Here is a 144,179-nt window from a genome sequence, read left to right as displayed (position 1 = left end):
GGAACCTTGGTGCATTCCGGAACTCTGAACATTCCGGAACTCTGAACATTCCGGAATTCCGAACATTCCGGAACCTTGGTGCATTCCGGAACTCTGAACATTCCGGAATTCCGAACATTCCGGAACCTTGGTGCATTCCGGAACTCTGAACATTCCGGAATTCCGAACATTCCGGAACCTTGGCGCATTCCGGAACCTTGGTGCATTCCGGAACCTTGGTGCATTCCGGAACTCTGAACATTCCGGAATTCCGAACATTCCGGAATTCCGAACATTCCGGAACCTTGGTGCATTCCGGAACTCTGAACATTCCGGAACTCTGAACATTCCGGAATTCCGAACATTCCGGAACCTTGGTGCATTCCGGAACTCTGAACATTCCGGAATTCCGAACATTCCGGAACCTTGGTGCATTCCGGAACCTTGGTGCATTCCGGAACTCTGAACATTCCGGAATTCCGAACATTCCGGAACCTTGGTGCATTCCTGAACTCTGAACATTCCGGAATTCTGAACATTCCGGAACTCTGAACATTCCGGAATTCCGAACATTCCGGAACCTTGGTGCATTCCGGAATTCCGAACATTCCGGAACCTTGGTGCATTCCGGAACTCTGAACACTCCGGAATTCCGAACATTCCGGAACCTTGGTGCATTCCGGAACCTTGCTGCATTCCGGAACTCTGAACATTCCGGAATTCCGAACATTCCGGAACCTTGGTGCATTCCGGAACCTTGGTGCATTCCGGAATTCCGAACATTCCGGAACCTTGGTGCATTCCGGAACTCTGAACATTCCGGAACTCTGAACATTCCGGAATTCCGAACAATCCGGAACCTTGGTGCATTCCGGAACTCTGAACATTCCGGAATTCCGAACATTCCGGAACCTTGGTGCATTCCGGAATTCCGAACATTCCGGAACCTTGGTGCATTCCGGAACTCTGAACATTCCGGAACTCTGAACATTCCGGAATTCCGAACATTCCGGAACCTTGGTGCATTCCGGAACTCTGAACATTCCGGAATTCCGAACATTCCGGAACCTTGGTGCATTCCGGATCTCTGAACATTCCGGAATTCCGAACATTCCGGAACCTTGGTGCATTCCGGAACTCTGAACATTCCGGAACTCTGAACATTCCGGAATTCCGAACATTCCGGAACCTTGGTGCATTCCGGAACCTTGGTGCATTCCGGAACTCTGAACATTCCGGAATTCCGAACATTCCGGAACCTTGGTGCATTCTGGAACTCTGAACATTCCGGAACTCTGAACATTCCGGAACTCCGAACATTCCGGAACCTTGGTGCATTCCGGAACCTTGCTGCATTCCAGAACTCTGAACATTCCGGAATTCCGAACATTCCGGAACCTTGGTGCATTCCGGAATTCCGAACATTCCGGAACCTTGGTGCATTCCGGAACTCTGAACATTCCGGAACTCTGAACATTCCGGAATTCCGAACATTCCGGAACCTTGGTGCATTCCGGAACCTTGGTGCATTCCGGAACTCTGAACATTCCGGAATTCCGAACATTCCGGAATTCCGAACATTCCGGAACCTTGGTGCATTCCGGAACTCTGAACATTCCGGAACTGAACATTCCGGAACTCTGAACATTCCGGAATTCCGAACATTCCGGAACCTTGGTGCATTCCGGAACCTTGGTGCATTCCGGAACTCTGAACATTCCGGAATTCCGAACATTCCGGAACCTTGGTGCATTCTGGAACTCTGAACATTCCGGAACTCTGAACATTCCGGAATTCCGAACATTCCGGAACCTTGGTGCATTCCGGAATTCCGAACATTCCGGAACCTTGGTGCATTCCGGAACTCTGAACATTCCGGAATTCCGAACATTCCGGAATTCCGAACATTCCGGAACCTTGGTGCATTCCGGAACTCTGAACATTCCGGAACTCTGAACATTCCGGAACTCTGAACATTCCGGAATTCCGAACATTCCGGAACCTTGGTGCATTCCGGAACCTTGGTGCATTCCGGAACTCTGAACATTCCGGAATTCCGAACATTCCGGAACTCTGAACATTCCGGAACTCTGAACATTCCGGAATTCCGAACATTCCGGAACCTTGGTGCATTCCGGAACTCTGAACATTCCGGAATTCCGAACATTCCGGAACCTTGGTGCATTCCGGAACCTTGGTGCATTCCGGAACTCTGAACATTCCGGAATTCCGAACATTCCGGAACCTTGGTGCATTCCTGAACTCTGAACATTCCGGAATTCTGAACATTCCGGAACTCTGAACATTCCGGAATTCCGAACATTCCGGAACCTTGGTGCATTCCGGAATTCCGAACATTCCGGAACCTTGGTGCATTCCGGAACTCTGAACATTCCGGAACTCTGAACATTCCGGAATTCCGAACATTCCGGAACCTTGGTGCATTCCGGAACTCTGAACATTCCGGAACCTTGGTACATTCCGGAATTCCGAACATTCCGGAATTCCGAACATTCCGGAACCTTGGTGCATTCCGGAACCTTGGTGCATTCCGGAACTCCGAACATTCCAGAATTCCGAACATTCCGGAATTCCGAACATTCCGGAACCTTGGTGCATTCCGGAACTCTGAACATTCCGGAATTCCGAACATTCCGGAACCTTGGTGCATTCCGGAACCTTGGTGTATTCCAGAATTCTGAACATTCCGGAACCTTGGTACATTCCGGAATTCCGAACATTCCGGAATTCCGAACATTCCGGAACCTTGGTGCATTCCGGAACCTTGGTGCATTCCGGAACCTTGGTGCATTCCGGAACTCTGAACATTCCGGAATTCCGAACATTCCGGAATTCCGAACATTCCGGAACCTTGGTGCATTCCGGAACTCTGAACATTCCGGAACTCTGAACATTCCGGAATTCCGAACATTCCGGAACCTTGGTGCATTCCGGAACTCTGAACATTCCGGAATTCCGAACATTCCGGAACCTTGGTGCATTCCGGAACCTTGGTGCATTCCGGAACTCTGAACATTCCGGAATTCCGAACATTCCGGAACCTTGGTGCATTCCGGAATTCCGAACATTCCGGAACCTTGGTGTATTCCGGAACTCTGAACACTCCGGAATTCCGAACATTCCGGAACCTTGGTGCATTCCGGAACTCTGAACATTCCGGAACTCTGAACATTCCGGAATTCCGAACATTCCGGAACCTTGGTGCATTCCGGAACTCTGAACATTCCGGAATTCCGAACATTCCGGAACCTTGGTGCATTCCGGAATTCCGAACATTCCGGAACCTTGGTGTATTCCGGAACTCTGAACATTCCGGAATTCCGAACATTCCGGAATTCCGAACATTCCGGAACCTTGGTGCATTCCGGAACCTTGGTGCATTCCGGAACTCTGAACATTCCGGAACTCTGAACATTCCGGAATTCCGAACATTCCGGAACCTTTGTGCATTCCGGAACCTTGGTGCATTCCGGAACCTTGGTGCATTCCGGAACTCTGAACATTTCGGAACCTTGGTGCATTCCGGAACCTTGGTGCATTCCGGAACTCTGAACATTCCGGAACTCTGAACATTCCGGAACTCTGAACATTCCGGAATTCCGAACATTCCGCAACCTTGGTGCATTCCGGAATTCCGAACATTCCGGAACCTTGGTGCATTCCGGAACTCTGAACATTCCGGAACTCTGAACATTCCGGAACTCTGAACATTCCGGAATTCCGAACATTCCGCAACCTTGGTGCATTCCGGAATTCCGAACATTCCGGAACCTTGGTGTATTACGGAAACTTGCTGCATTCCGGAACTCTGAACACTCCGGAATTCCGAACATTCCGGAACCTTGGTGCATTCCGGAACCTTGCTGCATTCCGGAACTCTGAACATTCCGGAATTCCGAACATTCCGGAACCTTGGTGCATTCCGGAACATTGCTGCATTCCGGAACTCTGAACATTCCGGAATTCCGAACATTCCGGAACCTTGGTGCATTCCGGAATTCCGAACATTCCGGAACCATGGTGCATTCCGGAATCTTGGTGCATTCCGGAACTCTGAACATTCCAGAATTCCGAACATTCCGGAACCTTGGTGCATTCCGGAACCTTGGTGCATTCCGGAACTCTGAACATTCCGGAATTCCGAACATTCCGGAAACTTGGTGCATTCCGGAACTCTGAACATTCCGGAACTCTGAACATTCCGGAATTCCGAACATTCCGGAAACTTGGTGCATTCCGGAACTCTGAACATTCCGGAACTCTGAACATTCCGGAATTCCGAACATTCCGGAACCTTGGTGCATTCCGGAACTCTGAACATTCCGGAACTCTGAACATTCCGGAATTCTGAACATTCCGGAACCTTGGTGCATTCCGGAACTCTGAACATTCCGGAACTCTGAACATTCCGGAATTCCGAACATTCCGGAACCTTGGTGCATTCCGGAACTCTGAACATTCCGGAACTCTGAACATTCCGGAATTCCGAACATTCCGGAACCTTGGTGCATTCCGGAACTCTGAACATTCCGGAATTCCGAACATTCCGGAACCTTGGTGCATTCCGGAATTCCGAACATTCCGGAACCTTGGTGCATTCCGGAACTCTGAACATTCCGGAACTCTGAACATTCCGGAACTCCGAACATTCCGGAACCTTGGTGCATTCCGGAACCTTGCTGCATTCCGGAACTCTGAACATTCCGGAATTCCGAACATTCCGGAACCTTGGCGCATTCCGGAACCTTGGTGCATTCCGGAACTCTGAACATTCCGGAATTCCGAACATTCCGGAATTCCGAACATTCCGGAACCTTGGTGCATTCCGGAACTCTGAACATTCCGGAACCTTGGTGCATTCCGGAACTCTGAACATTCCGGAATTCAAAACATTCCGGAACCTTGGTGCATTCCGGAATTCCGAACATTCTGGAACCTTGGTGCATTCCGGAACTCTGAACATTCCGGAACTCTGAACATTCCGGAATTCCGAACATTCCGGAACCTTGGTGCATTCCGGAACCTTGGTGCATTCCGGAACTCTGAACATTCCGGAATTCCGAACATTCCGGAACCTTGGTGCATTCCGGAACCTTGGTGCATTCCGGAACTCTGAACATTCCGGAACTCTGAACATTCCGGCATTCCGAACATTCCGGAACCTTGGTGCATTCCGGAACCTTGGTGCATTCCGGAACTCTGAACATTCCGGAATTCCGAACATTCCGGAACCTTGGTGCATTCCGGAATTCCGAACATTCCGGAACCTTGGTGTATTCCGGAACTCTGAACACTCCGGAATTCCGAACATTCCGGAACCTTGGTGCATTCCGGAACTCTGAACATTCCGGAACTCTGAACATTCCGGAATTCCGAACATTCCGGAACCTTGGTGCATTCCGGAACTCTGAACATTCCGGAATTCCGAACATTCCGGAACCTTGGTGCATTCCGGAACTCTGAACATTCCGGAACTCTGAACATTCCGGAATTCCGAACATTCCGGAACCTTGGTGCATTCCGGAATTCCGAACATTCCGGAACCTTGGTGTATTCCGGAACTCTGAACATTCCGGAATTCCGAACATTCCGGAATTCCGAACATTCCGGAACCTTGGTGCATTCCGGAACCTTGGTGCATTCCGGAACTCTGAACATTCCGGAACTCTGAACATTCCGGAATTCCGAACATTCCGGAACCTTTGTGCATTCCGGAACCTTGGTGCATTCCGGAACCTTGGTGCATTCCGGAACTCTGAACATTCCGGAACCTTGGTGCATTCCGGAACCTTGGTGCATTCCGGAACTCTGAACATTCCGGAACTCTGAACATTCCGGAACTCTGAACATTCCGGAATTCCGAACATTCCGCAACCTTGGTGCATTCCGGAATTCCGAACATTCCGCAACCTTGGTGTATTACGGAAACTTGCTGCATTCCGGAACTCTGAACATTCCGGAATTCCGAACATTCCGGAACCTTGGTGCATTCCGGAACATTGCTGCATTCCGGAACTCTGAACATTCCGGAATTCCGAACATTCCGGAACCTTGGTGCATTCCGGAACCTTGCTGCATTCCGGAACTCTGAACATTCCGGAATTCCGAACATTCCGGAACCTTGGTGCATTCCGGAACATTGCTGCATTCCGGAACTCTGAACATTCCGGAATTCCGAACATTCCGGAACCTTGGTGCATTCCGGAATTCCGAACATTCCGGAACCATGGTGCATTCCGGAATCTTGGTGCATTCCGGAACTCTGAACATTCCAGAATTCCGAACATTCCGGAACCTTGGTGCATTCCGGAACCTTGGTGCATTCCGGAACTCTGAACATTCCGGAATTCCGAACATTCCGGAACCTTGGTGCATTCCGGAACTCTGAACATTCCGGAACTCTGAACATTCCGGAACTCTGAACATTCCGGAATTCCGAACATTCCGGAACCTTGGTGCATTCCGGAACTCTGAACATTCCGGAACTCTGAACATTCCGGAATTCTGAACATTCCGGAACCTTGGTGCATTCCGGAACTCTGAACATTCCGGAACTCTGAACATTCCGGAATTCCGAACATTCCGGAACCTTGGTGCATTCCGGAACTCTGAACATTCCGGAACTCTGAACATTCCGGAATTCCGAACATTCCGGAACCTTGGTGCATTCCGGAACTCTGAACATTCCGGAATTCCGAACATTCCGGAACCTTGGTGCATTCCGGAATTCCGAACATTCCGGAACCTTGGTGCATTCCGGAACTCTGAACATTCCGGAACTCTGAACATTCCGGAACTCCGAACATTCCGGAACCTTGGTGCATTCCGGAACCTTGCTGCATTCCGGAACTCTGAACATTCCGGAATTCCGAACATTCCGGAACCTTGGCGCATTCCGGAACCTTGGTGCATTCCGGAACTCTGAACATTCCGGAATTCCGAACATTCCGGAATTCCGAACATTCCGGAACCTTGGTGCATTCCGGAACTCTGAACATTCCGGAACCTTGGTGCATTCCGGAACTCTGAACATTCCGGAATTCAAAACATTCCGGAACCTTGGTGCATTCCGGAATTCCGAACATTCTGGAACCTTGGTGCATTCCGGAACTCTGAACATTCCGGAACTCTGAACATTCCGGAATTCCGAACATTCCGGAACCTTGGTGCATTCCGGAACCTTGGTGCATTCCGGAACTCTGAACATTCCGGAATTCCGAACATTCCGGAATTCCGAACATTCCGGAACCTTGGTGCATTCCGGAACCTTGGTGCATTCCGGAACTCTGAACATTCCGGAACTCTGAACATTCCGGAATTCCGAACATTCCGGAACCTTGGTGCATTCCGGAACCTTGGTGCATTCCGGAACTCTGAACATTCCGGAATTCCGAACATTCTGGAACCTTGGTGCATTCCGGAACCTTGGTGCATTCCGGAATTCCGAACATTCTGGAACCTTGGTGCATTCCGGAACTCTGAACATTCCGGAACTCTGAACATTCTGGAATTCCGAACATTCCGGAACCTTGGTGCATTCCGGAACCTTGGTGCATTCCGGAACTCTGAACATTCCGGAATTCCGAACATTCCGGAATTCCGAACATTCCGGAACCTTGGTGCATTCCGGAACCTTGGTGCATTCCGGAACTCTGAACATTCCGGAACTCTGAACATTCCGGAACTCTGAACATTCCGGAATTCCGAACATTCCGGAACCTTGGTGCATTCCGGAACCTTGGTGCATTCCGGAACTCTGAACATTCCGGAATTCCGAACATTCCGGAACCTTGGTGCATTCCGGAACCTTGGTGCATTCCGGAACTCTGAACATTCCGGAACTCTGAACATTCCGGAATTCCGAACATTCCGGAACCTTGGTGCATTCCGGAACCTTGGTGCATTCCGGAACTCTGAACATTCCGGAACTCTGAACATTCCGGAATTCCGAACATTCCGGAACCTTGGTGCATTCCGGAATTCCGAACATTCCGGAACCTTGGTGTATTACGGAACTCTGAACACTCCGGAATTCCGAACATTCCGGAACCTTGGTGCATTCCGGAACTCTGAACATTCCGGAATTCCGAACATTCCGGAACCTTGGTGAATTCCGGAACTCTGAACATTCCGGAACTCTGAACATTCCGGAACCTTGGTGCATTCCGGAACCTTGGTGCATTCCGGAACTCTGAACATTCCGGAACTCTGAACATTCCGGAATTCCGAACATTCCGCAACCTTGGTGCATTCCGGAATTCCGAACATTCCGGAACCTTGGTGCATTCCGGAACTCTGAACATTCCGGAACTCTGAACATTCCGGAACTCTGAACATTCCGGAATTCCGAACATTCCGCAACCTTGGTGCATTCCGGAATTCCGAACATTCCGGAACCTTGGTGTATTACGGAAACTTGCTGCATTCCGGAACTCTGAACACTCCGGAATTCCGAACATTCCGGAACCTTGGTGCATTCCGGAACCTTGCTGCATTCCGGAACTCTGAACATTCCGGAATTCCGAACATTCCGGAACCTTGGTGCATTCCGGAACATTGCTGCATTCCGGAACTCTGAACATTCCGGAATTCCGAACATTCCGGAACCTTGGTGCATTCCGGAATTCCGAACATTCCGGAACCATGGTGCATTCCGGAACCTTGGTGCATTCCGGAACTCTGAACATTCCAGAATTCCGAACATTCCGGAACCTTGGTGCATTCCGGAACCTTGGTGCATTCCGGAACTCTGAACATTCCGGAATTCCGAACATTCCGGAACCTTGGTGCATTCCGGAACTCTGAACATTCCGGAACTCTGAACATTCCGGAATTCCGAACATTCCGGAACCTTGGTGCATTCCGGAACTCTGAACATTCCGGAACTCTGAACATTCCGGAATTCCGAACATTCCGGAACCTTGGTGCATTCCGGAACTCTGAACATTCCGGAACTCTGAACATTCCGGAATTCCGAACATTCCGGAACCTTGGTGCATTCCGGAACTCTGAACATTCCGGAACTCTGAACATTCCGGAATTCCGAACATTCCGGAACCTTGGTGCATTCCGGAACTCTGAACATTCCGGAATTCCGAACATTCCGGAACCTTGGTGCATTCCGGAATTCCGAACATTCCGGAACCTTGGTGCATTCCGGAACTCTGAACATTCCGGAACTCTGAACACTCCGGAATTCCGAACATTCCGGAACCTTGGCGCATTCCGGAACCTTGGTGCATTCCGGAACTCTGAACATTCCGGAATTCCGAACATTCCGGAATTCCGAACATTCCGGAACCTTGGTGCATTCCGGAACTCTGAACATTCCGGAACCTTGGTGCATTCCGGAACTCTGAACATTCCGGAATTCAAAACATTCCGGAACCTTGGTGCATTCCGGAATTCCGAACATTCTGGAACCTTGGTGCATTCCGGAACTCTGAACATTCCGGAACTCTGAACATTCCGGAATTCCGAACATTCCGGAACCTTGGTGCATTCCGGAACCTTGGTGCATTCCGGAACTCTGAACATTCCGGAACTCTGAACATTCCGGAATTCCGAACATTCCGGAACCTTGGTGCATTCCGGAACCTTGGTGCATTCCGGAATTCCGAACATTCCGGAACCTTGGTGTATTACGGAACTCTGAACACTCCGGAATTCCGAACATTCCGGAACCTTGGTGCATTCCGGAACTCTGAACATTCCGGAATTCCGAACATTCCGGAACCTTGGTGAATTCCGGAACTCTGAACATTCCGGAACTCTGAACATTCCGGAACCTTGGTGCATTCCGGAACCTTGGTGCATTCCGGAACTCTGAACATTCCGGAACTCTGAACATTCCGGAATTCCGAACATTCCGCAACCTTGGTGCATTCCGGAATTCCGAACATTCCGGAACCTTGGTGCATTCCGGAACTCTGAACATTCCGGAACTCTGAACATTCCGGAACTCTGAACATTCCGGAATTCCGAACATTCCGCAACCTTGGTGCATTCCGGAATTCCGAACATTCCGGAACCTTGGTGTATTACGGAAACTTGCTGCATTCCGGAACTCTGAACACTCCGGAATTCCGAACATTCCGGAACCTTGGTGCATTCCGGAACCTTGCTGCATTCCGGAACTCTGAACATTCCGGAATTCCGAACATTCCGGAACCTTGGTGCATTCCGGAACATTGCTGCATTCCGGAACTCTGAACATTCCGGAATTCCGAACATTCCGGAACCTTGGTGCATTCCGGAATTCCGAACATTCCGGAACCATGGTGCATTCCGGAACCTTGGTGCATTCCGGAACTCTGAACATTCCAGAATTCCGAACATTCCGGAACCTTGGTGCATTCCGGAACCTTGGTGCATTCCGGAACTCTGAACATTCCGGAATTCCGAACATTCCGGAACCTTGGTGCATTCCGGAACTCTGAACATTCCGGAACTCTGAACATTCCGGAATTCCGAACATTCCGGAACCTTGGTGCATTCCGGAACTCTGAACATTCCGGAACTCTGAACATTCCGGAATTCCGAACATTCCGGAACCTTGGTGCATTCCGGAACTCTGAACATTCCGGAACTCTGAACATTCCGGAATTCCGAACATTCCGGAACCTTGGTGCATTCCGGAACTCTGAACATTCCGGAACTCTGAACATTCCGGAATTCCGAACATTCCGGAACCTTGGTGCATTCCGGAACTCTGAACATTCCGGAATTCCGAACATTCCGGAACCTTGGTGCATTCCGGAATTCCGAACATTCCGGAACCTTGGTGCATTCCGGAACTCTGAACATTCCGGAACTCTGAACACTCCGGAATTCCGAACATTCCGGAACCTTGGCGCATTCCGGAACCTTGGTGCATTCCGGAACTCTGAACATTCCGGAACTCTGAACATTCCGGAATTCCGAACATTCCGGAACCTTGGTGCATTCCGGAACCTTGGTGCATTCCGGAACTCTGAACATTCCGGAACTCTGAACATTCCGGAATTCCGAACATTCCGGAACCTTGGTGCATTCCGGAACCTTGGTGCATTCCGGAACTCTGAACATTCCGGAACTCTGAACATTCCGGAATTCCGAACATTCCGGAACCTTGGTGCATTCCGGAATTCCGAACATTCCGGAACCTTGGTGTATTACGGAACTCTGAACACTCCGGAATTCCGAACATTCCGGAACCTTGGTGCATTCCGGAACTCTGAACATTCCGGAATTCCGAACATTCCGGAACCTTGGTGAATTCCGGAACTCTGAACATTCCGGAACTCTGAACATTCCGGAACCTTGGTGCATTCCGGAACCTTGGTGCATTCCGGAACTCTGAACATTCCGGAACTCTGAACATTCCGGAATTCCGAACATTCCGCAACCTTGGTGCATTCCAGAATTCCGAACATTCCGGAACCTTGGTGCATTCCGGAACTCTGAACATTCCGGAACTCTGAACATTCCGGAACTCTGAACATTCCGGAATTCCGAACATTCCGCAACCTTGGTGCATTCCGGAATTCCGAACATTCCGGAACCTTGGTGTATTACGGAAACTTGCTGCATTCCGGAACTCTGAACACTCCGGAATTCCGAACATTCCGGAACCTTGGTGCATTCCGGAACCTTGCTGCATTCCGGAACTCTGAACATTCCGGAATTCCGAACATTCCGGAACCTTGGTGCATTCCGGAACATTGCTGCATTCCGGAACTCTGAACATTCCGGAATTCCGAACATTCCGGAACCTTGGTGCATTCCGGAATTCCGAACATTCCGGAACCATGGTGCATTCCGGAACCTTGGTGCATTCCGGAACTCTGAACATTCCAGAATTCCGAACATTCCGGAACCTTGGTGCATTCCGGAACCTTGGTGCATTCCGGAACTCTGAACATTCCGGAATTCCGAACATTCCGGAACCTTGGTGCATTCCGGAACTCTGAACATTCCGGAACTCTGAACATTCCGGAATTCCGAACATTCCGGAACCTTGGTGCATTCCGGAACTCTGAACATTCCGGAACTCTGAACATTCCGGAATTCCGAACATTCCGGAACCTTGGTGCATTCCGGAACTCTGAACATTCCGGAACTCTGAACATTCCGGAATTCCGAACATTCCGGAACCTTGGTGCATTCCGGAACTCTGAACATTCCGGAACTCTGAACATTCCGGAATTCCGAACATTCCGGAACCTTGGTGCATTCCGGAACTCTGAACATTCCGGAATTCCGAACATTCCGGAACCTTGGTGCATTCCGGAATTCCGAACATTCCGGAACCTTGGTGCATTCCGGAACTCTGAACATTCCGGAACTCTGAACACTCCGGAATTCCGAACATTCCGGAACCTTGGCGCATTCCGGAACCTTGGTGCATTCCGGAACTCTGAACATTCCGGAATTCCGAACATTCCGGAATTCCGAACATTCCGGAACCTTGGTGCATTCCGGAACTCTGAACATTCCGGAACCTTGGTGCATTCCGGAACTCTGAACATTCCGGAATTCAAAACATTCCGGAACCTTGGTGCATTCCGGAATTCCGAACATTCTGGAACCTTGGTGCATTCCGGAACTCTGAACATTCCGGAACTCTGAACATTCCGGAATTCCGAACATTCCGGAACCTTGGTGCATTCCGGAACCTTGGTGCATTCCGGAACTCTGAACATTCCGGAATTCCGAACATTCCGGAACCTTGGTGCATTCCGGAACCTTGGTGCATTCCGGAATTCCGAACATTCTGGAACCTTGGTGCATTCCGGAACTCTGAACATTCCGGAACTCTGAACATTCTGGAATTCCGAACATTCCGGAACCTTGGTGCATTCCGGAACCTTGGTGCATTCCGGAACTCTGAACATTCCGGAATTCCGAACATTCCGGAATTCCGAACATTCCGGAACCTTGGTGCATTCCGGAACCTTGGTGCATTCCGGAACTCTGAACATTCCGGAACTCTGAACATTCCGGAACTCTGAACATTCCGGAATTCCGAACATTCCGGAACCTTGGTGCATTCCGGAACCTTGGTGCATTCCGGAACTCTGAACATTCCGGAATTCCGAACATTCCGGAACCTTGGTGCATTGCGGAACCTTGGTGCATTCCGGAACTCTGAACATTCCGGAATTCCGAACATTCCGGAACCTTGGTGCATTCCGGAACCTTGGTGCATTCCGGAACTCTGAACATTCCGGAACTCTGAACATTCCGGAATTCCGAACATTCTGGAACCTTGGTGCATTCCGGAACTTTGGTGCATTCCGGAGCTCTGAACATTCCGGAATTCCCAACATTCCGGAACCTTGGTGCATTCCGGAACCTTGGTGCATTCCGGAACCTTGGTGCATTCCGGAACTCTGAACATTCCGGAACTCTGAACATTCCGGAACTCTGAACATTCCGGAATTCCGAACATTCCGCAACCTTGGTGCATTCCGGAATTCCGAACATTCCGGAACCTTGGTGCATTCCGGAACTCTGAACATTCCGGAACTCTGAACATTCCGGAATTCCGAACATTCCGGAACCTTGGTGCATTCCGGAACCTTGGTGCATTCCGGAACTCTGAACATTCCGGAATTCCGAACATTCCGGAACCTTGGTGCATTCCGGAATTCCGAACATTCCGGAACCTTGGTGCATTCCGGAACTCTGAACATTCCGGAACTCTGAACATTCCGGAATTCCGAACATTCCGGAACCTTGGTGCATTCCGGAACTCTGAACATTCCGGAATTCCGAACATTCCGGAACCTTGGTGCATTCCGGAATTCCGAACATTCCGGAACCTTGGTGTATTCCGGAACTCTGAACATTCCGGAATTCCGAACATTCCGGAATTCCGAACATTCCGGAACCTTGGTGCATTCCGGAACCTTGGTGCATTCCGGAACTCTGAACATTCCGGAACTCTGAACATTCCGGAATTCCGAACATTCCGGAACCTTTGTGCATTCCGGAACCTTGGTGCATTCCGGAACCTTGGTGCATTCCGGAACTCTGAACATTCCGGAATTCCGAACATTCCGGAACCTTGGTGCATTCCGGAACCTTGGTGCATTCCGGAACTCTGAACATTCCGGAACCTTGGTGCATTCCGGAACCTTGGTGCATTCCGGAACTCTGAACATTCCGGAATTCCGAACATTCTGGAATTCCGAACATTCCGGAACCTTGGTGCATTCCGGAACTCTGAACATTCCGGAACTCTGAACATTCCGGAACTCTGAACATTCCGGAATTCCGAACATTCCGCAACCTTGGTGCATTCCGGAATTCCGAACATTCCGGAACCTTGGTGCATTACGGAACCTTGCTGCATTCCGGAACTCTGAACATTCCGGAATTCCGAACATTCCGGAACCTTGGTGCATTCCGGAATTCCGAACATTCCGGAACCATGGTGCATTCCGGAACCTTGGTGCATTCCGGAACTCTGAACATTCCAGAATTCCGAACATTCCGGAACCTTGGTGCATTCCGGAACCTTGGTGCATTCCGGAACTCTGAACATTCCGGAATTCCGAACATTCCGGAACCTTGGTGCATTCCGGAACCTTGGTGCATTCCGGAATTCCGAACATTCTGGAACCTTGGTGCATTCCGGAACTCTGAACATTCCGGAACTCTGAACATTCCGGAATTCCGAACATTCTGGAACCTTGGTGCATTCCGGAACTTTGGTGCATTCCGGAGCTCTGAACATTCCGGAATTCCGAACATTCCGGAACCTTGGTGCATTCCGGAACTCTGAACATTCCGGAACTCTGAACATTCCGGAATTCCGAACATTCCGGAACCTTGGTGCATTGCGGAACCTTGGTGCATTCCGGAACTCTGAACATTCCGGAATTCCGAACATTCTGGAACCTTGGTGCATTCCGGAACTTTGGTGCATTCCGGAGCTCTGAACATTCCGGAATTCCGAACATTCCGGAACCTTGGTGCATTCCGGAACTCTGAACATTCCGGAACTCTGAACATTCCGGAATGTTCGGAATTCCGGAATGTTCAGAGTTCCGGAATGCACCAAGGTTCCGGAATGTTCGGAAATCCGGACTGTTCAGAGTTCCGGAATGCACCAAGGTTCCGGAATGTTCAGAATTCCGGAATGTACCAAGGTTCCGGAATGTTCGGAATTCCGGAATGTTCAGAGTTCCGGAATGCACCAAGGTTCCGGAATGTTCAGAATTCCGGAATGTACCAAGGTTCCGGAGTGTTCAGAATTCTGGAATGCACCAAGGTTCCGGAATGCACCAAGGTTCCGGAATGCACCAAGGTTCCGGAATGTTCGGAATTCCGGAATGTTCGGAATTCCGGAATGTTCAGAGTTCCGGAATGCACCAAGGTTCCGGAATGCACCAAGGTTCCGGAATGTTCGGAATTCCGGAATGTTCGGAATTCCGGAATTTTCAGAGTTCCGGAATGCACCAAGGTTCCGGAATGCACCAAGGTTCCGGAATGTTCGGAATTCCGGAATGTTCAGAGTTCCGGAATGTTCAGAGTTCCGGAATGCAGCAAGGTTCCGGAATGCACCAAGGTTCCGGAATGTTCGGAATTCCGGAATGTTCAGAGTTCCGGAATGTTCAGAGTTCCGGAATGCACCAAGGTTCCGGAATGTTCGGAATTCCGGAATGTTCAGAGTTCCGGAATGCACCAAGGTTCCGGAATGTTCGGAATTCCGCAATGTACCAAGGTTCCGGAATGTTCAGAATTCTGGAATGCACCAAGGTTCCGGAATGCACCAAGGTTCCGGAATGTTCGGAATTCCGGAATGTTCAGAGTTCCGGAATGCACCAAGGTTCCGGAATGTTCGGAATTCCGGAATGCAGCAAGGTTCCGGAATGCACCAAGGTTCCGGAATGTTCGGAATTCCGGAATGTTCAGAGTTCCGGAATGTTCAGAGTTCCGGAATGCACCAAGGTTCCGGAATGTTCGGAATTCCGGAATGTTCAGAGTTCCGGAATGTTCAGAGTTCCGGAATGCAGCAAGGTTCCGGAATGCACCAAGGTTCCGGAATGTTCGGAATTCCGGAATGTTCAGAGTTCCGGAATGCAGCAAGGTTCCGGAATGCACCAAGGTTCCGGAATGTTCAGTTCCGGAATGCAGCAAGGTTCCGGAATGCACCAAGGTTCCGGAATGTTCGGAATTCCGGAATGTTCAGAGTTCCGGAATGCACCAAGGTTCCGGAATGTTCGGAATTCCGGAATGTTCAGAGTTCCGGAATGCACCAAGGTTCCGGAATGTTCAGAATTCCGGAATGTACCAAGGTTCCGGAGTGTTCAGAATTCTGGAATGCACCAAGGTTCCGGAATGCACCAAGGTTCCGGAATGCACCAAGGTTCCGGAATGTTCGGAATTCCGGAATGCAGCAAGGTTCCGGAATGCAGCAAGGTTCCGGAATGTTCGGAATTCCGGAATGTTCAGAGTTCCGGAATGTTCAGAGTTCCGGAATGCACCAAGGTTCCGGAATGTTCGGAATTCCGGAATGTTCAGAGTTCCGGAATGTTCAGAGTTCCGGAATGCAGCAAGGTTCCGGAATGCACCAAGGTTCCGGAATGTTCGGAATTCCGGAATGTTCAGAGTTCCGGAATGCAGCAAGGTTCCGGAATGCACCAAGGTTCCGGAATGTTCAGAGTTCCGGAATGCAGCAAGGTTCCGGAATGCACCAAGGTTCCGGAATGTTCGGAATTCCGGAATGTTCAGAGTTCCGGAATGCACCAAGGTTCCGGAATGTTCGGAATTCCGGAATGTTCAGAGTTCCGGAATGCACCAAGGTTCCGGAATGTTCAGAATTCCGGAATGTACCAAGGTTCCGGAGTGTTCAGAATTCTGGAATGCACCAAGGTTCCGGAATGCACCAAGGTTCCGGAATGCACCAAGGTTCCGGAATGTTCGGAATTCCGGAATGCACCAAGGTTCCGGAATGCACTAAGGTTCCGGAATGTTCGGAATTCCGGAATGTTCAGAGTTCCGGAATGTTCAGAGTTCCGGAATGTTCAGAGTTCCGGAATGCACCAAGGTTCCGGAATGTTCGGAATTCCGGAATGTTCAGAGTTCCGGAATGTTCAGAGTTCCGGAATGCAGCAAGGTTCCGGAATGCACCAAGGTTCCGGAATGTTCGGAATTCCGGAATGTTCAGAGTTCCGGAATGCACCAAGGTTCCGGGATGCACCAAGGTTCCGGAATGTTCGGAATTCCGGAATGTTCAGAGTTCCGGAATGCACCAAGGTTCCGGAATGCACCAAGGTTCCGGAATGTTCGGAATTCCGGAATGTTCAGAGTTCCGGAATGCACCAAGGTTCCGGAATGTTCGGAATTCCGCAATGTACCAAGGTTCCGGAATGTTCAGAATTCTGGAATGCACCAAGGTTCCGGAATGCACCAAGGTTCCGGAATGTTCGGAATTCCGGAATGTTCAGAGTTCCGGAATGTTCAGAGTTCCGGAATGCACCAAGGTTCCGGGATGCACCAAGGTTCCGGAATGTTCGGAATTCCGGAATGTTCAGAGTTCCGGAATGCACCAAGGTTCCGGAATGCACCAAGGTTCCGGAATGTTCGGAATTCCGGAATGTTCAGAGTTCCGGAATGCACCAAGGTTCCGGAATGTTCGGAATTCCGGAATGTTCAGAGTTCCGGAATGTTCAGAGTTCCGGAATGCACCAAGGTTCCGGAATGTTCGGAATTCCGCAATGTACCAAGGTTCCGGAATGCACCAAGGTTCCGGAATGTTCGGAATTCCGGAATGTTCAGAGTTCCGGAATGTTCAGAGTTCCGGAATGCACCAAGGTTCCGGAATGCACCAAGGTTCCGGAATGTTCGGAATTCCGGAATGTTCAGAGTTCCGGAATGCACCAAGGTTCCGGAATGCACCAAGGTTCCGGAATGTTCGGAATTCCGGAATGTTCAGAGTTCCGGAATGCAGCAAGGTTCCGGAATGCACCAAGGTTCCGGAATTTTCGGAATTCCGGAATGTTCAGAGTTCCGGAATGCACCAAGGTTGCGGAATGTTCGGAATTCCGGAATGTTCAGAGTTCCGGAATGCACCAAGGTTCCGGAATGTTCGGAATTCCGGAATGTTCAGAGTTCCGGAATGCACCAAGGTTCCGGAATGTTCGGAATTCCGCAATGTACCAAGGTTCCGGAATGTTCAGAATTCTGGAATGCACCAAGGTTCCGGAATGCACCAAGGTTCCGGAATGTTCGGAATTCCGGAATGTTCAGAGTTCCGGAATGTTCAGAGTTCCGGAATGCACCAAGGTTCCGGGATGCACCAAGGTTCCGGAATGTTCAGAATTCCGGAATGTTCAGAGTTCCGGAATGCACCAAGGTTCCGGAATGCACCAAGGTTCCGGAATGTTCGGAATTCCGGAATGTTCAGAGTTCCGGAATGCACCAAGGTTCCGGAATGTTCGGAATTCCGGAATGTTCAGAGTTCCGGAATGTTCAGAGTTCCGGAATGCACCAAGGTTCCGGAATGTTCAGAATGCTGGAATGCACCAAGGTTCCGGAATGCACCAAGGTTCCGGAATGTTCGGAATTCCGGAATGTTCAGAGTTCCGGAATGTTCAGAGTTCCGGAATGTACCAAGGTTCCGGAATGTTCGGAATTCCGCAATGTACCAAGGTTCCGGAATGTTCAGAATTCTGGAATGCACCAAGGTTCCGGAATGCACCGAGGTTCCGGAATGTTCGGAATTCCGGAATGTTCAGAGTTCCGGAATGTTCAGAGTTCCGGAATGCACCAAGGTTCCGGAATGTTCGGAATTCCGGAATGTTCAGAGTTCCGGAATGTTCAGAGTTCCGGAATGCACCAAGGTTCCGGAATGTTCGGAATTCCGGAATGCACCAAGGTTCCGGAATGTTCAGAATGCTGGAATGCACCAAGGTTCCGGAATGCACCAAGGTTCCGGAATGTTCGGAATTCCGGAATGTTCAGAGTTCCGGAATGTTCAGAGTTCCGGAATGTACCAAGGTTCCGGAATGTTCAGAATTCTGGAATGCACCAAGGTTCCGGAATGCACCAAGGTTCCGGAATGTCCGGAATTCCGGAATGTTCAGAGTTCCGGAATGCACCAAGGTTCCGGAATGTTCGGAATTCCGGAATGTTCAGAGTTCCGGAATGCACCAAGGTTCCGGAATGTTCGGAATTCCGGAATGCACCAAGGCTCCGGAATGCACCAAGGTTCCGGAATGTTCGGAATTCTGGAATGTTCAGAGTTCCGGAATGCACCAAGGTTCCGGAATACACCAAGGTTCCGGAATGTTCGGAATTCCGGAATGTTCAGACTTCCGGAATGCACCAAGGTTCCGGAATGTTCGGAATTCCGGAATGTTCAGAGTTCCGGAATGTTCAGAGTTCCGGAATGCACCAAGGTTCCGGAATGTTCGGAATTCCGGAATGTACCAAGGTTCCGGAATGTTCAGAATTCTGGAATGCACCAAGGTTCCGGAGTGCACCAAGGTTCCGGAATGTTCGGAATTCCGGAATGTTCGGAATTCCGGAATGTTCAGAGTTCCGGAATGCAGCAAGGTGCCGGAATGTTCGGAATTCCGGAATGTTCAGAGTTCCGGAATGCACCAAGGTTCCGGAATGCACCAAGGTTCCGGAATGTTCGGAATTCCGGAATGTTCAGAGTTCCGGAATGTTCAGAGTTCCGGAATGCACCAAGGTTCCGGAATGTTCGGAATTCCGGAATGTTCAGAGTTCCGGAATGCAGCAAGTTTCCGGAATGCACCAAGGTTCCGGAATGTTCGGAATTCCGGAGTGTTCAGAGTTCCGGAATACACCAAGGTTCCGGAATGTTCGGAATTCCGGAATGCACCAAGGTTCCGGAATGTTCGGAATTCCGGAGTGTTCAGAGTTCCGGAATACACCAAAATTCCGGAATGTTCAGAGTTCCGGAATGCACCAAGGTTCCGGAATGTTCGGAATTCCGGAATGTTCAGAGTTCCGGAATGCACCAAGGTTCCGGAATGTTCGGAATTCCGGAATGTACCAAGGTTCCGAAATGTTCAGAGTTCCGGAATGCAGCAAGGTTCCGGAATGCACCAAGGTTCCGGAATGTTCGGAATTCCGGAATGTTCAGAGTTCCGGAATGTTCAGAGTTCCGGAATGCACCAAGGTTCCGGAATGCACAAAGGTTCCGGAATGTTCGGAATTCCGGAATGTTCAGAGTTCCGGAATGCACCAAGGTTCCGGAATGTTCGGAATTCCGGAATGTTCAGAGTTCCGGAATGTTCAGAGTTCCGGAATGCACCAAGGTTCCGGAATGCACAAAGGTTCCGGAATGTTCGGAATTCCGGAATGTTCAGAGTTCCGGAATGCACCAAGGTTCCGGAATGTTCGGAATTCCGGAATGTTCAGAGTTCCGGAATGTTCAGAGTTCCGGAATGCACCAAGGTTCCGGAATGCACAAAGGTTCCGGAATGTTCGGAATTCCGGAATGTTCAGAGTTCCGGAATGCACCAAGGTTCCGGAATGCACCAAGGTTCCGGAATGTTCGGAATTCCGGAATGTTCAGAGTTCCAGAATGCACCAAGGTTCCGGAATGCACCAAGGTTCCGGAATGTTCGGAATTCCGGAATGTTCAGAGTTCCGGAATGTTCAGAGTTCCGGAATGCACCAAGGTTCCGGAATGTTCGGAATTCCGGAAAGCTCAGAGTTCCGGAATGTTCAGAGTTCCGGAATGCACCAAGGTTCCGGAATGTTCGGAATTCCGGAATGTTCGGAATTCCGGAATGTTCAGAGTTCCGGAATGCACCAAGGTTCCGGAATGCACCAAGGTTCCGGAGTGTTCGGAATTCCGGAATGCACCAAGGTTCCGGAATGTTCGGAATTCCGGAATGTTCAGAGTTCCGGAATGCAGCAAGGTTCCGGAATGCACCAAGGTTCCGGAATGTTCGGAATTCCGGAGTGTTCAGAGTTCCGGAATGCACCAAGGTTCCGGAATGTTCGGAATTCCGGAATGTTCAGAGTTCCGGAATGTTCAGAGTTCCGGAATGCACCAAGGTTCCGGAATGCACCATGGTTCCGGAATGTTCGGAATTCCGGAATGTTCAGAGTTCCGGAATGTTCAGAGTTCCGGAATGCACCAAGGTTCCGGAATGTTCGGAATGCCGGAATGTTCGGAATTCCGGAATGTTCAGAGTTCCGGAATGCAGCAATGTTCCGGAACGCACCAAGGTTCCGGAATGTTCGGAATTCCGGAATGTTCAGAGTTCCGGAATGCAGCAAGGTTCCGGAATGCACCAAGGTTCCGGAATGTTCGGAATTCCGGAGTGTTCAGAGTTCCGGAATGTTCGGAATTCCGGAATGCACCAAGGTTCCGGAATGTTCAGAGTTCCGGAATGTTCAGAATTCCGGAATGCACCAAGGTTCCGGAATGTTCGGAATTCCGGAATGCACCAAGGTTCCGGAATGTTCGGAATTCCGGAATGCACCAAGGCTCCGGAATGCACCAAGGTTCCGGAATGTTCGGAATTCTGGAATGTTCAGAGTTCCGGAATGCACCAAGGTTCCGGAATGTTCAGAGTTCCGGAATGCACCAAGGTTCCGGAATGTTCGGAATTCCGGAATGTTCAGAGTTCCGGAATGTTCAGAGTTCCGGAATGCACCAAGGTTCCGGAATGTTCGGAATTCCGGAATGTTCGGAATTCCGGAATGTTCAGAGTTCCGGAATGCACCAAGGTTCCGGAATGCACCAAGGTTCCGGAATGTTCGGAATTCCGGAATGTTCAGAGTTCCGGAATGTTCAGAGTTCCGGAATGCACCAAGGTTCCGGAATGTTCGGAATTCCGGAATGTTCGGAATTCCGGAATGTTCAGAGTTCCGGAATGCACCAAGGTTCCGGAATGTTCGGAATTCCGGAATGCACCAAGGTTCCGGAATGTTCGGAATTCCGGAATGTTCAGAGTTCTGGAATGCAGCAAGGTTCCGGAATGAACCAAGGTTCCGGAATGTTCGGAGTTCCGGAATGTTCAGAGTTCCGGAATGTTCAGAGTTCCAGAATGCACCAAGGTTCCGGAATGTTCGGAATTCCGGAATGTTCAGAGTTCCGGAATGCACCAAGGTTCCGGAATGTTCGGAATTCCGGAATGTTCAGAGTTCCGGAATGTTCAGAGTTCCGGAATGTTCAGAGTTCCGGAATGCACCAAGGTTCCGGAATGTTCGGAATTCCAGAATGTTCGGAATTCCGGAATGTTCAGAGTTCCGGAATGCACCAAGGTTCCGGAATGCACCAAGGTTCCGGAATGTTCGGAATTCCGGAATGTTCAGAGTTCCGGAATGTTCAGAGTTCCGGAATGCACCAAGGTTCCGGAATGTTCGGAATTCCGGAATGCACCAAGGTTCCGGAATGTTCGGAATTCCGGAATGTTCAGAGTTCTGGAATGCAGCAAGGTTCCGGAATGCACCAAGGTTCCGGAACCCTAACAGTGAGAAACGCACTGTCTTGGCGAAAGAAAGCTATTTTGTACAACTTCATATAAATAGCTGTAACTTTTGATAGAAGACTCAGACAAACATGTTTATGGCTTTATCTTATAGAACTCAAGGTTCCCGTGCTGGGAAAACAGGTTTTGCAGCTGTTTGAGCTAAGATTTCCAAGTTATTCACATAATGAAAACCTATACTTTGTTTCGGTCGAGTTCCCCATTCAAATGCATGTAACAGTGAGAAACGCACTGTCTTGGCGAAAGAAAGCTATTTTGTACAACTTCATATAAATAGCTGTAACTTTTGATAGAAGACTCGGATACACATGTTTATGGCTTTATCTTATAGAACTCAAGGTTCCCGTGCTGGGAAAACAGGTTTTGCAGCTGTTTGAGCTAAGATTTCCAAGTTATTCACATAATGAAAACCTATACTTTGTTTCGGTCGAGTTCCCCATTCAAATGCATGTAACAGTGAGAAACGCACTGTCTTGGCGAAAGAAAGCGTTTTTGTACAATTTCATATAAATAGCTGTAACTTTTGATAGAAGACTCGGATACACATGTTTATGGCTTTATCTTATAGAACTCAAGGTCTCCGTGCTGGGCAAACAGGTTTTGCAGCTGTTTGAGCTAAGATTTCCAAGTTATTCACATAATGAAAACCTATACTTTGTTTCGGTCGAGTTCCCCATTCAAAATGCATGTAACAGTGAGAAACACACTGTCTTGGCGAAAGAAAACGTTTTTGTACAACTTCATAGAAATAGCTGTAACTTTTGATAGAAGACTCAGACAAACATGTTTATGGCTTATATATTATAGAACTCAAGGTCTCCGTGCTGGGAAAACAGGTTTTGCAGCTGTTTGAGCTAAGATTTCCAAGTTATTCACATAATGAAAACTTATACTTTGTTTCGGTGGAGTTCCCCATTCAAATGCATGTAACAGTGAGAAACGCACTGTCTTGGCGAAAGAAAGCGTTTTTGTACAACTTCATATAAATAGCTGTAACTTTTGATAGAAGACTCGGATACACATGTTTATGGCTTTATCTTATAGAACTCAAGGTCTCCGTGCTGGGCAAACAGGTTTTGCAGCTGTTTGAGCTAAGATTTCCAAGTTATTCACATAATGAAAACCTATACTTTGTTTCGGTCGAGTTCCCCATTCAAAATGCATGTAACAGTGAGAAACGCACTGTCTTGGCGAAAGAAAACGTTTTTGTACAACTTCATATAAATAGCTGTAACTTTTGATAGAAGACTCAGACAAACATGTTTATGGCTTATATATTATAGAACTCAAGGTCTCCGTGCTGGGAAAACAGGTTTTGCAGCTGTTTGAGCTAAGATTTCCAAGTTATTCACATAATGAAAACTTATACTTTGTTTCGGTGGAGTTCCCCATTCAAATGCATGTAACAGTGAGAAACGCACTGTCTTGGCGAAAGAAAGCGTTTTTGTACAACTTCATATGAATAGCTGTAACTTTTGATAGAAGACTCGGATACACATGTTTATGGCTTTATCTTATAGAACTCAAGGTCTCCGTGCTGGGAAAACAGGTTTTGCAGCTGTTTGAGCTAAGATTTCCAAGTTATTCACGTAATGAAAACCTATACTTTGTTTCGGTCGAGTTCCCCATTCAAATGCATGTAACAGTGAGAAACGCACTGTCTTGGCGAAAGAAAGCGTTTTTGTACAACTTCATATAAATAGCTGTAACTTTTGATAGAAGACTCGGATACACATGTTTATGGCTTTATCTTATAGAACTCAAGGTTCCCGTGCTGGGCAAACAGGTTTTGCAGCTGTTTGAGCTAAGATTTCCAAGTTATTCACATAATGAAAACCTATACTTTGTTTCGGTCGAGTTCCCCATTCAAATGCATGTAACAGTGAGAAACGCACTGTCTTGGCGAAAGAAAGCTATTTTGTACAACTTCATATAAATAGCTGTAACTTTTGATAGAAGACTCAGACAAACATGTTTATGGCTTTATCTTATAGAACTCAATGTTCCCGTGCTGGGAAAACAGGTTTTGCAGCTGTTTGAGCTAAGATTTCCAAGTTATTCACATAATGAAAACCTATACTTTGTTTCGGTCGAGTTCCCCATTCAAATGCATGTAACAGTGAGAAACGCACTGTCTTGGCGAAAGAAAGCGTGTTTGTACAACCTCATATAAATAGCTGTAACTTTTGATAGAAGACTCGGATACACATGTTTATGGCTTTATCTTATAGAGCTCAAGGTTCCCGGTGCTGGGAAAACAGGTTTTGCAGCTGTTTGAGCTAAGATTTCCAAGTTATTCACACAATGAAAACCTATACTTTGTTTCGGTCGAGTTCCCCATTCAAATGCATGTAACAGTGAGAAACGCACTGTCTTGGCGAAAGAAAGCGTTTTTGTACAACTTCATATAAATAGCTGTAACTTTTGATAGAAGACTCAGACAAACATGTTTATGGCTTTATCTTATAGAACTCAAGGTCTCCGTGCTGGGAAAACAGGTTTTGCAGCTGTTTGAGCTAAGATTTCCAAGTTATTCACATAATGAAAACCTATACTTTGTTTCGGTGGAGTTCCCCATTCAAATGCATGTAACAGTGAGAAACGCACTGTCTTGGCGAAAGAAAGCGTGTTTGTACAACCTCATATAAATAGCTGTAACTTTTGATAGAAGACTCGGATACACATGTTTATGGCTTTATCTTATAGAACTCAATGTTCCCGTGCTGGGAAAACAGGTTTTGCAGCTGTTTGAGCTAAGATTTCCAAGTTATTCACATAATGAAAACCTATACTTTGTTTCGGTGGAGTTCCCCATTCAAATGCATGTAACAGTGAGAAACGCACTGTCTTGGCGAAAGAAAGCGTTTTTGTACAACTTCATATAAATAGCTGTAACTTTTGATAGAAGACTCGGATACACATGTTTATGGCTTTATCTTATAGAGCTCAAGGTTCCCGGTGCTGGGAAAACAGGTTTTGCAGCTGTTTGAGCTAAGATTTCCAAGTTATTCACACAATGAAAACCTATACTTTGTTTCGGTCGAGTTCCCCATTCAAATGCATGTAACAGTGAGAAACGCACTGTCTTGGCGAAAGAAAGCTATTTTGTACAACTTCATATAAATAGCTGTAACTTTTGATAGAAGACTCAGACAAACATGTTTATGGCTTTATCTTATAGAACTCAAGGTTCCCGTGCTGGGAAAACAGGTTTTGCAGCTGTTTGAGCTAAGATTTCCAAGTTATTCACATAATGAAAACCTATACTTTGTTTCGGTCGAGTTCCCCATTCAAATGCATGTAACAGTGAGAAACGCACTGTCTTGGCGAAAGAAAGCTATTTTGTACAACTTCATATAAATAGCTGTAACTATTGATAGAAGACTCGGATACACATGTTTATGGCTTTATCTTATAGAACTCAAGGTTCCCGTGCTGGGAAAACAGGTTTTGCAGCTGTTTGAGCTAAGATTTCCAAGTTATTCACATAATGAAAACCTATACTTTGTTTCGGTCGAGTTCCCCATTCAAATGCATGTAACAGTGAGAAACGCACTGTCTTGGCGAAAGAAAGCGTTTTTGTACAACTTCATATGAATAGCTGTAACTTTTGATAGAAGACTCGGATACACATGTTTATGGCTTTATCTTATAGAACTCAAGGTCTCCGTGCTGGGAAAACAGGTTTTGCAGCTGTTTGAGCTAAGATTTCCAAGTTATTCACGTAATGAAAACCTATACTTTGTTTCGGTCGAGTTCCCCATTCAAATGCATGTAACAGTGAGAAACGCACTGTCTTGGCGAAAGAAAGCATTTTTGTACAACGTCATATAAATAGCTGTAACTTTTGATAGAAGACTCGGATACACATGTTTATGGCTTTATCTTATAGAACTCAAGGTCTCCGTGCTGGGCAAACAGGTTTTGCAGCTGTTTGAGCTAAGATTTCCAAGTTATTCACATAATGAAAACCTATACTTTGTTTCGGTCGAGTTCCCCATTCAAAATGCATGTAACAGTGAGAAACGCACTGTCTTGGCGAAAGAAAACGTTTTTGTACAACTTCATAGAAATAGCTGTAACTTTTGATAGAAGACTCAGACAAACATGTTTATGGCTTATATATTATAGAACTCAAGGTCTCCGTGCTGGGAAAACAGGTTTTGCAGCTGTTTGAGCTAAGATTTCCAAGTTATTCACATAATGAAAACTTATACTTTGTTTCGGTGGAGTTCCCCATTCAAATGCATGTAAAAGTGAGAAACGCACTGTCTTGGCGAAAGAAAGCGTTTTTGTACAACTTCATATAAATAGCTGTAACTTTTGATAGAAGACTCGGATACACATGTTTATGGCTTTATCTTATAGAACTCAAGGTCTCCGTGCTGGGCAAACAGGTTTTGCAGCTGTTTGAGCTAAGATTTCCAAGTTATTCACATAATGAAAACCTATACTTTGTTTCGGTCGAGTTCCCCATTCAAAATGCATGTAACAGTGAGAAACGCACTGTCTTGGCGAAAGAAAACGTTTTTGTACAACTTCATAGAAATAGCTGTAACTTTTGATAGAAGACTCAGACAAACATGTTTATGGCTTATATATTATAGAACTCAAGGTCTCCGTGCTGGGAAAACAGGCTTTGCAGCTGTTTGAGCTAAGATTTCCAAGTTATTCACATAATGAAAACGTATACTTTGTTTCGGTGGAGTTCCCCATTCAAATGCATGTAACAGTGAGAAACGCACTGTCTTGGCGAAAGAAAGCGTTTTTGTACAACTTCATATGAATAGCTGTAACTTTTGATAGAAGACTCGGATACACATGTTTATGGCTTTATCTTATAGAACTCAAGGTTCCCGTGCTGGGAAAACAGGTTTTGCAGCTGTTTGAGCTAAGATTTCCAAGTTATTCACATAATGAAAACCTATACTTTGTTTCGGTCGAGTTCCCCATTCAAATGCATGTAACAGTGAGAAACGCACTGTCTTGGCGAAAGAAAGCGTTTTTGTACAACTTCATATAAATAGCTGTAACTTTTGATAGAAGACTCAGACAAACATGCTTATGGCTTTATCTTATAGAACTCAAGGTTCCCGTGCTGGGAAAACAGGTTTTGCAGCTGTGTGAGCTAAGATTTCCAAGTTATTCACATAATGAAAACCTATACTTTGTTTCGGTCGAGTTCCCCATTCAAATGCATGTAACAGTGAGAAACGCACTGTCTTGGCGAAAGAAAGCTATTTTGTACAACTTCATATAAATAGCTGTAACTTTTGATAGAAGACTCGGATACACATGTTTATGGCTTTATCTTATAGAACTCAAGGTCTCCGTGCTGGGCAAACAGGTTTTGCAGCTGTTTGAGCTAAGATTTCCAAGTTATTCACATAATGAAAACCTATACTTTGTTTCGGTCGAGTTCCCCATTCAAAATGCATGTAACAGTGAGAAACGCACTGTCTTGGCGAAAGAAAACGTTTTTGTACAACTTCATAGAAATAGCTGTAACTTTTGATAGAAGACTCAGACAAACATGTTTATGGCTTATATATTATAGAACTCAAGGTCTCCGTGCTGGGAAAACAGGTTTTGCAGCTGTTTGAGCTAATATTTCCAAGTTATTCACATAATGAAAACTTATACGTTGTTTCGGTGGAGTTCCCCATTCAAATGCATGTAACAGTGAGAAACGCACTGTCTTGGCGAAAGAAAGCTATTTTGTACAACTTCATATAAATGAACATTCCGGAACTCTGAACATTCCGGAATTCCGAACATTCCGGAACCTTGGTGCATTCCGGAACTCTGAACATTCCGGAACCTTGCTGCATTCCGGAACTCTGAACATTCCGGAATTCCGAACATTCCGGAACGTTGGTGCATTCTGGAACTCTGAACATTCCGGAATTCCGAACATTCCGGAACCTTGGTGCATTCCGGAACCTTGGTGCATTCCGGAACTCTGAACATTCCGGAATTCCGAACATTCCGGAACCTTGGTGCATTCCGGAACCTTGGTGCATTCCGGAATTCCGAACATTCCGGAACCTTGGTGCATTCCGGAACTCTGAACATTCCGGAATTCCGAACATTCCGGAACCTTGGTGCATTCCGGAACCTTGGTACATTCCGGAATTCCGAACATTCCGGAACCTTGGTGCATTCCGGAACTCTGAACATTCCGGAATTCCGAACATTCCGGAATTCCGAACATTCCAGAATTCCGAACATTCCGGAACCTTGGTGCATTCCGGAACTCTGAACACTCCGGAATTCCGAACATTCCGGAACCTTGGTGCATTCCGGAACCTTGGTGCATTCCGGAACTCCGAACATTCCAGAATTCCGAACATTCCGGAATTCCGAACATTCCGGAACCTTGGTGCATTCCGGAACTCTGAACATTCCGGAATTCCGAACATTCCGGAACCTTGGTGCATTCCGGAACCTTGGTGTATTCCAGAATTCTGAACATTCCGGAACCTTGGTACATTCCGGAATTCCGAACATTCCGGAATTCCGAACATTCCGGAACCTTGGTGCATTCCGGAACTCTGAACATTCCGGAACTCTGAACATTCCGGAATTCCGAACATTCCGGAACCTTGGTGCATTCCGGAACCTTGGTGCATTCCAGAATTCTGAACATTCCGGAACCTTGGTACATTGCGGAATTCCGAACATTCCGGAACCTTGGTGCATTCCGGAACTCTGAACATTCCGGAACTCTGAACACTCCGGAATTCCGAACATTCCGGAACCTTGGTGCATTCCGGAACCTTGGTGCATTCCAGAATTCTGAACATTCCGGAACCTTGGTACATTCCGGAATTCCGAACATTCCGGAACCTTGGTGCATTCCGGAACCTTGGTGCATTCCGGAAATCTGAACATTCCGGAATTCCGAACATTCCGGAATTCCGAACATTCCGGAACCTTGGTGCATTCCGGAACCTTGGTGCATTCCGGAACTCTGAACATTCCGGAACTCTGAACATTCCGGAATTCCGAACATTCCGGAACCTTGGTGCATTCCGGAACCTTGGTGCATTCCGGAACCTTGGTGCATTCCGGAACTCTGAACATTCCGGAATTCCGAACATTCCGGAACCTTGGTGCATTCCGGAACCTTGGTGCATTCCGGAACTCTGAACATTCCGGAATTCCGAACATTCCGGAACCTTGGTGCATTCCGGAACTCTGAACATTCCGGAACTCTGAACATTCCGGAATTCCGAACATTCCGGAACCTTGGTGCATTCCGGAACCTTGGTGCATTCCGGAACTCTGAACATTCCGGAATTCCGAACATTCCGGAATTCCGAACATTCCGGAACCTTGGTGCATTCCGGAACTCTGAACATTCCGGAACTCTGAACACTCCGGAATTCCGAACATTCCGGAACCTTGGTGCATTCCGGAAACTTGCTGCATTCCGGAACTCTGAACATTCCGGAATTCCGAACATTCCGGAACCTTGGTGCATTCCGGAACCTTGGTGCATTCCGGAACTCTGAACATGCCGGAATTCCGAACATTCCGGAACCTTGGTGCATTCCGGAACCTTGCTGCATTCCGGAACTCTGAACATTCCGGAACTCCGAACATTCCGGAACCTTGGTGCATTCCGGAATTCCGAACATTCCGGAACCTTGGTGCATTCCGGAACTCTGAACATTCCGGAACTCTGAACATTCCGGAATTCCGAACATTCCGGAACCTTGGTGCATTCCGGAACCTTGGTGCATTCCGGAACTCTGAACATTCCGGAATTCCGAACATTCCGGAACCTTGGTGCATTCCGGAACCTTGGTGCATTCCGGAACTCTGAACATTCCGGAACTCTGAACATTCCGGAACCTTGGTGCATTCCGGAACTCTGAACATTCCGGAACTCTGAACATTCCGGAACTCCGAACATTCCGGATCCTTGGTGCATTCCGGAACCTTGGTGCATTCCGGAACTCTGAACATTCCGGAATTCCGAACATTCCGGAACCTTGGTGCATTCCGGAATTCCGAACATTCCGGAACCTTGGTGCATTCCGGAACTCTGAACATTCCGGAACTCTGAACATTCCGGAATTCCGAACAATCCGGAACCTTGGTGCATTCCGGAACCTTGGTGCATTCCGGAACTCTGAACATTCCGGAATTCCGAACATTCCGGAACCTTGGTGCATTCCGGAACCTTGGTGCATTCCGGAACTCTGAACATTCCGGAATTCCGAACATTCCGGAATTCCGAACATTCCGGAACCTTGGTGCATTCCGGAACTCTGAACATTCCGGAACTCTGAACATTCCGGAATTCCGAACATTCCGGAACCTTGGTGCATTCTGGAACTCTGAACATTCCGGAACTCTGAACATTCCGGAATTCCCAACATTCCGGAACCTTGGTGCATTCCGGAACCTTGGTGCATTCCGGAACTCTGAACATTCCGGAATTCCGAACATTCCGGAACCTTGGTGCATTCCTGAACTCTGAACATTCCGGAATTCTGAACATTCCGGAACTCTGAACATTCCGGAATTCCGAACATTCCGGAACCTTGGTGCATTCCGGAATTCCGAACATTCCGGAACCTTGGTGCATTCCGGAACTCTGAACACTCCGGAATTCCGAACATTCCGGAACCTTGGTGCATTCCGGAACTCTGAACATTCCGGAACCTTGGTGCATTCCGGAATTCCGAACATTCCGGAACTCTGAACATTCCGGAATTCCGAACATTCCGGAACCTTGGTGCATTCCGGAACCTTGGTGCATTCCGGAACTCTGAACATTCCGGAACTCTGAACATTCCGGAATTCCGAACATTCCGGAACCTTGGTGCATTCCGGAACTCTGAACATTCCGGAACTCTGAACATTCCGGAATTCCGAACATTCCGGAACCTTGGTGCATTCCGGAACCTTGGTGCATTCCGGAACTCTTAACATTCCGGAATTCCGAACATTCCGGAACCTTGGTGCATTCCGGTACCTTGGTGCATTCCGGAACTCTGAACATTCCGGAACTCTGAACATTCCGGAATTCCGAACATTCCGGAACCTTGGTGCATTCCGGAACCTTGGTGCATTCCGGAACTCTGAACATTCCGGAATTCCGAACATTCCGGAACCTTGGTGCATTCCGGAACCTTGGTGCATTCCGGAACTCTGTACATTCCGGAACTCTGAACATTCCGGAACCTTGGTGCATTCCGGAACTCTGAACATTCCGGAACTCTGAACATTCCGGAACTCCGAACATTCCGGATCCTTGGTGCATTCCGGAACCTTGGTGCATTCCGGAACTCTGAACATTCCGGAATTCCGAACATTCCGGAACCTTGGTGCATTCCGGAATTCCGAACATTCCGGAACCTTGGTGCATTCCGGAACTCTGAACATTCCGGAACTCTGAACATTCCGGAATTCCGAACAATCCGGAACCTTGGTGCATTCCGGAACCTTGGTGCATTCCGGAACTCTGAACATTCCGGAATTCCGAACATTCCGGAACCTTGGTGCATTCCGGAACCTTGGTGCATTCCGGAACTCTGAACATTCCGGAATTCCGAACATTCCGGAATTCCGAACATTCCGGAACCTTGGTGCATTCCGGAACTCTGAACATTCCGGAATTCCGAACATTCCGGAATTCCGAACATTCCGGAACCTTGGTGCATTCCGGAACTCTGAACATTCCGGAACTCTGAACATTCCGGAATTCCGAACATTCCGGAACCTTGGTGCACTCCGGAATTCCGAACATTCCGGAACCTTGGTGCATTCCGGAACTCTGAACATTCCGGAATTCCGAACATTCCGGAACCTTGGTGCATTCCGGAACTCTGAACATTCCGGAACTCTGAACATTCCGGAATTCCGAACATTCCGGAACCTTGGTGCATTCTGGAACTCTGAACATTCCGGAACTCTGAACATTCCGGAATTCCGAACATTCCGGAACCTTGGTGCATTCCGGAACCTTGGTGCATTCCGGAACTCTGAACATTCCGGAATTCCGAACATTCCGGAACCTTGGTGCATTCCTGAACTCTGAACATTCCGGAATTCTGAACATTCCGGAACTCTGAACATTCCGGAATTCCGAACATTCCGGAACCTTGGTGCATTCCGGAATTCCGAACATTCCGGAACCTTGGTGCATTCCGGAACTCTGAACACTCCGGAATTCCGAACATTCCGGAACCTTGGTGCATTCCGGAACCTTGGTGCATTCCGGAACTCTGAACATTCCGGAACCTTGGTGCATTCTGGAACTCTGAACATTCCGGAACTCTGAACATTCCGGAATTCCGAACATTCCGGAACCTTGGTGCATTCCGGAACCTTGGTGCATTCCGGAACTCTGAACATTCCGGAACTCTGAACATTCCGGAATTCCGAACATTCCGGAACCTTGGTGCATTCCGGAACTCTGAACATTCCGGAACTCTGAACATTCCGGAATTCCGAACATTCCGGAACCTTGGTGCATTCCGGAACCTTGGTGCATTCCGGAACTCTTAACATTCCGGAATTCCGAACATTCCGGAACCTTGGTGCATTCCGGTACCTTGGTGCATTCCGGAACTCTGAACATTCCGGAATTCCAAACATTCCGGAACCTTTGTGCATTCCGGAACCTTGGTGCATTCCGGAACTCTGAACATTCCGGAATTCCGAACATTCCGGAACCTTGGTGCATTCCGGAACTCTGAACATTCCGGAATTCCGAACATTCCGGAACCTTGGTGCATTCCGGAACCTTGGTGCATTCCGGAACTCTGAACATTCCGGAACCTTGGTGCATTCCGGAATTCCGAACATTCCGGAACTCTGAACATTCCGGAACCTTGGTGCATTCCGGAATTCCGAACATTCCGGAACTCTGAACATTCCGGAATTCCGAACATTCCGGAACCTTGGTGCATTCCGGAACCTTGGTGCATTCCGGAACTCTGAACATTCCGGAACTCTGAACATTCCGGAATTCCGAACATTCCGGAACCTTGGTGCATTCCGGAACTCTGAACATTCCGGAACTCTGAACATTCCGGAATTCCGAACATTCCGGAACCTTGGTGCATTCCGGTACCTTGGTGCATTCCGGAACTCTGAACATTCCGGAATTCCGAACATTCCGGAACCTTGGTGCATTCCGGAACCTTGGTGCATTCCGGAACTCTGAACATTCCGGAACTCTGAACATTCCGGAATTCCGAACATTCCGGAACCTTGGTGCATTCCGGAACTCTGAACATTCCGGAACTCTGAACATTCCGGAATTCCGAACATTCCGGAACCTTGGTGCATTCCGGAACCTTGGTGCATTCCGGAACTCTTAACATTCCGGAATTCCGAACATTCCGGAACCTTGGTGCATTCCGGTACCTTGGTGCATTCCGGAACTCTGAACATTCCGGAATTCCGAACATTCCGGAACCTTTGTGCATTCCGGAACCTTGGTGCATTCCGGAACTCTGAACATTCCGGAATTCCGAACATTCCGGAACCTTGGTGCATTCCGGAACTCTGAACATTCCGGAACTCCGAACATTCCGGAACCTTGGTGCATTCCTGAACTCTGAACATTCCGGAATTCTGAACATTCCGGAACTCTGAACATTCCGGAATTCCGAACATTCCGGAACCTTGGTGCATTCCGGAATTCCGAACATTCCGGAACCTTGGTGCATTCCGGAACTCTGAACACTCCGGAATTCCGAACATTCCGGAACCTTGGTGCATTCCGGAACCTTGGTGCATTCCGGAACTCTGAACATTCCGGAACCTTGGTGCATTCCGGAATTCCGAACATTCCGGAACTCTGAACATTCCGGAATTCCGAACATTCCGGAACCTTGGTGCATTCCGGAACCTTGGTGCATTCCGGAACTCTGAACATTCCGGAATTCCGAACATTCCGGAACCTTGGTGCATTCCGGAACCTTGGTACATTCCGGAATTCCGAACATTCCGGAACCTTGGTGCATTCCGGAACTCTGAACATTCCGGAATTCCGAACATTCCGGAATTCCGAACATTCCAGAATTCCGAACATTCCGGAACCTTGGTGCATTCCGGAACTCTGAACATTCCGGAATTCCGAACATTCCGGAATTCCGAACATTCCAGAATTCCGAACATTCCGGAACCTTGGTGCATTCCGGAACCTTGGTACATTCCGGAATTCCGAACATTCCGGAACCTTGGTGCATTCCGGAACTCTGAACATTCCAGAATTCCGAACATTCCGGAACCTTGGTACATTCCGGAATTCCGAACATTCCGGAACCTTGGTGCATTCCGGAACTCTGAACATTCCGGAATTCCGAACATTCCGGAATTCCGAACATTCCGGAACCTTGGTGTATTCCGGAATTCCGAACATTCCGGAACCTTGGTACATTCCGGAATTCCGAACATTCCGGAATTCCGAACATTCCGGAACCTTGGTGCATTCCGGAAGCTTGGTGCATTCCAGAATTCTGAACATTCCGGAACCTTGGTACATTCCGGAATTCCGAACATTCCGGAATTCCGAACATTCCGGAACCTTGGTGCATTCCGGAACCTTGGTGCATTCCGGAACTCCGAACATTCCAGAATTCCGAACATTCCGGAATTCCGAACATTCCGGAACCTTGGTGCATTCCGGAACTCTGAACATTCCGGAATTCCGAACATTCCGGAACCTTGGTGCATTCCGGAACCTTGGTGTATTCCAGAATTCTGAACATTCCGGAACCTTGGTACATTCCGGAATTCCGAACATTCCGGAATTCCGAACATTCCGGAACCTTGGTGCATTCCGGAACCTTGGTGCATTCCGGAACTCCGAACATTCCAGAATTCCGAACATTCCGGAATTCCGAACATTCCGGAACCTTGGTGCATTCCGGAACTCTGAACATTCCGGAATTCCGAACATTCCGGAACCTTGGTGCATTCCGGAACCTTGGTGTATTCCAGAATTCTGAACATTCCGGAACCTTGGTACATTCCGGAATTCCGAACATTCCGGAATTCCGAACATTCCGGAACCTTGGTGCATTCCGGAACTCTGAACATTCCGGAACTCTGAACATTCCGGAATTCCGAACATTCCGGAACCTTGGTGCATTCCGGAACCTTGGTGCATTCCAGAATTCTGAACATTCCGGAACCTTGGTACATTGCGGAATTCCGAACATTCCGGAACCTTGGTGCATTCCGGAACTCTGAACATTCCGGAACTCTGAACACTCCGGAATTCCGAACATTCCGGAACCTTGGTGCATTCCGGAACCTTGGTGCATTCCAGAATTCTGAACATTCCGGAACCTTGGTACATTCCGGAATTCCGAACATTCCGGAACCTTGGTGCATTCCGGAACTCTGAACATTCCGGAACTCTGAACATTCCGGAATTCCGAACCCTCCGGAACCTTGGTGCATTCCGGAACCTTGGTGCATTCCGGAACTCTGAACATTCCGGAATTCCGAACATTCCGGAATTCCGAACATTCCGGAACCTTGGTGCATTCCGGAACCTTGGTGCATTCCGGAACTCTGAACATTCCGGAACTCTGAACATTCCGGAATTCCGAACATTCCGGAACCTTGGTGCATTCCGGAACCTTGGTGCATTCCGGAACCTTGGTGCATTCCGGAACTCTGAACATTCCGGAATTCCGAACATTCCGGAACCTTGGTGCATTCCGGAACCTTGGTGCATTCCGGAACTCTGAACATTCCGGAATTCCGAACATTCCGGAACCTTGGTGCATTCCGGAACTCTGAACATTCCGGAACTCTGAACATTCCGGAACTCTGAACATTCCGGAATTCCGAACATTCCGGAACCTTGGTGCATTCCGGAACCTTGGTGCATTCCGGAACCTTGGTGCATTCCGGAACTCTGAACATTCCGGAATTCCGAACATTCCGGAACCTTGGTGCATTCCGGAACCTTGGTGCATTCCGGAACTCTGAACATTCCGGAATTCCGAACATTCCGGAACCTTGGTGCATTCCGGAACTCTGAACATTCCGGAACTCTGAACATTCCGGAATTCCGAACATTCCGGAACCGTGGTGCATTCCGGAACCTTGGTGCATTCCGGAACTCTGAACATTCCGGAATTCCGAACATTCCGGAATTCCGAACATTCCGGAACCTTGGTGCATTCCGGAACTCTGAACATTCCGGAACTCTGAACATTCCGGAACTCTGAACATTCCGGAATTCCGAACATTCCGGAACCTTGATGCATTCCGGAACCTTGGTGCATTCCGGAACTCCGAACATTCCGGAATTCCGAACATTCCGGAACCTTGGTGCATTCCGGAACTCTGAACATTCCGGAACTCTGAACATTCCGGAACTCTGAACACTCCGGAATTCCGAACATTCCGGAACCTTGGTGCATTTCGGAAACTTGCTGCATTCCGGAACTCTGAACATTCCGGAATTCCGAACATTCCGGAACCTTGGTGCATTCCGGAACCTTGGTGCATTCCGGAACTCTGAACATTCCGGAATTCCGAACATTCCGGAACCTTGGTGCATTCCGGAACTCTGAACATGCCGGAATTCCGAACATTCCGGAACCTTGGTGCATTCCGGAACCTTGCTGCATTCCGGAACTCTGAACATTCCGGAACTCTGAACATTCCGGAACCTTGGTGCATTCCGGAATTCCGAACATTCCGGAACCTTGGTGCATTCCGGAACTCTGAACATTCCGGAACTCTGAACATTCCGGAATTCCGAACATTCCGGAACCTTGGTGCATTCCGGAACCTTGGTGCATTCCGGAACTCTGAACATTCCGGAATTCCGAACATTCCGGAACCTTGGTGCATTCCGGAACTCTGAACATGCCGGAATTCCGAACATTCCGGAACCTTGGTGCATTCCGGAACCTTGCTGCATTCCGGAACTCTGAACATTCCGGAACTCCGAACATTCCGGAACCTTGGTGCATTCCGGAATTCCGAACATTCCGGAACCTTGGTGCATTCCGGAACTCTGAACATTCCGGAACTCTGAACATTCCGGAATTCCGAACATTCCGGAACCTTGGTGCATTCCGGAACCTTGGTGCATTCCGGAACTCTGAACATTCCGGAATTCCGAACATTCCGGAACCTTGGTGCATTCCGGAACCTTGGTGCATTCCGGAACTCTGAACATTCCGGAACTCTGAACATTCCGGAACCTTGGTGCATTCCGGAACTCTGAACATTCCGGAACTCTGAACATTCCGGAACTCCGAACATTCCGGATCCTTGGTGCATTCCGGAACCTTGCTGCATTCCGGAACTCTGAACATTCCGGAATTCCGAACATTCCGGAACCTTGGTGCATTCCGGAATTCCGAACATTCCGGAACCTTGGTGCATTCCGGAACTCTGAACATTCCGGAACTCTGAACATTCCGGAATTCCGAACAATCCGGAACCTTGGTGCATTCCGGAACCTTGGTGCATTCCGGAACTCTGAACATTCCGGAATTCCGAACATTCCGGAACCTTGGTGCATTCCGGAACTCTGAACATTCCGGAACTCTGAACATTCCGGAATTCCGAACATTCCGGAACCTTGGTGCATTCTGGAACTCTGAACATTCCGGAACTCTGAACATTCCGGAATTCCGAACATTCCGGAACCTTGGTGCATTCCGGAACCTTGGTGCATTCCGGAACTCTGAACATTCCGGAATTCCGAACATTCCGGAACCTTGGTGCATTCCTGAACTCTGAACATTCCGGAATTCCGAACATTCCGGAACCTTGGTGCATTCCGGAATTCCGAACATTCCGGAACCTTGGTGCATTCCGGAACTCTGAACACTCCGGAATTCCGAACATTCCGGAACCTTGGTGCATTCCGGAACCTTGGTGCATTCCGGAACTCTGAACATTCCGGAACCTTGGTGCATTCCGGAATTCCGAACATTCCGGAACTCTGAACATTCCGGAATTCCGAACATTCCGGAACCTTGGTGCATTCCGGAACCTTGGTGCATTCCGGAACTCTGAACATTCCGGAACTCTGAACATTCCGGAATTCCGAACATTCCGGAACCTTGGTGCATTCCGGAACTCTGAACATTCCGGAACTCTGAACATTCCGGAATTCCGAACATTCCGGAACCTTGGTGCATTCCGGAACCTTGGTGCATTCCGGAACTCTTAACATTCCGGAATTCCGAACATTCCGGAACCTTGGTGCATTCCGGTACCTTGGTGCATTCCGGAACTCTGAACATTCCGGAATTCCGAACATTCCGGAACCTTTGTGCATTCCGGAACCTTGGTGCATTCCGGAACTCTGAACATTCCGGAATTCCGAACATTCCGGAACCTTGGTGCATTCCGGAACTCTGAACATTCCGGAATTCCGAACATTCCGGAACCTTGGTGCATTCCGGAACCTTGGTGCATTCCGGAACTCTGAACATTCCGGAACCTTGGTGCATTCCGGAATTCCGAACATTCCGGAACTCTGAACATTCCGGAATTCCGAACATTCCGGAACCTTGGTGCATTCCGGAACCTTGGTGCATTCCGGAACTCTGAACATTCCGGAACTCTGAACATTCCGGAATTCCGAACATTCCGGAACCTTGGTGCATTCCGGAACTCTGAACATTCCGGAACTCTGAACATTCCGGAATTCCGAACATTCCGGAACCTTGGTGCATTCCGGTACCTTGGTGCATTCCGGAACTCTGAACATTCCGGAATTCCGAACATTCCGGAACCTTTGTGCATTCCGGAACCTTGGTGCATTCCGGAACTCTGAACATTCCGGAATTCCGAACATTCCGGAACCTTGGTGCATTCCGGAATTCCGAACATTCCGGAACCTTGGTGCATTCCGGAACTCTGAACATTCCGGAACTCCGAACATTCCGGAACCTTGGTGCATTCCTGAACTCTGAACATTCCGGAATTCTGAACATTCCGGAACTCTGAACATTCCGGAATTCCGAACATTCCGGAACCTTGGTGCATTCCGGAATTCCGAACATTCCGGAACCTTGGTGCATTCCGGAACTCTGAACACTCCGGAATTCCGAACATTCCGGAACCTTGGTGCATTCCGGAACCTTGGTGCATTCCGGAACTCTGAACATTCCGGAACCTTGGTGCATTCCGGAATTCCGAACATTCCGGAACTCTGAACATTCCGGAATTCCGAACATTCCGGAACCTTGGTGCATTCCGGAACCTTGGTGCATTCCGGAACTCTGAACATTCCGGAACTCTGAACATTCCGGAATTCCGAACATTCCGGAACCTTGGTGCATTCCGGAACTCTGAACATTCCGGAACTCTGAACATTCCGGAATTCCGAACATTCCGGAACCTTGGTGCATTCCGGAACCTTGGTGCATTCCGGAACTCTTAACATTCCGGAATTCCGAACATTCCGGAACCTTGGTGCATTCCAGTACCTTGGTGCATTCCGGAACTCTGAACATTCCGGAATTCCGAACATTCCGGAACCTTTGTGCATTCCGGAACCTTGGTGCATTCCGGAACTCTGAACATTCCGGAATTCCGAACATTCCGGAACCTTGGTGCATTCCGGAATTCCGAACATTCCGGAACCTTGGTGCATTCCGGAACTCTGAACATTCCGGAACTCCGAACATTCCGGAACCTTGGTGCATTCCTGAACTCTGAACATTCCGGAATTCTGAACATTCCGGAACTCTGAACATTCCGGAATTCCGAACATTCCGGAACCTTGGTGCATTCCGGAATTCCGAACATTCCGGAACCTTGGTGCATTCCGGAACTCTGAACACTCCGGAATTCCGAACATTCCGGAACCTTGGTGCATTCCGGAACCTTGGTGCATTCCGGAACTCTGAACATTCCGGAACCTTGGTGCATTCCGGAATTCCGAACATTCCGGAACTCTGAACATTCCGGAATTCCGAACATTCCGGAACCTTGGTGCATTCCGGAACCTTGGTGCATTCCGGAACTCTGAACATTCCGGAATTCCGAACATTCCGGAACCTTGGTGCATTCCGGAACCTTGGTACATTCCGGAATTCCGAACATTCCGGAACCTTGGTGCATTCCGGAACTCTGAACATTCCGGAATTCCGAACATTCCGGAATTCCGAACATTCCAGAATTCCGAACATTCCGGAACCTTGGTGCATTCCGGAACTCTGAACATTCCGGAATTCCGAACATTCCGGAATTCCGAACATTCCAGAATTCCGAACATTCCGGAACCTTGGTGCATTCCGGAACCTTGGTACATTCCGGAATTCCGAACATTCCGGAACCTTGGTGCATTCCGGAACTCTGAACATTCCAGAATTCCGAACATTCCGGAACCTTGGTACATTCCGGAATTCCGAACATTCCGGAACCTTGGTGCATTCCGGAACTCTGAACATTCCGGAATTCCGAACATTCCGGAATTCCGAACATTCCGGAATTCTGAACATTCCGGAACCTTGGTGCATTCCAGAACTCTGAACATTCCGGAATTCCGAACATTCCGGAACCTTGGTGCATTCCGGAACCTTGCTGCATTCCGGAACTCTGAACATTCCGGAACTCTGAACATTCCGGAATTCCGAACATTCCGGAACCTTGGTGCATTCCGGAACTCTGAACATTCCGGAACTCTGAACATTCCGGAATTCCGAACATTCCGGAACCTTGGTGCATTCCGGAACCTTGGTGCATTCCGGAACTCTGAACATTCCAGAATTCCGAACATTCCGGACCCTTGGTGCATTCCGGAGCCTTGGTGCATTCCGGAACTCTGAACATTCCGGAATTCCGAACATTCCGGAACCTTGGTGCATTCCGGAACCTTGGTGCATTCCGGAACTCTGAACATTCCGGAATTCCGAACATTCCGGAATTCCGAACATTCCGGAACCTTGGTGCATTCCGGAACTCTGAACACTCCGGAATTCCGAACATTCCGGAACCTTGGTGCATTCCGGAACTCTGAACATTCCGGAACTCTGAACATTCCGGAATTCCGAACATTCCGGAACCTTGGTGCATTCCGGAACCTTGCTGCATTCCGGAACTCTGAACATTCCGGAACCTTGGTACATTCCGGAATTCCGAACATTCCGGAACCTTGGTGCATTCCGGAACTCTGAACATTCCGGAATTCCGAACATTCCGGAACCTTGGTGCATCCCGGAACCTTGGTGCATTCCGGAACTCTGAACATTCCGGAACTCTGAACATTCCGGAATTCCGAACATTCCGGAACCTTGGTGCATTCCGGAACCTTGCTGCATTCCGGAATTCCGAACATTCCGGAACCTTGGTGCATTCCGGAACTCTGAACATTCCGGAATTCCGAACATTCCGGAACCTTGGTGCATTCCGGAACTCTGAACATTCCGGAACTCTGAACATTCCGGAATTCCGAACATTCCGGAACCTTGCTGCATTCCGGTACTCTGAACATTCCGGAACTCTGAACATTCCGGAATTCCGAACATTCCGGAACCTTGGTGCATTCCGGAACTCTGAACATTCCGGAACTCTGAACATTCCGGAATTCCGAACATTCCGGAACCTTGGTGCATTCCGGAACCTTGCTGCATTCCGGAACTCTGAACATTCTGGAACCTTGGTACATTCCGGAATTCCGAACATTCCGGAACCTTGGTGCATTCCGGAACTCTGAACATTCCGGAATTCCGAACATTCCGGAACCTTGGTGCATTCCGGAACCTTGGTGCATTCCGGAACTCTGAAAATTCCGGAATTCCGAACATTCCGGAATTCCGAACATTCCGGAACCTTGGTGCATTCCGGAACCTTGGTGCATTCCGGAACTCTGAACATTCCGGAATTCCGAACATTCCGGAACCTTGGTGCATTCCGGAACCTTGGTGCATTCCGGAACCTTGGTGCATTCCAGAATTCTGAACACTCCGGAACCTTGGTACATTCCGGAATTCTGAACATTCCGGAACCTTGGTGCATTCCGGAACTCTGAACATTCCGGAATTCCGAACATTCCGGAACCTTGGTGCATTCCGGAACTCTGAACATTCCGGAATTCCGAACATTCCGGAACCTTGGTGCATTCCGGAACCTTGCTGCATTCCGGAACTCTGAACATTCCGGAACTCTGAACATTCCGGAATTCCGAACATTCCGGAACCTTGGTGCATTCCGGAACCTTGGTGCATTCCGGAACTCTGAACATTCCAGAATTCCGAACATTCCGGAACCTTGGTGCATTCCGGAGCCTTGGTGCATTCCGGAATTCCGAACATTCCGGAACCTTGGTGCATTCCGGAACTCTGAACATTCCGGAATTCCGAACATTCCGGAACCTTGGTGCATTCCGGAACTCTGAACATTCCGGAACTCTGAACATTCCGGAATTCCGGACATTCCGGAACCTTGGTGCATTCCGGAACCTTGGTGCATTCCAGAATTCTGAACATTCCGGAACCTTGGTACATTCCGGAACTCTGAACATTCCGGAACTCTGAACATTCCGGAATTCCGAACATTCCGGAACGTTGGTGCATTCCGGAACTCTGAACATTCCGGAATTCCGAACATTCCGGAACCTTGGTGCATTCCGGAACCTTGGTGCATTCCGGAACTCTGAACATTCCGGAATTCCGAACATTCCGGAACCTTGGTGCATCCCGGAACCTTGGTGCATTCCGGAACTCTGAACATTCCGGAACTCTGAACATTCCGGAATTCCGAACATTCCGGAACCTTGGTGCATTCCGGAACCTTGGTACATTCCAGAATTCTGAACATTCCGGAACCTTGGTACATTGCGGAATTCCGAACATTCCGGAACCTTGGTGCATTCCGGAACTCTGAACATTCCGGAATTCCGAACATTCCGGAACCTTGGTGCATTCCGGAACTCTGAACATTCCGGAATTCCGAACATTCCGCAACCTTGGTGCATTCCGGAACTCTGAACATTCCGGAATTCCGAAAATTCCGGAACCTTGGTGCATTCCGGAACCTTGCTGCATTCCGGAACTCTGAACATTCCGGAATTCCGAACATTCCGGAACCTTGGTGCATTCCGGAACCTTGGTGCATTCCGGAACTCTGAACATTCCGGAATTCCGAACATTCCGGAACCTTGGTGCATTCCGGAACCTTGGTGCATTCCGGAACTCTGAACATTCCGGAACTCTGAACATTCCGGAATTCCGAACATTCCGGAACCTTGGTGCATTCCGGAACCTTGGTACATTGCGGAATTCCGAACATTCCGGAACCTTGGTACATTGCGGAATTCCGAACATTCCGGAACCTTGGTGCATTCCGGAACTCTGAACATTCCGGAATTCCGAACATTCCGGAACCTTGGTGCATTCCGGAACCTTGGTGCATTCCGGAACTCTGAACATTCCGGAATTCAGAACATTCCGGAACCTTGGTGCATCCCGGAACCTTGGTGCATTCCGGAACTCTGAACATTCCGGAACTCTGAACATTCCGGAATTCCGAACATTCCGGAACCTTGGTGCATTCCGGAACCTTGCTGCATTCCGGAACTCTGAACATTCCGGAACTCTGAACATTCCGGAATTCCGAACATTCCGGAACCTTGGTGCATTCCGGAACTCTGAACATTCCGGAACTCTGAACATTCCGGAACTCTGAACATTCCGGAATTCCGAACATTCCGGAACCTTAGTGCATTCCGGAACCTTGGTGCATTCCGGAATTCCGAACATTCCGGAACCTTGGTGCATTCCGGAACTCTGAACATTCCGGAATTCCGAACATTCCGGAACCTTGGTGCATTCCGGAACTCTGAACATTCCGGAACTCTGAACATTCCGGAATTCCGAACATTCCGGAACCTTGCTGCATTCCGGTACTCTGAACATTCCGGAACTCTGAACATTCCGGAATTCCGAACATTCCGGAACCTTGGTGCATTCCGGAACCTTGCTGCATTCCGGAACTCTGAACATTCTGGAACCTTGGTACATTCCGGAATTCCGAACATTCCGGAACCTTGGTGCATTCCGGAACCTTGGTGCATTCCGGAACTCTGAACATTCCGGAATTCCGAACATTCCGGAATTCCGAACATTCCGGAACCTTGGTGCATTCCGGAACCTTGGTGCATTCCGGAACCTTGGTGCATTCCAGAATTCTGAACACTCCGGAACCTTGGTACATTCCGGAATTCTGAACATTCCGGAACCTTGGTGCATTCCGGAACTCTGAACATTCCGGAATTCCGAACATTCCGGAACCTTGCTGCATTCCGGTACTCTGAACATTCCGGAACTCTGAACATTCCGGAATTCCGAACATTCCGGAACCTTGGTGCATTCCGGAACTCTGAACATTCCGGAACTCTGAACATTCCGGAATTCCGAACATTCCGGAACCTTGGTGCATTCCGGAACCTTGCTGCATTCCGGAACTCTGAACATTCTGGAACCTTGGTACATTCCGGAATTCCGAACATTCCGAAACCTTGGTGCATTCCGGAACCTTGGTGCATTCCGGAACTCTGAACATTCCGGAATTCCGAACATTCCGGAATTCCGAACATTCCGGAACCTTGGTGCATTCCGGAACCTTGGTGCATTCCGGAACCTTGGTGCATTCCGGAACCTTGGTGCATTCCAGAATTCTGAACACTCCGGAACCTTGGTACATTCCGGAATTCCGAACATTCCGGAACCTTGGTGCATTCCGGAACTCTGAACATTCCGGAATTCCGAACATTCCGGAACCTTGGTGCATTCCGGAACCTTGCTGCATTCCGGAACTCTGAACATTCCGGAACCTTGGTACATTCCGGAATTCCGAACATTCCGGAACCTTGGTGCATTCCGGAACTCTGAACATTCCGGAATTCCAAACATTCCGGAACCTTGGTGCATCCCGGAACCTTGGTGCATTCCGGAACTCTGAACATTCCGGAACTCTGAACATTCCGGAATTCCGAACATTCCGGAACCTTGGTGCATTCCGGAACCTTGCTGCATTCCGGAACTCTGAACATTCCGGAACTCTGAACATTCCGGAATTCCGAACATTCCGGAACCTTGGTGCATTCCGGAACTCTGAACATTCCGGAACTCTGAACATTCCGGAATTCCGAACATTCCGGAACCTTGGTGCATTCCGGAACCTTGCTGCATTCCGGAACTCTGAACATTCCGGAACCTTGGTACATTCCGGAATTCCGAACATTCCGGAACCTTGGTGCATTCCGGAACTCTGAACATTCCGGAATTCCGAACATTCCGGAACCTTGGTGCATCCCGGAACCTTGGTGCATTCCGGAACTCTGAACATTCCGGAACTCTGAACATTCCGGAATTCCGAACATTCCGGAACCTTGGTGCATTCCGGAACCTTGCTGCATTCCGGAATTCCGAACATTCCGGAACCTTGGTGCATTCCGGAACTCTGAACATTCCGGAATTCCGAACATTCCGGAACCTTGGTGCATTCCGGAACTCTGAACATTCCGGAACTCTGAACATTCCGGAATTCCGAACATTCCGGAACCTTGCTGCATTCCGGTACTCTGAACATTCCGGAACTCTGAACATTCCGGAATTCCGAACATTCCGGAACCTTGGTGCATTCCGGAACTCTGAACATTCCGGAACTCTGAACATTCCGGAATTCCGAACATTCCGGAACCTTGGTGCATTCCGGAACTCTGAACATTCCGGAATTCCGAACATTCCGGAACCTTGGTGCATTCCGGAACCTTGGTGCATTCCGGAACTCTGAAAATTCCGGAATTCCGAACATTCCGGAATTCCGAACATTCCGGAACCTTGGTGCATTCCGGAACCTTGGTGCATTCCGGAACTCTGAACATTCCGGAATTCCGAACATTCCGGAACCTTGGTGCATTCCGGAACCTTGGTGCATTCCGGAACCTTGGTGCATTCCAGAATTCTGAACACTCCGGAACCTTGGTACATTCCGGAATTCTGAACATTCCGGAACCTTGGTGCATTCCGGAACTCTGAACATTCCGGAATTCCGAACATTCCGGAACCTTGGTGCATTCCGGAACTCTGAACATTCCGGAATTCCGAACATTCCGGAACCTTGGTGCATTCCGGAACCTTGCTGCATTCCGGAACTCTGAACATTCCGGAACTCTGAACATTCCGGAATTCCGAACATTCCGGAACCTTGGTGCATTGCGGAACCTTGGTGTATTCCGGAACTCTGAAAATTCCGGAATTCCGAACATTCCGGAATTCCGAACATTCCGGAACCTTGGTGCATTCCGGAACCTTGGTGCATTCCGGAACTCTGAACATTCCGGAATTCCGAACATTCCGGAATTCCGAACATTCCGGAACCTTGGTGCATTCCGGAACCTTGGTGCATTCCAGAATTCTGAACACTCCGGAACCTTGGTGCATTCCGGAACCTTGGTGCATTCCAGAATTCTGAACATTCCGGAACCTTGGTGCATTCCGGAACCTTGGTACATTCCGGAATTCCGAACATTCCGGAACCTTGGTGCATTCCGGAACTCTGAACATTCCGGAATTCCGAACATTCCGGAACCTTGGTGCATTCCGGAACCTTGGTGCATTCCGGTACTCTGAACATTCCGGAACCTTGGTACATTCCGGAATTCCGAACATTCCGGAACCTTGGTGCATTCCGGAACTCTGAACATTCCGGAATTCCGAACATTCCGGAATTCTGAACATTCCGGAACCTTGGTGCATTCCAGAACTCTGAACATTCCGGAATTCCGAACATTCCGGAACTTTGGTGCATTCCGGAACCTTGGTGCATTCCGGAACTCTGAACATTCCGGAATTCCGAACATTCCGGAACCTTGGTGCATTCCGGAACCTTGCTGCATTCCGGAACTCTGAACATTCCGGAACTCTGAACATTCCGGAATTCCGAACATTCCGGAACCTTGGTGCATTCCGGAACTCTGAACATTCCGGAATTCCGAACATTCCGGAACCTTGGTGCATTCCGGAACCTTGGTGCATTCCGGAACTCTGAACATTCCGGAACCTTGGTACATTCCGGAATTCCGAACATTCCGGAACCTTGGTGCATTCCGGAACTCTGAACATTCCGGAATTCCGAACATTCCGGAATTCTGAACATTCCGGAACCTTGGTGCATTCCAGAACTCTGAACATTCCGGAATTCCGAACATTCCGGAACCTTGGTGCATTCCGGAACCTTGCTGCATTCCGGAACTCTGAACATTCCGGAACTCTGAACATTCCGGAATTCCGAACATTCCGGAACCTTGGTGCATTCCGGAACTCTGAACATTCCGGAACTCTGAACATTCCGGAATTCCGAACATTCCGGAACCTTGGTGCATTCCGGAACTCTGAACATTCCGGAATTCCGAACATTCCGGAATTCTGAACATTCCGGAACCTTGGTGCATTCCAGAACTCTGAACATTCCGGAATTCCGAACATTCCGGAACCTTGGTGCATTCCGGAACCTTGCTGCATTCCGGAACTCTGAACATTCCGGAACTCTGAACATTCCGGAATTCCGAACATTCCGGAACCTTGGTGCATTCCGGAACTCTGAACATTCCGGAACTCTGAACATTCCGGAATTCCGAACATTCCGGAACCTTGGTGCATTCCGGAACCTTGGTGCATTCCGGAACTCTGAACATTCCAGAATTCCGAACATTCCGGACCCTTGGTGCATTCCGGAGCCTTGGTGCATTCCGGAACTCTGAACATTCCGGAATTCCGAACATTCCGGAACCTTGGTGCATTCCGGAACCTTGGTGCATTCCGGAACTCTGAACATTCCGGAATTCCGAACATTCCGGAATTCCGAACATTCCGGAACCTTGGTGCATTCCGGAACTCTGAACACTCCGGAATTCCGAACATTCCGGAACCTTGGTGCATTCCGGAACTCTGAACATTCCGGAACTCTGAACATTCCGGAATTCCGAACATTCCGGAACCTTGGTGCATTCCGGAACCTTGCTGCATTCCGGAACTCTGAACATTCCGGAACCTTGGTACATTCCGGAATTCCGAACATTCCGGAACCTTGGTGCATTCCGGAACTCTGAACATTCCGGAATTCCGAACATTCCGGAACCTTGGTGCATCCCGGAACCTTGGTGCATTCCGGAACTCTGAACATTCCGGAACTCTGAACATTCCGGAATTCCGAACATTCCGGAACCTTGGTGCATTCCGGAACCTTGCTGCATTCCGGAATTCCGAACATTCCGGAACCTTGGTGCATTCCGGAACTCTGAACATTCCGGAATTCCGAACATTCCGGAACCTTGGTGCATTCCGGAACTCTGAACATTCCGGAACTCTGAACATTCCGGAATTCCGAACATTCCGGAACCTTGCTGCATTCCGGTACTCTGAACATTCCGGAACTCTGAACATTCCGGAATTCCGAACATTCCGGAACCTTGGTGCATTCCGGAACTCTGAACATTCCGGAACTCTGAACATTCCGGAATTCCGAACATTCCGGAACCTTGGTGCATTCCGGAACCTTGCTGCATTCCGGAACTCTGAACATTCTGGAACCTTGGTACATTCCGGAATTCCGAACATTCCGGAACCTTGGTGCATTCCGGAACTCTGAACATTCCGGAATTCCGAACATTCCGGAACCTTGGTGCATTCCGGAACCTTGGTGCATTCCGGAACTCTGAAAATTCCGGAATTCCGAACATTCCGGAATTCCGAACATTCCGGAACCTTGGTGCATTCCGGAACCTTGGTGCATTCCGGAACTCTGAACATTCCGGAATTCCGAACATTCCGGAACCTTGGTGCATTCCGGAACCTTGGTGCATTCCGGAACCTTGGTGCATTCCAGAATTCTGAACACTCCGGAACCTTGGTACATTCCGGAATTCTGAACATTCCGGAACCTTGGTGCATTCCGGAACTCTGAACATTCCGGAATTCCGAACATTCCGGAACCTTGGTGCATTCCGGAACTCTGAACATTCCGGAATTCCGAACATTCCGGAACCTTGGTGCATTCCGGAACCTTGCTGCATTCCGGAACTCTGAACATTCCGGAACTCTGAACATTCCGGAATTCCGAACATTCCGGAACCTTGGTGCATTCCGGAACCTTGGTGCATTCCGGAACTCTGAACATTCCAGAATTCCGAACATTCCGGAACCTTGGTGCATTCCGGAGCCTTGGTGCATTCCGGAATTCCGAACATTCCGGAACCTTGGTGCATTCCGGAACTCTGAACATTCCGGAATTCCGAACATTCCGGAACCTTGGTGCATTCCGGAACTCTGAACATTCCGGAACTCTGAACATTCCGGAATTCCGGACATTCCGGAACCTTGGTGCATTCCGGAACCTTGGTGCATTCCAGAATTCTGAACATTCCGGAACCTTGGTGCATTCCGGAACCTTGGTGCATTCCGGAACTCTGAACATTCCGGAATTCCGAACATTCCGGAACCTTGGTGCATCCCGGAACCTTGGTGCATTCCGGAACTCTGAACATTCCGGAACTCTGAACATTCCGGAATTCCGAACATTCCGGAACCTTGGTGCATTCCGGAACCTTGGTACATTCCAGAATTCTGAACATTCCGGAACCTTGGTACATTGCGGAATTCCGAACATTCCGGAACCTTGGTGCATTCCGGAACTCTGAACATTCCGGAATTCCGAACATTCCGGAACCTTGGTGCATTCCGGAACTCTGAACATTCCGGAATTCCGAACATTCCGCAACCTTGGTGCATTCCGGAACTCTGAACATTCCGGAATTCCGAAAATTCCGGAACCTTGGTGCATTCCGGAACCTTGCTGCATTCCGGAACTCTGAACATTCCGGAATTCCGAACATTCCGGAACCTTGGTGCATTCCGGAACCTTGGTGCATTCCGGAACTCTGAACATTCCGGAATTCCGAACATTCCGGAACCTTGGTGCATTCCGGAACCTTGGTGCATTCCGGAACTCTGAACATTCCGGAACTCTGAACATTCCGGAATTCCGAACATTCCGGAACCTTGGTGCATTCCGGAACCTTGGTACATTGCGGAATTCCGAACATTCCGGAACCTTGGTACATTGCGGAATTCCGAACATTCCGGAACCTTGGTGCATTCCGGAACTCTGAACATTCCGGAATTCCGAACATTCCGGAACCTTGGTGCATTCCGGAACCTTGGTGCATTCCGGAACTCTGAACATTCCGGAATTCAGAACATTCCGGAACCTTGGTGCATCCCGGAACCTTGGTGCATTCCGGAACTCTGAACATTCCGGAACTCTGAACATTCCGGAATTCCGAACATTCCGGAACCTTGGTGCATTCCGGAACCTTGCTGCATTCCGGAACTCTGAACATTCCGGAACTCTGAACATTCCGGAATTCCGAACATTCCGGAACCTTGGTGCATTCCGGAACTCTGAACATTCCGGAACTCTGAACATTCCGGAACTCTGAACATTCCGGAATTCCGAACATTCCGGAACCTTAGTGCATTCCGGAACCTTGGTGCATTCCGGAATTCCGAACATTCCGGAACCTTGGTGCATTCCGGAACTCTGAACATTCCGGAATTCCGAACATTCCGGAACCTTGGTGCATTCCGGAACTCTGAACATTCCGGAACTCTGAACATTCCGGAATTCCGAACATTCCGGAACCTTGCTGCATTCCGGTACTCTGAACATTCCGGAACTCTGAACATTCCGGAATTCCGAACATTCCGGAACCTTGGTGCATTCCGGAACCTTGCTGCATTCCGGAACTCTGAACATTCTGGAACCTTGGTACATTCCGGAATTCCGAACATTCCGGAACCTTGGTGCATTCCGGAACCTTGGTGCATTCCGGAACTCTGAACATTCCGGAATTCCGAACATTCCGGAATTCCGAACATTCCGGAACCTTGGTGCATTCCGGAACCTTGGTGCATTCCGGAACCTTGGTGCATTCCAGAATTCTGAACACTCCGGAACCTTGGTACATTCCGGAATTCTGAACATTCCGGAACCTTGGTGCATTCCGGAACTCTGAACATTCCGGAATTCCGAACATTCCGGAACCTTGCTGCATTCCGGTACTCTGAACATTCCGGAACTCTGAACATTCCGGAATTCCGAACATTCCGGAACCTTGGTGCATTCCGGAACTCTGAACATTCCGGAACTCTGAACATTCCGGAATTCCGAACATTCCGGAACCTTGGTGCATTCCGGAACCTTGCTGCATTCCGGAACTCTGAACATTCTGGAACCTTGGTACATTCCGGAATTCCGAACATTCCGAAACCTTGGTGCATTCCGGAACCTTGGTGCATTCCGGAACTCTGAACATTCCGGAATTCCGAACATTCCGGAATTCCGAACATTCCGGAACCTTGGTGCATTCCGGAACCTTGGTGCATTCCGGAACCTTGGTGCATTCCAGAATTCTGAACACTCCGGAACCTTGGTACATTCCGGAATTCCGAACATTCCGGAACCTTGGTGCATTCCGGAACTCTGAACATTCCGGAATTCCGAACATTCCGGAACCTTGGTGCATTCCGGAACCTTGCTGCATTCCGGAACTCTGAACATTCCGGAACCTTGGTACATTCCGGAATTCCGAACATTCCGGAACCTTGGTGCATTCCGGAACTCTGAACATTCCGGAATTCCAAACATTCCGGAACCTTGGTGCATCCCGGAACCTTGGTGCATTCCGGAACTCTGAACATTCCGGAACTCTGAACATTCCGGAATTCCGAACATTCCGGAACCTTGGTGCATTCCGGAACCTTGCTGCATTCCGGAACTCTGAACATTCCGGAACTCTGAACATTCCGGAATTCCGAACATTCCGGAACCTTGGTGCATTCCGGAACTCTGAACATTCCGGAACTCTGAACATTCCGGAATTCCGAACATTCCGGAACCTTGGTGCATTCCGGAACCTTGCTGCATTCCGGAACTCTGAACATTCCGGAACCTTGGTACATTCCGGAATTCCGAACATTCCGGAACCTTGGTGCATTCCGGAACTCTGAACATTCCGGAATTCCGAACATTCCGGAACCTTGGTGCATCCCGGAACCTTGGTGCATTCCGGAACTCTGAACATTCCGGAACTCTGAACATTCCGGAATTCCGAACATTCCGGAACCTTGGTGCATTCCGGAACCTTGCTGCATTCCGGAATTCCGAACATTCCGGAACCTTGGTGCATTCCGGAACTCTGAACATTCCGGAATTCCGAACATTCCGGAACCTTGGTGCATTCCGGAACTCTGAACATTCCGGAACTCTGAACATTCCGGAATTCCGAACATTCCGGAACCTTGCTGCATTCCGGTACTCTGAACATTCCGGAATTCCGAACATTCCGGAACCTTGGTGCATTCCGGAACCTTGGTGCATTCCGGAACTCTGAACATTCCAGAATTCCGAACATTCCGGAACCTTGGTGCATTCCGGAGCCTTGGTGCATTCCGGAATTCCGAACATTCCGGAACCTTGGTGCATTCCGGAACTCTGAACATTCCGGAATTCCGAACATTCCGGAACCTTGGTGCATTCCGGAACTCTGAACATTCCGGAACTCTGAACATTCCGGAATTCCGAACATTCCGGAACCTTGGTGCATTCCGGAACCTTGGTGCATTCCGGAACCTTGCTGCATTCCAGAACTCTGAACATTCCGGAATTCCGAACATTCCGGAACCTTGGTGCATTCCGGAATTCCGACCATTCCGGAACCTTGGTGCATTCCGGAACTCTGAACATTCCGGAACTCTGAACATTCCGGAATTCCGAACATTCCGGAACCTTGGTGCATTCCGGAACCTTGGTGCATTCCGGAACTCTGAACATTCCGGAATTCCGAACATTCCGGAATTCCGAACATTCCGGAACCTTGGTGCATTCCGGAACTCTGAACATTCCGGAACTCTGAACATTCCGGAACTCTGAACATTCCGGAACCTTGGTGCATTCTGGAACTCTGAACATTCCGGAACTCTGAACATTCCGGAATTCCGAACATTCCGGAACCTTGGTGCATTCCGGAACCTTGGTGCATTCCGGAACTCTGAACATTCCGGAATTCCGAACATTCCGGAATTCCGAACATTCCGGAACCTTGGTGCATTCCGGAACTCTGAACATTCCGGAACTCTGAACATTCCGGAATTCCGAACATTCCGGAACCTTGGTGCATTCCGGAACTCTGAACATTCCGGAATTCCGAACATTCCGGAACCTTGGTGCATTCCGGAACCTTGGTGCATTCCGGAACTCTGAACATTCCGGAATTCCGAACATTCCGGAACCTTGGTGCATTCCTGAACTCTGAACATTCCGGAATTCTGAACGTTCCGGAATTCCGAACATTCCGGAACCTTGGTGCATTCCTGAACTCTGAACATTCCGGAATTCCGAACATTCCGGAATTCCGAACATTCCGGAACCTTGGTGCATTCCGGAACTCTGAACATTCCGGAACCTTGGTGCATTCCGGAACCTTGGTGCATTCCGGAACTCTGAACATTCCGGAATTCCGAACATTCCGGAACCTTGGTGCATTCCGGAACCTTGGTGCATTCCGGAACTCTGAACATTCCGGAATTCCGAACATTCCGGAACCTTGGTGCATTCCTGAACTCTGAACATTCCGGAATTCTGAACATTCCGGAACTCTGAACATTCCGGAATTCCGAACATTCCGGAACCTTGGTGCATTCCGGAATTCCGAACATTCCGGAACCTTGGTGCATTCCGGAACTCTGAACACTCCGGAATTCCGAACATTCCGGAACCTTGGTGCATTCCGGAACCTTGCTGCATTCCGGAACTCTGAACATTCCGGAATTCCGAACATTCCGGAACCTTGGTGCATTCCGGAACCTTGGTGCATTCCGGAACTCTGAACATTCCGGAATTCCGAACATTCCGGAACCTTGGTGCATTCCGGAACCTTGGTGCATTCCGGAACTCTGAACATTCCGGAACTCTGAACATTCCGGAACCTTGGTGCATTCCGGAACCTTGGTGCATTCCGGAACTCTGAACATTCCGGAATTCCGAACATTCCGGAATTCCGAACATTCCGGAACCTTGGTGCATTCCGGAACTCTGAACATTCCGGAACTCTGAACATTCCGGAATTCCGAACATTCCGGAACCTTGGTGCATTCCGGAACTCTGAACATTCCGGAACTCTGAACATTCCGGAATTCCGAACATTCCGGAACCTTGGTGCATTCCGGAACTCTGAACATTCCGGAATTCCGAACATTCCGGAACCTTGGTGCATTCCGGAATTCCGAACATTCCGGAACCTTGGTGTATTCCGGAACTCTGAACACTCCGGAATTCCGAACATTCCGGAACCTTGGTGCATTCCGGAACTCTGAACATTCCGGAACTCTGAACATTCCGGAATTCCGAACATTCCGGAACCTTGGTGCATTCCGGAACTCTGAACATTCCGGAATTCCGAACATTCCGGAACCTTGGTGCATTCCGGAACTCTGAACATTCCGGAACTCTGAACATTCCGGAATTCCGAACATTCCGGAACCTTGGTGCATTCCGGAATTCCGAACATTCCGGAACCTTGGTGTATTCCGGAACTCTGAACATTCCGGAATTCCGAACATTCCGGAATTCCGAACATTCCGGAACCTTGGTGCATTCCGGAACCTTGGTGCATTCCGGAACTCTGAACATTCCGGAACTCTGAACATTCCGGAATTCCGAACATTCCGGAACCTTGGTGCATTCCGGAACCTTGGTGCATTCCGGAACTCTGAACATTCCGGAATTCCGAACATTCCGGAACCTTGGTGCATTCCGGAACCTTGGTGCATTCCGGAACTCTGAACATTCCGGAACCTTGGTGCATTCCGGAACCTTGGTGCATTCCGGAACTCTGAACATTCCGGAATTCCGAACATTCTGGAATTCCGAACATTCCGGAACCTTGGTGCATTCCGGAACTCTGAACATTCCGGAACTCTGAACATTCCGGAACTCTGAACACTCCGGAATTCCGAACATTCCGGAACCTTGGTGCATTCCGGAAACTTGCTGCATTCCGGAACTCTGAACATTCCGGAATTCCGAACATTCCGGAACCTTGGTGCATTCCGGAACCTTGGTGCATTCCGGAACTCTGAACATTCCGGAATTCCGAACATTCCGGAACCTTGGTGCATTCCGGAACCTTGCTGCATTCCGGAACTCTGAACATTCCGGAACTCCGAACATTCCGGAACTCTGAACATTCCGGAATTCCGAACATTCCGGAACCTTGGTGCATTCCGGAACCTTGGTGCATTCCGGAACTCTGAACATTCCGGAACTCTGAACATTCCGGAATTCCGAACATTCCGGAACCTTGGTGCATTCCGGAACCTTGGTGAATTCCGGAACTCTGAACATTCCGGAACCTTGGTACATTCCGGAATTCCGAACATTCCGGAACCTTGGTGCATTCCGGAACCTTGGTGCATTCCGGAACTCTGAACATTCCGGAATTCCGAACATTCCGGAACCTTGGTGCATTCCGGAACCTTGGTGCATTCCGGAACTCTGAACATTCCGGAACTCTGAACATTCCGGAACCTTGGTGCATTCCGGAACTCTGAACATTCCGGAACTCTGAACATTCCGGAACTCCGAACATTCCGGATCCTTGGTGCATTCCGGAACCTTGGTGCATTCCGGAACTCTGAACATTCCGGAATTCCGAACATTCCGGAACCTTGGTGCATTCCGGAACTCTGAACATTCCGGAATTCCGAACATTCCGGAACCTTGGTGCATTCCGGAATTCCGAACATTCCGGAACCTTGGTGCATTCCGGAACTCTGAACATTCCGGAACTCTGAACATTCCGGAATTCCGAACATTCCGGAACCTTGGTGCATTCCGGAACTCTGAACATTCCGGAATTCCGAACATTCCGGAACCTTGGTGCATTCCGGAACTCTGAACATTCCGGAACTCTGAACATTCCGGAACTCCGAACATTCCGGAACCTTGGTGCATTCCGGAACTCTGAACATTCCGGAATTCCGAACATTCCGGAACCTTGGTGCATTCCGGAATTCCGAACATTCCGGAACCTTGGTGCATTCCGGAACTCTGAACATTCCGGAATTCCGAACATTCCGGAACCTTGGTGCATTCCGGAATTCCGAACATTCCGGAACCTTGGTGTATTCCGGAACTCTGAACACTCCGGAATTCCGAACATTCCGGAACCTTGGTGCATTCCGGAACTCTGAACATTCCGGAATTCCGAACATTCCGGAACCTTGGTGCATTCCGGAACTCTGAACATTCCGGAATTCCGAACATTCCGGAATTCCGAACATTCCGGAACCTTGGTGCATACCGGAACTCTGAACATTCCGGAACTCTGAACATTCCGGAATTCCGAACATTCCGGAACCTTGGTGCATTCCGGAACTCTGAACATTCCGGAATTCCGAACATTCCGGAACCTTGGTGCATTCCGGAACCTTGGTGCATTCCGGAACTCTGAACATTCCGGAATTCCGAACATTCCGGACGGAACCTTGGTGCATTCCGGAACTCTGAACATTCCGGAACTCTGAACATTCCGGAATTCCGAACATTCCGGAACCTTGGTGCATTCCGGAACTCTGAACATTCCGGAATTCCGAACATTCCGGAACCTTGGTGCATTCCGGAACTCTGAACATTCCGGAACTCTGAACATTCCGGAACTCCGAACATTCCGGAACCTTGGTGCATTCCGGAACTCTGAACATTCCGGAATTCCGAACATTCCGGAACCTTGGTGCATTCCGGAATTCCGAACATTCCGGAACCTTGGTGCATTCCGGAACTCTGAACATTCCGGAATTCCGAACATTCCGGAACCTTGGTGCATTCCGGAATTCCGAACATTCCGGAACCTTGGTGTATTCCGGAACTCTGAACACTCCGGAATTCCGAACATTCCGGAACCTTGGTGCATTCCGGAACTCTGAACATTCCGGAATTCCGAACATTCCGGAACCTTGGTGCATTCCGGAACTCTGAACATTCCGGAATTCCGAACATTCCGGAACCTTGGTGCATTCCGGAACTCTGAACATTCCGGAACTCTGAACATTCCGGAATTCCGAACATTCCGGAACCTTGGTGCATTCCGGAACTCTGAACATTCCGGAATTCCGAACATTCCGGAACCTTGGTGCATTCCGGAACTCTGAACATTCCGGAATTCCGAACATTCCGGAACCTTGGCGCATTCCGGAACCTTGGTGCATTCCGGAACCTTGGTGCATTCCGGAACTCTGAACATTCCGGAATTCCGAACATTCCGGAATTCCGAACATTCCGGAACCTTGGTGCATTCCGGAACTCTGAACATTCCGGAACTCTGAACATTCCGGAATTCCGAACATTCCGGAACCTTGGTGCATTCCGGAACTCTGAACATTCCGGAATTCTGAACATTCCGGAACCTTGGTGCATTCCGGAACCTTGGTGCATTCCGGAACTCTGAACATTCCGGAATTCCGAACATTCCGGAACCTTGGTGCATTCCTGAACTCTGAACATTCCGGAATTCTGAACATTCCGGAACTCTGAACATTCCGGAATTCCGAACATTCCGGAACCTTGGTGCATTCCGGAATTCCGAACATTCCGGAACCTTGGTGCATTCCGGAACTCTGAACACTCCGGAATTCCGAACATTCCGGAACCTTGGTGCATTCCGGAACCTTGCTGCATTCCGGAACTCTGAACATTCCGGAATTCCGAACATTCCGGAACCTTGGTGCATTCCGGAACCTTGGTGCATTCCGGAATTCCGAACATTCCGGAACCTTGGTGCATTCCGGAACTCTGAACATTCCGGAACTCTGAACATTCCGGAATTCCGAACAATCCGGAACCTTGGTGCATTCCGGAACTCTGAACATTCCGGAATTCCGAACATTCCGGAACCTTGGTGCATTCCGGAATTCCGAACATTCCGGAACCTTGGTGCATTCCGGAACTCTGAACATTCCGGAACTCTGAACATTCCGGAATTCCGAACATTCCGGAACCTTGGTGCATTCCGGAACTCTGAACATTCCGGAATTCCGAACATTCCGGAACCTTGGTGCATTCCGGAACTCTGAACATTCCGGAACTCTGAACATTCCGGAATTCCGAACATTCCGGAACCTTGGTGCATTCCGGAACCTTGGTGCATTCCGGAACTCTGAACATTCCGGAATTCCGAACATTCCGGAACCTTGGTGCATTCTGGAACTCTGAACATTCCGGAACTCTGAACATTCCGGAACTCCGAACATTCCGGAACCTTGGTGCATTCCGGAACCTTGCTGCATTCCAGAACTCTGAACATTCCGGAATTCCGAACATTCCGGAACCTTGGTGCATTCCGGAATTCCGAACATTCCGGAACCTTGGTGCATTCCGGAACTCTGAACATTCCGGAACTCTGAACATTCCGGAATTCCGAACATTCCGGAACCTTGGTGCATTCCGGAACCTTGGTGCATTCCGGAACTCTGAACATTCCGGAATTCCGAACATTCCGGAATTCCGAACATTCCGGAACCTTGGTGCATTCCGGAACTCTGAACATTCCGGAACTGAACATTCCGGAACTCTGAACATTCCGGAATTCCGAACATTCCGGAACCTTGGTGCATTCCGGAACCTTGGTGCATTCCGGAACTCTGAACATTCCGGAATTCCGAACATTCCGGAACCTTGGTGCATTCCGGAACTCTGAACATTCCGGAACTCTGAACATTCCGGAACTCCGAACATTCCGGAACCTTGGTGCATTCCGGAACTCTGAACATTCCGGAATTCCGAACATTCCGGAACCTTGGTGCATTCCGGAATTCCGAACATTCCGGAACCTTGGTGCATTCCGGAACTCTGAACATTCCGGAATTCCGAACATTCCGGATCCTTGGTGCATTCCGGAATTCCGAACATTCCGGAACCTTGGTGTATTCCGGAACTCTGAACACTCCGGAATTCCGAACATTCCGGAACCTTGGTGCATTCCGGAACTCTGAACATTCCGGAATTCCGAACATTCCGGAACCTTGGTGCATTCCGGAACTCTGAACATTCCGGAATTCCGAACATTCCGGAACCTTGGTGCATTCCGGAACTCTGAACATTCCGGAACTCTGAACATTCCGGAATTCCGAACATTCCGGAACCTTGGTGCATTCCGGAACTCTGAACATTCCGGAATTCCGAACATTCCGGAACCTTGGTGCATTCCGGAACTCTGAACATTCCGGAATTCCGAACATTCCGGAACCTTGGCGCATTCCGGAACCTTGGTGCATTCCGGAACCTTGGTGCATTCCGGAACTCTGAACATTCCGGAATTCCGAACATTCCGGAATTCCGAACATTCCGGAACCTTGGTGCATTCCGGAACTCTGAACATTCCGGAACTCTGAACATTCCGGAATTCCGAACATTCCGGAACCTTGGTGCATTCCGGAACTCTGAACATTCTGGAATTCCGAACATTCCGGAACCTTGGTGCATTCCGGAACCTTGGTGCATTCCGGGATTCTGAACATTCCGGAATTCCGAACATTCCGGAACCTTGGTGCATTCCTGAACTCTGAACATTCCGGAATTCTGAACATTCCGGAACTCTGAACATTCCGGAATTCCGAACATTCCGGAACCTTGGTGCATTCCGGAATTCCGAACATTCCGGAACCTTGGTGCATTCCGGAACTCTGAACACTCCGGAATTCCGAACATTCCGGAACCTTGGTGCATTCCGGAACCTTGCTGCATTCCGGAACTCTGAACATTCCGGAATTCCGAACATTCCGGAACCTTGGTGCATTCCGGAACCTTGGTGCATTCCGGAATTCCGAACATTCCGGAACCTTGGTGCATTCCGGAACTCTGAACATTCCGGAACTCTGAACATTCCGGAATTCCGAACAATCCGGAACCTTGGTGCATTCCGGAACTCTGAACATTCCGGAATTCCGAACATTCCGGAACCTTGGTGCATTCCGGAATTCCGAACATTCCGGAACCTTGGTGCATTCCGGAACTCTGAACATTCCGGAACTCTGAACATTCCGGAATTCCGAACATTCCGGAACCTTGGTGCATTCCGGAACTCTGAACATTCCGGAATTCCGAACATTCCGGAACCTTGGTGCATTCCGGAACTCTGAACATTCCGGAACTCTGAACATTCCGGAATTCCGAACATTCCGGAATTCCGAACATTCCGGAACCTTGGTGCATTCCGGAACTCTGAACATTCCGGAACTGAACATTCCGGAACTCTGAACATTCCGGAATTCCGAACATTCCGGAACCTTGGTGCATTCCGGAACCTTGGTGCATTCCGGAACTCTGAACATTCCGGAATTCCGAACATTCCGGAACCTTGGTGCATTCCGGAACTCTGAACATTCCGGAACTCTGAACATTCCGGAACTCCGAACATTCCGGAACCTTGGTGCATTCCGGAACTCTGAACATTCCGGAATTCCGAACATTCCGGAACCTTGGTGCATTCCGGAATTCCGAACATTCCGGAACCTTGGTGCATTCCGGAACTCTGAACATTCCGGAATTCCGAACATTCCGGAACCTTGGTGCATTCCGGAATTCCGAACATTCCGGAACCTTGGTGTATTCCGGAACTCTGAACACTCCGGAATTCCGAACATTCCGGAACCTTGGTGCATTCCGGAACTCTGAACATTCCGGAATTCCGAACATTCCGGAACCTTGGTGCATTCCGGAACTCTGAACATTCCGGAATTCCGAACATTCCGGAACCTTGGTGCATTCCGGAACTCTGAACATTCCGGAACTCTGAACATTCCGGAATTCCGAACATTCCGGAACCTTGGTGCATTCCGGAACTCTGAACATTCCGGAATTCCGAACATTCCGGAACCTTGGTGCATTCCGGAACTCTGAACATTCCGGAATTCCGAACATTCCGGAACCTTGGCGCATTCCGGAACCTTGGTGCATTCCGGAACCTTGGTGCATTCCGGAACTCTGAACATTCCGGAATTCCGAACATTCCGGAATTCCGAACATTCCGGAACCTTGGTGCATTCCGGAACTCTGAACATTCCGGAACTCTGAACACTCCGGAATTCCGAACATTCCGGAACCTTGGTGCATTCCGGAACCTTGCTGCATTCCGGAACTCTGAACATTCCGGAATTCCGAACATTCCGGAACCTTGGTGCATTCCGGAACCTTGGTGCATTCCGGAACTCTGAACATTCCGGAATTCCGAACATTCCGGAATTCCGAACATTCCGGAACCTTGGTGCATTCCGGAACTCTGAACATTCCGGAACTCTGAACACTCCGGAATTCCGAACATTCCGGAACCTTGGTGCATTCCGGAACCTTGCTGCATTCCGGAACTCTGAACATTCCGGAATTCCGAACATTCCGGAACCTTGGTGCATTCCGGAACCTTGGTGCATTCCGGAATTCCGAACATTCCGGAACCTTGGTGCATTCCGGAACTCTGAACATTCCGGAACTCTGAACATTCCGGAATTCCGAACAATCCGGAACCTTGGTGCATTCCGGAACTCTGAACATTCCGGAATTCCGAACATTCCGGAACCTTGGTGCATTCCGGAATTCCGAACATTCCGGAACCTTGGTGCATTCCGGAACTCTGAACATTCCGGAACTCTGAACATTCCGGAATTCCGAACATTCCGGAACCTTGGTGCATTCCGGAACTCTGAACATTCCGGAATTCCGAACATTCCGGAACCTTGGTGCATTCCGGAACTCTGAACATTCCGGAACTCTGAACATTCCGGAATTCCGAACATTCCGGAACCTTGGTGCATTCCGGAACTCTGAACATTCCGGAATTCCGAACATTCCGGAACCTTGGTGCATTCCGGAACTCTGAACATTCCGGAATTCCGAACATTCCGGAACCTTGGCGCATTCCGGAACCTTGGTGCATTCCGGAACCTTGGTGCATTCCGGAACTCTGAACATTCCGGAATTCCGAACATTCCGGAATTCCGAACATTCCGGAACCTTGGTGCATTCCGGAACTCTGAACATTCCGGAACTCTGAACATTCCGGAATTCCGAACATTCCGGAACCTTGGTGCATTCCGGAACTCTGAACATTCCGGAATTCCGAACATTCCGGAACCTTGGTGCATTCCGGAACCTTGGTGCATTCCGGAACTCTGAACATTCCGGAATTCCGAACATTCCGGAACCTTGGTGCATTCCTGAACTCTGAACATTCCGGAATTCTGAACATTCCGGAACTCTGAACATTCCGGAATTCCGAACATTCCGGAACCTTGGTGCATTCCGGAATTCCGAACATTCCGGAACCTTGGTGCATTCCGGAACTCTGAACACTCCGGAATTCCGAACATTCCGGAACCTTGGTGCATTCCGGAACCTTGCTGCATTCCGGAACTCTGAACATTCCGGAATTCCGAACATTCCGGAACCTTGGTGCATTCCGGAACCTTGGTGCATTCCGGAATTCCGAACATTCCGGAACCTTGGTGCATTCCGGAACTCTGAACATTCCGGAACTCTGAACATTCCGGAATTCCGAACAATCCGGAACCTTGGTGCATTCCGGAACTCTGAACATTCCGGAATTCCGAACATTCCGGAACCTTGGTGCATTCCGGAATTCCGAACATTCCGGAACCTTGGTGCATTCCGGAACTCTGAACATTCCGGAACTCTGAACATTCCGGAATTCCGAACATTCCGGAACCTTGGTGCATTCCGGAACTCTGAACATTCCGGAATTCCGAACATTCCGGAACCTTGGTGCATTCCGGAACTCTGAACATTCCGGAATTCCGAACATTCCGGAACCTTGGTGCATTCCGGAACTCTGAACATTCCGGAACTCTGAACATTCCGGAATTCCGAACATTCCGGAACCTTGGTGCATTCCGGAACCTTGGTGCATTCCGGAACTCTGAACATTCCGGAATTCCGAACATTCCGGAACCTTGGTGCATTCTGGAACTCTGAACATTCCGGAACTCTGAACATTCCGGAACTCCGAACATTCCGGAACCTTGGTGCATTCCGGAACCTTGCTGCATTCCAGAACTCTGAACATTCCGGAATTCCGAACATTCCGGAACCTTGGTGCATTCCGGAATTCCGAACATTCCGGAACCTTGGTGCATTCCGGAACTCTGAACATTCCGGAACTCTGAACATTCCGGAATTCCGAACATTCCGGAACCTTGGTGCATTCCGGAACCTTGGTGCATTCCGGAACTCTGAACATTCCGGAATTCCGAACATTCCGGAATTCCGAACATTCCGGAACCTTGGTGCATTCCGGAACTCTGAACATTCCGGAACTGAACATTCCGGAACTCTGAACATTCCGGAATTCCGAACATTCCGGAACCTTGGTGCATTCCGGAACCTTGGTGCATTCCGGAACTCTGAACATTCCGGAATTCCGAACATTCCGGAACCTTGGTGCATTCTGGAACTCTGAACATTCCGGAACTCTGAACATTCCGGAATTCCGAACATTCCGGAACCTTGGTGCATTCCGGAATTCCGAACATTCCGGAACCTTGGTGCATTCCGGAACTCTGAACATTCCGGAATTCCGAACATTCCGGAATTCCGAACATTCCGGAACCTTGGTGCATTCCGGAACTCTGAACATTCCGGAACTCTGAACATTCCGGAACTCTGAACATTCCGGAATTCCGAACATTCCGGAACCTTGGTGCATTCCGGAACCTTGGTGCATTCCGGAACTCTGAACATTCCGGAATTCCGAACATTCCGGAACTCTGAACATTCCGGAACTCTGAACATTCCGGAATTCCGAACATTCCGGAACCTTGGTGCATTCCGGAACTCTGAACATTCCGGAATTCCGAACATTCCGGAACCTTGGTGCATTCCGGAACCTTGGTGCATTCCGGAACTCTGAACATTCCGGAATTCCGAACATTCCGGAACCTTGGTGCATTCCTGAACTCTGAACATTCCGGAATTCTGAACATTCCGGAACTCTGAACATTCCGGAATTCCGAACATTCCGGAACCTTGGTGCATTCCGGAATTCCGAACATTCCGGAACCTTGGTGCATTCCGGAACTCTGAACATTCCGGAACTCTGAACATTCCGGAATTCCGAACATTCCGGAACCTTGGTGCATTCCGGAACTCTGAACATTCCGGAACCTTGGTACATTCCGGAATTCCGAACATTCCGGAATTCCGAACATTCCGGAACCTTGGTGCATTCCGGAACCTTGGTGCATTCCGGAACTCCGAACATTCCAGAATTCCGAACATTCCGGAATTCCGAACATTCCGGAACCTTGGTGCATTCCGGAACTCTGAACATTCCGGAATTCCGAACATTCCGGAACCTTGGTGCATTCCGGAACCTTGGTGTATTCCAGAATTCTGAACATTCCGGAACCTTGGTACATTCCGGAATTCCGAACATTCCGGAATTCCGAACATTCCGGAACCTTGGTGCATTCCGGAACCTTGGTGCATTCCGGAACCTTGGTGCATTCCGGAACTCTGAACATTCCGGAATTCCGAACATTCCGGAATTCCGAACATTCCGGAACCTTGGTGCATTCCGGAACTCTGAACATTCCGGAACTCTGAACATTCCGGAATTCCGAACATTCCGGAACCTTGGTGCATTCCGGAACTCTGAACATTCCGGAATTCCGAACATTCCGGAACCTTGGTGCATTCCGGAACCTTGGTGCATTCCGGAACTCTGAACATTCCGGAATTCCGAACATTCCGGAACCTTGGTGCATTCCTGAACTCTGAACATTCCGGAATTCTGAACATTCCGGAACTCTGAACATTCCGGAATTCCGAACATTCCGGAACCTTGGTGCATTCCGGAATTCCGAACATTCCGGAACCTTGGTGCATTCCGGAACTCTGAACACTCCGGAATTCCGAACATTCCGGAACCTTGGTGCATTCCGGAACCTTGCTGCATTCCGGAACTCTGAACATTCCGGAATTCCGAACATTCCGGAGCCTTGGTGCATTCCGGAACTCTGAACATTCCGGAACTCTGAACATTCCGGAACCTTGGTGCATTCCGGAATTCCGAACATTCCGGAACTCTGAACATTCCGGAATTCCGAACATTCCGGAACCTTGGTGCATTCCGGAACCTTGGTGCATTCCGGAACTCTGAACATTCCGGAATTCCGAACATTCCGGAATTCCGAACATTCCGGAATTCCGAACATTCCGGAACCTTGGTGCATTCCTGAACTCTGAACATTCCGGAATTCTGAACATTCCGGAACTCTGAACATTCCGGAATTCCGAACATTCCGGAACCTTGGTGCATTCCGGAATTCCGAACATTCCGGAACCTTGGTGCATTCCGGAACTCTGAACACTCCGGAATTCCGAACATTCCGGAACCTTGGTGCATTCCGGAACCTTGCTGCATTCCGGAACTCTGAACATTCCGGAATTCCGAACATTCCGGAGCCTTGGTGCATTCCGGAACTCTGAACATTCCGGAACTCTGAACATTCCGGAACCTTGGTGCATTCCGGAATTCCGAACATTCCGGAACTCTGAACATTCCGGAATTCCGAACATTCCGGAACCTTGGTGCATTCCGGAACCTTGGTGCATTCCGGAACCTTGGTGCATTCCGGAACTCTGAACATTCCGGAATTCCGAACATTCCGGAATTCCGAACATTCCGGAACCTTGGTGCATTCCGGAACCTTGGTGCATACCGGAACTCTGAACATTCCGGAACTCTGAACATTCCGGAACTCTGAACATTCCGGAATTCCGAACATTCCGGAACCTTGGTGCATTCCGGAACCTTGGTGCATTCCGGAACTCTGAACATTCCGGAATTCCGAACATTCCGGAACCTTGGTGCATTCCGGAACCTTGGTGCATTCCGGAACTCTGAACATTCCGGAACTCTGAACATTCCGGAATTCCGAACATTCCGGAACCTTGGTGCATTCCGGAACCTTGGTGCATTCCGGAACTCTGAACATTCCGGAATTCCGAACATTCCGGAACCTTGGTGCATTCCGGAACCTTGGTGCATTCCGGAACTCTGAACATTCCGGAACTCTGAACATTCCGGAATTCCGAACATTCCGGAACCTTGGTGCATTCCGGAACCTTGGTGCATTCCGGAACTCTGAACATTCCGGAATTCCGAACATTCCGGAACCTTGGTGCATTCCGGAACCTTGGTGCATTCCGGAACTCTGAACATTCCGGAACTCTGAACATTCCGGCATTCCGAACATTCCGGAACCTTGGTGCATTCCGGAACCTTGGTGCATTCCGGAACTCTGAACATTCCGGAATTCCGAACATTCCGGAACCTTGGTGCATTCCGGAATTCCGAACATTCCGGAACCTTGGTGTATTCCGGAACTCTGAACACTCCGGAATTCCGAACATTCCGGAACCTTGGTGCATTCCGGAACTCTGAACATTCCGGAACTCTGAACATTCCGGAATTCCGAACATTCCGGAACCTTGGTGCATTCCGGAACTCTGAACATTCCGGAATTCCGAACATTCCGGAACCTTGGTGCATTCCGGAATTCCGAACATTCCGGAACCTTGGTGTATTCCGGAACTCTGAACATTCCGGAATTCCGAACATTCCGGAATTCCGAACATTCCGGAACCTTGGTGCATTCCGGAACCTTGGTGCATTCCGGAACTCTGAACATTCCGGAATTCCGAACATTCCGGAACCTTGGTGCATTCCGGAATTCCGAACATTCCGGAACCATGGTGCATTCCGGAATCTTGGTGCATTCCGGAACTCTGAACATTCCAGAATTCCGAACATTCCGGAACCTTGGTGCATTCCGGAACCTTGGTGCATTCCGGAACTCTGAACATTCCGGAATTCCGAACATTCCGGAAACTTGGTGCATTCCGGAACTCTGAACATTCCGGAACTCTGAACATTCCGGAATTCCGAACATTCCGGAAACTTGGTGCATTCCGGAACTCTGAACATTCCGGAACTCTGAACATTCCGGAATTCCGAACATTCCGGAACCTTGGTGCATTCCGGAACTCTGAACATTCCGGAACTCTGAACATTCCGGAATTCTGAACATTCCGGAACCTTGGTGCATTCCGGAACTCTGAACATTCCGGAACTCTGAACATTCCGGAATTCCGAACATTCCGGAACCTTGGTGCATTCCGGAACTCTGAACATTCCGGAACTCTGAACATTCCGGAATTCCGAACATTCCGGAACCTTGGTGCATTCCGGAACTCTGAACATTCCGGAATTCCGAACATTCCGGAACCTTGGTGCATTCCGGAATTCCGAACATTCCGGAACCTTGGTGCATTCCGGAACTCTGAACATTCCGGAACTCTGAACATTCCGGAACTCCGAACATTCCGGAACCTTGGTGCATTCCGGAACCTTGCTGCATTCCGGAACTCTGAACATTCCGGAATTCCGAACATTCCGGAACCTTGGCGCATTCCGGAACCTTGGTGCATTCCGGAACTCTGAACATTCCGGAATTCCGAACATTCCGGAATTCCGAACATTCCGGAACCTTGGTGCATTCCGGAACTCTGAACATTCCGGAACCTTGGTGCATTCCGGAACTCTGAACATTCCGGAATTCAAAACATTCCGGAACCTTGGTGCATTCCGGAATTCCGAACATTCTGGAACCTTGGTGCATTCCGGAACTCTGAACATTCCGGAACTCTGAACATTCCGGAATTCCGAACATTCCGGAACCTTGGTGCATTCCGGAACCTTGGTGCATTCCGGAACTCTGAACATTCCGGAATTCCGAACATTCCGGAACCTTGGTGCATTCCGGAACCTTGGTGCATTCCGGAACTCTGAACATTCCGGAACTCTGAACATTCCGGCATTCCGAACATTCCGGAACCTTGGTGCATTCCGGAACCTTGGTGCATTCCGGAACTCTGAACATTCCGGAATTCCGAACATTCCGGAACCTTGGTGCATTCCGGAATTCCGAACATTCCGGAACCTTGGTGTATTCCGGAACTCTGAACACTCCGGAATTCCGAACATTCCGGAACCTTGGTGCATTCCGGAACTCTGAACATTCCGGAACTCTGAACATTCCGGAATTCCGAACATTCCGGAACCTTGGTGCATTCCGGAACTCTGAACATTCCGGAATTCCGAACATTCCGGAACCTTGGTGCATTCCGGAACTCTGAACATTCCGGAACTCTGAACATTCCGGAATTCCGAACATTCCGGAACCTTGGTGCATTCCGGAATTCCGAACATTCCGGAACCTTGGTGTATTCCGGAACTCTGAACATTCCGGAATTCCGAACATTCCGGAATTCCGAACATTCCGGAACCTTGGTGCATTCCGGAACCTTGGTGCATTCCGGAACTCTGAACATTCCGGAACTCTGAACATTCCGGAATTCCGAACATTCCGGAACCTTTGTGCATTCCGGAACCTTGGTGCATTCCGGAACCTTGGTGCATTCCGGAACTCTGAACATTCCGGAACCTTGGTGCATTCCGGAACCTTGGTGCATTCCGGAACTCTGAACATTCCGGAACTCTGAACATTCCGGAACTCTGAACATTCCGGAATTCCGAACATTCCGCAACCTTGGTGCATTCCGGAATTCCGAACATTCCGCAACCTTGGTGTATTACGGAAACTTGCTGCATTCCGGAACTCTGAACATTCCGGAATTCCGAACATTCCGGAACCTTGGTGCATTCCGGAACATTGCTGCATTCCGGAACTCTGAACATTCCGGAATTCCGAACATTCCGGAACCTTGGTGCATTCCGGAACCTTGCTGCATTCCGGAACTCTGAACATTCCGGAATTCCGAACATTCCGGAACCTTGGTGCATTCCGGAACATTGCTGCATTCCGGAACTCTGAACATTCCGGAATTCCGAACATTCCGGAACCTTGGTGCATTCCGGAATTCCGAACATTCCGGAACCATGGTGCATTCCGGAATCTTGGTGCATTCCGGAACTCTGAACATTCCAGAATTCCGAACATTCCGGAACCTTGGTGCATTCCGGAACCTTGGTGCATTCCGGAACTCTGAACATTCCGGAATTCCGAACATTCCGGAACCTTGGTGCATTCCGGAACTCTGAACATTCCGGAACTCTGAACATTCCGGAACTCTGAACATTCCGGAATTCCGAACATTCCGGAACCTTGGTGCATTCCGGAACTCTGAACATTCCGGAACTCTGAACATTCCGGAATTCTGAACATTCCGGAACCTTGGTGCATTCCGGAACTCTGAACATTCCGGAACTCTGAACATTCCGGAATTCCGAACATTCCGGAACCTTGGTGCATTCCGGAACTCTGAACATTCCGGAACTCTGAACATTCCGGAATTCCGAACATTCCGGAACCTTGGTGCATTCCGGAACTCTGAACATTCCGGAATTCCGAACATTCCGGAACCTTGGTGCATTCCGGAATTCCGAACATTCCGGAACCTTGGTGCATTCCGGAACTCTGAACATTCCGGAACTCTGAACATTCCGGAACTCCGAACATTCCGGAACCTTGGTGCATTCCGGAACCTTGCTGCATTCCGGAACTCTGAACATTCCGGAATTCCGAACATTCCGGAACCTTGGCGCATTCCGGAACCTTGGTGCATTCCGGAACTCTGAACATTCCGGAATTCCGAACATTCCGGAATTCCGAACATTCCGGAACCTTGGTGCATTCCGGAACTCTGAACATTCCGGAACCTTGGTGCATTCCGGAACTCTGAACATTCCGGAATTCAAAACATTCCGGAACCTTGGTGCATTCCGGAACTCTGAACATTCCGGAACTCTGAACATTCCGGAATTCCGAACATTCCGGAACCTTGGTGCATTCCGGAACCTTGGTGCATTCCGGAACTCTGAACATTCCGGAATTCCGAACATTCCGGAATTCCGAACATTCCGGAACCTTGGTGCATTCCGGAACCTTGGTGCATTCCGGAACTCTGAACATTCCGGAACTCTGAACATTCCGGAATTCCGAACATTCCGGAACCTTGGTGCATTCCGGAACCTTGGTGCATACCGGAACTCTGAACATTCCGGAACTCTGAACATTCCGGAACTCTGAACATTCCGGAATTCCGAACATTCCGGAACCTTGGTGCATTCCGGAACCTTGGTGCATTCCGGAACTCTGAACATTCCGGAATTCCGAACATTCCGGAACCTTGGTGCATTCCGGAACCTTGGTGCATTCCGGAACTCTGAACATTCCGGAACTCTGAACATTCCGGAATTCCGAACATTCCGGAACCTTGGTGCATTCCGGAACCTTGGTGCATTCCGGAACTCTGAACATTCCGGAATTCCGAACATTCCGGAACCTTGGTGCATTCCGGAACCTTGGTGCATTCCGGAACTCTGAACATTCCGGAACTCTGAACATTCCGGAATTCCGAACATTCCGGAACCTTGGTGCATTCCGGAACCTTGGTGCATTCCGGAACTCTGAACATTCCGGAATTCCGAACATTCCGGAACCTTGGTGCATTCCGGAACCTTGGTGCATTCCGGAACTCTGAACATTCCGGAACTCTGAACATTCCGGCATTCCGAACATTCCGGAACCTTGGTGCATTCCGGAACCTTGGTGCATTCCGGAACTCTGAACATTCCGGAATTCCGAACATTCCGGAACCTTGGTGCATTCCGGAATTCCGAACATTCCGGAACCTTGGTGTATTCCGGAACTCTGAACACTCCGGAATTCCGAACATTCCGGAACCTTGGTGCATTCCGGAACTCTGAACATTCCGGAACTCTGAACATTCCGGAATTCCGAACATTCCGGAACCTTGGTGCATTCCGGAACTCTGAACATTCCGGAATTCCGAACATTCCGGAACCTTGGTGCATTCCGGAATTCCGAACATTCCGGAACCTTGGTGTATTCCGGAACTCTGAACATTCCGGAATTCCGAACATTCCGGAATTCCGAACATTCCGGAACCTTGGTGCATTCCGGAACCTTGGTGCATTCCGGAACTCTGAACATTCCGGAATTCCGAACATTCCGGAACCTTGGTGCATTCCGGAATTCCGAACATTCCGGAACCATGGTGCATTCCGGAATCTTGGTGCATTCCGGAACTCTGAACATTCCAGAATTCCGAACATTCCGGAACCTTGGTGCATTCCGGAACCTTGGTGCATTCCGGAACTCTGAACATTCCGGAATTCCGAACATTCCGGAAACTTGGTGCATTCCGGAACTCTGAACATTCCGGAACTCTGAACATTCCGGAATTCCGAACATTCCGGAAACTTGGTGCATTCCGGAACTCTGAACATTCCGGAATTCTGAACATTCCGGAACCTTGGTGCATTCCGGAACTCTGAACATTCCGGAACTCTGAACATTCCGGAATTCCGAACATTCCGGAACCTTGGTGCATTCCGGAACTCTGAACATTCCGGAACTCTGAACATTCCGGAATTCCGAACATTCCGGAACCTTGGTGCATTCCGGAACTCTGAACATTCCGGAATTCCGAACATTCCGGAACCTTGGTGCATTCCGGAATTCCGAACATTCCGGAACCTTGGTGCATTCCGGAACTCTGAACATTCCGGAACTCTGAACATTCCGGAACTCCGAACATTCCGGAACCTTGGTGCATTCCGGAACCTTGCTGCATTCCGGAACTCTGAACATTCCGGAATTCCGAACATTCCGGAACCTTGGCGCATTCCGGAACCTTGGTGCATTCCGGAACTCTGAACATTCCGGAATTCCGAACATTCCGGAATTCCGAACATTCCGGAACCTTGGTGCATTCCGGAACTCTGAACATTCCGGAACCTTGGTGCATTCCGGAACTCTGAACATTCCGGAATTCAAAACATTCCGGAACCTTGGTGCATTCCGGAATTCCGAACATTCTGGAACCTTGGTGCATTCCGGAACTCTGAACATTCCGGAACTCTGAACATTCCGGAATTCCGAACATTCCGGAACCTTGGTGCATTCCGGAACCTTGGTGCATTCCGGAACTCTGAACATTCCGGAATTCCGAACATTCCGGAACCTTGGTGCATTCCGGAACCTTGGTGCATTCCGGAACTCTGAACATTCCGGAACTCTGAACATTCCGGCATTCCGAACATTCCGGAACCTTGGTGCATTCCGGAACCTTGGTGCATTCCGGAACTCTGAACATTCCGGAATTCCGAACATTCCGGAACCTTGGTGCATTCCGGAATTCCGAACATTCCGGAACCTTGGTGTATTCCGGAACTCTGAACACTCCGGAATTCCGAACATTCCGGAACCTTGGTGCATTCCGGAACTCTGAACATTCCGGAACTCTGAACATTCCGGAATTCCGAACATTCCGGAACCTTGGTGCATTCCGGAACTCTGAACATTCCGGAATTCCGAACATTCCGGAACCTTGGTGCATTCCGGAACTCTGAACATTCCGGAACTCTGAACATTCCGGAATTCCGAACATTCCGGAACCTTGGTGCATTCCGGAATTCCGAACATTCCGGAACCTTGGTGTATTCCGGAACTCTGAACATTCCGGAATTCCGAACATTCCGGAATTCCGAACATTCCGGAACCTTGGTGCATTCCGGAACCTTGGTGCATTCCGGAACTCTGAACATTCCGGAACTCTGAACATTCCGGAATTCCGAACATTCCGGAACCTTTGTGCATTCCGGAACCTTGGTGCATTCCGGAACCTTGGTGCATTCCGGAACTCTGAACATTCCGGAACCTTGGTGCATTCCGGAACCTTGGTGCATTCCGGAACTCTGAACATTCCGGAACTCTGAACATTCCGGAACTCTGAACATTCCGGAATTCCGAACATTCCGCAACCTTGGTGCATTCCGGAATTCCGAACATTCCGCAACCTTGGTGTATTACGGAAACTTGCTGCATTCCGGAACTCTGAACATTCCGGAATTCCGAACATTCCGGAACCTTGGTGCATTCCGGAACATTGCTGCATTCCGGAACTCTGAACATTCCGGAATTCCGAACATTCCGGAACCTTGGTGCATTCCGGAACCTTGCTGCATTCCGGAACTCTGAACATTCCGGAATTCCGAACATTCCGGAACCTTGGTGCATTCCGGAACATTGCTGCATTCCGGAACTCTGAACATTCCGGAATTCCGAACATTCCGGAACCTTGGTGCATTCCGGAATTCCGAACATTCCGGAACCATGGTGCATTCCGGAATCTTGGTGCATTCCGGAACTCTGAACATTCCAGAATTCCGAACATTCCGGAACCTTGGTGCATTCCGGAACCTTGGTGCATTCCGGAACTCTGAACATTCCGGAATTCCGAACATTCCGGAACCTTGGTGCATTCCGGAACTCTGAACATTCCGGAACTCTGAACATTCCGGAACTCTGAACATTCCGGAATTCCGAACATTCCGGAACCTTGGTGCATTCCGGAACTCTGAACATTCCGGAACTCTGAACATTCCGGAATTCTGAACATTCCGGAACCTTGGTGCATTCCGGAACTCTGAACATTCCGGAACTCTGAACATTCCGGAATTCCGAACATTCCGGAACCTTGGTGCATTCCGGAACTCTGAACATTCCGGAACTCTGAACATTCCGGAATTCCGAACATTCCGGAACCTTGGTGCATTCCGGAACTCTGAACATTCCGGAATTCCGAACATTCCGGAACCTTGGTGCATTCCGGAATTCCGAACATTCCGGAACCTTGGTGCATTCCGGAACTCTGAACATTCCGGAACTCTGAACATTCCGGAACTCCGAACATTCCGGAACCTTGGTGCATTCCGGAACCTTGCTGCATTCCGGAACTCTGAACATTCCGGAATTCCGAACATTCCGGAACCTTGGCGCATTCCGGAACCTTGGTGCATTCCGGAACTCTGAACATTCCGGAATTCCGAACATTCCGGAATTCCGAACATTCCGGAACCTTGGTGCATTCCGGAACTCTGAACATTCCGGAACCTTGGTGCATTCCGGAACTCTGAACATTCCGGAATTCAAAACATTCCGGAACCTTGGTGCATTCCGGAATTCCGAACATTCTGGAACCTTGGTGCATTCCGGAACTCTGAACATTCCGGAACTCTGAACATTCCGGAATTCCGAACATTCCGGAACCTTGGTGCATTCCGGAACCTTGGTGCATTCCGGAACTCTGAACATTCCGGAATTCCGAACATTCCGGAATTCCGAACATTCCGGAACCTTGGTGCATTCCGGAACCTTGGTGCATTCCGGAACTCTGAACATTCCGGAACTCTGAACATTCCGGAATTCCGAACATTCCGTAACCTTGGTGCATTCCGGAACCTTGGTGCATTCCGGAACTCTGAACATTCCGGAATTCCGAACATTCTGGAACCTTGGTGCATTCCGGAACCTTGGTGCATTCCGGAATTCCGAACATTCTGGAACCTTGGTGCATTCCGGAACTCTGAACATTCCGGAACTCTGAACATTCCGGAATTCCGAACATTCCGGAACCTTGGTGCATTCCGGAACCTTGGTGCATTCCGGAACTCTGAACATTCCGGAACTCTGAACATTCCGGAATTCCGAACATTCCGGAACCTTGGTGCATTCCGGAATTCCGAACATTCCGGAACCTTGGTGTATTACGGAACTCTGAACACTCCGGAATTCCGAACATTCCGGAACCTTGGTGCATTCCGGAACTCTGAACATTCCGGAATTCCGAACATTCCGGAACCTTGGTGAATTCCGGAACTCTGAACATTCCGGAACTCTGAACATTCCGGAACCTTGGTGCATTCCGGAACCTTGGTGCATTCCGGAACTCTGAACATTCCGGAACTCTGAACATTCCGGAATTCCGAACATTCCGCAACCTTGGTGCATTCCGGAATTCCGAACATTCCGGAACCTTGGTGCATTCCGGAACTCTGAACATTCCGGAACTCTGAACATTCCGGAACTCTGAACATTCCGGAATTCCGAACATTCCGCAACCTTGGTGCATTCCGGAATTCCGAACATTCCGGAACCTTGGTGTATTACGGAAACTTGCTGCATTCCGGAACTCTGAACACTCCGGAATTCCGAACATTCCGGAACCTTGGTGCATTCCGGAACCTTGCTGCATTCCGGAACTCTGAACATTCCGGAATTCCGAACATTCCGGAACCTTGGTGCATTCCGGAACATTGCTGCATTCCGGAACTCTGAACATTCCGGAATTCCGAACATTCCGGAACCTTGGTGCATTCCGGAATTCCGAACATTCCGGAACCATGGTGCATTCCGGAACCTTGGTGCATTCCGGAACTCTGAACATTCCAGAATTCCGAACATTCCGGAACCTTGGTGCATTCCGGAACCTTGGTGCATTCCGGAACTCTGAACATTCCGGAATTCCGAACATTCCGGAACCTTGGTGCATTCCGGAACTCTGAACATTCCGGAACTCTGAACATTCCGGAATTCCGAACATTCCGGAACCTTGGTGCATTCCGGAACTCTGAACATTCCGGAACTCTGAACATTCCGGAATTCCGAACATTCCGGAACCTTGGTGCATTCCGGAACTCTGAACATTCCGGAACTCTGAACATTCCGGAATTCCGAACATTCCGGAACCTTGGTGCATTCCGGAACTCTGAACATTCCGGAACTCTGAACATTCCGGAATTCCGAACATTCCGGAACCTTGGTGCATTCCGGAACTCTGAACATTCCGGAATTCCGAACATTCCGGAACCTTGGTGCATTCCGGAATTCCGAACATTCCGGAACCTTGGTGCATTCCGGAACTCTGAACATTCCGGAACTCTGAACACTCCGGAATTCCGAACATTCCGGAACCTTGGCGCATTCCGGAACCTTGGTGCATTCCGGAACTCTGAACATTCCGGAATTCCGAACATTCCGGAATTCCGAACATTCCGGAACCTTGGTGCATTCCGGAACTCTGAACATTCCGGAACCTTGGTGCATTCCGGAACTCTGAACATTCCGGAATTCAAAACATTCCGGAACCTTGGTGCATTCCGGAATTCCGAACATTCTGGAACCTTGGTGCATTCCGGAACTCTGAACATTCCGGAACTCTGAACATTCCGGAATTCCGAACATTCCGGAACCTTGGTGCATTCCGGAACCTTGGTGCATTCCGGAACTCTGAACATTCCGGAACTCTGAACATTCCGGAATTCCGAACATTCCGGAACCTTGGTGCATTCCGGAACCTTGGTGCATTCCGGAATTCCGAACATTCCGGAACCTTGGTGTATTACGGAACTCTGAACACTCCGGAATTCCGAACATTCCGGAACCTTGGTGCATTCCGGAACTCTGAACATTCCGGAATTCCGAACATTCCGGAACCTTGGTGAATTCCGGAACTCTGAACATTCCGGAACTCTGAACATTCCGGAACCTTGGTGCATTCCGGAACCTTGGTGCATTCCGGAACTCTGAACATTCCGGAACTCTGAACATTCCGGAATTCCGAACATTCCGCAACCTTGGTGCATTCCGGAATTCCGAACATTCCGGAACCTTGGTGCATTCCGGAACTCTGAACATTCCGGAACTCTGAACATTCCGGAACTCTGAACATTCCGGAATTCCGAACATTCCGCAACCTTGGTGCATTCCGGAATTCCGAACATTCCGGAACCTTGGTGTATTACGGAAACTTGCTGCATTCCGGAACTCTGAACACTCCGGAATTCCGAACATTCCGGAACCTTGGTGCATTCCGGAACCTTGCTGCATTCCGGAACTCTGAACATTCCGGAATTCCGAACATTCCGGAACCTTGGTGCATTCCGGAACATTGCTGCATTCCGGAACTCTGAACATTCCGGAATTCCGAACATTCCGGAACCTTGGTGCATTCCGGAATTCCGAACATTCCGGAACCATGGTGCATTCCGGAACCTTGGTGCATTCCGGAACTCTGAACATTCCAGAATTCCGAACATTCCGGAACCTTGGTGCATTCCGGAACCTTGGTGCATTCCGGAACTCTGAACATTCCGGAATTCCGAACATTCCGGAACCTTGGTGCATTCCGGAACTCTGAACATTCCGGAACTCTGAACATTCCGGAATTCCGAACATTCCGGAACCTTGGTGCATTCCGGAACTCTGAACATTCCGGAACTCTGAACATTCCGGAATTCCGAACATTCCGGAACCTTGGTGCATTCCGGAACTCTGAACATTCCGGAACTCTGAACATTCCGGAATTCCGAACATTCCGGAACCTTGGTGCATTCCGGAACTCTGAACATTCCGGAACTCTGAACATTCCGGAATTCCGAACATTCCGGAACCTTGGTGCATTCCGGAACTCTGAACATTCCGGAATTCCGAACATTCCGGAACCTTGGTGCATTCCGGAATACCGAACATTCCGGAACCTTGGTGCATTCCGGAACTCTGAACATTCCGGAACTCTGAACACTCCGGAATTCCGAACATTCCGGAACCTTGGCGCATTCCGGAACCTTGGTGCATTCCGGAACTCTGAACATTCCGGAATTCCGAACATTCCGGAATTCCGAACATTCCGGAACCTTGGTGCATTCCGGAACTCTGAACATTCCGGAACCTTGGTGCATTCCGGAACTCTGAACATTCCGGAATTCAAAACATTCCGGAACCTTGGTGCATTCCGGAATTCCGAACATTCTGGAACCTTGGTGCATTCCGGAACTCTGAACATTCCGGAACTCTGAACATTCCGGAATTCCGAACATTCCGGAACCTTGGTGCATTCCGGAACCTTGGTGCATTCCGGAACTCTGAACATTCCGGAACTCTGAACATTCCGGAATTCCGAACATTCCGGAACCTTGGTGCATTCCGGAACCTTGGTGCATTCCGGAACTCTGAACATTCCGGAACTCTGAACATTCCGGAATTCCGAACATTCCGGAACCTTGGTGCATTCCGGAATTCCGAACATTCCGGAACCTTGGTGTATTACGGAACTCTGAACACTCCGGAATTCCGAACATTCCGGAACCTTGGTGCATTCCGGAACTCTGAACATTCCGGAATTCCGAACATTCCGGAACCTTGGTGAATTCCGGAACTCTGAACATTCCGGAACTCTGAACATTCCGGAACCTTGGTGCATTCCGGAACCTTGGTGCATTCCGGAACTCTGAACATTCCGGAACTCTGAACATTCCGGAATTCCGAACATTCCGCAACCTTGGTGCATTCCAGAATTCCGAACATTCCGGAACCTTGGTGCATTCCGGAACTCTGAACATTCCGGAACTCTGAACATTCCGGAACTCTGAACATTCCGGAATTCCGAACATTCCGCAACCTTGGTGCATTCCGGAATTCCGAACATTCCGGAACCTTGGTGTATTACGGAAACTTGCTGCATTCCGGAACTCTGAACACTCCGGAATTCCGAACATTCCGGAACCTTGGTGCATTCCGGAACCTTGCTGCATTCCGGAACTCTGAACATTCCGGAATTCCGAACATTCCGGAACCTTGGTGCATTCCGGAACATTGCTGCATTCCGGAACTCTGAACATTCCGGAATTCCGAACATTCCGGAACCTTGGTGCATTCCGGAATTCCGAACATTCCGGAACCATGGTGCATTCCGGAACCTTGGTGCATTCCGGAACTCTGAACATTCCAGAATTCCGAACATTCCGGAACCTTGGTGCATTCCGGAACCTTGGTGCATTCCGGAACTCTGAACATTCCGGAATTCCGAACATTCCGGAACCTTGGTGCATTCCGGAACTCTGAACATTCCGGAACTCTGAACATTCCGGAATTCCGAACATTCCGGAACCTTGGTGCATTCCGGAACTCTGAACATTCCGGAACTCTGAACATTCCGGAATTCCGAACATTCCGGAACCTTGGTGCATTCCGGAACTCTGAACATTCCGGAACTCTGAACATTCCGGAATTCTGAACATTCCGGAACCTTGGTGCATTCCGGAATTCCGAACATTCTGGAACCTTGGTGCATTCCGGAACTCTGAACATTCCGGAACTCTGAACATTCCGGAATTCCGAACATTCCGGAACCTTGGTGCATTCCGGAACCTTGGTGCATTCCGGAACTCTGAACATTCCGGAACTCTGAACATTCCGGAATTCCGAACATTCCGGAACCTTGGTGCATTCCGGAACCTTGGTGCATTCCGGAATTCCGAACATTCCGGAACCTTGGTGTATTACGGAACTCTGAACATTCCGGAATTCCGAACATTCCGGAACCTTGGTGCATTCCGGAACTCTGAACATTCCGGAACTCTGAACATTCCGGAATTCCGAACATTCCGGAACCTTGGTGCATTCCGGAACTCTGAACATTCCGGAACTCTGAACATTCCGGAATTCCGAACATTCCGGAACCTTGGTGCATTCCGGAACTCTGAACATTCCGGAACTCTGAACATTCCGGAATTCCGAACATTCCGGAACCTTGGTGCATTCCGGAACTCTGAACATTCCGGAACTCTGAACATTCCGGAATTCCGAACATTCCGGAACCTTGGTGCATTCCGGAACTCTGAACATTCCGGAATTCCGAACATTCCGGAACCTTGGTGCATTCCGGAATTCCGAACATTCCGGAACCTTGGTGCATTCCGGAACTCTGAACATTCCGGAACTCTGAACACTCCGGAATTCCGAACATTCCGGAACCTTGGCGCATTCCGGAACCTTGGTGCATTCCGGAACTCTGAACATTCCGGAATTCCGAACATTCCGGAATTCCGAACATTCCGGAACCTTGGTGCATTCCGGAACTCTGAACATTCCGGAACCTTGGTGCATTCCGGAACTCTGAACATTCCGGAATTCAAAACATTCCGGAACCTTGGTGCATTCCGGAATTCCGAACATTCTGGAACCTTGGTGCATTCCGGAACTCTGAACATTCCGGAACTCTGAACATTCCGGAATTCCGAACATTCCGGAACCTTGGTGCATTCCGGAACCTTGGTGCATTCCGGAACTCTGAACATTCCGGAATTCCGAACATTCCGGAACCTTGGTGCATTCCGGAACCTTGGTGCATTCCGGAATTCCGAACATTCTGGAACCTTGGTGCATTCCGGAACTCTGAACATTCCGGAACTCTGAACATTCTGGAATTCCGAACATTCCGGAACCTTGGTGCATTCCGGAACCTTGGTGCATTCCGGAACTCTGAACATTCCGGAATTCCGAACATTCCGGAATTCCGAACATTCCGGAACCTTGGTGCATTCCGGAACCTTGGTGCATTCCGGAACTCTGAACATTCCGGAACTCTGAACATTCCGGAACTCTGAACATTCCGGAATTCCGAACATTCCGGAACCTTGGTGCATTCCGGAACCTTGGTGCATTCCGGAACTCTGAACATTCCGGAATTCCGAACATTCCGGAACCTTGGTGCATTGCGGAACCTTGGTGCATTCCGGAACTCTGAACATTCCGGAATTCCGAACATTCCGGAACCTTGGTGCATTCCGGAACCTTGGTGCATTCCGGAACTCTGAACATTCCGGAACTCTGAACATTCCGGAATTCCGAACATTCTGGAACCTTGGTGCATTCCGGAACTTTGGTGCATTCCGGAGCTCTGAACATTCCGGAATTCCCAACATTCCGGAACCTTGGTGCATTCCGGAACCTTGGTGCATTCCGGAACCTTGGTGCATTCCGGAACTCTGAACATTCCGGAACTCTGAACATTCCGGAACTCTGAACATTCCGGAATTCCGAACATTCCGCAACCTTGGTGCATTCCGGAATTCCGAACATTCCGGAACCTTGGTGCATTCCGTAACTCTGAACATTCCGGAACTCTGAACATTCCGGAATTCCGAACATTCCGGAACCTTGGTGCATTCCGGAACCTTGGTGCATTCCGGAACTCTGAACATTCCGGAATTCCGAACATTCCGGAACCTTGGTGCATTCCGGAATTCCGAACATTCCGGAACCTTGGTGCATTCCGGAACTCTGAACATTCCGGAACTCTGAACATTCCGGAATTCCGAACATTCCGGAACCTTGGTGCATTCCGGAATTCCGAACATTCCGGAACCTTGGTGTATTCCGGAACTCTGAACATTCCGGAATTCCGAACATTCCGGAATTCCGAACATTCCGGAACCTTGGTGCATTCCGGAACCTTGGTGCATTCCGGAACTCTGAACATTCCGGAACTCTGAACATTCCGGAATTCCGAACATTCCGGAACCTTTGTGCATTCCGGAACCTTGGTGCATTCCGGAACCTTGGTGCATTCCGGAACTCTGAACATTCCGGAATTCCGAACATTCCGGAACCTTGGTGCATTCCGGAACCTTGGTGCATTCCGGAACTCTGAACATTCCGGAACCTTGGTGCATTCCGGAACCTTGGTGCATTCCGGAACTCTGAACATTCCGGAATTCCGAACATTCTGGAATTCCGAACATTCCGGAACCTTGGTGCATTCCGGAACTCTGAACATTCCGGAACTCTGAACATTCCGGAACTCTGAACATTCCGGAATTCCGAACATTCCGCAACCTTGGTGCATTCCGGAATTCCGAACATTCCGGAACCTTGGTGCATTACGGAACCTTGCTGCATTCCGGAACTCTGAACATTCCGGAATTCCGAACATTCCGGAACCTTGGTGCATTCCGGAATTCCGAACATTCCGGAACCATGGTGCATTCCGGAACCTTGGTGCATTCCGGAACTCTGAACATTCCAGAATTCCGAACATTCCGGAACCTTGGTGCATTCCGGAACCTTGGTGCATTCCGGAACTCTGAACATTCCGGAATTCCGAACATTCCGGAACCTTGGTGCATTCCGGAACCTTGGTGCATTCCGGAATTCCGAACATTCTGGAACCTTGGTGCATTCCGGAACTCTGAACATTCCGGAACTCTGAACATTCCGGAATTCCGAACATTCTGGAACCTTGGTGCATTCCGGAACTTTGGTGCATTCCGGAGCTCTGAACATTCCGGAATTCCGAACATTCCGGAACCTTGGTGCATTCCGGAACTCTGAACATTCCGGAACTCTGAACATTCCGGAATTCCGAACATTCCGGAACCTTGGTGCATTGCGGAACCTTGGTGCATTCCGGAACTCTGAACATTCCGGAATTCCGAACATTCTGGAACCTTGGTGCATTCCGGAACTTTGGTGCATTCCGGAGCTCTGAACATTCCGGAATTCCGAACATTCCGGAACCTTGGTGCATTCCGGAACTCTGAACATTCCGGAACTCTGAACATTCCGGAATGTTCGGAATTCCGGAATGTTCAGAGTTCCGGAATGCACCAAGGTTCCGGAATGTTCGGAAATCCGGACTGTTCAGAGTTCCGGAATGCACCAAGGTTCCGGAATGTTCAGAATTCCGGAATGTACCAAGGTTCCGGAATGTTCGGAATTCCGGAATGTTCAGAGTTCCGGAATGCACCAAGGTTCCGGAATGTTCAGAATTCCGGAATGTACCAAGGTTCCGGAGTGTTCAGAATTCTGGAATGCACCAAGGTTCCGGAATGCACCAAGGTTCCGGAATGCACCAAGGTTCCGGAATGTTCGGAATTCCGGAATGTTCGGAATTCCGGAATGTTCAGAGTTCCGGAATGCACCAAGGTTCCGGAATGCACCAAGGTTCCGGAATGTTCGGAATTCCGGAATGTTCGGAATTCCGGAATTTTCAGAGTTCCGGAATGCACCAAGGTTCCGGAATGCACCAAGGTTCCGGAATGTTCGGAATTCCGGAATGTTCAGAGTTCCGGAATGTTCAGAGTTCCGGAATGCAGCAAGGTTCCGGAATGCACCAAGGTTCCGGAATGTTCGGAATTCCGGAATGTTCAGAGTTCCGGAATGTTCAGAGTTCCGGAATGCACCAAGGTTCCGGAATGTTCGGAATTCCGGAATGTTCAGAGTTCCGGAATGCACCAAGGTTCCGGAATGTTCGGAATTCCGCAATGTACCAAGGTTCCGGAATGTTCAGAATTCTGGAATGCACCAAGGTTCCGGAATGCACCAAGGTTCCGGAATGTTCGGAATTCCGGAATGTTCAGAGTTCCGGAATGCACCAAGGTTCCGGAATGTTCGGAATTCCGGAATGCAGCAAGGTTCCGGAATGCACCAAGGTTCCGGAATGTTCGGAATTCCGGAATGTTCAGAGTTCCGGAATGTTCAGAGTTCCGGAATGCACCAAGGTTCCGGAATGTTCGGAATTCCGGAATGTTCAGAGTTCCGGAATGTTCAGAGTTCCGGAATGCAGCAAGGTTCCGGAATGCACCAAGGTTCCGGAATGTTCGGAATTCCGGAATGTTCAGAGTTCCGGAATGCAGCAAGGTTCCGGAATGCACCAAGGTTCCGGAATGTTCAGTTCCGGAATGCAGCAAGGTTCCGGAATGCACCAAGGTTCCGGAATGTTCGGAATTCCGGAATGTTCAGAGTTCCGGAATGCACCAAGGTTCCGGAATGTTCGGAATTCCGGAATGTTCAGAGTTCCGGAATGCACCAAGGTTCCGGAATGTTCAGAATTCCGGAATGTACCAAGGTTCCGGAGTGTTCAGAATTCTGGAATGCACCAAGGTTCCGGAATGCACCAAGGTTCCGGAATGCACCAAGGTTCCGGAATGTTCGGAATTCCGGAATGCAGCAAGGTTCCGGAATGCAGCAAGGTTCCGGAATGTTCGGAATTCCGGAATGTTCAGAGTTCCGGAATGTTCAGAGTTCCGGAATGCACCAAGGTTCCGGAATGTTCGGAATTCCGGAATGTTCAGAGTTCCGGAATGTTCAGAGTTCCGGAATGCAGCAAGGTTCCGGAATGCACCAAGGTTCCGGAATGTTCGGAATTCCGGAATGTTCAGAGTTCCGGAATGCAGCAAGGTTCCGGAATGCACCAAGGTTCCGGAATGTTCAGAGTTCCGGAATGCAGCAAGGTTCCGGAATGCACCAAGGTTCCGGAATGTTCGGAATTCCGGAATGTTCAGAGTTCCGGAATGCACCAAGGTTCCGGAATGTTCGGAATTCCGGAATGTTCAGAGTTCCGGAATGCACCAAGGTTCCGGAATGTTCAGAATTCCGGAATGTACCAAGGTTCCGGAGTGTTCAGAATTCTGGAATGCACCAAGGTTCCGGAATGCACCAAGGTTCCGGAATGCACCAAGGTTCCGGAATGTTCGGAATTCCGGAATGCACCAAGGTTCCGGAATGCACTAAGGTTCCGGAATGTTCGGAATTCCGGAATGTTCAGAGTTCCGGAATGTTCAGAGTTCCGGAATGTTCAGAGTTCCGGAATGCACCAAGGTTCCGGAATGTTCGGAATTCCGGAATGTTCAGAGTTCCGGAATGTTCAGAGTTCCGGAATGCAGCAAGGTTCCGGAATGCACCAAGGTTCCGGAATGTTCGGAATTCCGGAATGTTCAGAGTTCCGGAATGCACCAAGGTTCCGGGATGCACCAAGGTTCCGGAATGTTCGGAATTCCGGAATGTTCAGAGTTCCGGAATGCACCAAGGTTCCGGAATGCACCAAGGTTCCGGAATGTTCGGAATTCCGGAATGTTCAGAGTTCCGGAATGCACCAAGGTTCCGGAATGTTCGGAATTCCGCAATGTACCAAGGTTCCGGAATGTTCAGAATTCTGGAATGCACCAAGGTTCCGGAATGCACCAAGGTTCCGGAATGTTCGGAATTCCGGAATGTTCAGAGTTCCGGAATGTTCAGAGTTCCGGAATGCACCAAGGTTCCGGGATGCACCAAGGTTCCGGAATGTTCGGAATTCCGGAATGTTCAGAGTTCCGGAATGCACCAAGGTTCCGGAATGCACCAAGGTTCCGGAATGTTCGGAATTCCGGAATGTTCAGAGTTCCGGAATGCACCAAGGTTCCGGAATGTTCGGAATTCCGGAATGTTCAGAGTTCCGGAATGTTCAGAGTTCCGGAATGCACCAAGGTTCCGGAATGTTCGGAATTCCGCAATGTACCAAGGTTCCGGAATGCACCAAGGTTCCGGAATGTTCGGAATTCCGGAATGTTCAGAGTTCCGGAATGTTCAGAGTTCCGGAATGCACCAAGGTTCCGGAATGCACCAAGGTTCCGGAATGTTCGGAATTCCGGAATGTTCAGAGTTCCGGAATGCACCAAGGTTCCGGAATGCACCAAGGTTCCGGAATGTTCGGAATTCCGGAATGTTCAGAGTTCCGGAATGCAGCAAGGTTCCGGAATGCACCAAGGTTCCGGAATTTTCGGAATTCCGGAATGTTCAGAGTTCCGGAATGCACCAAGGTTGCGGAATGTTCGGAATTCCGGAATGTTCAGAGTTCCGGAATGCACCAAGGTTCCGGAATGTTCGGAATTCCGGAATGTTCAGAGTTCCGGAATGCACCAAGGTTCCGGAATGTTCGGAATTCCGCAATGTACCAAGGTTCCGGAATGTTCAGAATTCTGGAATGCACCAAGGTTCCGGAATGCACCAAGGTTCCGGAATGTTCGGAATTCCGGAATGTTCAGAGTTCCGGAATGTTCAGAGTTCCGGAATGCACCAAGGTTCCGGGATGCACCAAGGTTCCGGAATGTTCAGAATTCCGGAATGTTCAGAGTTCCGGAATGCACCAAGGTTCCGGAATGCACCAAGGTTCCGGAATGTTCGGAATTCCGGAATGTTCAGAGTTCCGGAATGCACCAAGGTTCCGGAATGTTCGGAATTCCGGAATGTTCAGAGTTCCGGAATGTTCAGAGTTCCGGAATGCACCAAGGTTCCGGAATGTTCAGAATGCTGGAATGCACCAAGGTTCCGGAATGCACCAAGGTTCCGGAATGTTCGGAATTCCGGAATGTTCAGAGTTCCGGAATGTTCAGAGTTCCGGAATGTACCAAGGTTCCGGAATGTTCGGAATTCCGGAATGTTCAGAGTTCCGGAATGCACCAAGGTTCCGGAATGTTCGGAATTCCGGAATGTTCAGAGTTCCGGAATGCACCAAGGTTCCGGAATGTTCAGAATTCCGGAATGTACCAAGGTTCCGGAGTGTTCAGAATTCTGGAATGCACCAAGGTTCCGGAATGCACCAAGGTTCCGGAATGCACCAAGGTTCCGGAATGTTCGGAATTCCGGAATGCACCAAGGTTCCGGAATGCACTAAGGTTCCGGAATGTTCGGAATTCCGGAATGTTCAGAGTTCCGGAATGTTCAGAGTTCCGGAATGTTCAGAGTTCCGGAATGCACCAAGGTTCCGGAATGTTCGGAATTCCGGAATGTTCAGAGTTCCGGAATGTTCAGAGTTCCGGAATGCAGCAAGGTTCCGGAATGCACCAAGGTTCCGGAATGTTCGGAATTCCGGAATGTTCAGAGTTCCGGAATGCACCAAGGTTCCGGGATGCACCAAGGTTCCGGAATGTTCGGAATTCCGGAATGTTCAGAGTTCCGGAATGCACCAAGGTTCCGGAATGCACCAAGGTTCCGGAATGTTCGGAATTCCGGAATGTTCAGAGTTCCGGAATGCACCAAGGTTCCGGAATGTTCGGAATTCCGCAATGTACCAAGGTTCCGGAATGTTCAGAATTCTGGAATGCACCAAGGTTCCGGAATGCACCAAGGTTCCGGAATGTTCGGAATTCCGGAATGTTCAGAGTTCCGGAATGTTCAGAGTTCCGGAATGCACCAAGGTTCCGGGATGCACCAAGGTTCCGGAATGTTCGGAATTCCGGAATGTTCAGAGTTCCGGAATGCACCAAGGTTCCGGAATGCACCAAGGTTCCGGAATGTTCGGAATTCCGGAATGTTCAGAGTTCCGGAATGCACCAAGGTTCCGGAATGTTCGGAATTCCGGAATGTTCAGAGTTCCGGAATGTTCAGAGTTCCGGAATGCACCAAGGTTCCGGAATGTTCGGAATTCCGCAATGTACCAAGGTTCCGGAATGCACCAAGGTTCCGGAATGTTCGGAATTCCGGAATGTTCAGAGTTCCGGAATGTTCAGAGTTCCGGAATGCACCAAGGTTCCGGAATGCACCAAGGTTCCGGAATGTTCGGAATTCCGGAATGTTCAGAGTTCCGGAATGCACCAAGGTTCCGGAATGCACCAAGGTTCCGGAATGTTCGGAATTCCGGAATGTTCAGAGTTCCGGAATGCAGCAAGGTTCCGGAATGCACCAAGGTTCCGGAATTTTCGGAATTCCGGAATGTTCAGAGTTCCGGAATGCACCAAGGTTGCGGAATGTTCGGAATTCCGGAATGTTCAGAGTTCCGGAATGCACCAAGGTTCCGGAATGTTCGGAATTCCGGAATGTTCAGAGTTCCGGAATGCACCAAGGTTCCGGAATGTTCGGAATTCCGCAATGTACCAAGGTTCCGGAATGTTCAGAATTCTGGAATGCACCAAGGTTCCGGAATGCACCAAGGTTCCGGAATGTTCGGAATTCCGGAATGTTCAGAGTTCCGGAATGTTCAGAGTTCCGGAATGCACCAAGGTTCCGGGATGCACCAAGGTTCCGGAATGTTCAGAATTCCGGAATGTTCAGAGTTCCGGAATGCACCAAGGTTCCGGAATGCACCAAGGTTCCGGAATGTTCGGAATTCCGGAATGTTCAGAGTTCCGGAATGCACCAAGGTTCCGGAATGTTCGGAATTCCGGAATGTTCAGAGTTCCGGAATGTTCAGAGTTCCGGAATGCACCAAGGTTCCGGAATGTTCAGAATGCTGGAATGCACCAAGGTTCCGGAATGCACCAAGGTTCCGGAATGTTCGGAATTCCGGAATGTTCAGAGTTCCGGAATGTTCAGAGTTCCGGAATGTACCAAGGTTCCGGAATGTTCGGAATTCCGCAATGTACCAAGGTTCCGGAATGTTCAGAATTCTGGAATGCACCAAGGTTCCGGAATGCACCGAGGTTCCGGAATGTTCGGAATTCCGGAATGTTCAGAGTTCCGGAATGTTCAGAGTTCCGGAATGCACCAAGGTTCCGGAATGTTCGGAATTCCGGAATGTTCAGAGTTCCGGAATGTTCAGAGTTCCGGAATGCACCAAGGTTCCGGAATGTTCGGAATTCCGGAATGCACCAAGGTTCCGGAATGTTCAGAATGCTGGAATGCACCAAGGTTCCGGAATGCACCAAGGTTCCGGAATGTTCGGAATTCCGGAATGTTCAGAGTTCCGGAATGTTCAGAGTTCCGGAATGTACCAAGGTTCCGGAATGTTCAGAATTCTGGAATGCACCAAGGTTCCGGAATGCACCAAGGTTCCGGAATGTCCGGAATTCCGGAATGTTCAGAGTTCCGGAATGCACCAAGGTTCCGGAATGTTCGGAATTCCGGAATGTTCAGAGTTCCGGAATGCACCAAGGTTCCGGAATGTTCGGAATTCCGGAATGCACCAAGGCTCCGGAATGCACCAAGGTTCCGGAATGTTCGGAATTCTGGAATGTTCAGAGTTCCGGAATGCACCAAGGTTCCGGAATACACCAAGGTTCCGGAATGTTCGGAATTCCGGAATGTTCAGACTTCCGGAATGCACCAAGGTTCCGGAATGTTCGGAATTCCGGAATGTTCAGAGTTCCGGAATGTTCAGAGTTCCGGAATGCACCAAGGTTCCGGAATGTTCGGAATTCCGGAATGTACCAAGGTTCCGGAATGTTCAGAATTCTGGAATGCACCAAGGTTCCGGAGTGCACCAAGGTTCCGGAATGTTCGGAATTCCGGAATGTTCGGAATTCCGGAATGTTCAGAATTCCGGAATGCAGCAAGGTGCCGGAATGTTCGGAATTCCGGAATGTTCAGAGTTCCGGAATGCACCAAGGTTCCGGAATGCACCAAGGTTCCGGAATGTTCGGAATTCCGGAATGTTCAGAGTTCCGGAATGTTCAGAGTTCCGGAATGCACCAAGGTTCCGGAATGTTCGGAATTCCGGAATGTTCAGAGTTCCGGAATGCAGCAAGTTTCCGGAATGCACCAAGGTTCCGGAATGTTCGGAATTCCGGAGTGTTCAGAGTTCCGGAATACACCAAGGTTCCGGAATGTTCGGAATTCCGGAATGCACCAAGGTTCCGGAATGTTCGGAATTCCGGAGTGTTCAGAGTTCCGGAATACACCAAAATTCCGGAATGTTCAGAGTTCCGGAATGCACCAAGGTTCCGGAATGTTCGGAATTCCGGAATGTTCAGAGTTCCGGAATGCACCAAGGTTCCGGAATGTTCGGAATTCCGGAATGTACCAAGGTTCCGGAATGTTCAGAATTCTGGAATGCACCAAGGTTCCGGAATGCACCAAGGTTCCGGAATGTTCGGAATTCCGAAATGTTCAGAGTTCCGGAATGCAGCAAGGTTCCGGAATGCACCAAGGTTCCGGAATGTTCGGAATTCCGGAATGTTCAGAGTTCCGGAATGTTCAGAGTTCCGGAATGCACCAAGGTTCCGGAATGCACAAAGGTTCCGGAATGTTCGGAATTCCGGAATGTTCAGAGTTCCGGAATGCACCAAGGTTCCGGAATGTTCGGAATTCCGGAATGTTCAGAGTTCCGGAATGTTCAGAGTTCCGGAATGCACCAAGGTTCCGGAATGCACAAAGGTTCCGGAATGTTCGGAATTCCGGAATGTTCAGAGTTCCGGAATGCACCAAGGTTCCGGAATGTTCGGAATTCCGGAATGTTCAGAGTTCCGGAATGTTCAGAGTTCCGGAATGCACCAAGGTTCCGGAATGCACAAAGGTTCCGGAATGTTCGGAATTCCGGAATGTTCAGAGTTCCGGAATGCACCAAGGTTCCGGAATGCACCAAGGTTCCGGAATGTTCGGAATTCCGGAATGTTCAGAGTTCCAGAATGCACCAAGGTTCCGGAATGCACCAAGGTTCCGGAATGTTCGGAATTCCGGAATGTTCAGAGTTCCGGAATGTTCAGAGTTCCGGAATGCACCAAGGTTCCGGAATGTTCGGAATTCCGGAAAGCTCAGAGTTCCGGAATGTTCAGAGTTCCGGAATGCACCAAGGTTCCGGAATGTTCGGAATTCCGGAATGTTCGGAATTCCGGAATGTTCAGAGTTCCGGAATGCACCAAGGTTCCGGAATGCACCAAGGTTCCGGAGTGTTCGGAATTCCGGAATGCACCAAGGTTCCGGAATGTTCGGAATTCCGGAATGTTCAGAGTTCCGGAATGCAGCAAGGTTCCGGAATGCACCAAGGTTCCGGAATGTTCGGAATTCCGGAGTGTTCAGAGTTCCGGAATGCACCAAGGTTCCGGAATGTTCGGAATTCCGGAATGTTCAGAGTTCCGGAATGTTCAGAGTTCCGGAATGCACCAAGGTTCCGGAATGCACCATGGTTCCGGAATGTTCGGAATTCCGGAATGTTCAGAGTTCCGGAATGTTCAGAGTTCCGGAATGCACCAAGGTTCCGGAATGTTCGGAATGCCGGAATGTTCGGAATTCCGGAATGTTCAGAGTTCCGGAATGCAGCAATGTTCCGGAACGCACCAAGGTTCCGGAATGTTCGGAATTCCGGAATGTTCAGAGTTCCGGAATGCAGCAAGGTTCCGGAATGCACCAAGGTTCCGGAATGTTCGGAATTCCGGAGTGTTCAGAGTTCCGGAATGTTCGGAATTCCGGAATGCACCAAGGTTCCGGAATGTTCAGAGTTCCGGAATGTTCAGAATTCCGGAATGCACCAAGGTTCCGGAATGTTCGGAATTCCGGAATGCACCAAGGTTCCGGAATGTTCGGAATTCCGGAATGCACCAAGGCTCCGGAATGCACCAAGGTTCCGGAATGTTCGGAATTCTGGAATGTTCAGAGTTCCGGAATGCACCAAGGTTCCGGAATGTTCAGAGTTCCGGAATGCACCAAGGTTCCGGAATGTTCGGAATTCCGGAATGTTCAGAGTTCCGGAATGTTCAGAGTTCCGGAATGCACCAAGGTTCCGGAATGTTCGGAATTCCGGAATGTTCGGAATTCCGGAATGTTCAGAGTTCCGGAATGCACCAAGGTTCCGGAATGCACCAAGGTTCCGGAATGTTCGGAATTCCGGAATGTTCAGAGTTCCGGAATGTTCAGAGTTCCGGAATGCACCAAGGTTCCGGAATGTTCGGAATTCCGGAATGTTCGGAATTCCGGAATGTTCAGAGTTCCGGAATGCACCAAGGTTCCGGAATGTTCGGAATTCCGGAATGCACCAAGGTTCCGGAATGTTCGGAATTCCGGAATGTTCAGAGTTCTGGAATGCAGCAAGGTTCCGGAATGAACCAAGGTTCCGGAATGTTCGGAGTTCCGGAATGTTCAGAGTTCCGGAATGTTCAGAGTTCCAGAATGCACCAAGGTTCCGGAATGTTCGGAATTCCGGAATGTTCAGAGTTCCGGAATGCACCAAGGTTCCGGAATGTTCGGAATTCCGGAATGTTCAGAGTTCCGGAATGTTCAGAGTTCCGGAATGTTCAGAGTTCCGGAATGCACCAAGGTTCCGGAATGTTCGGAATTCCGGAATGTTCGGAATTCCGGAATGTTCAGAGTTCCGGAATGCACCAAGGTTCCGGAATGCACCAAGGTTCCGGAATGTTCGGAATTCCGGAATGTTCAGAGTTCCGGAATGTTCAGAGTTCCGGAATGCACCAAGGTTCCGGAATGTTCGGAATTCCGGAATGCACCAAGGTTCCGGAATGTTCGGAATTCCGGAATGTTCAGAGTTCTGGAATGCAGCAAGGTTCCGGAATGCACCAAGGTTCCGGAACCCTAACAGTGAGAAACGCACTGTCTTGGCGAAAGAAAGCTATTTTGTACAACTTCATATAAATAGCTGTAACTTTTGATAGAAGACTCAGACAAACATGTTTATGGCTTTATCTTATAGAACTCAAGGTTCCCGTGCTGGGAAAACAGGTTTTGCAGCTGTTTGAGCTAAGATTTCCAAGTTATTCACATAATGAAAACCTATACTTTGTTTCGGTCGAGTTCCCCATTCAAATGCATGTAACAGTGAGAAACGCACTGTCTTGGCGAAAGAAAGCTATTTTGTACAACTTCATATAAATAGCTGTAACTTTTGATAGAAGACTCGGATACACATGTTTATGGCTTTATCTTATAGAACTCAAGGTTCCCGTGCTGGGAAAACAGGTTTTGCAGCTGTTTGAGCTAAGATTTCCAAGTTATTCACATAATGAAAACCTATACTTTGTTTCGGTCGAGTTCCCCATTCAAATGCATGTAACAGTGAGAAACGCACTGTCTTGGCGAAAGAAAGCGTTTTTGTACAATTTCATATAAATAGCTGTAACTTTTGATAGAAGACTCGGATACACATGTTTATGGCTTTATCTTATAGAACTCAAGGTCTCCGTGCTGGGCAAACAGGTTTTGCAGCTGTTTGAGCTAAGATTTCCAAGTTATTCACATAATGAAAACCTATACTTTGTTTCGGTCGAGTTCCCCATTCAAAATGCATGTAACAGTGAGAAACGCACTGTCTTGGCGAAAGAAAACGTTTTTGTACAACTTCATAGAAATAGCTGTAACTTTTGATAGAAGACTCAGACAAACATGTTTATGGCTTATATATTATAGAACTCAAGGTCTCCGTGCTGGGAAAACAGGTTTTGCAGCTGTTTGAGCTAAGATTTCCAAGTTATTCACATAATGAAAACTTATACTTTGTTTCGGTGGAGTTCCCCATTCAAATGCATGTAACAGTGAGAAACGCACTGTCTTGGCGAAAGAAAGCGTTTTTGTACAACTTCATATAAATAGCTGTAACTTTTGATAGAAGACTCGGATACACATGTTTATGGCTTTATCTTATAGAACTCAAGGTCTCCGTGCTGGGCAAACAGGTTTTGCAGCTGTTTGAGCTAAGATTTCCAAGTTATTCACATAATGAAAACCTATACTTTGTTTCGGTCGAGTTCCCCATTCAAAATGCATGTAACAGTGAGAAACGCACTGTCTTGGCGAAAGAAAACGTTTTTGTACAACTTCATATAAATAGCTGTAACTTTTGATAGAAGACTCAGACAAACATGTTTATGGCTTATATATTATAGAACTCAAGGTCTCCGTGCTGGGAAAACAGGTTTTGCAGCTGTTTGAGCTAAGATTTCCAAGTTATTCACATAATGAAAACTTATACTTTGTTTCGGTGGAGTTCCCCATTCAAATGCATGTAACAGTGAGAAACGCACTGTCTTGGCGAAAGAAAGCGTTTTTGTACAACTTCATATGAATAGCTGTAACTTTTGATAGAAGACTCGGATACACATGTTTATGGCTTTATCTTATAGAACTCAAGGTCTCCGTGCTGGGAAAACAGGTTTTGCAGCTGTTTGAGCTAAGATTTCCAAGTTATTCACGTAATGAAAACCTATACTTTGTTTCGGTCGAGTTCCCCATTCAAATGCATGTAACAGTGAGAAACGCACTGTCTTGGCGAAAGAAAGCGTTTTTGTACAACTTCATATAAATAGCTGTAACTTTTGATAGAAGACTCGGATACACATGTTTATGGCTTTATCTTATAGAACTCAAGGTTCCCGTGCTGGGCAAACAGGTTTTGCAGCTGTTTGAGCTAAGATTTCCAAGTTATTCACATAATGAAAACCTATACTTTGTTTCGGTCGAGTTCCCCATTCAAATGCATGTAACAGTGAGAAACGCACTGTCTTGGCGAAAGAAAGCTATTTTGTACAACTTCATATAAATAGCTGTAACTTTTGATAGAAGACTCAGACAAACATGTTTATGGCTTTATCTTATAGAACTCAATGTTCCCGTGCTGGGAAAACAGGTTTTGCAGCTGTTTGAGCTAAGATTTCCAAGTTATTCACATAATGAAAACCTATACTTTGTTTCGGTCGAGTTCCCCATTCAAATGCATGTAACAGTGAGAAACGCACTGTCTTGGCGAAAGAAAGCGTGTTTGTACAACCTCATATAAATAGCTGTAACTTTTGATAGAAGACTCTGATACACATGTTTATGGCTTTATCTTATAGAGCTCAAGGTTCCCGGTGCTGGGAAAACAGGTTTTGCAGCTGTTTGAGCTAAGATTTCCAAGTTATTCACACAATGAAAACCTATACTTTGTTTCGGTCGAGTTCCCCATTCAAATGCATGTAACAGTGAGAAACGCACTGTCTTGGCGAAAGAAAGCGTTTTTGTACAACTTCATATAAATAGCTGTAACTTTTGATAGAAGACTCAGACAAACATGTTTATGGCTTTATCTTATAGAACTCAAGGTCTCCGTGCTGGGAAAACAGGTTTTGCAGCTGTTTGAGCTAAGATTTCCAAGTTATTCACATAATGAAAACCTATACTTTGTTTCGGTGGAGTTCCCCATTCAAATGCATGTAACAGTGAGAAACGCACTGTCTTGGCGAAAGAAAGCGTGTTTGTACAACCTCATATAAATAGCTGTAACTTTTGATAGAAGACTCGGATACACATGTTTATGGCTTTATCTTATAGAACTCAATGTTCCCGTGCTGGGAAAACAGGTTTTGCAGCTGTTTGAGCTAAGATTTCCAAGTTATTCACATAATGAAAACCTATACTTTGTTTCGGTGGAGTTCCCCATTCAAATGCATGTAACAGTGAGAAACGCACTGTCTTGGCGAAAGAAAGCGTTTTTGTACAACTTCATATAAATAGCTGTAACTTTTGATAGAAGACTCGGATACACATGTTTATGGCTTTATCTTATAGAGCTCAAGGTTCCCGGTGCTGGGAAAACAGGTTTTGCAGCTGTTTGAGCTAAGATTTCCAAGTTATTCACACAATGAAAACCTATACTTTGTTTCGGTCGAGTTCCCCATTCAAATGCATGTAACAGTGAGAAACGCACTGTCTTGGCGAAAGAAAGCTATTTTGTACAACTTCATATAAATAGCTGTAACTTTTGATAGAAGACTCAGACAAACATGTTTATGGCTTTATCTTATAGAACTCAAGGTTCCCGTGCTGGGAAAACAGGTTTTGCAGCTGTTTGAGCTAAGATTTCCAAGTTATTCACATAATGAAAACCTATACTTTGTTTCGGTCGAGTTCCCCATTCAAATGCATGTAACAGTGAGAAACGCACTGTCTTGGCGAAAGAAAGCTATTTTGTACAACTTCATATAAATAGCTGTAACTATTGATAGAAGACTCGGATACACATGTTTATGGCTTTATCTTATAGAACTCAAGGTTCCCGTGCTGGGAAAACAGGTTTTGCAGCTGTTTGAGCTAAGATTTCCAAGTTATTCACATAATGAAAACCTATACTTTGTTTCGGTCGAGTTCCCCATTCAAATGCATGTAACAGTGAGAAACGCACTGTCTTGGCGAAAGAAAGCGTTTTTGTACAACTTCATATGAATAGCTGTAACTTTTGATAGAAGACTCGGATACACATGTTTATGGCTTTATCTTATAGAACTCAAGGTCTCCGTGCTGGGAAAACAGGTTTTGCAGCTGTTTGAGCTAAGATTTCCAAGTTATTCACGTAATGAAAACCTATACTTTGTTTCGGTCGAGTTCCCCATTCAAATGCATGTAACAGTGAGAAACGCACTGTCTTGGCGAAAGAAAGCATTTTTGTACAACGTCATATAAATAGCTGTAACTTTTGATAGAAGACTCGGATACACATGTTTATGGCTTTATCTTATAGAACTCAAGGTCTCCGTGCTGGGCAAACAGGTTTTGCAGCTGTTTGAGCTAAGATTTCCAAGTTATTCACATAATGAAAACCTATACTTTGTTTCGGTCGAGTTCCCCATTCAAAATGCATGTAACAGTGAGAAACGCACTGTCTTGGCGAAAGAAAACGTTTTTGTACAACTTCATAGAAATAGCTGTAACTTTTGATAGAAGACTCAGACAAACATGTTTATGGCTTATATATTATAGAACTCAAGGTCTCCGTGCTGGGAAAACAGGTTTTGCAGCTGTTTGAGCTAAGATTTCCAAGTTATTCACATAATGAAAACTTATACTTTGTTTCGGTGGAGTTCCCCATTCAAATGCATGTAAAAGTGAGAAACGCACTGTCTTGGCGAAAGAAAGCGTTTTTGTACAACTTCATATAAATAGCTGTAACTTTTGATAGAAGACTCGGATACACATGTTTATGGCTTTATCTTATAGAACTCAAGGTCTCCGTGCTGGGCAAACAGGTTTTGCAGCTGTTTGAGCTAAGATTTCCAAGTTATTCACATAATGAAAACCTATACTTTGTTTCGGTCGAGTTCCCCATTCAAAATGCATGTAACAGTGAGAAACGCACTGTCTTGGCGAAAGAAAACGTTTTTGTACAACTTCATAGAAATAGCTGTAACTTTTGATAGAAGACTCAGACAAACATGTTTATGGCTTATATATTATAGAACTCAAGGTCTCCGTGCTGGGAAAACAGGCTTTGCAGCTGTTTGAGCTAAGATTTCCAAGTTATTCACATAATGAAAACGTATACTTTGTTTCGGTGGAGTTCCCCATTCAAATGCATGTAACAGTGAGAAACGCACTGTCTTGGCGAAAGAAAGCGTTTTTGTACAACTTCATATGAATAGCTGTAACTTTTGATAGAAGACTCGGATACACATGTTTATGGCTTTATCTTATAGAACTCAAGGTTCCCGTGCTGGGAAAACAGGTTTTGCAGCTGTTTGAGCTAAGATTTCCAAGTTATTCACATAATGAAAACCTATACTTTGTTTCGGTCGAGTTCCCCATTCAAATGCATGTAACAGTGAGAAACGCACTGTCTTGGCGAAAGAAAGCGTTTTTGTACAACTTCATATAAATAGCTGTAACTTTTGATAGAAGACTCAGACAAACATGCTTATGGCTTTATCTTATAGAACTCAAGGTTCCCGTGCTGGGAAAACAGGTTTTGCAGCTGTGTGAGCTAAGATTTCCAAGTTATTCACATAATGAAAACCTATACTTTGTTTCGGTCGAGTTCCCCATTCAAATGCATGTAACAGTGAGAAACGCACTGTCTTGGCGAAAGAAAGCTATTTTGTACAACTTCATATAAATAGCTGTAACTTTTGATAGAAGACTCGGATACACATGTTTATGGCTTTATCTTATAGAACTCAAGGTCTCCGTGCTGGGCAAACAGGTTTTGCAGCTGTTTGAGCTAAGATTTCCAAGTTATTCACATAATGAAAACCTATACTTTGTTTCGGTCGAGTTCCCCATTCAAAATGCATGTAACAGTGAGAAACGCACTGTCTTGGCGAAAGAAAACGTTTTTGTACAACTTCATAGAAATAGCTGTAACTTTTGATAGAAGACTCAGACAAACATGTTTATGGCTTATATATTATAGAACTCAAGGTCTCCGTGCTGGGAAAACAGGTTTTGCAGCTGTTTGAGCTAATATTTCCAAGTTATTCACATAATGAAAACTTATACGTTGTTTCGGTGGAGTTCCCCATTCAAATGCATGTAACAGTGAGAAACGCACTGTCTTGGCGAAAGAAAGCTATTTTGTACAACTTCATATAAATGAACATTCCGGAACTCTGAACATTCCGGAATTCCGAACATTCCGGAACCTTGGTGCATTCCGGAACTCTGAACATTCCGGAACCTTGCTGCATTCCGGAACTCTGAACATTCCGGAATTCCGAACATTCCGGAACGTTGGTGCATTCTGGAACTCTGAACATTCCGGAATTCCGAACATTCCGGAACCTTGGTGCATTCCGGAACCTTGGTGCATTCCGGAACTCTGAACATTCCGGAATTCCGAACATTCCGGAACCTTGGTGCATTCCGGAACCTTGGTGCATTCCGGAATTCCGAACATTCCGGAACCTTGGTGCATTCCGGAACTCTGAACATTCCGGAATTCCGAACATTCCGGAACCTTGGTGCATTCCGGAACCTTGGTACATTCCGGAATTCCGAACATTCCGGAACCTTGGTGCATTCCGGAACTCTGAACATTCCGGAATTCCGAACATTCCGGAATTCCGAACATTCCAGAATTCCGAACATTCCGGAACCTTGGTGCATTCCGGAACTCTGAACACTCCGGAATTCCGAACATTCCGGAACCTTGGTGCATTCCGGAACCTTGGTGCATTCCGGAACTCCGAACATTCCAGAATTCCGAACATTCCGGAATTCCGAACATTCCGGAACCTTGGTGCATTCCGGAACTCTGAACATTCCGGAATTCCGAACATTCCGGAACCTTGGTGCATTCCGGAACCTTGGTGTATTCCAGAATTCTGAACATTCCGGAACCTTGGTACATTCCGGAATTCCGAACATTCCGGAATTCCGAACATTCCGGAACCTTGGTGCATTCCGGAACTCTGAACATTCCGGAACTCTGAACATTCCGGAATTCCGAACATTCCGGAACCTTGGTGCATTCCGGAACCTTGGTGCATTCCAGAATTCTGAACATTCCGGAACCTTGGTACATTGCGGAATTCCGAACATTCCGGAACCTTGGTGCATTCCGGAACTCTGAACATTCCGGAACTCTGAACACTCCGGAATTCCGAACATTCCGGAACCTTGGTGCATTCCGGAACCTTGGTGCATTCCAGAATTCTGAACATTCCGGAACCTTGGTACATTCCGGAATTCCGAACATTCCGGAACCTTGGTGCATTCCGGAACCTTGGTGCATTCCGGAAATCTGAACATTCCGGAATTCCGAACATTCCGGAATTCCGAACATTCCGGAACCTTGGTGCATTCCGGAACCTTGGTGCATTCCGGAACTCTGAACATTCCGGAACTCTGAACATTCCGGAATTCCGAACATTCCGGAACCTTGGTGCATTCCGGAACCTTGGTGCATTCCGGAACCTTGGTGCATTCCGGAACTCTGAACATTCCGGAATTCCGAACATTCCGGAACCTTGGTGCATTCCGGAACCTTGGTGCATTCCGGAACTCTGAACATTCCGGAATTCCGAACATTCCGGAACCTTGGTGCATTCCGGAACTCTGAACATTCCGGAACTCTGAACATTCCGGAATTCCGAACATTCCGGAACCTTGGTGCATTCCGGAACCTTGGTGCATTCCGGAACTCTGAACATTCCGGAATTCCGAACATTCCGGAATTCCGAACATTCCGGAACCTTGGTGCATTCCGGAACTCTGAACATTCCGGAACTCTGAACACTCCGGAATTCCGAACATTCCGGAACCTTGGTGCATTCCGGAAACTTGCTGCATTCCGGAACTCTGAACATTCCGGAATTCCGAACATTCCGGAACCTTGGTGCATTCCGGAACCTTGGTGCATTCCGGAACTCTGAACATGCCGGAATTCCGAACATTCCGGAACCTTGGTGCATTCCGGAACCTTGCTGCATTCCGGAACTCTGAACATTCCGGAACTCCGAACATTCCGGAACCTTGGTGCATTCCGGAATTCCGAACATTCCGGAACCTTGGTGCATTCCGGAACTCTGAACATTCCGGAACTCTGAACATTCCGGAATTCCGAACATTCCGGAACCTTGGTGCATTCCGGAACCTTGGTGCATTCCGGAACTCTGAACATTCCGGAATTCCGAACATTCCGGAACCTTGGTGCATTCCGGAACCTTGGTGCATTCCGGAACTCTGAACATTCCGGAACTCTGAACATTCCGGAACCTTGGTGCATTCCGGAACTCTGAACATTCCGGAACTCTGAACATTCCGGAACTCCGAACATTCCGGATCCTTGGTGCATTCCGGAACCTTGGTGCATTCCGGAACTCTGAACATTCCGGAATTCCGAACATTCCGGAACCTTGGTGCATTCCGGAATTCCGAACATTCCGGAACCTTGGTGCATTCCGGAACTCTGAACATTCCGGAACTCTGAACATTCCGGAATTCCGAACAATCCGGAACCTTGGTGCATTCCGGAACCTTGGTGCATTCCGGAACTCTGAACATTCCGGAATTCCGAACATTCCGGAACCTTGGTGCATTCCGGAACCTTGGTGCATTCCGGAACTCTGAACATTCCGGAATTCCGAACATTCCGGAATTCCGAACATTCCGGAACCTTGGTGCATTCCGGAACTCTGAACATTCCGGAACTCTGAACATTCCGGAATTCCGAACATTCCGGAACCTTGGTGCATTCTGGAACTCTGAACATTCCGGAACTCTGAACATTCCGGAATTCCCAACATTCCGGAACCTTGGTGCATTCCGGAACCTTGGTGCATTCCGGAACTCTGAACATTCCGGAATTCCGAACATTCCGGAACCTTGGTGCATTCCTGAACTCTGAACATTCCGGAATTCTGAACATTCCGGAACTCTGAACATTCCGGAATTCCGAACATTCCGGAACCTTGGTGCATTCCGGAATTCCGAACATTCCGGAACCTTGGTGCATTCCGGAACTCTGAACACTCCGGAATTCCGAACATTCCGGAACCTTGGTGCATTCCGGAACTCTGAACATTCCGGAACCTTGGTGCATTCCGGAATTCCGAACATTCCGGAACTCTGAACATTCCGGAATTCCGAACATTCCGGAACCTTGGTGCATTCCGGAACCTTGGTGCATTCCGGAACTCTGAACATTCCGGAACTCTGAACATTCCGGAATTCCGAACATTCCGGAACCTTGGTGCATTCCGGAACTCTGAACATTCCGGAACTCTGAACATTCCGGAATTCCGAACATTCCGGAACCTTGGTGCATTCCGGAACCTTGGTGCATTCCGGAACTCTTAACATTCCGGAATTCCGAACATTCCGGAACCTTGGTGCATTCCGGTACCTTGGTGCATTCCGGAACTCTGAACATTCCGGAACTCTGAACATTCCGGAATTCCGAACATTCCGGAACCTTGGTGCATTCCGGAACCTTGGTGCATTCCGGAACTCTGAACATTCCGGAATTCCGAACATTCCGGAACCTTGGTGCATTCCGGAACCTTGGTGCATTCCGGAACTCTGTACATTCCGGAACTCTGAACATTCCGGAACCTTGGTGCATTCCGGAACTCTGAACATTCCGGAACTCTGAACATTCCGGAACTCCGAACATTCCGGATCCTTGGTGCATTCCGGAACCTTGGTGCATTCCGGAACTCTGAACATTCCGGAATTCCGAACATTCCGGAACCTTGGTGCATTCCGGAATTCCGAACATTCCGGAACCTTGGTGCATTCCGGAACTCTGAACATTCCGGAACTCTGAACATTCCGGAATTCCGAACAATCCGGAACCTTGGTGCATTCCGGAACCTTGGTGCATTCCGGAACTCTGAACATTCCGGAATTCCGAACATTCCGGAACCTTGGTGCATTCCGGAACCTTGGTGCATTCCGGAACTCTGAACATTCCGGAATTCCGAACATTCCGGAATTCCGAACATTCCGGAACCTTGGTGCATTCCGGAACTCTGAACATTCCGGAACTCTGAACATTCCGGAATTCCGAACATTCCGGAACCTTGGTGCACTCCGGAATTCCGAACATTCCGGAACCTTGGTGCATTCCGGAACTCTGAACATTCCGGAATTCCGAACATTCCGGAACCTTGGTGCATTCCGGAACTCTGAACATTCCGGAACTCTGAACATTCCGGAATTCCGAACATTCCGGAACCTTGGTGCATTCTGGAACTCTGAACATTCCGGAACTCTGAACATTCCGGAATTCCGAACATTCCGGAACCTTGGTGCATTCCGGAACCTTGGTGCATTCCGGAACTCTGAACATTCCGGAATTCCGAACATTCCGGAACCTTGGTGCATTCCTGAACTCTGAACATTCCGGAATTCTGAACATTCCGGAACTCTGAACATTCCGGAATTCCGAACATTCCGGAACCTTGGTGCATTCCGGAATTCCGAACATTCCGGAACCTTGGTGCATTCCGGAACTCTGAACACTCCGGAATTCCGAACATTCCGGAACCTTGGTGCATTCCGGAACCTTGGTGCATTCCGGAACTCTGAACATTCCGGAACCTTGGTGCATTCTGGAACTCTGAACATTCCGGAACTCTGAACATTCCGGAATTCCGAACATTCCGGAACCTTGGTGCATTCCGGAACCTTGGTGCATTCCGGAACTCTGAACATTCCGGAACTCTGAACATTCCGGAATTCCGAACATTCCGGAACCTTGGTGCATTCCGGAACTCTGAACATTCCGGAACTCTGAACATTCCGGAATTCCGAACATTCCGGAACCTTGGTGCATTCCGGAACCTTGGTGCATTCCGGAACTCTTAACATTCCGGAATTCCGAACATTCCGGAACCTTGGTGCATTCCGGTACCTTGGTGCATTCCGGAACTCTGAACATTCCGGAATTCCAAACATTCCGGAACCTTTGTGCATTCCGGAACCTTGGTGCATTCCGGAACTCTGAACATTCCGGAATTCCGAACATTCCGGAACCTTGGTGCATTCCGGAACTCTGAACATTCCGGAATTCCGAACATTCCGGAACCTTGGTGCATTCCGGAACCTTGGTGCATTCCGGAACTCTGAACATTCCGGAACCTTGGTGCATTCCGGAATTCCGAACATTCCGGAACTCTGAACATTCCGGAACCTTGGTGCATTCCGGAATTCCGAACATTCCGGAACTCTGAACATTCCGGAATTCCGAACATTCCGGAACCTTGGTGCATTCCGGAACCTTGGTGCATTCCGGAACTCTGAACATTCCGGAACTCTGAACATTCCGGAATTCCGAACATTCCGGAACCTTGGTGCATTCCGGAACTCTGAACATTCCGGAACTCTGAACATTCCGGAATTCCGAACATTCCGGAACCTTGGTGCATTCCGGAACCTTGGTGCATTCCGGAACTCTTAACATTCCGGAATTCCGAACATTCCGGAACCTTGGTGCATTCCGGTACCTTGGTGCATTCCGGAACTCTGAACATTCCGGAATTCCGAACATTCCGGAACCTTTGTGCATTCCGGAACCTTGGTGCATTCCGGAACTCTGAACATTCCGGAACTCTGAACATTCCGGAATTCCGAACATTCCGGAACCTTGGTGCATTCCGGAACTCTGAACATTCCGGAACTCTGAACATTCCGGAATTCCGAACATTCCGGAACCTTGGTGCATTCCGGAACCTTGGTGCATTCCGGAACTCTTAACATTCCGGAATTCCGAACATTCCGGAACCTTGGTGCATTCCGGTACCTTGGTGCATTCCGGAACTCTGAACATTCCGGAATTCCGAACATTCCGGAACCTTTGTGCATTCCGGAACCTTGGTGCATTCCGGAACTCTGAACATTCCGGAATTCCGAACATTCCGGAACCTTGGTGCATTCCGGAACTCTGAACATTCCGGAACTCCGAACATTCCGGAACCTTGGTGCATTCCTGAACTCTGAACATTCCGGAATTCTGAACATTCCGGAACTCTGAACATTCCGGAATTCCGAACATTCCGGAACCTTGGTGCATTCCGGAATTCCGAACATTCCGGAACCTTGGTGCATTCCGGAACTCTGAACACTCCGGAATTCCGAACATTCCGGAACCTTGGTGCATTCCGGAACCTTGGTGCATTCCGGAACTCTGAACATTCCGGAACCTTGGTGCATTCCGGAATTCCGAACATTCCGGAACTCTGAACATTCCGGAATTCCGAACATTCCGGAACCTTGGTGCATTCCGGAACCTTGGTGCATTCCGGAACTCTGAACATTCCGGAATTCCGAACATTCCGGAACCTTGGTGCATTCCGGAACCTTGGTACATTCCGGAATTCCGAACATTCCGGAACCTTGGTGCATTCCGGAACTCTGAACATTCCGGAATTCCGAACATTCCGGAATTCCGAACATTCCAGAATTCCGAACATTCCGGAACCTTGGTGCATTCCGGAACTCTGAACATTCCGGAATTCCGAACATTCCGGAATTCCGAACATTCCAGAATTCCGAACATTCCGGAACCTTGGTGCATTCCGGAACCTTGGTACATTCCGGAATTCCGAACATTCCGGAACCTTGGTGCATTCCGGAACTCTGAACATTCCAGAATTCCGAACATTCCGGAACCTTGGTACATTCCGGAATTCCGAACATTCCGGAACCTTGGTGCATTCCGGAACTCTGAACATTCCGGAATTCCGAACATTCCGGAATTCCGAACATTCCGGAACCTTGGTGTATTCCGGAATTCCGAACATTCCGGAACCTTGGTACATTCCGGAATTCCGAACATTCCGGAATTCCGAACATTCCGGAACCTTGGTGCATTCCGGAAGCTTGGTGCATTCCAGAATTCTGAACATTCCGGAACCTTGGTACATTCCGGAATTCCGAACATTCCGGAATTCCGAACATTCCGGAACCTTGGTGCATTCCGGAACCTTGGTGCATTCCGGAACTCCGAACATTCCAGAATTCCGAACATTCCGGAATTCCGAACATTCCGGAACCTTGGTGCATTCCGGAACTCTGAACATTCCGGAATTCCGAACATTCCGGAACCTTGGTGCATTCCGGAACCTTGGTGTATTCCAGAATTCTGAACATTCCGGAACCTTGGTACATTCCGGAATTCCGAACATTCCGGAATTCCGAACATTCCGGAACCTTGGTGCATTCCGGAACCTTGGTGCATTCCGGAACTCCGAACATTCCAGAATTCCGAACATTCCGGAATTCCGAACATTCCGGAACCTTGGTGCATTCCGGAACTCTGAACATTCCGGAATTCCGAACATTCCGGAACCTTGGTGCATTCCGGAACCTTGGTGTATTCCAGAATTCTGAACATTCCGGAACCTTGGTACATTCCGGAATTCCGAACATTCCGGAATTCCGAACATTCCGGAACCTTGGTGCATTCCGGAACTCTGAACATTCCGGAACTCTGAACATTCCGGAATTCCGAACATTCCGGAACCTTGGTGCATTCCGGAACCTTGGTGCATTCCAGAATTCTGAACATTCCGGAACCTTGGTACATTGCGGAATTCCGAACATTCCGGAACCTTGGTGCATTCCGGAACTCTGAACATTCCGGAACTCTGAACACTCCGGAATTCCGAACATTCCGGAACCTTGGTGCATTCCGGAACCTTGGTGCATTCCAGAATTCTGAACATTCCGGAACCTTGGTACATTCCGGAATTCCGAACATTCCGGAACCTTGGTGCATTCCGGAACTCTGAACATTCCGGAACTCTGAACATTCCGGAATTCCGAACCTTCCGGAACCTTGGTGCATTCCGGAACCTTGGTGCATTCCGGAACTCTGAACATTCCGGAATTCCGAACATTCCGGAATTCCGAACATTCCGGAACCTTGGTGCATTCCGGAACCTTGGTGCATTCCGGAACTCTGAACATTCCGGAACTCTGAACATTCCGGAATTCCGAACATTCCGGAACCTTGGTGCATTCCGGAACCTTGGTGCATTCCGGAACCTTGGTGCATTCCGGAACTCTGAACATTCCGGAATTCCGAACATTCCGGAACCTTGGTGCATTCCGGAACTCTGAACATTCCGGAATTCCGAACATTCCGGAACCTTGGTGCATTCCGGAACTCTGAACATTCCGGAACTCTGAACATTCCGGAACTCTGAACATTCCGGAATTCCGAACATTCCGGAACCTTGGTGCATTCCGGAACCTTGGTGCATTCCGGAACCTTGGTGCATTCCGGAACTCTGAACATTCCGGAATTCCGAACATTCCGGAACCTTGGTGCATTCCGGAACCTTGGTGCATTCCGGAACTCTGAACATTCCGGAATTCCGAACATTCCGGAACCTTGGTGCATTCCGGAACTCTGAACATTCCGGAACTCTGAACATTCCGGAACTCTGAACATTCCGGAATTCCGAACATTCCGGAACCTTGGTGCATTCCGGAACCTTGGTGCATTCCGGAACCTTGGTGCATTCCGGAACTCTGAACATTCCGGAATTCCGAACATTCCGGAACCTTGGTGCATTCCGGAACCTTGGTGCATTCCGGAACTCTGAACATTCCGGAATTCCGAACATTCCGGAACCTTGGTGCATTCCGGAACTCTGAACATTCCGGAACTCTGAACATTCCGGAATTCCGAACATTCCGGAACCGTGGTGCATTCCGGAACCTTGGTGCATTCCGGAACTCTGAACATTCCGGAATTCCGAACATTCCGGAATTCCGAACATTCCGGAACCTTGGTGCATTCCGGAACTCTGAACATTCCGGAACTCTGAACATTCCGGAACTCTGAACATTCCGGAATTCCGAACATTCCGGAACCTTGATGCATTCCGGAACCTTGGTGCATTCCGGAACTCCGAACATTCCGGAATTCCGAACATTCCGGAACCTTGGTGCATTCCGGAACTCTGAACATTCCGGAACTCTGAACATTCCGGAACTCTGAACACTCCGGAATTCCGAACATTCCGGAACCTTGGTGCATTTCGGAAACTTGCTGCATTCCGGAACTCTGAACATTCCGGAATTCCGAACATTCCGGAACCTTGGTGCATTCCGGAACCTTGGTGCATTCCGGAACTCTGAACATTCCGGAATTCCGAACATTCCGGAACCTTGGTGCATTCCGGAACTCTGAACATGCCGGAATTCCGAACATTCCGGAACCTTGGTGCATTCCGGAACCTTGCTGCATTCCGGAACTCTGAACATTCCGGAACTCTGAACATTCCGGAACCTTGGTGCATTCCGGAATTCCGAACATTCCGGAACCTTGGTGCATTCCGGAACTCTGAACATTCCGGAACTCTGAACATTCCGGAATTCCGAACATTCCGGAACCTTGGTGCATTCCGGAACCTTGGTGCATTCCGGAACTCTGAACATTCCGGAATTCCGAACATTCCGGAACCTTGGTGCATTCCGGAACTCTGAACATGCCGGAATTCCGAACATTCCGGAACCTTGGTGCATTCCGGAACCTTGCTGCATTCCGGAACTCTGAACATTCCGGAACTCCGAACATTCCGGAACCTTGGTGCATTCCGGAATTCCGAACATTCCGGAACCTTGGTGCATTCCGGAACTCTGAACATTCCGGAACTCTGAACATTCCGGAATTCCGAACATTCCGGAACCTTGGTGCATTCCGGAACCTTGGTGCATTCCGGAACTCTGAACATTCCGGAATTCCGAACATTCCGGAACCTTGGTGCATTCCGGAACCTTGGTGCATTCCGGAACTCTGAACATTCCGGAACTCTGAACATTCCGGAACCTTGGTGCATTCCGGAACTCTGAACATTCCGGAACTCTGAACATTCCGGAACTCCGAACATTCCGGATCCTTGGTGCATTCCGGAACCTTGCTGCATTCCGGAACTCTGAACATTCCGGAATTCCGAACATTCCGGAACCTTGGTGCATTCCGGAATTCCGAACATTCCGGAACCTTGGTGCATTCCGGAACTCTGAACATTCCGGAACTCTGAACATTCCGGAATTCCGAACAATCCGGAACCTTGGTGCATTCCGGAACCTTGGTGCATTCCGGAACTCTGAACATTCCGGAATTCCGAACATTCCGGAACCTTGGTGCATTCCGGAACCTTGGTGCATTCCGGAACTCTGAACATTCCGGAATTCCGAACATTCCGGAATTCCGAACATTCCGGAACCTTGGTGCATTCCGGAACTCTGAACATTCCGGAACTCTGAACATTCCGGAATTCCGAACATTCCGGAACCTTGGTGCACTCCGGAATTCCGAACATTCCGGAACCTTGGTGCATTCCGGAACTCTGAACATTCCGGAATTCCGAACATTCCGGAACCTTGGTGCATTCCGGAACTCTGAACATTCCGGAACTCTGAACATTCCGGAATTCCGAACATTCCGGAACCTTGGTGCATTCTGGAACTCTGAACATTCCGGAACTCTGAACATTCCGGAATTCCGAACATTCCGGAACCTTGGTGCATTCCGGAACTCTGAACATTCCGGAATTCCGAACATTCCGGAACCTTGGTGCATTCCGGAACCTTGGTGCATTCCGGAACTCTGAACATTCCGGAATTCCGAACATTCCGGAACCTTGGTGCATTCCTGAACTCTGAACATTCCGGAATTCCGAACATTCCGGAACCTTGGTGCATTCCGGAATTCCGAACATTCCGGAACCTTGGTGCATTCCGGAACTCTGAACACTCCGGAATTCCGAACATTCCGGAACCTTGGTGCATTCCGGAACCTTGGTGCATTCCGGAACTCTGAACATTCCGGAACCTTGGTGCATTCCGGAATTCCGAACATTCCGGAACTCTGAACATTCCGGAATTCCGAACATTCCGGAACCTTGGTGCATTCCGGAACCTTGGTGCATTCCGGAACTCTGAACATTCCGGAACTCTGAACATTCCGGAATTCCGAACATTCCGGAACCTTGGTGCATTCCGGAACTCTGAACATTCCGGAACTCTGAACATTCCGGAATTCCGAACATTCCGGAACCTTGGTGCATTCCGGAACCTTGGTGCATTCCGGAACTCTGAACATTCCGGAATTCCGAACATTCCGGAACCTTTGTGCATTCCGGAACCTTGGTGCATTCCGGAACTCTGAACATTCCGGAATTCCGAACATTCCGGAACCTTGGTGCATTCCGGAACTCTGAACATTCCGGAATTCCGAACATTCCGGAACCTTGGTGCATTCCGGAACCTTGGTGCATTCCGGAACTCTGAACATTCCGGAACCTTGGTGCATTCCGGAATTCCGAACATTCCGGAACTCTGAACATTCCGGAATTCCGAACATTCCGGAACCTTGGTGCATTCCGGAACCTTGGTGCATTCCGGAACTCTGAACATTCCGGAACTCTGAACATTCCGGAATTCCGAACATTCCGGAACCTTGGTGCATTCCGGAACTCTGAACATTCCGGAACTCTGAACATTCCGGAATTCCGAACATTCCGGAACCTTGGTGCATTCCGGAACCTTGGTGCATTCCGGAACTCTTAACATTCCGGAATTCCGAACATTCCGGAACCTTGGTGCATTCCGGTACCTTGGTGCATTCCGGAACTCTGAACATTCCGGAATTCCGAACATTCCGGAACCTTTGTGCATTCCGGAACCTTGGTGCATTCCGGAACTCTGAACATTCCGGAATTCCGAACATTCCGGAACCTTGGTGCATTCCGGAATTCCGAACATTCCGGAACCTTGGTGCATTCCGGAACTCTGAACATTCCGGAACTCCGAACATTCCGGAACCTTGGTGCATTCCTGAACTCTGAACATTCCGGAATTCCGAACATTCCGGAACCTTGGTGCATTCCGGAACCTTGGTGCATTCCGGAACTCTGAACATTCCGGAACTCTGAACATTCCGGAACCTTGGTGCATTCCGGAACTCTGAACATTCCGGAACTCTGAACATTCCGGAACTCCGAACATTCCGGATCCTTGGTGCATTCCGGAACCTTGCTGCATTCCGGAACTCTGAACATTCCGGAATTCCGAACATTCCGGAACCTTGGTGCATTCCGGAATTCCGAACATTCCGGAACCTTGGTGCATTCCGGAACTCTGAACATTCCGGAACTCTGAACATTCCGGAATTCCGAACAATCCGGAACCTTGGTGCATTCCGGAACCTTGGTGCATTCCGGAACTCTGAACATTCCGGAATTCCGAACATTCCGGAACCTTGGTGCATTCCGGAACCTTGGTGCATTCCGGAACTCTGAACATTCCGGAACTCTGAACATTCCGGAATTCCGAACATTCCGGAACCTTGGTGCATTCCGGAACTCTGAACATTCCGGAACTCTGAACATTCCGGAATTCCGAACATTCCGGAACCTTGGTGCATTCCGGAACCTTGGTGCATTCCGGAACTCTTAACATTCCGGAATTCCGAACATTCCGGAACCTTGGTGCATTCCGGTACCTTGGTGCATTCCGGAACTCTGAACATTCCGGAATTCCGAACATTCCGGAACCTTTGTGCATTCCGGAACCTTGGTGCATTCCGGAACTCTGAACATTCCGGAATTCCGAACATTCCGGAACCTTGGTGCATTCCGGAACTCTGAACATTCCGGAACTCCGAACATTCCGGAACCTTGGTGCATTCCTGAACTCTGAACATTCCGGAATTCTGAACATTCCGGAACTCTGAACATTCCGGAATTCCGAACATTCCGGAACCTTGGTGCATTCCGGAATTCCGAACATTCCGGAACCTTGGTGCATTCCGGAACTCTGAACACTCCGGAATTCCGAACATTCCGGAACCTTGGTGCATTCCGGAACCTTGGTGCATTCCGGAACTCTGAACATTCCGGAACCTTGGTGCATTCCGGAATTCCGAACATTCCGGAACTCTGAACATTCCGGAATTCCGAACATTCCGGAACCTTGGTGCATTCCGGAACCTTGGTGCATTCCGGAACTCTGAACATTCCGGAATTCCGAACATTCCGGAACCTTGGTGCATTCCGGAACCTTGGTACATTCCGGAATTCCGAACATTCCGGAACCTTGGTGCATTCCGGAACTCTGAACATTCCGGAATTCCGAACATTCCGGAATTCCGAACATTCCAGAATTCCGAACATTCCGGAACCTTGGTGCATTCCGGAACTCTGAACATTCCGGAATTCCGAACATTCCGGAATTCCGAACATTCCAGAATTCCGAACATTCCGGAACCTTGGTGCATTCCGGAACCTTGGTACATTCCGGAATTCCGAACATTCCGGAACCTTGGTGCATTCCGGAACTCTGAACATTCCAGAATTCCGAACATTCCGGAACCTTGGTACATTCCGGAATTCCGAAAATTCCGGAACCTTGGTGCATTCCGGAACTCTGAACATTCCGGAATTCCGAACATTCCGGAATTCCGAACATTCCGGAACCTTGGTGTATTCCGGAATTCCGAACATTCCGGAACCTTGGTACATTCCGGAATTCCGAACATTCCGGAATTCCGAACATTCCGGAACCTTGGTGCATTCCGGAAGCTTGGTGCATTCCAGAATTCTGAACATTCCGGAACCTTGGTACATTCCGGAATTCCGAACATTCCGGAATTCCGAACATTCCGGAACCTTGGTGCATTCCGGAACCTTGGTGCATTCCGGAACTCCGAACATTCCAGAATTCCGAACATTCCGGAATTCCGAACATTCCGGAACCTTGGTGCATTCCGGAACTCTGAACATTCCGGAATTCCGAACATTCCGGAACCTTGGTGCATTCCGGAACCTTGGTGTATTCCAGAATTCTGAACATTCCGGAACCTTGGTACATTCCGGAATTCCGAACATTCCGGAATTCCGAACATTCCGGAACCTTGGTGCATTCCGGAACCTTGGTGCATTCCGGAACTCCGAACATTCCAGAATTCCGAACATTCCGGAATTCCGAACATTCCGGAACCTTGGTGCATTCCGGAACTCTGAACATTCCGGAATTCCGAACATTCCGGAACCTTGGTGCATTCCGGAACCTTGGTGTATTCCAGAATTCTGAACATTCCGGAACCTTGGTGCATTCCGGAATTCCGAACATTCCGGAATTCCGAACATTCCGGAACCTTGGTGCATTCCGGAACTCTGAACATTCCGGAACTCTGAACATTCCGGAATTCCGAACATTCCGGAACCTTGGTGCATTCCGGAACCTTGGTGCATTCCAGAATTCTGAACATTCCGGAACCTTGGTACATTCCGGAATTCCGAACATTCCGGAACCTTGGTGCATTCCGGAACTCTGAACATTCCGGAACTCTGAACATTCCGGAATTCCGAACCTTCCGGAACCTTGGTGCATTCCGGAACCTTGGTGCATTCCGGAACTCTGAACATTCCGGAATTCCGAACATTCCGGAATTCCGAACATTCCGGAACCTTGGTGCATTCCGGAACCTTGGTGCATTCCGGAACTCTGAACATTCCGGAACTCTGAACATTCCGGAATTCCGAACATTCCGGAACCTTGGTGCATTCCGGAACCTTGGTGCATTCCGGAACCTTGGTGCATTCCGGAACTCTGAACATTCCGGAATTCCGAACATTCCGGAACCTTGGTGCATTCCGGAACCTTGGTGCATTCCGGAACTCTGAACATTCCGGAATTCCGAACATTCCGGAACCTTGGTGCATTCCGGAACTCTGAACATTCCGGAACTCTGAACATTCCGGAACTCTGAACATTCCGGAATTCCGAACATTCCGGAACCTTGGTGCATTCCGGAACCTTGGTGCATTCCGGAACCTTGGTGCATTCCGGAACTCTGAACATTCCGGAATTCCGAACATTCCGGAACCTTGGTGCATTCCGGAACCTTGGTGCATTCCGGAACTCTGAACATTCCGGAATTCCGAACATTCCGGAACCTTGGTGCATTCCGGAACTCTGAACATTCCGGAACTCTGAACATTCCGGAATTCCGAACATTCCGGAACCGTGGTGCATTCCGGAACCTTGGTGCATTCCGGAACTCTGAACATTCCGGAATTCCGAACATTCCGGAATTCCGAACATTCCGGAACCTTGGTGCATTCCGGAACTCTGAACATTCCGGAACTCTGAACATTCCGGAACTCTGAACATTCCGGAATTCCGAACATTCCGGAACCTTGATGCATTCCGGAACCTTGGTGCATTCCGGAACTCCGAACATTCCGGAATTCCGAACATTCCGGAACCTTGGTGCATTCCGGAACTCTGAACATTCCGGAACTCTGAACATTCCGGAACTCTGAACACTCCGGAATTCCGAACATTCCGGAACCTTGGTGCATTTCGGAAACTTGCTGCATTCCGGAACTCTGAACATTCCGGAATTCCGAACATTCCGGAACCTTGGTGCATTCCGGAACCTTGGTGCATTCCGGAACTCTGAACATTCCGGAATTCCGAACATTCCGGAACCTTGGTGCATTCCGGAACTCTGAACATGCCGGAATTCCGAACATTCCGGAACCTTGGTGCATTCCGGAACCTTGCTGCATTCCGGAACTCTGAACATTCCGGAACTCTGAACATTCCGGAACCTTGGTGCATTCCGGAATTCCGAACATTCCGGAACCTTGGTGCATTCCGGAACTCTGAACATTCCGGAACTCTGAACATTCCGGAATTCCGAACATTCCGGAACCTTGGTGCATTCCGGAACCTTGGTGCATTCCGGAACTCTGAACATTCCGGAATTCCGAACATTCCGGAACCTTGGTGCATTCCGGAACTCTGAACATGCCGGAATTCCGAACATTCCGGAACCTTGGTGCATTCCGGAACCTTGCTGCATTCCGGAACTCTGAACATTCCGGAACTCCGAACATTCCGGAACCTTGGTGCATTCCGGAATTCCGAACATTCCGGAACCTTGGTGCATTCCGGAACTCTGAACATTCCGGAACTCTGAACATTCCGGAATTCCGAACATTCCGGAACCTTGGTGCATTCCGGAACCTTGGTGCATTCCGGAACTCTGAACATTCCGGAATTCCGAACATTCCGGAACCTTGGTGCATTCCGGAACCTTGGTGCATTCCGGAACTCTGAACATTCCGGAACTCTGAACATTCCGGAACCTTGGTGCATTCCGGAACTCTGAACATTCCGGAACTCTGAACATTCCGGAACTCCGAACATTCCGGATCCTTGGTGCATTCCGGAACCTTGCTGCATTCCGGAACTCTGAACATTCCGGAATTCCGAACATTCCGGAACCTTGGTGCATTCCGGAATTCCGAACATTCCGGAACCTTGGTGCATTCCGGAACTCTGAACATTCCGGAACTCTGAACATTCCGGAATTCCGAACAATCCGGAACCTTGGTGCATTCCGGAACCTTGGTGCATTCCGGAACTCTGAACATTCCGGAATTCCGAACATTCCGGAACCTTGGTGCATTCCGGAACCTTGGTGCATTCCGGAACTCTGAACATTCCGGAATTCCGAACATTCCGGAATTCCGAACATTCCGGAACCTTGGTGCATTCCGGAACTCTGAACATTCCGGAACTCTGAACATTCCGGAATTCCGAACATTCCGGAACCTTGGTGCACTCCGGAATTCCGAACATTCCGGAACCTTGGTGCATTCCGGAACTCTGAACATTCCGGAATTCCGAACATTCCGGAACCTTGGTGCATTCCGGAACTCTGAACATTCCGGAACTCTGAACATTCCGGAATTCCGAACATTCCGGAACCTTGGTGCATTCTGGAACTCTGAACATTCCGGAACTCTGAACATTCCGGAATTCCGAACATTCCGGAACCTTGGTGCATTCCGGAACTCTGAACATTCCGGAATTCCGAACATTCCGGAACCTTGGTGCATTCCGGAACCTTGGTGCATTCCGGAACTCTGAACATTCCGGAATTCCGAACATTCCGGAACCTTGGTGCATTCCTGAACTCTGAACATTCCGGAATTCCGAACATTCCGGAACCTTGGTGCATTCCGGAATTCCGAACATTCCGGAACCTTGGTGCATTCCGGAACTCTGAACACTCCGGAATTCCGAACATTCCGGAACCTTGGTGCATTCCGGAACCTTGGTGCATTCCGGAACTCTGAACATTCCGGAACCTTGGTGCATTCCGGAATTCCGAACATTCCGGAACTCTGAACATTCCGGAATTCCGAACATTCCGGAACCTTGGTGCATTCCGGAACCTTGGTGCATTCCGGAACTCTGAACATTCCGGAACTCTGAACATTCCGGAATTCCGAACATTCCGGAACCTTGGTGCATTCCGGAACTCTGAACATTCCGGAACTCTGAACATTCCGGAATTCCGAACATTCCGGAACCTTGGTGCATTCCGGAACCTTGGTGCATTCCGGAACTCTTAACATTCCGGAATTCCGAACATTCCGGAACCTTGGTGCATTCCGGTACCTTGGTGCATTCCGGAACTCTGAACATTCCGGAATTCCGAACATTCCGGAACCTTTGTGCATTCCGGAACCTTGGTGCATTCCGGAACTCTGAACATTCCGGAATTCCGAACATTCCGGAACCTTGGTGCATTCCGGAACTCTGAACATTCCGGAATTCCGAACATTCCGGAACCTTGGTGCATTCCGGAACCTTGGTGCATTCCGGAACTCTGAACATTCCGGAACCTTGGTGCATTCCGGAATTCCGAACATTCCGGAACTCTGAACATTCCGGAATTCCGAACATTCCGGAACCTTGGTGCATTCCGGAACCTTGGTGCATTCCGGAACTCTGAACATTCCGGAACTCTGAACATTCCGGAATTCCGAACATTCCGGAACCTTGGTGCATTCCGGAACTCTGAACATTCCGGAACTCTGAACATTCCGGAATTCCGAACATTCCGGAACCTTGGTGCATTCCGGAACCTTGGTGCATTCCGGAACTCTTAACATTCCGGAATTCCGAACATTCCGGAACCTTGGTGCATTCCGGTACCTTGGTGCATTCCGGAACTCTGAACATTCCGGAATTCCGAACATTCCGGAACCTTTGTGCATTCCGGAACCTTGGTGCATTCCGGAACTCTGAACATTCCGGAATTCCGAACATTCCGGAACCTTGGTGCATTCCGGAATTCCGAACATTCCGGAACCTTGGTGCATTCCGGAACTCTGAACATTCCGGAACTCCGAACATTCCGGAACCTTGGTGCATTCCTGAACTCTGAACATTCCGGAATTCCGAACATTCCGGAACCTTGGTGCATTCCGGAACCTTGGTGCATTCCGGAACTCTGAACATTCCGGAACTCTGAACATTCCGGAACCTTGGTGCATTCCGGAACTCTGAACATTCCGGAACTCTGAACATTCCGGAACTCCGAACATTCCGGATCCTTGGTGCATTCCGGAACCTTGCTGCATTCCGGAACTCTGAACATTCCGGAATTCCGAACATTCCGGAACCTTGGTGCATTCCGGAATTCCGAACATTCCGGAACCTTGGTGCATTCCGGAACTCTGAACATTCCGGAACTCTGAACATTCCGGAATTCCGAACAATCCGGAACCTTGGTGCATTCCGGAACCTTGGTGCATTCCGGAACTCTGAACATTCCGGAATTCCGAACATTCCGGAACCTTGGTGCATTCCGGAACCTTGGTGCATTCCGGAACTCTGAACATTCCGGAATTCCGAACATTCCGGAATTCCGAACATTCCGGAACCTTGGTGCATTCCGGAACTCTGAACATTCCGGAACTCTGAACATTCCGGAATTCCGAACATTCCGGAACCTTGGTGCACTCCGGAATTCCGAACATTCCGGAACCTTGGTGCATTCCGGAACTCTGAACATTCCGGAATTCCGAACATTCCGGAACCTTGGTGCATTCCGGAACTCTGAACATTCCGGAACTCTGAACATTCCGGAATTCCGAACATTCCGGAACCTTGGTGCATTCTGGAACTCTGAACATTCCGGAACTCTGAACATTCCGGAATTCCGAACATTCCGGAACCTTGGTGCATTCCGGAACTCTGAACATTCCGGAATTCCGAACATTCCGGAACCTTGGTGCATTCCGGAACCTTGGTGCATTCCGGAACTCTGAACATTCCGGAATTCCGAACATTCCGGAACCTTGGTGCATTCCTGAACTCTGAACATTCCGGAATTCCGAACATTCCGGAACCTTGGTGCATTCCGGAATTCCGAACATTCCGGAACCTTGGTGCATTCCGGAACTCTGAACACTCCGGAATTCCGAACATTCCGGAACCTTGGTGCATTCCGGAACCTTGGTGCATTCCGGAACTCTGAACATTCCGGAACCTTGGTGCATTCCGGAATTCCGAACATTCCGGAACTCTGAACATTCCGGAATTCCGAACATTCCGGAACCTTGGTGCATTCCGGAACCTTGGTGCATTCCGGAACTCTGAACATTCCGGAACTCTGAACATTCCGGAATTCCGAACATTCCGGAACCTTGGTGCATTCCGGAACTCTGAACATTCCGGAACTCTGAACATTCCGGAATTCCGAACATTCCGGAACCTTGGTGCATTCCGGAACCTTGGTGCATTCCGGAACTCTTAACATTCCGGAATTCCGAACATTCCGGAACCTTGGTGCATTCCGGTACCTTGGTGCATTCCGGAACTCTGAACATTCCGGAATTCCGAACATTCCGGAACCTTTGTGCATTCCGGAACCTTGGTGCATTCCGGAACTCTGAACATTCCGGAATTCCGAACATTCCGGAACCTTGGTGCATTCCGGAACTCTGAACATTCCGGAATTCCGAACATTCCGGAACCTTGGTGCATTCCGGAACCTTGGTGCATTCCGGAACTCTGAACATTCCGGAACCTTGGTGCATTCCGGAATTCCGAACATTCCGGAACTCTGAACATTCCGGAATTCCGAACATTCCGGAACCTTGGTGCATTCCGGAACCTTGGTGCATTCCGGAACTCTGAACATTCCGGAACTCTGAACATTCCGGAATTCCGAACATTCCGGAACCTTGGTGCATTCCGGAACTCTGAACATTCCGGAACTCTGAACATTCCGGAATTCCGAACATTCCGGAACCTTGGTGCATTCCGGTACCTTGGTGCATTCCGGAACTCTGAACATTCCGGAATTCCGAACATTCCGGAACCTTTGTGCATTCCGGAACCTTGGTGCATTCCGGAACTCTGAACATTCCGGAATTCCGAACATTCCGGAACCTTGGTGCATTCCGGAATTCCGAACATTCCGGAACCTTGGTGCATTCCGGAACTCTGAACATTCCGGAACTCCGAACATTCCGGAACCTTGGTGCATTCCTGAACTCTGAACATTCCGGAATTCTGAACATTCCGGAACTCTGAACATTCCGGAATTCCGAACATTCCGGAACCTTGGTGCATTCCGGAATTCCGAACATTCCGGAACCTTGGTGCATTCCGGAACTCTGAACACTCCGGAATTCCGAACATTCCGGAACCTTGGTGCATTCCGGAACCTTGGTGCATTCCGGAACTCTGAACATTCCGGAACCTTGGTGCATTCCGGAATTCCGAACATTCCGGAACTCTGAACATTCCGGAATTCCGAACATTCCGGAACCTTGGTGCATTCCGGAACCTTGGTGCATTCCGGAACTCTGAACATTCCGGAACTCTGAACATTCCGGAATTCCGAACATTCCGGAACCTTGGTGCATTCCGGAACTCTGAACATTCCGGAACTCTGAACATTCCGGAATTCCGAACATTCCGGAACCTTGGTGCATTCCGGAACCTTGGTGCATTCCGGAACTCTTAACATTCCGGAATTCCGAACATTCCGGAACCTTGGTGCATTCCAGTACCTTGGTGCATTCCGGAACTCTGAACATTCCGGAATTCCGAACATTCCGGAACCTTTGTGCATTCCGGAACCTTGGTGCATTCCGGAACTCTGAACATTCCGGAATTCCGAACATTCCGGAACCTTGGTGCATTCCGGAATTCCGAACATTCCGGAACCTTGGTGCATTCCGGAACTCTGAACATTCCGGAACTCCGAACATTCCGGAACCTTGGTGCATTCCTGAACTCTGAACATTCCGGAATTCTGAACATTCCGGAACTCTGAACATTCCGGAATTCCGAACATTCCGGAACCTTGGTGCATTCCGGAATTCCGAACATTCCGGAACCTTGGTGCATTCCGGAACTCTGAACACTCCGGAATTCCGAACATTCCGGAACCTTGGTGCATTCCGGAACCTTGGTGCATTCCGGAACTCTGAACATTCCGGAACCTTGGTGCATTCCGGAATTCCGAACATTCCGGAACTCTGAACATTCCGGAATTCCGAACATTCCGGAACCTTGGTGCATTCCGGAACCTTGGTGCATTCCGGAACTCTGAACATTCCGGAATTCCGAACATTCCGGAACCTTGGTGCATTCCGGAACCTTGGTACATTCCGGAATTCCGAACATTCCGGAACCTTGGTGCATTCCGGAACTCTGAACATTCCGGAATTCCGAACATTCCGGAATTCCGAACATTCCAGAATTCCGAACATTCCGGAACCTTGGTGCATTCCGGAACTCTGAACATTCCGGAATTCCGAACATTCCGGAATTCCGAACATTCCAGAATTCCGAACATTCCGGAACCTTGGTGCATTCCGGAACCTTGGTACATTCCGGAATTCCGAACATTCCGGAACCTTGGTGCATTCCGGAACTCTGAACATTCCAGAATTCCGAACATTCCGGAACCTTGGTGCATTCCGGAATTCCGAACATTCCGGAACCTTGGTGCATTCCGGAACTCTGAACATTCCGGAATTCCGAACATTCCGGAATTCCGAACATTCCGGAACCTTGGTGTATTCCGGAATTCCGAACATTCCGGAACCTTGGTACATTCCGGAATTCCGAACATTCCGGAATTCCGAACATTCCGGAACCTTGGTGCATTCCGGAAGCTTGGTGCATTCCAGAATTCTGAACATTCCGGAACCTTGGTACATTCCGGAATTCCGAACATTCCGGAATTCCGAACATTCCGGAACCTTGGTGCATTCCGGAACCTTGGTGCATTCCGGAACTCCGAACATTCCAGAATTCCGAACATTCCGGAATTCCGAACATTCCGGAACCTTGGTGCATTCCGGAACTCTGAACATTCCGGAATTCCGAACATTCCGGAACCTTGGTGCATTCCGGAACCTTGGTGTATTCCAGAATTCTGAACATTCCGGAACCTTGGTACATTCCGGAATTCCGAACATTCCGGAATTCCGAACATTCCGGAACCTTGGTGCATTCCGGAACTCTGAACATTCCGGAACTCTGAACATTCCGGAATTCCGAACATTCCGGAACCTTGGTGCATTCCGGAACCTTGGTGCATTCCAGAATTCTGAACATTCCGGAACCTTGGTACATTGCGGAATTCCGAACATTCCGGAACCTTGGTGCATTCCGGAACTCTGAACATTCCGGAACTCTGAACACTCCGGAATTCCGAACATTCCGGAACCTTGGTGCATTCCGGAACCTTGGTGCATTCCAGAATTCTGAACATTCCGGAACCTTGGTACATTCCGGAATTCCGAACATTCCGGAACCTTGGTGCATTCCGGAACTCTGAACATTCCGGAACTCTGAACATTCCGGAATTCCGAACCTTCCGGAACCTTGGTGCATTCCGGAACCTTGGTGCATTCCGGAACTCTGAACATTCCGGAATTCCGAACATTCCGGAATTCCGAACATTCCGGAACCTTGGTGCATTCCGGAACCTTGGTGCATTCCGGAACTCTGAACATTCCGGAACTCTGAACATTCCGGAATTCCGAACATTCCGGAACCTTGGTGCATTCCGGAACCTTGGTGCATTCCGGAACCTTGGTGCATTCCGGAACTCTGAACATTCCGGAATTCCGAACATTCCGGAACCTTGGTGCATTCCGGAACCTTGGTGCATTCCGGAACTCTGAACATTCCGGAATTCCGAACATTCCGGAACCTTGGTGCATTCCGGAACTCTGAACATTCCGGAACTCTGAACATTCCGGAATTCCGAACATTCCGGAACCGTGGTGCATTCCGGAACCTTGGTGCATTCCGGAACTCTGAACATTCCGGAATTCCGAACATTCCGGAATTCCGAACATTCCGGAACCTTGGTGCATTCCGGAACTCTGAACATTCCGGAACTCTGAACATTCCGGAACTTTGAACATTCCGGAATTCCGAACATTCCGGAACCTTGGTGCATTCCGGAACCTTGGTGCATTCCGGAACTCCGAACATTCCGGAATTCCGAACATTCCGGAACCTTGGTGCATTCCGGAACTCTGAACATTCCGGAACTCTGAACATTCCGGAACTCTGAACACTCCGGAATTCCGAACATTCCGGAACCTTGGTGCATTTCGGAAACTTGCTGCATTCCGGAACTCTGAACATTCCGGAATTCCGAACATTCCGGAACCTTGGTGCATTCCGGAACCTTGGTGCATTCCGGAACTCTGAACATTCCGGAATTCCGAACATTCCGGAACCTTGGTGCATTCCGGAACTCTGAACATGCCGGAATTCCGAACATTCCGGAACCTTGGTGCATTCCGGAACCTTGCTGCATTCCGGAACTCTGAACATTCCGGAACTCTGAACATTCCGGAACCTTGGTGCATTCCGGAATTCCGAACATTCCGGAACCTTGGTGCATTCCGGAACTCTGAACATTCCGGAACTCTGAACATTCCGGAATTCCGAACATTCCGGAACCTTGGTGCATTCCGGAACCTTGGTGCATTCCGGAACTCTGAACATTCCGGAATTCCGAACATTCCGGAACCTTGGTGCATTCCGGAACTCTGAACATGCCGGAATTCCGAACATTCCGGAACCTTGGTGCATTCCGGAACCTTGCTGCATTCCGGAACTCTGAACATTCCGGAACTCCGAACATTCCGGAACCTTTGTGCATTCCGGAATTCCGAACATTCCGGAACCTTGGTGCATTCCGGAACTCTGAACATTCCGGAACTCTGAACATTCCGGAATTCCGAACATTCCGGAACCTTGGTGCATTCCGGAACCTTGGTGCATTCCGGAACTCTGAACATTCCGGAATTCCGAACATTCCGGAACCTTGGTGCATTCCGGAACTCTGAACATTCCGGAATTCCGAACATTCCGGAACCTTGGTGCATTCCGGAACCTTGGTGCATTCCGGAACTCTGAACATTCCGGAACCTTGGTGCATTCCGGAATTCCGAACATTCCGGAACTCTGAACATTCCGGAATTCCGAACATTCCGGAACCTTGGTGCATTCCGGAACCTTGGTGCATTCCGGAACTCTGAACATTCCGGAACTCTGAACATTCCGGAATTCCGAACATTCCGGAACCTTGGTGCATTCCGGAACTCTGAACATTCCGGAACTCTGAACATTCCGGAATTCCGAACATTCCGGAACCTTGGTGCATTCCGGAACCTTGGTGCATTCCGGAACTCTTAACATTCCGGAATTCCGAACATTCCGGAACCTTGGTGCATTCCGGTACCTTGGTGCATTCCGGAACTCTGAACATTCCGGAATTCCGAACATTCCGGAACCTTTGTGCATTCCGGAACCTTGGTGCATTCCGGAACTCTGAACATTCCGGAATTCCGAACATTCCGGAACCTTGGTGCATTCCGGAATTCCGAACATTCCGGAACCTTGGTGCATTCCGGAACTCTGAACATTCCGGAACTCCGAACATTCCGGAACCTTGGTGCATTCCGGAACTCTGAACACTCCGGAATTCCGAACATTCCGGAACCTTGGTGCATTCCGGAACCTTGGTGCATTCCGGAACTCTGAACATTCCGGAACCTTGGTGCATTCCGGAATTCCGAACATTCCGGAACTCTGAACATTCCGGAATTCCGAACATTCCGGAACCTTGGTGCATTCCGGAACCTTGGTGCATTCCGGAACTCTGAACATTCCGGAACTCTGAACATTCCGGAATTCCGAACATTCCGGAACCTTGGTGCATTCCGGAACTCTGAACATTCCGGAACTCTGAACATTCCGGAATTCCGAACATTCCGGAACCTTGGTGCATTCCGGAACCTTGGTGCATTCCGGAACTCTTAACATTCCGGAATTCCGAACATTCCGGAACCTCGGTGCATTCCGGTACCTTGGTGCATTCCGGAACTCTGAACATTCCGGAATTCCGAACATTCCGGAACCTTTGTGCATTCCGGAACCTTGGTGCATTCCGGAACTCTGAACATTCCGGAATTCCGAACATTCCGGAACCTTGGTGCATTCCGGAACCTTGGTGCATTCCGGAACTCTTAACATTCCGGAATTCCGAACATTCCGGAACCTTGGTGCATTCCGGTACCTTGGTGCATTCCGGAACTCTGAACATTCCGGAATTCCGAACATTCCGGAACCTTTGTGCATTCCGGAACCTTGGTGCATTCCGGAACTCTGAACATTCCGGAATTCCGAACATTCCGGAACCTTGGTGCATTCCGGAACTCTGAACATTCCGGAATTCCGAACATTCCGGAACCTTGGTGCATTCCGGAACCTTGGTGCATTCCGGAACTCTGAACATTCCGGAACCTTGGTGCATTCCGGAATTCCGAACATTCCGGAACTCTGAACATTCCGGAATTCCGAACATTCCGGAACCTTGGTGCATTCCGGAACCTTGGTGCATTCCGGAACTCTGAACATTCCGGAACTCTGAACATTCCGGAATTCCGAACATTCCGGAACCTTGGTGCATTCCGGAACTCTGAACATTCCGGAACTCTGAACATTCCGGAATTCCGAACATTCCGGAACCTTGGTGCATTCCGGAACCTTGGTGCATTCCGGAACTCTTAACATTCCGGAATTCCGAACATTCCGGAACCTTGGTGCATTCCGGTACCTTGGTGCATTCCGGAACTCTGAACATTCCGGAATTCCGAACATTCCGGAACCTTTGTGCATTCCGGAACCTTGGTGCATTCCGGAACTCTGAACATTCCGGAATTCCGAACATTCCGGAACCTTGGTGCATTCCGGAATTCCGAACATTCCGGAACCTTGGTGCATTCCGGAACTCTGAACATTCCGGAACTCCGAACATTCCGGAACCTTGGTGCATTCCTGAACTCTGAACATTCCGGAATTCTGAACATTCCGGAACTCTGAACATTCCGGAATTCCGAACATTCCGGAACCTTGGTGCATTCCGGAATTCCGAACATTCCGGAACCTTGGTGCATTCCGGAACTCTGAACACTCCGGAATTCCGAACATTCCGGAACCTTGGTGCATTCCGGAACCTTGGTGCATTCCGGAACTCTGAACATTCCGGAACCTTGGTGCATTCCGGAATTCCGAACATTCCGGAACTCTGAACATTCCGGAATTCCGAACATTCCGGAACCTTGGTGCATTCCGGAACCTTGGTGCATTCCGGAACTCTGAACATTCCGGAACTCTGAACATTCCGGAATTCCGAACATTCCGGAACCTTGGTGCATTCCGGAACTCTGAACATTCCGGAACTCTGAACATTCCGGAATTCCGAACATTCCGGAACCTTGGTGCATTCCGGAACCTTGGTGCATTCCGGAACTCTTAACATTCCGGAATTCCGAACATTCCGGAACCTTGGTGCATTCCGGTACCTTGGTGCATTCCGGAACTCTGAACATTCCGGAATTCCGAACATTCCGGAACCTTTGTGCATTCCGGAACCTTGGTGCATTCCGGAACTCTGAACATTCCGGAATTCCGAACATTCCGGAACCTTGGTGCATTCCGGAATTCCGAACATTCCGGAACCTTGGTGCATTCCGGAACTCTGAACATTCCGGAACTCCGAACATTCCGGAACCTTGGTGCATTCCTGAACTCTGAACATTCCGGAATTCTGAACATTCCGGAACTCTGAACATTCCGGAATTCCGAACATTCCGGAACCTTGGTGCATTCCGGAATTCCGAACATTCCGGAACCTTGGTGCATTCCGGAACTCTGAACACTCCGGAATTCCGAACATTCCGGAACCTTGGTGCATTCCGGAACCTTGGTGCATTCCGGAACTCTGAACATTCCGGAACCTTGGTGCATTCCGGAATTCCGAACATTCCGGAACTCTGAACATTCCGGAATTCCGAACATTCCGGAACCTTGGTGCATTCCGGAACCTTGGTGCATTCCGGAACTCTGAACATTCCGGAACTCTGAACATTCCGGAATTCCGAACATTCCGGAACCTTGGTGCATTCCGGAACTCTGAACATTCCGGAACTCTGAACATTCCGGAATTCCGAACATTCCGGAACCTTGGTGCATTCCGGAACATTGGTGCATTCCGGAACTCTTAACATTCCGGAATTCCGAACATTCCGGAACCTTGGTGCATTCCGGTACCTTGGTACATTCCGGAACTCTGAACATTCCGGAATTCCGAACATTCCGGAACCTTTGTGCATTCCGGAACCTTGGTGCATTCCGGAACTCTGAACATTCCGGAATTCCGAACATTCCGGAACCTTGGTGCATTCCGGAACTCTGAACATTCCGGAATTCCGAACATTCCGGAACCTTGGTGCATTCCGGAACCTTGGTGCATTCCGGAACTCTGAACATTCCGGAACCTTGGTGCATTCCGGAATTCCGAACATTCCGGAACTCTGAACATTCCGGAATTCCGAACATTCCGGAACCTTGGTGCATTCCGGAACCTTGGTGCATTCCGGAACTCTGAACATTCCGGAACTCTGAACATTCCGGAATTCCGAACATTCCGGAACCTTGGTGCATTCCGGAACTCTGAACATTCCGGAACTCTGAACATTCCGGAATGCCGAACATTCCGGAACCTTGGTGCATTCCGGAACTTTGGTGCATTCCGGAACTCTTAACATTCCGGAATTCCGAACATTCCGGAACCTTGGTGCATTCCGGAACCTTGGTGCATTCCGGAACTCTGAACATTCCGGAATTCCGAACATTCCGGAACCTTGGTGCATTCCGGAACTCTGAACATTCCGGAATTCCGAACATTCCGGAACCTTGGTGCATTCCGGAACCTTGGTGCATTCCGGAACTCTGAACATTCCGGAACCTTGGTGCATTCCGGAATTCCGAACATTCCGGAACTCTGAACATTCCGGAATTCCGAACATTCCGGAACCTTGGTGCATTCCGGAACCTTGGTGCATTCCGGAACTCTGAACATTCCGGAACTCTGAACATTCCGGAATTCCGAACATTCCGGAACCTTGGTGCATTCCGGAACTCTGAACATTCCGGAACTCTGAACATTCCGGAATTCCGAACATTCCGGAACCTTGGTGCATTCCGGAACCTTGGTGCATTCCGGAACTCTTAACATTCCGGAATTCCGAACATTCCGGAACCTTGGTGCATTCCGGTACCTTGGTGCATTCCGGAACTCTGAACATTCCGGAATTCCGAACATTCCGGAACCTTTGTGCATTCCGGAACCTTGGTGCATTCCGGAACTCTGAACATTCCGGAATTCCGAACATTCCGGAACCTTGGTGCATTCCGGAATTCCGAACATTCCGGAACCTTGGTGCATTCCGGAACTCTGAACATTCCGGAACTCCGAACATTCCGGAACCTTGGTGCATTCCTGAACTCTGAACATTCCGGAATTCTGAACATTCCGGAACTCTGAACATTCCGGAATTCCGAACATTCCGGAACCTTGGTGCATTCCGGAATTCCGAACATTCCGGAACCTTGGTGCATTCCGGAACTCTGAACACTCCGGAATTCCGAACATTCCGGAACCTTGGTGCATTCCGGAACCTTGGTGCATTCCGGAACTCTGAACATTCCGGAACCTTGGTGCATTCCGGAATTCCGAACATTCCGGAACTCTGAACATTCCGGAATTCCGAACATTCCGGAACCTTGGTGCATTCCGGAACCTTGGTGCATTCCGGAACTCTGAACATTCCGGAACTCTGAACATTCCGGAATTCCGAACATTCCGGAACCTTGGTGCATTCCGGAACTCTGAACATTCCGGAACTCTGAACATTCCGGAATTCCGAACATTCCGGAACCTTGGTGCATTCCGGAACCTTGGTGCATTCCGGAACTCTTAACATTCCGGAATTCCGAACATTCCGGAACCTTGGTGCATTCCGGTACCTTGGTGCATTCCGGAACTCTGAACATTCCGGAATTCCGAACATTCCGGAACCTTTGTGCATTCCGGAACCTTGGTGCATTCCGGAACTCTGAACATTCCGGAATTCCGAACATTCCGGAACCTTGGTGCATTCCGGAATTCCGAACATTCCGGAACCTTGGTGCATTCCGGAACTCTGAACATTCCGGAACTCCGAACATTCCGGAACCTTGGTGCATTCCTGAACTCTGAACATTCCGGAATTCTGAACATTCCGGAACTCTGAACATTCCGGAATTCCGAACATTCCGGAACCTTGGTGCATTCCGGAATTCCGAACATTCCGGAACCTTGGTGCATTCCGGAACTCTGAACACTCCGGAATTCCGAACATTCCGGAACCTTGGTGCATTCCGGAACCTTGGTGCATTCCGGAACTCTGAACATTCCGGAACCTTGGTGCATTCCGGAATTCCGAACATTCCGGAACTCTGAACATTCCGGAATTCCGAACATTCCGGAACCTTGGTGCATTCCGGAACCTTGGTGCATTCCGGAACTCTGAACATTCCGGAACTCTGAACATTCCGGAATTCCGAACATTCCGGAACCTTGGTGCATTCCGGAACTCTGAACATTCCGGAACTCTGAACATTCCGGAATTCCGAACATTCCGGAACCTTGGTGCATTCCGGAACCTTGGTGCATTCCGGAACTCTTAACATTCCGGAATTCCGAACATTCCGGAACCTTGGTGCATTCCGGTACCTTGGTACATTCCGGAACTCTGAACATTCCGGAATTCCGAACATTCCGGAACCTTTGTGCATTCCGGAACCTTGGTGCATTCCGGAACTCTGAACATTCCGGAATTCCGAACATTCCGGAACCTTGGTGCATTCCGGAACTCTGAACATTCCGGAATTCCGAACATTCCGGAACCTTGGTGCATTCCGGAACCTTGGTGCATTCCGGAACTCTGAACATTCCGGAACCTTGGTGCATTCCGGAATTCCGAACATTCCGGAACTCTGAACATTCCGGAATTCCGAACATTCCGGAACCTTGGTGCATTCCGGAACCTTGGTGCATTCCGGAACTCTGAACATTCCGGAACTCTGAACATTCCGGAATTCCGAACATTCCGGAACCTTGGTGCATTCCGGAACTCTGAACATTCCGGAACTCTGAACATTCCGGAATGCCGAACATTCCGGAACCTTGGTGCATTCCGGAACTTTGGTGCATTCCGGAACTCTTAACATTCCGGAATTCCGAACATTCCGGAACCTTGGTGCATTCCGGTACCTTGGTGCATTCCGGAACTCTGAACATTCCGGAATTCCGAACATTCCGGAACCTTTGTGCATTCCGGAACCTTGGTGCATTCCGGAACTCTGAACATTCCGGAATTCCGAACATTCCGGAACCTTGGTGCATTCCGGAATTCCGAACATTCCGGAACCTTGGTGCATTCCGGAACTCTGAACATTCCGGAACTCCGAACATTCCGGAACCTTGGTGCATTCCGGAACCTTGCTGCATTCCAGAACTCTGAACATTCCGGAATTCCGAACATTCCGGAACCTTGGTGCATTCCGGAATTCCGAACATTCCGGAACCTTGGTGCATTCCGGAACTCTGAACATTCCGGAACTCTGAACATTCCGGAATTCCGAACATTCCGGAACCTTGGTGCATTCCGGAACCTTGGTGCATTCCGGAACTCTGAACATTCCGGAACCTTGGTACATTCCGGAATTCCGAACATTCCGGAACCTTGGTGCATTCCGGAACTCTGAACATTCCGGAACTCTGAACATTCCGGAATTCCGAACCTTCCGGAACCTTGGTGCATTCCGGAACCTTGGTGCATTCCGGAACTCTGAACATTCCGGAATTCCGAACATTCCGGAACCTTGGTGCATTCCGGAACCTTGGTGCATTCCGGAACTCTGAACATTCCGGAATTCCGAACATTCCGGAACCTTGGTGCATTCCGGAACCTTGGTGCATTCCGGAACTCTGAACATTCCGGAACTCTGAACATTCCGGAACCTTGGTGCATTCCGGAACTCTGAACATTCCGGAACTCTGAACATTCCGGAACTCCGAACATTCCGGATCCTTGGTGCATTCCGGAACCTTGCTGCATTCCGGAACTCTGAACATTCCGGAATTCCGAACATTCCGGAACCTTGGTGCATTCCGGAATTCCGAACATTCCGGAACCTTGGTGCATTCCGGAACTCTGAACATTCCGGAACTCTGAACATTCCGGAATTCCGAACAATCCGGAACCTTGGTGCATTCCGGAACTCTGAACATTCCGGAATTCCGAACATTCCGGAACCTTGGTGCATTCCGGAATTCCGAACATTCCGGAACCTTGGTGCATTCCGGAACTCTGAACATTCCGGAACTCTGAACATTCCGGAATTCCGAACATTCCGGAACCTTGGTGCATTCCGGAACTCTGAACATTCCGGAATTCCGAACATTCCGGAACCATGGTGCATTCTGGAACTCTGAACATTCCGGAACTCTGAACATTCCGGAATTCCGAACATTCCGGAACCTTGGTGCATTCCGGAACTCTGAACATTCCGGAATTCCGAACATTCCGGAACCTTGGTGCATTCCGGAACCTTGGTGCATTCCGGAACTCTGAACATTCCGGAATTCCGAACATTCCGGAACCTTGGTGCATTCCGGAATTCCGAACATTCCGGAACCTTGGTGCATTCCGGAACTCTGAACATTCCGGAACTCTGAACATTCCGGAATTCCGAACATTCCGGAACCTTGGTGCATTCCCGAACCTTGGTGCATTCCGGAACTCTGAACATTCCGGAACTCTGAACATTCCGGAACTCTGAACATTCCGGAATTCCGAACATTCCGGAACCTTGGTGCATTCCGGAACCTTGGTGCATTCCGGAACTCTGAACATTCCGGAATTCCGAACATTCCGGAACCTTGGTGCATTCTGGAACTCTGAACATTCCGGAACTCTGAACATTCCGGAACTCCGAACATTCCGGAACCTTGGTTCATTCCGGAACCTTGCTGCATTCCAGAACTCTGAACATTCCGGAATTCCGAACATTCCGGAACCTTGGTGCATTCCGGAATTCCGAACATTCCGGAACCTTGGTGCATTCCGGAACTCTGAACATTCCGGAATTCCGAACATTCCGGAATTCCGAACATTCCGGAACCTTGGTGCATTCCGGAACTCTGAACATTCCGGAACTCTGAACATTCCGGAACTCTGAACATTCCGGAATTCCGAATATTCCGGAACCTTGGTGCATTCCGGAACCTTGGTGCATTCCGGAACTCTGAACATTCCGGAATTCCGAACATTCCGGAATTCCGAACATTCCGGAACCTTGGTGCATTCCGGAACTCTGAACATTCCGGAACTCTGAACATTCCGGAATTCCGAACATTCCGGAACCTTGGTGCATTCCGGAACTCTGAACATTCCGGAATTCCGAACATTCCGGAACCTTGGTGCATTCCGGAACCTTGGTGCATTCCGGAACTCTGAACATTCCGGAACTCTGAACATTCCGGAATTCCGAACATTCCGGAACCTTGGTGCATTCCGGAACCTTGGTGCATTCCGGAACTCTGAACATTCCGGAATTCCGAACATTCCGGAACCTTGGTGCATTCCGGAACCTTGGTGCATTCCGGAACCTTGGTGCATTCCGGAACTCTGAACATTCCGGAATTCCGAACATTCCGGAACCTTGGTGCATTCCGGAATTCCGAACATTCCGGAACCTTGGTGTATTACGGAACTCTGAACACTCCGGAATTCCGAACATTCCGGAACCTTGGTGCATTCCGGAACTCTGAACATTCCGGAATTCCGAACATTCCGGAACCTTGGTGCATTCCGGAATTCCGAACATTCCGGAACCTTGGTGTATTCCGGAACTCTGAACACTCCGGAATTCCGAACATTCCGGAACCTTGGTGCATTCCGGAACTCTGAACATTCCGGAACTCTGAACATTCCGGAATTCCGAACATTCCGGAACCTTGGTGCATTCCGGAACTCTGAACATTCCGGAATTCCGAACATTCCGGAACCTTGGTGAATTCCGGAACTCTGAACATTCCGGAACTCTGAACATTCCGGAATTCCGAACATTCCGGAACCTTGGTGCATTCCGGAACTCTGAACATTCCGGAACTCTGAACATTCCGGAATTCCGAACATTCCGGAACCTTGGTGCATTCCGGAACTCTGAACATTCCGGAATTCCGAACATTCCGGAACCTTGGTGCATTCCGGAATTCCGAACATTCCGGAACCTTGGTGCATTCCGGAACTCTGAACATTCCGGAACTCTGAACATTCCGGAACTCCGAACATTCCGGAACCTTGGTGCATTCCGGAACCTTGCTGCATTCCGGAACTCTGAACATTCCGGAATTCCGAACATTCCGGAACCTTGGCGCATTCCGGAACCTTGGTGCATTCCGGAACTCTGAACATTCCGGAATTCCGAACATTCCGGAATTCCGAACATTCCGGAACCTTGGTGCATTCCGGAACTCTGAACATTCCGGAACCTTGGTGCATTCCGGAACTCTGAACATTCCGGAATTCCGAACATTCCGGAACCTTGGTGCATTCCGGAATTCCGAACATTCTGGAACCTTGGTGCATTCCGGAACTCTGAACATTCCGGAACTCTGAACATTCCGGAATTCCGAACATTCCGGAACCTTGGTGCATTCCGGAACCTTGGTGCATTCCGGAACTCTGAACATTCCGGAATTCCGAACATTCCGGAATTCCGAACATTCCGGAACCTTGGTGCATTCCGGAACCTTGGTGCATTCCGGAACTCTGAACATTCCGGAACTCTGAACATTCCGGAATTCCGAACATTCCGGAACCTTGGTGCATTCCGGAACCTTGCTGCATTCCGGAACTCTGAACATTCCGGAACTCCGAACATTCCGGAACCTTGGTGCATTCCGGAACCTTGGTGCATTCCGGAACTCTGAACATTCCGGAACTCTGAACATTCCGGAATTCCGAACATTCCGGAACCTTGGTGCATTCCGGAACCTTGGTGCATTCCGGAACTCTGAACATTCCGGAATTCCGAACATTCCGGAACCTTGGTGCATTCCGGAATTCCGAACATTCCGGAACCTTGGTGTATTCCGGAACTCTGAACACTCCGGAATTCCGAACATTCCGGAACCTTGGTGCATTCCGGAACTCTGAACATTCCGGAACTCTGAACATTCCGGAATTCCAAACATTCCGGAACCTTGGTGCATTCCGGAACTCTGAACATTCCGGAATTCCGAACATTCCGGAACCTTGGTGCATTCCGGAACTCTGAACATTCCGGAATTCCGAACATTCCGGAACCTTGGTGCATTCCGGAACTCTGAACATTCCGGAACTCTGAACATTCCGGAACCTTGGTGCATTCCGGAACCTTGGTGTATTCCGGAACTCTGAACATTCCGGAATTCCGAACATTCCGGAATTCCGAACATTCCGGAACCTTGGTGCATTCCGGAACCTTGGTGCATTCCGGAACTCTGAACATTCCGGAACTCTGAACATTCCGGAATTCCGAACATTCCGGAACCTTGGTGCATTCCGGAACCTTGGTGCATTCCGGAACCTTGGTGCATTCCGGAACTCTGAACATTCCGGAATTCCGAACATTCCGGAACCTTGGTGCATTCCGGAACCTTGGTGCATTCCGGAACTCTGAACATTCCGGAACCTTGGTGCATTCCGGAACCTTGGTGCATTCCGGAACTCTGAACATTCCGGAATTCCGAACATTCTGGAATTCCGAACATTCCGGAACCTTGGTGCATTCCGGAACTCTGAACATTCCGGAACTCTGAACATTCCGGAACTCTGAACATTCCGGAATTCCGAACATTCCGCAACCTTGGTGCATTCCGGAATTCCGAACATTCCGGAACCTTGGTGTATTACGGAAACTTGCTGCATTCCGGAACTCTGAACACTCCGGAATTCCGAACATTCCGGAACCTTGCTGCATTCCGGAACCTTGCTGCATTCCGGAACTCTGAACATTCCGGAACTCTGAACATTCCGGAATTCCGAACATTCCGGAACCTTGGTGCATTCCGGAACTCTGAACATTCCGGAACTCTGAACATTCCGGAATTCCGAACATTCCGGAACCTTGGTGCATTCCGGAACTCTGAACATTCCGGAATTCCGAACATTCCGGAACCTTGGTGCATTCCGGAACCTTGGTGCATTCCGGAACTCTGAACATTCCGGAACTCTGAACATTCCGGAATTCCGAACATTCCGGAACCTTGGTGCATTCCGGAACTCTGAACATTCCGGAATTCCGAACATTCCGGAACCTTGGTGCATTCCGGAACCTTGGTGCATTCCGGAACTCTGAACATTCCGGAATTCCGAACATTCCGGAACCTTGGTGCATCCCGGAACCTTGGTGCATTCCGGATCTCTGAACATTCCGGAACTCTGAACATTCCGGAATTCCGAACATTCCGGAACCTTGGTGCATTCCGGAACTCTGAACATTCCGGAATTCCGAACATTCCGGAACCTTGGTGCATTCCGGAACCTTGGTGCATTTTGGAATTCCGAACATTCCGCAACCTTGGTGCATTCCGGAACTCTGAACATTCCGGAATTCCGAACATTCCGGAACCTTGGTGCATTCCGGAACCTTGCTGCATTCCGGAACTCTGAACATTCCGGAACTCTGAACATTCCGGAATTCCGAACATTCCGGAACCTTGGTGCATTCCGGAACTCTGAACATTCCGGAACTCTGAACATTCCGGAATTCCGAACATTCCGGAACCTTGGTGCATTCCGGAACTCTGAACATTCCGGAATTCCGAACATTCCGGAACCTTGGTGCATTCCGGAACCTTGGTGCATTCCGGAACTCTGAACATTCCGGAACTCTGAACATTCCGGAATTCCGAACATTCCGGAACCTTGGTGCATTCCGGAACTCTGAACATTCCGGAATTCCGAACATTCCGGAACCTTGGTGCATTCCGGAACCTTGGTGCATTCCGGAACTCTGAACATTCCGGAATTCCGAACATTCCGGAACCTTGGTGCATCCCGGAACCTTGGTGCATTCCGGAACTCTGAACATTCCGGAACTCTGAACATTCCGGAATTCCGAACATTCCGGAACCTTGGTGCATTCCGGAACTCTGAACATTCCGGAATTCCGAACATTCCGGAACCTTGGTGCATTCCGGAACCTTGGTGCATTCCGGAACTCTGAACATTCCGGAATTCCGAACATTCCGGAACCTTGGTGCATCCCGGAACCTTGGTGCATTCCGGAACTCTGAACATTCCGGAACTCTGAACATTCCGGAATTCCGAACATTCCGGAACCTTGGTGCATTCCGGAACCTTGGTGCATTCCGGAATTCCGAACATTCCGCAACCTTGGTGCATTCCGGAACTCTGAACATTCCGGAATTCCGAACATTCCGGAACCTTGGTGCATCCCGGAACCTTGGTGCATTCCGGAACTCTGAACATTCCGGAACTCTGAACATTCCGGAATTCCGAACATTCCGGAACCTTGGTGCATTCCGGAACCTTGGTGCATTCCGGAATTCCGAACATTCCGCAACCTTGGTGCATTCCGGAACTCTGAACATTCCGGAATTCCGAACATTCCGGAACCTTGGTGCATTCCGGAACCTTGCTGCATTCCGGAACTCTGAACATTCCGGAACTCTGAACATTCCGGAATTCCGAACATTCCGGAACCTTGGTGCATTCCGGAACTCTGAACATTCCGGAACTCTGAACATTCCGGAATTCCGAACATTCCGGAACCTTGGTGCATTCCGGAACTCTGAACATTCCGGAATTCCGAACATTCCGGAATTCCGAACATTCCGGAATTCCGAACATTCCAGAACCTTGGTGCATTCCGGAACCTTGCTGCATTCCGGAACTCTGAACATTCCGGAATTCCGAACATTCCGGAACCTTGGTGCATTCCGGAACCTTGCTGCATTCCGGAACTCTGAACATTCCGGAACCTTGGTACATTCCGGAATTCCGAACATTCCGGAACCTTGGTGCATTCCGGAACTCTGAACATTCCGGAATTCCGAACATTCCGGAACCTTGGTGCATTCCGGAACCTTGGTGCATTCCGGTACTCTGAACATTCCGGAACCTTGGTACATTCCGGAATTCCGAACATTCCGGAACCTTGGTGCATTCCGGAACTCTGAACATTCCGGAATTCCGAACATTCCGGAATTCTGAACATTCCGGAACCTTGGTGCATTCCAGAACTCTGAACATTCCGGAATTCCGAACATTCCGGAACTTTGGTGCATTCCGGAACCTTGGTGCATTCCGGAACTCTGAACATTCCGGAATTCCGAACATTCCGGAACCTTGGTGCATTCCGGAACCTTGCTGCATTCCGGAACTCTGAACATTCCGGAACTCTGAACATTCCGGAATTCCGAACATTCCGGAACCTTGGTGCATTCCGGAACTCTGAACATTCCGGAATTCCGAACATTCCGGAACCTTGGTGCATTCCGGAACCTTGGTGCATTCCGGAACTCTGAACATTCCGGAACCTTGGTACATTCCGGAATTCCGAACATTCCGGAACCTTGGTGCATTCCGGAACTCTGAACATTCCGGAATTCCGAACATTCCGGAATTCTGAACATTCCGGAACCTTGGTGCATTCCAGAACTCTGAACATTCCGGAATTCCGAACATTCCGGAACCTTGGTGCATTCCGGAACCTTGCTGCATTCCGGAACTCTGAACATTCCGGAACTCTGAACATTCCGGAATTCCGAACATTCCGGAACCTTGGTGCATTCCGGAACTCTGAACATTCCGGAACTCTGAACATTCCGGAATTCCGAACATTCCGGAACCTTGGTGCATTCCGGAACCTTGGTGCATTCCGGAACTCTGAACATTCCAGAATTCCGAACATTCCGGAACCTTGGTGCATTCCGGAGCCTTGGTGCATTCCGGAACTCTGAACATTCCGGAATTCCGAACATTCCGGAACCTTGGTGCATTCCGGAACCTTGGTGCATTCCGGAACTCTGAACATTCCGGAATTCCGAACATTCCGGAATTCCGAACATTCCGGAACCTTGGTGCATTCCGGAACTCTGAACACTCCGGAATTCCGAACATTCCGGAACCTTGGTGCATTCCGGAACTCTGAACATTCCGGAACTCTGAACATTCCGGAATTCCGAACATTCCGGAACCTTGGTGCATTCCGGAACCTTGCTGCATTCCGGAACTCTGAACATTCCGGAACCTTGGTACATTCCGGAATTCCGAACATTCCGGAACCTTGGTGCATTCCGGAACTCTGAACATTCCGGAATTCCGAACATTCCGGAACCTTGGTGCATTCCGGAACCTTGGTGCATTCCGGAACTCTGAAAACTCCGGAATTCCGAACATTCCGGAATTCCGAACATTCCGGAACCTTGGTGCATTCCGGAACCTTGGTGCATTCCGGAACTCTGAACATTCCGGAATTCCGAACATTCCGGAATTCCGAACATTCCGGAACCTTGGTGCATTCCGGAACCTTGGTGCATTCCGGAACCTTGGTGCATTCCGGAACTCTGAACATTCCTGAATTCCGAACATTCCGGAATTCCAAACATTCCGGAACCTTGGTGCATTCCGGAACCTTGGTGCATTCCGGAACCTTGGTGCATTCCAGAATTCTGAACACTCCGGAACCTTGGTACATTCCGGAATTCTGAACATTCCGGAACCTTGGTGCATTCCGGAACTCTGAACATTCCGGAATTCCGAACATTCCGGAACCTTGGTGCATTCCGGAACTCTGAACATTCCGGAATTCCGAACATTCCGGAACCTTGGTGCATTCCGGAACCTTGCTGCATTCCGGAACTCTGAACATTCCGGAACCTTGGTACATTCCGGAATTCCGAACATTCCGGAACCTTGGTGCATTCCGGAACTCTGAACATTCCGGAATACCGAACATTCCGGAACCTTGGTGCATTCCGGAACCTTGCTGCATTCCGGAACTCTGAACATTCCGGAACTCTGAACATTCCGGAATTCCGAACATTCCGAAACCTTGGTGCATTCCGGAACTCTGAACATTCCGGAACTCTGAACATTCCGGAATTCCGAACATTCCGGAACCTTGGTGCATTCCGGAACTCTGAACATTCCGGAACTCTGAACATTCCGGAACTCTGAACATTCCGGAATTCCGAACATTCCGGAACCTTAGTGCATTCCGGAACCTTGGTGCATTCCGGAATTCCGAACATTCCGGAACCTTGGTGCATTCCGGAACTCTGAACATTCCGGAATTCCGAACATTCCGGAATTCCGAACATTCCGGAACCTTGGTGCATTCCGAAACTCTGAACATTCCGGAACTCTGAACATTCCGGAACTCTGAACATTCCGGAATTCCGAACATTCCGGAACCTTGGTGCATTCCGGAACCTTGGTGCATTCCAGAATTCTGAACATTCCGGAACCTTGGTGCATTCCGGAATTCCGAACATTCCGGAACCTTGGTGCATTCCGGAACTCTGAACATTCCGGAACTCTGAACATTCCGGAATTCCGAACATTCCGGAACCTTGGTGCATTCCGGAACCTTGCTGCATTCCGGAACTCTGAACATTTCGGAATTCCGAACATTCCGGAACCTTGGTGCATTCCGGAACCTTGGTGCATTCCAGAATTCTGAACATTCCGGAACCTTGGTACATTCCGGAATTCCGAACATTCCGGAACCTTGGTGCATTCCGGAACTCTGAACATTCCGGAACTCTGAACATTCCGGAATTCCGAACATTCCGCAACCTTGGTGCATTCCGGAATTCCGAACATTCCGGAACCTTGGTGTATTACGGAAACTTGCTGCATTCCGGAACTCTGAACACTCCGGAATTCCGAACATTCCGGAACCTTGCTGCATTCCGGAACCTTGCTGCATTCCGGAACTCTGAACATTCCGGAACTCTGAACATTCCGGAATTCCGAACATTCCGGAACCTTGGTGCATTCCGGAACTCTGAACATTCCGGAACTCTGAACATTCCGGAATTCCGAACATTCCGGAACCTTGGTGCATTCCGGAACTCTGAACATTCCGGAATTCCGAACATTCCGGAACCTTGGTGCATTCCGGAACCTTGGTGCATTCCGGAACTCTGAACATTCCGGAACTCTGAACATTCCGGAATTCCGAACATTCCGGAACCTTGGTGCATTCCGGAACCTTGGTGCATTCCGGAACTCTGAACATTCCGGAATTCCGAACATTCCGGAACCTTGGTACATCCCGGAACCTTGGTGCATTCCGGAACTCTGAACATTCCGGAACTCTGAACATTCCGGAATTCCGAACATTCCGGAACCTTGGTGCATTCCGGAACTCTGAACATTCCGGAATTCCGAACATTCCGGAACCTTGGTGCATTCCGGAACCTTGGTGCATTCCGGAATTCCGAACATTCCGCAACCTTGGTGCATTCCGGAACTCTGAACATTCCGGAATTCCGAACATTCCGGAACCTTGGTGCATTCCGGAACCTTGCTGCATTCCGGAACTCTGAACATTCCGGAACTCTGAACATTCCGGAATTCCGAACATTCCGGAACCTTGGTGCATTCCGGAACTCTGAACATTCCGGAACTCTGAACATTCCGGAACTCTGAACATTCCGGAATTCCGAACATTCCGGAACCTTAGTGCATTCCGGAACCTTGGTGCATTCCGGAATTCCGAACATTCCGGAACCTTGGTGCATTCCGGAACTCTGAACATTCCGGAATTCCGAACATTCCGGAATTCCGAACATTCCGGAACCTTGGTGCATTCCGAAACTCTGAACATTCCGGAACTCTGAACATTCCGGAACTCTGAACATTCCGGAATTCCGAACATTCCGGAACCTTGGTGCATTCCGGAACCTTGGTGCATTCCAGAATTCTGAACATTCCGGAACCTTGGTGCATTCCGGAATTCCGAACATTCCGGAACCTTGGTGCATTCCGGAACTCTGAACATTCCGGAACTCTGAACATTCCGGAATTCCGAACATTCCGGAACCTTGGTGCATTCCGGAACCTTGCTGCATTCCGGAACTCTGAACATTTCGGAATTCCGAACATTCCGGAACCTTGGTGCATTCCGGAACCTTGGTGCATTCCAGAATTCTGAACATTCCGGAACCTTGGTACATTCCGGAATTCCGAACATTCCGGAACCTTGGTGCATTCCGGAACTCTGAACATTCCGGAACTCTGAACATTCCGGAATTCCGAACATTCCGCAACCTTGGTGCATTCCGGAATTCCGAACATTCCGGAACCTTGGTGTATTACGGAAACTTGCTGCATTCCGGAACTCTGAACACTCCGGAATTCCGAACATTCCGGAACCTTGCTGCATTCCGGAACCTTGCTGCATTCCGGAACTCTGAACATTCCGGAACTCTGAACATTCCGGAATTCCGAACATTCCGGAACCTTGGTGCATTCCGGAACTCTGAACATTCCGGAACTCTGAACATTCCGGAATTCCGAACATTCCGGAACCTTGGTGCATTCCGGAACTCTGAACATTCCGGAATTCCGAACATTCCGGAACCTTGGTGCATTCCGGAACCTTGGTGCATTCCGGAACTCTGAACATTCCGGAACTCTGAACATTCCGGAATTCCGAACATTCCGGAACCTTGGTGCATTCCGGAACCTTGGTGCATTCCGGAACTCTGAACATTCCGGAATTCCGAACATTCCGGAACCTTGGTGCATCCCGGAACCTTGGTGCATTCCGGAACTCTGAACATTCCGGAACTCTGAACATTCCGGAATTCCGAACATTCCGGAACCTTGGTGCATTCCGGAACTCTGAACATTCCGGAATTCCGAACATTCCGGAACCTTGGTGCATTCCGGAACCTTGGTGCATTCCGGAATTCCGAACATTCCGCAACCTTGGTGCATTCCGGAACTCTGAACATTCCGGAATTCCGAACATTCCGGAACCTTGGTGCATTCCGGAACCTTGCTGCATTCCGGAACTCTGAACATTCCGGAACTCTGAACATTCCGGAATTCCGAACATTCCGGAACCTTGGTGCATTCCGGAACTCTGAACATTCCGGAACTCTGAACATTCCGGAATTCCGAACATTCCGGAACCTTGGTGCATTCCGGAACTCTGAACATTCCGGAATTCCGAACATTCCGGAACCTTGGTGCATTCCGGAACCTTGGTGCATTCCGGAACTCTGAACATTCCGGAATTCCGAACATTCCGGAACCTTGGTGCATCCCGGAACCTTGGTGCATTCCGGAACTCTGAACATTCCGGAACTCTGAACATTCCGGAATTCCGAACATTCCGGAACCTTGGTGCATTCCGGAACTCTGAACATTCCGGAATTCCGAACATTCCGGAACCTTGGTGCATTCCGGAACCTTGGTGCATTCCGGAACTCTGAACATTCCGGAATTCCGAACATTCCGGAACCTTGGTGCATCCCGGAACCTTGGTGCATTCCGGAACTCTGAACATTCCGGAACTCTGAACATTCCGGAATTCCGAACATTCCGGAACCTTGGTGCATTCCGGAACCTTGGTGCATTCCGGAATTCCGAACATTCCGCAACCTTGGTGCATTCCGGAACTCTGAACATTCCGGAATTCCGAACATTCCGGAACCTTGGTGCATTCCGGAACCTTGCTGCATTCCGGAACTCTGAACATTCCGGAACTCTGAACATTCCGGAATTCCGAACATTCCGGAACCTTGGTGCATTCCGGAACTCTGAACATTCCGGAACTCTGAACATTCCGGAATTCCGAACATTCCGGAACCTTGGTGCATCCCGGAACCTTGGTGCATTCCGGAACTCTGAACATTCCGGAACTCTGAACATTCCGGAATTCCGAACATTCCGGAACCTTGGTGCATTCCGGAACCTTGGTGCATTCCGGAATTCCGAACATTCCGCAACCTTGGTGCATTCCGGAACTCTGAACATTCCGGAATTCCGAACATTCCGGAACCTTGGTGCATTCCGGAACCTTGCTGCATTCCGGAACTCTGAACATTCCGGAACTCTGAACATTCCGGAATTCCGAACATTCCGGAACCTTGGTGCATTCCGGAACTCTGAACATTCCGGAACTCTGAACATTCCGGAATTCCGAACATTCCGGAACCTTGGTGCATTCCGGAACTCTGAACATTCCGGAATTCCGAACATTCCGGAATTCCGAACATTCCGGAATTCCGAACATTCCAGAACCTTGGTGCATTCCGGAACCTTGCTGCATTCCGGAACTCTGAACATTCCGGAATTCCGAACATTCCGGAACCTTGGTGCATTCCGGAACCTTGCTGCATTCCGGAACTCTGAACATTCCGGAACCTTGGTACATTCCGGAATTCCGAACATTCCGGAACCTTGGTGCATTCCGGAACTCTGAACATTCCGGAATTCCGAACATTCCGGAACCTTGGTGCATTCCGGAACCTTGGTGCATTCCGGTACTCTGAACATTCCGGAACCTTGGTACATTCCGGAATTCCGAACATTCCGGAACCTTGGTGCATTCCGGAACTCTGAACATTCCGGAATTCCGAACATTCCGGAATTCTGAACATTCCGGAACCTTGGTGCATTCCAGAACTCTGAACATTCCGGAATTCCGAACATTCCGGAACTTTGGTGCATTCCGGAACCTTGGTGCATTCCGGAACTCTGAACATTCCGGAATTCCGAACATTCCGGAACCTTGGTGCATTCCGGAACCTTGCTGCATTCCGGAACTCTGAACATTCCGGAACTCTGAACATTCCGGAATTCCGAACATTCCGGAACCTTGGTGCATTCCGGAACTCTGAACATTCCGGAATTCCGAACATTCCGGAACCTTGGTGCATTCCGGAACCTTGGTGCATTCCGGAACTCTGAACATTCCGGAACCTTGGTACATTCCGGAATTCCGAACATTCCGGAACCTTGGTGCATTCCGGAACTCTGAACATTCCGGAATTCCGAACATTCCGGAATTCTGAACATTCCGGAACCTTGGTGCATTCCAGAACTCTGAACATTCCGGAATTCCGAACATTCCGGAACCTTGGTGCATTCCGGAACCTTGCTGCATTCCGGAACTCTGAACATTCCGGAACTCTGAACATTCCGGAATTCCGAACATTCCGGAACCTTGGTGCATTCCGGAACTCTGAACATTCCGGAACTCTGAACATTCCGGAATTCCGAACATTCCGGAACCTTGGTGCATTCCGGAACCTTGGTGCATTCCGGAACTCTGAACATTCCAGAATTCCGAACATTCCGGAACCTTGGTGCATTCCGGAGCCTTGGTGCATTCCGGAACTCTGAACATTCCGGAATTCCGAACATTCCGGAACCTTGGTGCATTCCGGAACCTTGGTGCATTCCGGAACTCTGAACATTCCGGAATTCCGAACATTCCGGAATTCCGAACATTCCGGAATTCCGAACATTCCGGAACCTTGGTGCATTCCGGAACCTTGCTGCATTCCGGAACTCTGAACATTCCGGAACCTTGGTACATTCCGGAATTCCGAACATTCCGGAACCTTGGTGCATTCCGGAACTCTGAACATTCCGGAATTCCGAACATTCCGGAACCTTGGTGCATTCCGGAACCTTGGTGCATTCCGGAACTCTGAAAATTCCGGAATTCCGAACATTCCGGAATTCCGAACATTCCGGAACCTTGGTGCATTCCGGAACCTTGGTGCATTCCGGAACTCTGAACATTCCGGAATTCCGAACATTCCGGAATTCCGAACATTCCGGAACCTTGGTGCATTCCGGAACCTTGGTGCATTCCGGAACCTTGGTGCATTCCGGAACTCTGAACATTCCTGAATTCCGAACATTCCGGAATTCCAAACATTCCGGAACCTTGGTGCATTCCGGAACCTTGGTGCATTCCGGAACCTTGGTGCATTCCAGAATTCTGAACACTCCGGAACCTTGGTACATTCCGGAATTCTGAACATTCCGGAACCTTGGTGCATTCCGGAACTCTGAACATTCCGGAATTCCGAACATTCCGGAACCTTGGTGCATTCCGGAACTCTGAACATTCCGGAATTCCGAACATTCCGGAACCTTGGTGCATTCCGGAACCTTGCTGCATTCCGGAACTCTGAACATTCCGGAACCTTGGTACATTCCGGAATTCCGAACATTCCGGAACCTTGGTGCATTCCGGAACTCTGAACATTCCGGAATACCGAACATTCCGGAACCTTGGTGCATTCCGGAACCTTGCTGCATTCCGGAACTCTGAACATTCCGGAACTCTGAACATTCCGGAATTCCGAACATTCCGAAACCTTGGTGCATTCCGGAACTCTGAACATTCCGGAACTCTGAACATTCCGGAATTCCGAACATTCCGGAACCTTGGTGCATTCCGGAACTCTGAACATTCCGGAACTCTGAACATTCCGGAACTCTGAACATTCCGGAATTCCGAACATTCCGGAACCTTAGTGCATTCCGGAACCTTGGTGCATTCCGGAATTCCGAACATTCCGGAACCTTGGTGCATTCCGGAACTCTGAACATTCCGGAATTCCGAACATTCCGGAATTCCGAACATTCCGGAACCTTGGTGCATTCCGAAACTCTGAACATTCCGGAACTCTGAACATTCCGGAACTCTGAACATTCCGGAATTCCGAACATTCCGGAACCTTGGTGCATTCCGGAACCTTGGTGCATTCCAGAATTCTGAACATTCCGGAACCTTAGTGCATTCCGGAATTCCGAACATTCCGGAACCTTGGTGCATTCCGGAACTCTGAACATTCCGGAACTCTGAACATTCCGGAATTCCGAACATTCCGGAACCTTGGTGCATTCCGGAACCTTGCTGCATTCCGGAACTCTGAACATTTCGGAATTCCGAACATTCCGGAACCTTGGTGCAT

This window comes from Maylandia zebra, linkage group LG13, assembly GCF_041146795.1.
Source record: "Maylandia zebra isolate NMK-2024a linkage group LG13, Mzebra_GT3a, whole genome shotgun sequence".
NCBI classification, from domain to species: Eukaryota; Metazoa; Chordata; class Actinopteri; order Cichliformes; family Cichlidae; genus Maylandia; species Maylandia zebra.
Note: the sequence above shows the minus strand (reverse complement) of the source record.